The following is a 134,548-nucleotide window of genomic DNA, read 5'->3' on the forward strand; positions in this document are numbered from 1 at the left end:
TCCATAATAAATACAAATACCAAATACAAATATGGACAAGTTATGAAAGCAATCAATGCTTTGGTTTAGTTTCCCTGCTACTGTTTCCACATGCTAACGTTTTAGCATTTGTGGCACAAATCCCATTCAAGTCACGCAACTGTTAATATGTTTCACTCATAACGTTCAAATCATCTATAAGTGACTTTGTTGAGCTTCACAGTCAGTCAATTTTAGATACTTTCGGATGGTTTGGATATGACGTGCAAACAATTCCAATATTGATTCCATGACTTGAATGGGATATGTGCCAGGGAAGGAAACAGTGCCAGGGAAGGAAACAGTGCCAGGGAAGGAAACAGTGCCAGGGAAGGAAACAGTGCCAGGGAAGGAAACAGTGCCAGGGAAGGAAACAGTGCCAGGGAAGGAAACAGTGCCAGGGAAACTAAACCAAAGCATGGATCACTTTCATACCTGTTCAAGGTAAGGACACCAATGTGTCATTTTGTAATTTGGTTGAACTCTCTCTTTAAGTAGTGTTTTTGTGATATTTCATGTGCTCTATCTCTCACACACACACAGATCCTGCCACTGTATAACAAGCTGAACCCTGAGGCGTCGGCATCTCCGTGCTGCGTACCTCAGGACCTGGAGCCTCTGACCATCGTGTACTTCATGGGCCGAACGCCCAAGGTAGAGCAGCTCTCCAACATGGTGGTCAGGTCCTGCAAGTGCCGCTGACGCAGGGGCCCAGTGACGGGAGAGGGGGAAGGAGGAGGAAAAAAGCTGGACAAAACAACGACTACTTGTGCTCCTCAAGCAAAAAGGACAGACTGACCCTCTCTGTCTATATATTCAACCCTTCATTTCACTTACACAGTCGGAGTCTGGCACAGGCTGGTTTTTTTTTTCAAATCTCACAAGTATGAAACTGAGAAATTGTCTTCAACTGTGGGTCTTTTCCCCACTTTCATAAGGTCAAAAATACTGTAAATATCTTATTAATTGAAATAGCTTTATTAAACTTTATTTCACATTTTCAAAATCTGATATTAAAGTGTTTTGGTTGGAAATACAATGTGTGCTTGTTGCATAAGATTATGTGAACTCCACCAAGTAGCTTTAGGCAGAGATCTGTGTGCATTTCCTAAAGGGAGACGATTTTGATGTGAACTGTTGATGTGAGCTAGTTTTCCTTTGGGCTGAAAGAGGGAGAGAAGGAGATGGAGAGAGAAAGAGGCTGAGAGAGGATAGAAGAGAAAGAGGCTGAGAGAGAGAAGGGAAAATGACAGCGCGAGAGAGGGGAGTGAGGAGAGGACAGAGAAGGAGAAAGAGCGAGAAATATGAGACGGGAAGCAAAATAAAGGATAGAGTGAGGTTGTGTGTCCAGGCAGTAGAGGCCTCTAGCCAGCTCTCTGCGGTAAGGGCTGAAATCTGCTGGCGTAAACAGGATGTGAAAGATTTCCAGAGCGACCACTCACGGAATGCCAGATTTAAACCCGTTCAGGGTTTGTGGTGAGAGGAGAGGAGGAATGAAACAGAAAGGAGGTTTTCAAAGGAGAGACATGGGCTGATAGGCCCAATTTGGAACACATCCACATTGGACGGTGGTAGCCATTTTGTAGCCTTAGCAAATTTGTAACTATTAGGTCTGGCATGGTAGGGCTTTGCACAGCTGTAACCACACTGTTTATTTATTTGTCATTTACTTCTTACTTGATTGCTGTTTGTATAAAATGTTAAGGTCATATTGATAACATTGATCCAGTCACACAAATCAAAGTTTGTCCATGTTAACCACTTTTGATAAGATGCGTAAAAACTCAAAATACATCCACCCTGGAACTCCAATTATATTTAGGCCTTCTGGTATTTCAGTGGTTTGAGAGAGAGACTGCAGTGTTCTGTATGTTTATCTCTAGGCTCTGTGTACTGCTGTGGTTGACACTGAACCTAGAGAGAAACAGAGTGGGGTCTGTTCGGCTGCCAAGTCGGTCTGCTTTATGCGCCAAACACAGAAAGGTGATGAAAAATAGATAGTGCCTAGAGAGTCGGACATAGTAACCAGACTGTACCCCCATTAACCCTCTCCTCCTCCCCCAGTTCCTTGAGAGCCTTTCTGGGGCCCCGCCCGTCCCTGTCCAGCCTCTCTGGGAAAATGACGTGTGGCCTCTCTGTAAAGGGGAAGGAGGGGTGAGAGGACATGAGGGGGGTAGACCCCTGAGTGGCTGGCAGGCTGCAGGACGGAGGTGTGGTGAGGTCCCACCCCTCCGTCCCCGGCTGTAAACCAGCCCAGCATCTGTTAGTCCTTTCCACCTAACCACCCTTACTATATTCAACCTGCACTTATCCCAAAGTAACACTCCTCTGGGTGTCTGAGTGTGTGTGTCTGGGTGAGTGACTTTGAGACGGTGTATAGTGTGTGTGTGTGTGTGTGTGTGTGTGTGTGTGTGTGTGTGTGTGTGTGTGTGTGTGTGTGTGTGTGTGTGTGTGTGTGTGTGTGTGTGTGTTGTGTTTGTGTGTAGTATATGTGCACATACAATCTGACATCCCTTCCAGCCCCACCCACACCTCTCCCCAAGGCCTCTTGACACAGTATATAATGTTGTTATCTCATCAGTCTATCAAACATACAGTATTGTAGGTTTGTATAGGACTTTTCTTTATTTAGAAAAGCACAATTATATTTTAAATACCAGTTTGGCACATACACATTCAGGGCAACAGAACAGCGTCAAAACAAACAAGCTATACAAGCAGAGTACTGAATATCCCACATGCTGAAGGACATTGGATATACAGGGACATGGATCTCTGACACCAGATCTAAATGGTTAGTAAAAAAAGTCCATCCACTTTAGTGTCATTTAAAAACGGTGTCTGAGGTTTGGGCTGAGCTCCAGTAGCAGACAGGACAGCAGCCTCTACACCTATGCAGAGGAGCTGTTGTACTACCCTTGGAACGATTTCTCAACCAAGTGAGTCTGACTTCACTGAGCTGAGACAGTTTATATATTCTATACCTGTGCTGCTGAATACATTCATTGGTTTTCATACAAATATTTCTCAATGGTGACTGTGGTCCTCAGTCAGTGAGATCTAATAAATGGTTGGCCTGGTCCACATTGATCCCCAGTAGATAAGTCCATCTGAGCTTTAAGGTCTGCTTCTCCTTTGAACACTAGTAATAAAGACCAGCCTTAGTATCCTCCTTCAGGACCTGTGTCTGTCAGTTTGTTCAGTCTCTGAGATGGGGGAGGAGTCAGCGGGTTAGAGGGGGGCTGCATGTCACGGTGTCAGTCTCTGAGATGGGAAAGAGGGGGAGGAGTAGGCGAGTTAGAGGGGGGCTGCATGTCACGGTGTCAGTCTCTGAGATGGGAAAGAGGGGGAGGAGTCGGCGGGTTAGAGGGGGGCTGCATGTCGCTGTCCCTCCTCTCCTTCAGCTGCCTCCTCATGCGGTGTATCCGGGGACGAGGACTGACACCTCCCTCAACCGTCTGGTTCCGGTCACTTAGCGTGTCCGACGACTCGTCGATGTAGGCCAAGTTCTCCCCGAAGAAATCTAGCATCTTGCAGCCTGACGGGGTGGGCAAAGGGGGCATGGGGAGCGGCATGGGGAGCGGCATGGGGAGCGGCATGGTGGAGTTGGGTGACTTGGGGAGTTGCTGGAGAGGCACAGGGAACCGGACGTCCTCCCTGAAATATACCAGCCTGGATCCTCCATGGCGTCCCCTCTGTTCAGTACAGAGAGACCCACTGGGGTCAAAACTAGCAAAAGGCATCCTCCGCACTGGCATACACATGTCAGAGGTGTGAGAGTCAGAGGAGGAGACAACTGATCTGGAGTCAGACTCTGGAGACTCGGACACAGAGCCCGACTCCCATGGCATCATCATTATCGCAACAGGATCAGGGTCATAGTCTAACTCCATCACGGAGCGCGCCGAAGGCATCGACAGTGACCTCGCAACCGTCCGGCCCTCTGACCTCGCATTGACCCTGCAATCTGCCCTCAAACCTACCCCTAGCCCCATCCCTGGTCCTAACCTCACCCCTTCAGTCCTAACCTCACCCCCCCCTAACCTCACGACCTCCAGACGGGTCATGGAGCGTGTGACCCACCTATTAGGCAGATGTCCGTTCTCCCCTATGACGCCCTGCCTGCCGCGGTGCCCCAGCGCTCCCCTGCGGACCCGTTGCCGGGTGCTGCGTCTCCAGCGGCGCCGCTGCAGCAGGAAGGGGTCGTTGAGTTCCAGAGGGTTGGGGATCCGGAAGTCCATGGACATGTTCTGGATGTTCTGTGTCCAGTCTGTAGCATGGGCCCTCAACTCCTCCATCTGAGAGAGAGAAAGGGGAGGGAGAGGGAAAGGGGAGGGAGAGGGAAAGGGGAGGGAGAGGGAAAGGGGAGGGAGAGAGAAAGGGGAGGGAGAGAGAAAGGGGAGGGAGAGGGAAAGGGGAGGGAGAGAGAAAGGGGAGGGAGAGGGAAAGGGGAGGGAGAGAGAAAGGGGAGGGAGAGGGAAAGGGGAGGGAGAGGGAGAGGGAAAGGGAGAGGGAGAGGGAAAGGGGAGGGAGAGAGAAAGGGAGAGGGAGAGGGAAAGGGGAGGGAGAGAGAAAGGGGAGGGAGAGGGAAAGGGGAGGGAGAGGGAAAGGGGAGGGAGAGGGAAAGGAAAGGGGAGGGAGAGAGAAAGGGGAGGGAGAGAGAAAGGGGAGGGAGAGGGAAAGGGAGGGAGAGAGAAAGGGGAGGGAGAGGGAAAGGGGAGGGAGAGGGAAAGGGGAGGGAGAGGGAAAGGGGAGGGAGAGAGAAAGGGGAGGGAGAGAGAAAGGGGAGGGAGAGAGAAAGGGGAGGGAGAGAGAAAGGGGAGGGAGAGGGAAAGGGGAGGGATAGGGAAAGGGGAGGGAGAGGGAAAGGGGGAGGGAGAGGGAAAGGGGAGGGAGAGAGAAAGGGGAGGGAGAGAGAAAGGGGAGGGAGAGGGAAAGGGGGAGGGAGAGGGAAAGGGGGGGGAGAGGGAAAGGGGAGGGAGAGAGAAAGGGGAGGGAGAGAGAAAGGGAGGGGAGAGGGAAAGGGGAGGGAGAGAGAAAGGGGAGGGAGAGGGAAAGGGGAGGGAGAGGGAAAGGGGAGGGAGAGGGAAAGGGGAGGGAGAGGGAAAGGGGAGGGAGAGAGAAAGGGGAGGGAGAGAGAAAGGGGAGGGAGAGAGAAAGGGGAGGGAGAGGGAAAGGGGAGGGAGAGGGAAAGGGGGAGGGAGAGGGAAAGGGGAGGGAGAGGGAAGGGGGAGGGAGAGGGAAAGGGGAGGGAGAGAGAAAGGGGAGGGAGAGAGAAAGGGGAGGGAGAGGGAAAGGGGAGGGAGAGAGAAAGGGGAGGGAGAGGGAAAGGGGAGGGAGAGGGAAAGGGGAGGGAGAGGGAAAGGGGAGGGAGAGAGAAAGGGGAGGGAGAGAGAAAGGGGAGGGAGAGGGAAAGGGGAGGGAGAGGGAAAGGGGAGGGAGAGGGGAGGGAGAGAGAAAGGGGAGGGAGAGAGAAAGGGGAGGGAGAGGGAAAGGGGAGGGAGAGAGAAAGAAAGGGGAGGGAGAGAGAAAGGGGAGGGAGAGGGAAAGGGGAGGGAGAGGGAAAGGGGAGGGAGAGAGAAAGGGGAGGGAGAGAGAAAGGGGAGGGAGAGGGAAAGGGGAGGGAGAGGGAAAGGGGAGGGAGAGAGAAAGGGGAGGGAGAGGGAAAGGGGAGGGAGAGGGAAAGGGGAGGGAGAGAGAAAGGGGAGGGAGAGAGAAAGGGGAGGGAGAGGGAAAGGGGAGGGAGAGGGAAAGGGGAGGGAGAGGGAAAGGGGAGGGAGAGAGAAAGGGGAGGGAGAGGGAAAGAGTCAGAGAAAGAAAGAGAGCGGTGTCCCAGAGACCCAGAGAAAGACAGAGAGACAGAGGATAAGTAAATATTGACAGTACAAATCCAAATTGCCTTTCAGTAAAATCTTTGTCCAGATCTTGTCATATGTTTCCCTTTCACCAGCCCTTCCAATCACTTGGTTTGTGTCCCACTCACTACCACTCACCTCAGCACGTGTTTTCTTGGACAGCACCCGCAGCCAGTTCCCGATCATGGTGAGTATGGAAGCAAAGTAAGCCAGGCCAAACACTATCCAGAGCCACACCAGTGGCTTAAACAGATCTCCGTCCCGCCGGTTAGCACCTACGCACAAGGACAAATCAAATCCAACATTGACGCATTGGAATTGCATGGACTCGAAGGAGCACAAGCATGCACATACACACAAACAAAAGGGCTTAGACAGGTCCATATCCCTATGAAATATCAAGTGTATCTTTCACAGTGTGTATACTGATAGAAATGTGTAGTGTGTGTACTCTCCAGAGTCTGTACTGTCCAAAGTGTGTACAGTGTCTTTCATGTAACAAGTGTTCACTTCGTACCTGCTACATAGTCTCCGAAGCCGACCGTGGTCAGGGTGATGACCACAAAGTAGAGCGCCTCCAGAAAGGACCAGTCCTCCACTTCCTTAAACACCAGCGTTGGCACGGCGAGGAAGATCAGACAGCCAATCAGGATGGACAGAACAGCAGACATGACCCGCACATAAGTGGGACTGACCCGCCGCTTCTGAGGGGCAGAGAGAGAAGGGGACGGACACAAAATAAGAAGGGAAAGACTGAAGAATTAAAAGATGGAGAGATGAGGGAAAAGGATGGAGAGGGTAAGATCTTCATCAAGATGATCAAATAATGTGCCTTTTCTTTGATAAACAGAAACAATCTTTTTTTTTTTAGTACTGCAAAGTTACATTGGGAAGTATCTAATGACTGACTGAATGTTTAAGCCGGCTTCTGTTCTACTTGTGTGTAACATGTTTCAAGTGCTAGAGACTCCAAGACGGCCTCTTCTGTTTACAGCACAGTGACATCACTTAAGCAGCCCCTGAGACAGGCGAGAACAATGAGATGACATCCTGTAAATGAAGCAGCCACTGAGACAAGACAGTCTAACCAGGAAGAGTGTCTCCATCTTCCACACGGCCTTCCTCAGCCCCGTCCCCATGTGGTCCCCGACACCAGCCAGCAGGAAACCAAACATAGGGATCCCTACCAGGGCATAACACACACAGAACAGCTGGCCCCATTTGGTCCTGGGAGACAGGTTGCCAAACCCTGCGGACAGAGGGAGACCATATACATTCACCTATATGTTCATCTATATAATTAAAAAATTATTCAAATCAACAGCATGTCTATTGAGGTTCATTGTATTTTCTGAGATTGGATCATTCATTTTCTGTCAAATTCAAAATACACATCTGGCTGACTAAGTTATTACCAAATGGTTTGCAGGAGGGAAAAATGAACAAAGGCTCACCGATGGTGGTGATGATGGTACCACAGAAGAAGAAGGCGCTGGCCAGGTCCCACCTGCTAGTGAAGTTGGTGGAGTTGTGTTTGACATCCAGGCCTGCCTCCACCGCCTTCACCACACTCTGACAGTACAGAGACAGAACAGACAGACTAGGGCTACATCTGGGGTCTGTGTTCTTTTTAGGATTTTAGTTTTTAGTAAATAAATAAATATAAAATTACCAGGAATTCAGCTAAAAATGTGTTTAATTTAGGAAATCTGTTTCCAAGTATATATATTTAAAAAATTAAAGACGTGATCATGTCTCAATGTCATTTTCATTTCAAAGCCCTTTTGGTGCCTAGTTGTGATTCGTTTATAAATTATTCTAATTATGTTCCGGCCCCCCGACCGACCATCCACACTGACAAAAATCATCCCATGGCTGAATGTAGTTGCCTACCCCTGGGCTACACCTTCTCAGTGGGGGATCTACACGGGACTTTGTTTAGGTGAGGTTCTTCTCAGATGTGTTTTAACTCGTCTGTCTGTTCAAGTGTATGCTTTCACTCTATGAAGTTATTCCTGCCAAGGTGTATATTATGTGTGTTTATGTCTGCTTGCTCGGGTGTGAGCGTGTCTATCTCTCTGCTCAAATGTGTGTGCTCTATGGTGTGTGTATATCTCTCTGCTCAAATGTGTGTGCTCTTTGGTGTGTGTATATCTCTCTGCTCAAATGTGTGTGCTCTGGTGTGTGTGTCTATTTCTCTGCTCAAATGTGTGTGCTCTGGTGTGTGTGTCTATTTCTCTGCTCAAATGTGTGTGCTCTGGTGTGTGTGTCTATTTCTCTGCTCAAATGTGTGTGCTCTGGTGTGTGTCTATTTCTCTGCTCAAATGTGTGTGTCTATTTCTCTGCTCAAATGTGTGTGCTCTGGTGTGTGTGTATATTTCTCTGCTCAAATGTGTGTGCTCTGGTGTGTGTGTACCATGATGAGATCGCTGAGGTTCTGTGCGGTGACACAGGAGTGGTTTTGGAGGAAGTCACGTGTGGTACGGAGCAGCTTCTCGTGCTCCTTGCTCTCCTGGGGGCTTTCCAGGGTCCGGAACACCAGCGCCCCTATCACCAGGTATAGCATGACCCCTGCCAGCAGGGCCAGCAGGGTGGGGCACCGCATCGCCCCGAGCACACCCCCCCACCACAGGAGTCAGGTTTCGCCAGGGTCTGTTCTACGGCCTCTTCCACGATACACACGGTGGCACAGCTGCATGCATGCACGCACACAAACACACACACCATTTTTAGTTTGGTTTTACTATCCTTGTGGGAAACAGAAGTCCTCTGTTTTCCACAAGGATAGTAAAACAAGGGGAAAATAATTGTTGGCCCCCACAAGGGAAGAAAAAGGCCATTTTAGGTTTAGGGGTTAGGTTTACAACTGGGATTAGGATTAGGGTTACATTTATAGTTAGGGGTTTAGGTTAGGTTAAGGGTTAGGTTTACAACTGGGATTAGGATTAGGGTTACATTTATAGTTAGGGGTTTAGGTTAGGTTAAGGGTTAGGTTTACAACTGGGATTAGGATTAGGGTTACATTTATAGTTAGGGGTTTAGGTTAAGGGTTAGGTTTACAACTGGGATTAGGATTAGGGTTACATTTATAGTTAGGGGTTTAGGTTAGGTTAAGGGTTAGGTTTACAACTGGGATTAGGATTAGGGTTACATTTATAGTTAGGGGTTTAGGTTAGGTTAAGGGTTAGGTCTACAACTGGGATTAGGATTAGGGTTACATTTATAGTTAGGGGTTTAGGTTAGGTTAAGGGTTAGGTTTACAACTAGGATTAGGATTAGGGTTACATTTATAGTTAGGGGTTTAGGTTAGGTTAAGGGTTAGGGAAAATAGGATTTTAAGTGTGTGTGTTCAATGATGATGATGATGATCTCTTTCTGGAAATATAAAATGAGGAACACCTTGATAATGGGGATTATTTGAGGAGCTATATCAAGGAAAAAACAACACAGAGCAGGGTGGTTCTCTGGTCATTTCCAGAACATGAAAGTGTGAGACAAGATATGAAGTTTATCTCCTATAGGGCTAAATCCATTTGAATTCAATAACTTTTTGACATAATCCCTTCTGATTGAAACAACACTCTCCAGACATGTTTTCCCGTGGAAGAAGTGGTCAGAAAGTGACTTTTTGGACCTGAATGCCAGAACATTCAGGAGATAAATGGTGCTCAAAGTTAACCCGTTTTGCAGAACCCGGCACACCGTGAGACATACATATCTTCCTCACTGGAAAAAAATACATTTAAACGCTTACAAACAGGGTTGTCAAACTACTTGATAAACTTTTTTAAAGAAATTAAATAAAAATGTAATTTAACCTTCAACATCAATTACCTAAAAATGCCTAAACTATGAATTTTTTCATATTAGCATATGTTTTAACTTACTTTAACCTACTGTGCGCACCATTGGTTGAGACACAGCATGCTCCTGGATACAGGGTGGGTGTCATTTCTATCATAGAAATCTAATTAATAGAATGGACCTAACGATTCAGACCACTGTAAATTAACTGGAACACCATTGAAATGTTTACTTCTAATTAATACCACAAAGATGGCCGCCGGTCCACCTGTGTTGAATGTCAAATTAAATGGTCATGTCCATTCCATTGTCTAGATTTCTATAATTTCAATAAGTTTCCTATGGAGGATTGCCAGTATAATTTAAAACAAAAGATATTCCCATTCAAGTCAACATTCTCTACCATCTTTGTGGTAGCATTTGAACGTTGACATTTCAATTTAATTGCCATTTAAGTACAATTAACAGCCAAAACATGACAACGACCCTGTATTCAAGAGCATGTTTTGTCTCAACCGATGGCGGGCACAACACAAAAACGTCTGATGATGTAAAATAGGGTCTATGGGTGTTTTCACACATGGTACTTTTCAGACATTCTTCATGAATTCAGTGCGGTTCGCTTCATTTCTTTTTGCAGTGTGAACACTCCAAAGAAACTCAGACTTCTCAAAAGAGCCTCCGAAGCGAACCGAACTGAAACCATCTCCAGGGGTGATCGGAGTCCGGTTCCGGCAATGTGAACACACAGCTCCCCAGGTTCACTTGTCATTATTCCCGCACAGACTACTGCAACACCGTTTCCCCTGTCATAACCCCTCACACTAGACTATTGCAACGCCGTTTCCCCTGCTATAACCCCTCACACTAGACTACTGCAACCACCGTTTCCCCAGCCATAAACCCACACACTAGACTACTGCAACACCGTTTCCCCAGCCATAAACCCACACACTAGACTACTGCAACACCGTTTCCCCAGCCATAAACCCACACACTAGACTACTGCAACACCGTTTCCCCTGTCATAACCCCTCACACTAGACTATTGCAACGCCGTTTCCCCTGCTATAACCCCTCACACGAGACTACTGCAACACCGTTTCCCCAGCCATAAACCCACACACTAGACTACTGCTATAACCCCTCACACTAGACTACTGCAACACCGTTTCCCCTGTCATAACCCCTCACACTAGACTATTGCAACGCCGTTTCCCCTGCTATAACCCCTCACACTAGACTACTGCAACACCGTTTCCCCTGTCATAACCCCTCACACTAGACTATTGCAACGCCGTTTCCCCTGCTATAAACCCTCACACGAGACTACTGCAACACCGTTTCCCCAGCCATAAACCCACACACTAGACTACTGCAACACCGTTTCCCCAGCCATAACCCCTCACACTAGACTACTGCAACACCGTTTCCCCAGCCATAAACCCACACACTAGACTACTGCAACACCATTCCCCAGCCATAAACCCACACACTAGACTACTGCAACACCGTTTCCCCAGCCATAAACCCGCACACTAGACTACTGCAACACCGTTTCCCCAGCCATAAACCCACACACGAGACTACTGCAACACCGTTTCCCCAGCCATAACCCCTCACACTAGACTACTGCAACACCGTTTCCCCAGCCATAAACCCACACACTAGACTACTGCAACGCCGTTTCCCCAGTCATAACCCCTCACACTAGACTACTGCAACACCGTTTCCCCTGCTGTAACCCCTCACACTAGACTACTGCAATACCGTTTCCCCAGCCATAAACCCACACACTAGACTACTGCAACATCGTTTCCCCAGCCCTAAACCCACACACTAGACTACTGCAACACCGTTTCCCCAGCCATAAACCCACACACTAGACTACTGCAACACCGTTTCCCCAGCCATAAACCCACACACTAGACTACTGCAACACCGTTCCCCAGCCATAAACCCACACACTAGACTACTGCAACACCGTTTCCCCAGCCATAAACCCACACACTAGACTACTGCAACACCGTTTCCCCAGCCATAAACCCACACACTAGACTATTGCAACACCGTTTCCCCAGCCATAAACCCACACACTAGACTACTGCAACACCGTTTCCCCTGTCATAAACCCACACACTAGACTACTGCAACACCGTTTCCCCAGCCATAAACCCACACACTAGACTACTGCAACACCGTTTCCCCAGCCATAAACCCACACACTAGACTACTGCAACACCGTTTCCCCAGCCATAAACCCACACACTAGACTACTGCAACACCGTTTCCCCAGCCATAAACCCACACACTAGACTACTGCAACACCGTTTCCCCTGTCATAAACCCACACACTAGACTACTGCAACACCGTTTCCCCAGCCATAAACCCACACACTAGACTACTGCAACACCGTTTCCCCAGCCATAAACCCTCACACTAGACTACTGCAACACCGTTTCCCCAGCCATAAACCCACACACTAGACTACTGCAACACCGTTTCCCCAGCCATAAGCCCTCACACTAGACTACTGCAACACCGTTTCCCCAGCCATAAACCCACACACTAGACTACTGCAACACCGTTTCCCCAGCCATAAACCTACACACTAGACTACTGCAACACTGTTCCCCAGCCATAAACCCACACACTAGACTACTGCAACACCGTTTCCCCAGCCATAAACCCACACACGAGACTACTGCAACACCGTTTCCCCAGCCATAACCCCTCACACTAGACTACTGCAACACCGTTTCCCCAGCCATAAACCCACACACTAGACTACTGCAACGCCGTTTCCCCAGTCATAAACCCACACACTAGACTACTGAAACACCGTTTCCCCTGCCATAAACCTTCACATTGTTGCTACAAATGAGAGGAGATGATGATGTGCAGGTGTAACAGTTTTGCTTCCATCCCTCTCCTTGCCCCACCCTGGGCTCGAACCAGGGACCCTCGGCACACAACAACTGACACCCTCGAAGCATCGTTATAGCCCCACAAAAGTCGCGGCCTTTGCAGGGCAAGTTGAACATACTTCAAGGTCTCAGAGCGAGTGACGTCACCGACTAAAACGCTATTAGCGCGCACCCCCACTAACCATTTCACTCCGGTTACAAAGGTTCGCGGGAAAAAATATACATACTGTTTTTGGATATTGATTTGTGTTTGTCAAGGAGGCACAGAAATGCCCAAATATGTTTGTAGTTCAGTTCAGATGATTTGTTTTCAATATGTGATCTATTGGCTAAGAAAGCTTCAAAGGCTATTTATTCGATTGTGGAGTTTGAATAGTGTGAGAAGACAACATCGGGTGTACAGTTTTCAATGAGAGCATTATTCTTCTGCTATTAATTATGTGGCAAATAATATTTATGTGTTAATAGTATCTTCTGATGACGGTTATTATGCCTCATATTTTATCTAAATGGAATATATTAACTTCCAAAATATAAGTAGGTATCATCTAGCTGTCCGATAACACGTTCTGATGGAATAGCTTGTCCTGCACTTCGTAAAAACCCAGAACGCATTGAGTGAATGTTGGAAATTACTTTACATTTTTTTAATTATAAAATAGGTATGGTGGGGTATGCAAAAAGGTCAAATTTGAAATAAAATACAATTTTATGTCACATGCAACCGGTGTAGACATTACTGTGAAACACTTACTTACGAGACATTTCCCAACAACGAAGAGTTCAAAAGGAAAACGTTTAAAAGGAAATAGTAACAATAAAATAACAATAAGGACATATACACAAGGAGTACCAAAGAAGTGCCATCTCTTGAATGATTCGGCATTCATGTTCAAAAGTCACTTGAGGCAAATATGTATATATGATTTCATTCAAATCAAAAGCGGTGCTGTCAAAAAGTGATTGAATTCAACTGGATTTACCCAAAGAAAGTGTGACGTTACTACCGTTAAGACATCCCGCTCTAAATAACTCACTTGTCCACGTTTTATCCATCCTGAAGATCTGGTGATGAGAGTTCTCTCTCCTCCTCTCTACCAGGCCCAGGGCTGAAAGGGGGAATAGGAGGGTTCAGACCAGCGTCTACGTTAGTGCTCCTGTCATAACAACACACATTGACACTCACCAGACTGTCCCGGATATCAACTGGCCAACATTTTTAAACGATTAGCCTCTGCCAACCTGCTAAACATACATCTCGCTGTTAATCTAAGTATGTTCAGGATGCTTATCTTTATCTAGTTTAAACAGTTTGTTTTCTTTAAATGATATTCACCTCCAGAACCAGAAGATGGCCATGGTGTTTCAAAGAACTGCGTCAACTTTCTGATATTTCCCGGAGTTCTGTTAGCATTCTGATCTAATGGAACGCATTGGTTTGTATGGACGTCTATGCATTGGCTGAAAATGTATTATTTGTTATCGTTGTCTAAACCTATCCTGGCATATTTTTAGATATTTGTAAGATATGTGTGTTTGATGTGTTGTGAAATATCTCAGCTCAAACAGCGTGGCATAAATTGTGATAAATCATGACGTTTCCAATGTATTGCAGTTCAAAACAAAAAGGAGTGCAGAACTGCCAAGGAGGGAAGAGGCTTTGGCGCCAGTCTCCACCTCGCTCATGAGATGGATGTAAAACAGCAGGTTATTTGTCTAATGATTCATATTTTAGGGTACATTTGTCATACAATAAAATGTAATGCTATCAGTCATTTATATTGAGAGCTTAAAGATACATCATAAAGAATGTTTCCAACATTTCCCTCAGCATTTGATATGGCCAATGTTCTTTGGTAGGACAGTTTTGTTACCCAAATCACTGACTGAAAGCTATGAAACTGTTTTTGAGGAGAAAAACAATTGACAGTCATGCAAGTAAGTAAATAATTCAATGAAATGTCAAAAACAGCCTATTGGTTAGAGCTTTAGGCCAGTAACCGAAAGGTTGCTAGATGAAATCCCTGAGCTGATAAGATAAATATCTGTCGTTCTGCCCCTGAACAAGGCAGTTAACTCACTGTTCCTAGGCCGTCATTGTAAATAATAATTTGTTCTTAACTGACTTGCCTAGTTAAATAAAGGTTAAATAAAATAATTTATAAAATGATGTGCTAAAATATTGTCTATAAAAAAAACTGATGACCCCACCAGAACCAAAGCCTACACTTGAACACAGAAACACGTTATACATACGATGATGCCGGTTAGTTCGCCCTTGCAATCCACACACCACAAACAAGTACATAAATGTCTTCTCAGACAACAAATACTGTATATTACTAATAGGTGAGCAAATAAAACAAATCTGAACAAAGCAACTGACTTGAAATCCTACCTGAGTTGAGGAGAAACAATGAAGTCTGAAGAACCAGTATGGTATGTGCTTCTTGGTGTCCAGGCTCTTCTCACCATCAAACGCTCTGTGAGTAGAAGTGTGTATGTCCAAAAGCTCACAGAGGAGAAGTGTGTGTCCACTAAGTAAGTGTGTGTGTGTTCCTGGCAGTGGGAAAGGTGTTTCCCCATGCTCAGGACTCTACATCACTGTGATGGAGGAGAAGAGGGATTCTAGGAAGTGTGTGTGTGTGTGTGTTTGTCTCTCATAGGGCCAGGAGTTTTGAGGCACTGCTTTTTTCCAGTAATTCCAGCACTGTCCACTGGTGTTGCTGCAGGTAGGAAACTCTATGAAATGTTCTGTAATTGACTCATGCTTTCTCCAATCAATCAATCAATGTCTGCTTGTGCATATGTGCTTGGCAGAGGGATTGCCAAAACCAGTGGAGGTGAAGTGCAGCAAATCTTAAATTGCACAAAACCTATTATTTAGCAGGGAATACAATTTGTAGATCAGTAATTCTACACCTCAATTTGCTCAGCTTGAGCTGATATTGAGCAAATAATATTCCCTGCTAAATACAGGGTTTGTGGGATTAAGATATGCAGAATTACACCACCCCTGGTTTAGGAACAGGCGGGTTTTCGTCACCCAAAATATGTCCATGTTATGAAGTTTATCATTATTTATACTGAACAAAAATATAAACGCAACAATTTCTATTTTTTTTTTTTTTTTTTTATTATTATAATTTATTTTGCCCATTTTCGTGGTATCCAATTGGTAGTCCCAGTCTTGTCTCATCGCTCTAACTCCCGTACGGACTCGGGGGAGACGAAGGTCGAGAGCAGTGTGTCCTCCGAAACACAACCCAACCAAGCCGCACTGCTTCTTGACACAATGCCCACTTAACCCTGAAGCCAGCCGAATCAATGTGTCGGAGGAAACACCATGCACCCGGCGACAATGTCAGCGTGCACTGCACCCGGCTCGCCACAAGAGTCGCTTGTGCGCGATGGGACAAGGACATCCCGGCCGGCCAAACCCTCTCTTAACCGGCACGACGCTGGGCCAATTGTGCGCCATGGGTCTCCCGGTGCGGCTGGCTGCGACAGAGCCTGGACTCGAACCCAGAATCTCTCGTGGCACAGCTAGCATTCGAGAGGCCCACAAACGCAACAATTTCAAGGATTTTACCGAGTTACAGTTCATATGAGGAAATCAGTCAATTGAAATAAATTCATTCGGCCCTAATCTATAGATTTCACGACTGAGGAAACAGATATGCATGTTACATTTTAAAAAATGGGCCTCGATCTTGTTGCATTATTTCTGTGCATTCAAATTGCCATCGATAAAATGCAATTGTGTTTGTTGTGCGTAGCTTATGCCTGCCCAAACCCTAACCCCACCATGAGGTACTCTGTTCACAACGTTGACATCAGCAAACCGCTCGCCCACACAAAGCCATATGCGTGGTCTGCGGTTGAGGCCCAGTTGAACGTACTGCCAAATTCTCTAAAATGACGATGGAAGCGGCTTATGGCAGAGAAATTAACATCCAATTATCTGGCAACTGCTCTGGTGGACATTCCTGAGACATTTGTCGCATTGTATTGTGTGACAATTCTGCACATGTTAGAGAGGCCTTTTATTGTCCGAAGCATAAGGTGCACCTGTGTAATGATCATGCTGTTTAATCAGCTTCTTGATATGCCATCCCTGACTGGGGGATGAATTATCTTAGAAAGGAGAATGCTCACTAACAGAGATGTAAACAAATTTGTTCACAAAAGCTGAGATTAATACGTTTTTTGTGTGAGTATGGAACATTTCTGGGATCTTTTATTTCAGCCGATGAAACATGGGACCAACACTTTAGATGTTGTGTTTATATTTTTGTTCAGTGTATTAAGCAGGTGAGGAGTTTTTGTATGGGGGGCAATGAGTGTCGAATTTAGTAAAGATAAAAAAGTATTGCTATTGATACATGCGGCTTATTTGATCTAATAGAAGTTTCGTAATGCTTATATCGGCTATGTGTGTACCGATATAAGTGTGATGCTGACTTCCTGAAAAAAAGAAAAAAAAAACACTAAATCGGAGTTGTCCCTGTTGATATTTGAGCCGGTCTATGCATATTCATGAGCCAGCATAGCATCTCACTCTCCATTGAATACAGGTGGTTGACATCAACACCCCTCATCGAATATTGAAATGTGTTCAGATAACAAGATGTATCCACCAATCGAAAGAGATGCATAGGTGGGAGGTTGACAGCCCGCCGTTCCACTCTGTGGACAACGAAATGCATTGTTAGGGTGGAGACAAGCATCTCATCATTATATCCAGTATCTTGGAAGACAATATTTCCGATGTGCTGATCCTCAACACAAATCAAATTGTATTAGTCACATGCACCGAATACAACAGGTGTAGGTAGACCTTACAGTGAAATGCTTACTTACAAGCCCCTAACCAACAATGCAGTTTAAAAAATACAAATAAGAAATAAAAGGAACAAGTAATTAAAGAGCAGCAGTAAAATAACAGTAGCGAGACTATATAGTGTACTGGTACAAAGTCAATGTGCGGGGTCACCGGTTAGTCAAGGTAATAGAGGTAATATGTACATGTAGGTAGAGTTAAAGTGATAATGCATAGATAACAGAGTAGCAGTGATAAAATAGGGGGGCAATGCAAATAGTCTGGGTAGCCATTTGATTAGATGTTCAGGAGTCTTAAGGCTTGGAGGTAGAACTGTTTAGAAACCTCTTGGACCGAGACTTGGCACTCCGGTACCTCTTGCCGTGCGGTAGCAGAGAGAACAGTCTATGACTTGGGTGGCTCGAGTCTTTAACAATTTTTAGGGCCTTCCTCTGACACCGCCTGGTACAGAGGTCCTGGATGGCAGAAAGCTTGGCCCCAGTAATGTACTCGGCCGTACACACTACCCTCTGTAGTGCCTTGCGGTCAGAGGCTGAGCATTTGCCATACCAGGCAGTGATGCAACCAGTAGAACCTTTTGAGGATCTGAGGACCCATGCCAAATCTTTTTAGTCTCCTGAGGGGGAATAGGTTTTGTCGTGCCCTCTTCACGACTGTCTTGGTGTGCTTGGACCATGTTAGTTTGTTGATGTGGACACCAAGGAACTTGAAGCTCTCAACCTGCTCCACTACAGCCCCGTCGATGAGAATGCGGGCATGCTCGGCCCGAGTCAATGTGCAGGGGTACAGGTTAGTTAAGGTAATTGAGGTAATAAGTAGATAGGGGTAAAGTGACTATGCATAGATAATAAACAGTGAGTAGCAGCAGCATAAAAAGGAGAGGGGTCAATGCAAATAGTTTGGAGGCCGAACAGTTGCCATACCAGGCGGTGATGCAACCAGTGATGCTCTCAATGGTGCAGCTGTAGAACGTTTTGAGGACCCATGCCAAATCCTTTCAGTCTCCTGAGGAGGAATAGGCGTTGTCGTGCCATCTTCACAACTTTCTTGGTGTGTTTGGACCATGATAGTTTGTTGGTGATGTGGACACCAAGGAGCTTGAAGCTCTCAACCTGTCCATTACAGCCCTGTCGATGAGAATGGGGCCCTCCTTTTCCTGTAGTCCACAATCCTCTCCTTTGTCTTGATCACGTTGAGGGAGAGGTTGTTGTCCTGGCACCACACGGCCAGGTCTTTGACCTCCTCCCTATGGGCTCTCTCGTCGTTGATCAGGCCTACACCACTGTTGTGTCATCGACAAACTTAATGGTGTTGGAGTCCTGTCTGGGCGTGCAGTCATGAGGGAACAGGGGGTACAGGAGGGGACTGAGCACGCATCCCTGAGGGGACCCAGTATTGAGAATAAGCGTGGCAGATGCGTTGTTCCCTATCCTTACCACCTGGGGGCGGCCCGTCAGGAAGTCCAAGATCCAGTTGCAGAGGGAGGTGTTTAGTCCCAGGGTCCTTAGCTTAGTGATGAGCTTTGAGGGCACTATGATGCTGAACTCTGAACTGCAGTCAATGAATAGCATTCTCACATAGGTGTTCCTTTTGTCCAGGTGGGAAGGGCAGTGTGGAGTGTAATAGAGATTGCATCATCTGTGGATCTGTTGGGGCGGTATGCAAATTGGAGTGGGTCTAGGGTTTCTGGGATAATGGTGTTGATGTGAGCCATGACCAGTCTTTCAAAGCATTTCATGGCTACTGATGTGAGTGTTACATGTCGGTAGTCATTTAGGCAGGTTACCTTGGTGTGCTTGGGCACAGACTAGGACAGGGAGAGGTTGAAAATGTCAGTGAAGACACTTGCACGGGGGAACAGGTGTGCGTGCTCAGCGCCCTCCTGTACTCCCTGTTCACCCATAACTGCATGGCTACACACGTCTCCAACTCAATCAACATTGGTAGGCCTGATTACCAACAGCGATGACAGCCTACAGGGAGGTGGTGACGGGGCCGTAGTGGAGAGGGTCAAACTCTTCAAGTTCCTCAGTGTGTAACATCACGGGACCTGAACAGGTCCCTTCACACTGACAGCACCTCTTCAACATCAGGAAGCTGAAGAAATTTGGCTTGACCCCTAAGACCCTCCCGTACTTCTACAGATACATTCTGTCGGGCTGTATCACCGCATGGTTACCGCATGGTACGGCAACCGCAGGGCTCTCCAGAGGGTGGTGCGGTCAGCCCAACGCATCACCGGGGGCACACTGCCTGCCCTTCAGAACATCTAAAGTACCCGGTGTCACAGGAAGGCCAAAAATATCAAAGACCTTAGCCACCCAAGCCACAGCCTTTTCACCCCGCTAGAAGGTGGAGACAGTACAGGTGCATCAAAGCTGGGACCGAGACTGATAAACAGCTTTGAGTTGATCATTTGAATCAGCTGTGTAGTGCTATGGCAAAAAACCACAAAGTGCACCCAGTGGGATCCCGAGGACCGAGTTAGGGAAATCCTAGTCATTACTGTAAGCATGACAAAGCTATGGGGTAAGAGCAGAACCCCTGTCTGTTTCCTGATGTCAATTTAGAGGGGTTTAGCTTTTTAAACCCATACATTCCTAACTACAGTGAGTTAGGATGAGAACACAGACAGAGGTGTCTTGAGCAACGTTAAGTTATCACAGTGTAATCCACTCATATTTATCCAGTCATCAAACTCAAGTCTCTCGAGGTGACTGGAAGGTAGACTGTGGTGTAGCAGAAACAGGATATCCTTAAGATGGGTATCCATCTGGGTACCAGTCTGTATGTGCCATCATGCCACTCATTGTCAAGCCAAACATGTCTTGCTTGACAATGAGCAAGAGTTGGCAAGAGCACAAACAGATCTGACAGCAGGCTACTTTCAAGTCAACCGTGAATGGAAAAAATGATTTCAGTTGTACACCGGACTGATGTCTTGCCAGTTGCCTTACTGGGTACCTCATTAGTGACCTCTAAACTAGAGGGCGTTATTTGGAATGTGACTCTAACCTAGAGAGAATAAAGAGAGATGGAAAGAAATACAGCTATCAAATAGAGCTAGCATAGACAAGACAGAAACAAACAACTGACACACAGACCTTCGGAGGTGGAAAGAGAAATTGACAAGATAAATTTAGATCAACCTTTTTAATCTATCTTCTTCAACAGCAACACAAAGCATCAACAGCGATACATTCACATAAAAGTGTCACATACAGGGGAAAGAATCCAGTGTGTTCTGCTGGACTCCTTGGACTAGTCCCACCACCCAGAGATCCCACAGATAACTCAGCTAGGGGTGTGTTCAGAAGGCTAGTGAATGGTACTGTAACAGCCCATACGTGTTCTAGAACACACGCCAGGCTTCTAGAATCTAGAGAAGACATGGTTGTTGCTAGTGGCTACATACATCATGTCGGTAGTGAAAGAAAGCAAGTGTAGCTAACTATGTGTATCAAGTTAAAATCACTCCACAATGTATTAATCCTGTCATTTCTATCAGACCCAATGGCTGTTAACTTATTTAGATGTGTGTTAAAAACAAATAGGTGTTTTGAGAGATTTTTTAGACCACAAAAAAAACCAATAACAACTCACATTCATCTTAGTACCATGCAGTAACGCTGTAATGAACCTCCGCTCTGAAAGAAGGTCGGAGCGGATTTGGAATGGAGGAAGGTTTCGTTAACAAAACACAGTGTACAAAACATTAAGAACCCTTCCTAATATTGAGTTGCACTCCCCTTTGACCTCAGAACAGCCTCACTTCATTGGGGCAGTTGCTTTCCACAGTTGTGTCAAGTTGTCTGGATGTCCTTTGGGTGGTGGACCATTCTTGATACACACGGAAAAACTGTTGAGTGTGAAAAACCCAGCAGTGTCGCAGTTCTTGACACAAACCGGTCAGTCTGGCACCTATTACCATACCCTGTTCAAAGGCACTGCACAATATGTTATCTTGCCCATTCACCCTCTGAATGGCACACACACACACACGTTTACATTTGAGTCATTTAGCAGATGCTTTTATCCAGAGCGACATGTAGTGGTGAGTGCATACATTTTTATATTTTGTTTGTACTGGTCCCACGTGGGAATCGAACCCACAAACCTGGCGTTGCAAGTGCCATGCTCTACCAGAAATCCTTCTTCAACCTGTCTCCTCCCCTTCATCTACGCTGATTGAAGTGGATATAACAAGAGACATCAATAATGGATCATAGCTTTCACCTGTAGTCACCTGGTCAGTCTGTCATGGAAAGAGGTCTTAATGTTTTGTATACAAGCACACACACTTCCTCAAAGCACACCAATGAGGGTGGCAGTACCAAGATTACATTTAAGATGCTCTAAATTAATTTGATATACAATCTCTTAAGTGAATATTGTTTCAAACCATGGCAGTTTATTGATGCAACTGAAAATCTAGAAAACTAAGGCACAATCACTAACGTGCACGAAAAATCTATCCCCCCAAAAATGTAATATATTAAATCTAGGAAAAACTAAAAAAGTCCAAAAAAGCAGACTAAAACCTGCACAATTTAAATAGTGTATCTAAAAAAATTAAAATAAACTACCTCACTCACGTGTTTAGCACTTGTGTAAATTCAAGAGCACACAGGGTGCCATTTTTAAAAAGGTTTGAGTGTAAAGAAAGAGAGAAATGAATAGGGAAAGAACAGAAAGAGAGGACGAGGGAGGGGAAGAGAAGGAGCGCTCCCAGTGGATCACCATACAAGGAGAGGAAACACGCTCAGGTTAGGTTGAGTCATACACAGGCACAGGCTAATATTGAGAAAACATAACGACCAGACATCATCCTACACATGCAGTACGTACTCATCCGTGTACAGTTTTGTACAAACCGACACACGCTCCCTCAAATGTACACCCACTGCTTATACAAACCAAAATGAACACACACACTAAAACATTCAACAGTCTATAAATAAGACTATTCAAATGAAAATTCAAGTTTTCACAACAGGCAATGGACCATGGCCTAAAGTAGCTTATAAAAATTAAATAAAAACAAGGCACCATTTCTCATTTGAACCACAACAAGGAAATCTGAAGCAGTAGATTTGTAAAGAACAGTACTGTAGTAGGTGCATAGAAACCAATGAGCCTCTGTATAACTCGAAGAAATGTCTTGTCTTAAACGTCAGCAAGGGACAGTTGTCCCTCTTCAGGTGTTTCAGTACACAAGAGATGAAACAGGTTTTATTCGGGTCAGTACATCAGGGCAGGAGGTGGGGGTCAGTACACAGCAGGTCCAGTGAAATGAACTCCTCCTCCGACGGTCTTCCAGTGGATCTGTACAAACACTGACACACGGCATAAACAAATACACTCAACCATATGTGGAACTTGTGAACCCACACAGGAGAGAGAGAGGTGGATTGCCATGGGGGACGCCCTACTCTCCCAAGGAGGACCAGACGATTAAGTCAGTCATATGTGGAACTAGTGAACCCACAAAGGAGAGAGAGAGGTGGATTGCCATGGGGGACGCCCTACTCTCCCAAGGAGGACCAGACGATTAAGTCAGTCATATGTGGAACTAGTGAACCCACAAAGGAGAGAGAGAGGTGGATTGCCATGGGGGACGCCCTACTCTCCCAAGGAGGACCAGACGATTAAGTCAGTCATATGTGGAACTTGTGAACCCACAAAGGAGAGAGAGAGGTGGATTGCCATGGGGGACGCCCTACTCTCCCAAGGAGGACCAGACGATTAAGTCAGTCATATGTGGAACTAGTTAATGTCATCTCCACATGAAACGTCCTTTCTAAAGACAACATTATGCAACTACAGACTTTGTATAATCTATCACAATCACATAGTGGTTTACATTACGACTACACAAACCGTGTGATAATTGTGAAATACGTGCTGAACGTAAACTGTGTGATGATGCAGCTGTTATTTGTGTGACCGGTGCAGATATTAGTTTCTAAGGGGCTAAACGCTTCACCTGTTTGGGGTTAATCAGGGTCCTCCTGCCCCCCCTCCCTCTGGCCGGGATCTCTCTGGGGGCGGGGCATAGCAGCAGTACCCAGGAGCCCCCTCCTCACAATGTACGGACAGCCTAGACCACTGGGAATGTCAGCAAAACCTGGAGAATATGGGAGAAGGAGCCATGTGAACATTTAGTACTGTTTATATAATGCTAGTGGGAGGTGGTATGTTTACTAGGGGTGCTAGGAGGAAGACATACAGAACCAGTCAAAAGTTTTAACACCTACTCAATCAAAGGTTTTTCTTTATTTGGACTATTTTCTACATTGTAGAATAATAGTGAAGACATCTAAACAATTAAATAACACAAATGTAATCATGTAGTAACAAAAATTGGAGATTTGAGATTCTTCAAACTAGCCATCCTTTGCCTTGATGACAGCTTTGCACACAGGTAGTCACCTGGAATGCATTTCAATTAGACACAGTTTGATACCATCCCACAGGTTAAGCTCATATCTGTTGTCTGTTTCGGTGTCTGTAAGGTCTGATGGAGAGTTGGTTTGATTAGAGTGGTTGATGATTTGACAGGCTGAAAATATAAACACAGATCTTTTGATAACCCACAGTGGTAAAGAATGGTGAGCTGATTTTAATAGTATATAGGCTTCACCTCTGGCCAATAATAACAACCCCCCTTCGCTGTGATATTAAAATACACAGCATTAACAAAACAGCACCCGTGTCCCCTCTCCTCACCTTTCATGACCACCTCAGGCAGGCCGTAGGGTTCGTATTCCGTATCATCGTACGCTGCAGACATCTGAGTCCGGTTACGACGGATCCGCTCCGCAAGACGGGCTGGGTCAGCAGGGATCGGGAAGGACCCAGAAAACAACATCCTGTCCCCCTCGGCCTCAGACATCTGGACTGGTGACACAGGGGGTGATTCTGTGGGTTCTTCATCATTCTCCTCCTCCTCCGTCTGTGTGTATACGTGGTGTGTTTCTGGTAGGGCGCCTGTTTCTCTCCCCTCCTCTGTCTGAGAGCTGGTACTACTCACATCTACAGAGCTCAATCTCTCTTGACCTGTCCATCCTGCTGGTATGACCTTTGAACTCAGAACCTTGGTCTCCACCATCGTTCTCTCAGTTCGCCACTCTGATGTAGTGGTGACAGTTCTACGGACCGAGGAGTGACTTTTATTCTCAACACCAGTGGAGATTGGTACCTCTTGATGGTGACTGGAATGGTTGATTTCAGAGGACTGTGCTTCAGTGGATTGAGCCTCAGCGAGAGATAGAGTGGGGAACTCTTTGTTATCTAGTTCTATGACGTCTAGATTGTGCCTTGAGACTATTTCTTTGGCCTGGGTCTCATCTGTTGCTCTGGAAGTATTTGGATTGGTCTTGTTTTCTGAATCATCTTGGTTAGTGTGCTCTGTTGCCTTGGTCTGGAGCTCTGAGATTTGGTAAACATCTTTGGTGATGTCTGCTTCTTCACCATCTTCCCCATGTTCATTGGTCTGTTTTTCCGTCTCTTGGGGATGTGTAGATTTGTTCTTTCTGGATGGGTTTTGGAGACTCTTTGCTTCAGGAGAATTGCAGTGATGCAGTCTAGACCAATAAAAACAGATCAATCATATTTAAATTCAAACTTTGAAATCGCCATAGACAGAACATGAAAACTGCTCATCACAGAAACTGTTACAACCAATTCATAATAACAAAAACCGGTCATTGCAATTGTCAATCAATAATTTGTGCGTAGCCCCTGTGTGTTACCTTGAGGCCAGGGTCCTCCCATACAGTCTACTGGAGGTACAGGAGAGAAGCAGCTCATCCTCTCTGATCACCATCACACTGCTGTGTTGGCCAGGGCTGAGGGTAGTAGTGTTGTGTCCAGGGCTGGGGGTAGCAGTGTTGTGTCCAGGGCTGAGGGTAGCAGTGTTGTGTCCAGGGCTGAGGGTAGCAGTGTTGTGTCCAGGGCTGAGGGTAGCAGTGTTGTGTCCAGGGCTGAGGGTAGCAGTGTTGTGTCCAGGGCTGAGGGTAGCAGTGTTGTGTCCAGGGCTGAGGGTAGCAGTGTTGTGTCCAGGGCTGAGGGTAGCAGTGTTGTGGCCAGGGCTGAGAGTAGCAGTGTTGTGTCCAGGGCTGAGGGTAGTAGTGTTGTGTCCAGGGCTGAGGGTAGCAGTGTTGTGTCCAGGGCTGAGGGTAGCAGTGTTGTGCCCAGGGCTGAGGGTAGCAGTGTTGTGTCCAGGACTGAGGGTAGCAGTGTTGTGTCCAGGGCTGAGGGTAGCAGTGTTGTGGCCAGGGCTGAGGGTAGCAGTGTTGTGGCCAGGGCTGAGGGTAGCAGTGTTGTGGCCAGGGCTGAGGGTAGCAGTGTTGTGGCCAGGGCTGAGGGTAGCAGTGTTGTGGCCAGGGCTGAGGGTAACAGAGGTGAGGTCCTCTGGGTCTAGACAGAGGGGCTGGGCCATTAGCCTCCACACTGTCAGCTCCTCAGCCTGCCTCTGGTTCTCCTCAGAGAGAGACTGCAGTTCAGCCTGCAGCATCACCACCTGGACAGGAGAGAGAGAATAACATTAATAAAACTAATAAAATACAGATTTATTTAAAATAGCTGGTTTGTATATAGCATTCTGTAGTAGTAGCATTCTGTTGTGGATGTTTACAACCACATGCTTAAGCTATGGGGGGAAATTATTCAAGTATTTACGGTAACTTACATTGATAACTATGTTCACAGTAAGAGTTAGAGTACAGAAACCTACCTGCTTCTCTAGGCAGGTGATCTGGAGTGGAGCCAGTGGAGTAGTGTCTAGTAGAGTCTCATCCCCTGCCTCCATCTCCTTCACTCCTTCAGGCTCTACTGCCCCTCTCCCCTCATCCCCTGCCTCCATCTCCTTCACTCCTTCAGACTCTACTGCCCCTCTCCCCTCATCCCCTGCCTCCATCTCCTTCACTCCTTCAGACTCTACAGCCCCTCTCCCCTCATCCCCTGCCTCCATCTCCTTCACTCCTTCAGACTCTACTGCCCCTCTCCCCTCATCCCCTGCCTCCATCTCCTTCACTCCTTCAGACTCAACTGCCCCTCTCCCCTCATCCCCTGCCTCCATCTCCTTCACTCCTTCAGACTCTACTGCCCCTCTCCCCTCATCCCCTGCCTCCATCTCCTTCACTCCTTCAGACTCTACTGCCCCTCTCCCCTCATCCCCTGCCTCCATCTCCTTCACTCCTTCAGACTCTACTGCCCCTCTCCCCTCATCCCCTGCCTCCATCTCCTTCACTCCTTCTCCCTCTCTCCCCTCATCCCCAGCTCCCGTCTCCCTCCCTCCGTCCAACTCTACTCCCCCTCTCCCCATCTCCTTCACTCCTTCAGACTCTACTCCCCCTCTCTCCTCATCTACAGGCTTCCCTCCATCATGCAGTGTGGCCTCACGTCCCGAGGTGATAATGTCACTGATTTGCTTTAGCTCTCCAGAGGTGGAATTAACTTCCTGTCCTCCTCTCTGCTTTTTTCTATTCCTTCTCTTTGCTTTTCTTTCAGCCGGTTCTTCACAAGTCGCTGGTAGTGTTGTGTTACTGACAGAACTAGTTTCTTGGTCTGTGTTTGCCACATCTGGAAGTGTCAGTTTCAGCAGTTCGTTCTTCTGTTTTAGAGACTGCAGCTCTACAGCTAAACTCTCTCCGCTATCTTGTCTGTCCTGTCCACTGGTGTCTTCTGGTCTGTTGATAGGACCAGAAGCTTTCTCCAGCTCTGCAGTAAAACATGTGTTCTCAGTCCTGGTTAGACTCGGGTCTCTCTGAGATAGCTGTAACTCCTTCGTTGAATGTTGTTCTTCACTACGGATGCGTTTCATCTCAGAACTCTCAGACGGTTCCATCTGCCCTTTGGAACATGCTACAGTTAATCTGTCAGATTTGAATTTCTCTTTGTTTCTCGTCTCTTCACTCCTGCCTGGCTGGGCAGAAGCCTTAGAATCCACCATCTTCTCTGTATTATGTTCAGCAGGATGGCCGCCCAGAGTGGTACTGCTATCTGTTACATCATGCCATTCAGTGACACAGTTTTTCTGTGGAGTGGTCAGCTGACCTCCCTCATCACAAAGTGTAGAGGAAGCCTGGGTAGTGTTCAGTGGGTTGATTGTTATGTCTGTAGTGTCTTCTATCCCGGAGGCAGACTCATTCTGAGTGCTATGTGTCATCTGATGTATATCTGTGTAATGGTCAGCCTGCTGAGGGGTTATAGTTACCCTAGTGCTCTTTATCTCCTCCTCCTGTCTCTCTTCCTCTCGTCTCTCTCTCTCTTTCTCCATCCCCTGTCTGAGCGTGGCCAATTCATCTCTGCAGCGCTGCAGTTCCTTTCCCTGCCTGAGAAGGCCGCCCTCCTTCTCCTGCAGCTCTGCCAGCAGGTCCTGGATGTGTCTGCTCTGGTGGTCGAAGGCCAGGGTCAGCTGCTGGGTCTGCCTGGTCACCTGGCTCTGTAAAGCCTCCAGCTTTGCCTGGGAGTGTATAGCTCGTCCAGCCTCCCTGGCACTCTCCCCCCGCAGACGCTCCACCTCTTGGGCTAGATCTGAGGCAGAGAAGCCTGCACTCTGGAGTGCCAGTGGGGTTTTCTCCATGTCCGAGGGAGATACACCTCTCAGAGTGTCTTTATTGGTCTCTCCCTGGTCTGAGGAAGATATCCCTTTCTCAGCTTCCACAGTGGTTTCACCCAGCTCAGAGGCAGACATACCCCTCTGAGCCTCCACAATGGCCTCTCCCTCACCAATAGGTCTGGAGAGTTCTGGTGCTTTGTTCAGAGTTCCTTCTTCCCGGATCAGATCAGCTGTTGTTGCCTGCGGGACAACAGTGGTGGACTCACACAGGAGATGGTGCTGGTCTGGAGATGGTAGTAGCTTGTTGGAGTTAGAGGGGATGTCATGGTGCATGGTGAGATATGTCAGAGGGGTGTTTTTATCTACCATGTTCTTCCTTTCAAGACCTCCACGGTTCTTCAGCTCCTCCAACTCTGCCTGGAGCTCTTCCAGCTTCACAGTAAGTTCAATCGTTCCTTCGATCCCTTTGTTTTTCAATCTCTTCCTCTCCTCCTCCTTTTCCATTTCTCTCTCCTCCTGTTCTATCAAGAGCTCAGTCTTCAACTCAGCCAGCTGCTTCTTTAGCTGGAGATTCAGCAGCATGCTTTCAGACTCCCGGTCGTCTCTCTCCCTCCCTTTCCTTTCCTCCACTCTCTCCCTGTCCTCTGCATCTGTCCTGACCTGTATCTCAAGTTCAGCCAGTGCCTCCTTCAACCTCCCCATCTCGGCCCTCTCCTCCTCCTCATCCGTCTCTCTGGAGGTCTTGGTTTGGGAGGCGTGTTTGCGGCTGAGCTGCTTGAGCCTGGTCCTGGCCTCGGCCTCCGCTCTGCGCTGGGTCTCCAGATCCTCCAGTCTCCTTTGTAACTCATCCTTAACGTCCTGCAGCTCTGAACGCAGCTCTCTGTTCTCCCTCTGTAGGTCTCCCTCAGCCCCGGTGGTCTGGGCTCGGGCTTTGGAGTGGCTGGACAGGGTCTCGCTCTCGTAGTCTGTGTCGGAGCCAGCGGAGCTGGTGAGGTGGGGACTTTGGTCTGTTGGAGAAAGAGAGCTCGGTGTGTCGAGTGTGTTTTTGTCCTTGGTAGATGCTCCCTTTCCAGGGATGCAGCCATCTACTACGGACTCTGCCTCATCTTTTCTCTCATTCTCTCGTTTCCTCTCCTCCCCCCTCCCTCCTGCCCTCTGTCGTTTTTCAGAGTCTGTGGATCCAAACTCAGTAATGTGTTCTGAGTCAATGCCCTCTCCAGGTTCTCTCTCTGTGGGGTACTTTGCTCTCCGTTCCTCATTCCCTCTCTCCTCTGACTCCCTCGCTCGCTCCTCTCTGGCAGGTCTGTTGGTCTGAGCCGAGGGTGTGTGTGGGGCGTGGCGGCCATGTCGTGGTGGTGAGACTGGGGAAAAGCTCTGTCCTGCAGGGCTAAACGGAACTGGAGTCATTGGAGCAACAGAGGGCTGGACTGTCTTCTGGTCTGGAAATGGGAATAGGGAAAGAAACAAGGGAGAAAAAAATTAACTAAATGACTTATTATCATTCAAACTGGCATGTTAATTCAGCAAAATGTTACCAGAGAGACAAACATTTGGATAATCAACCAAATCGGGGTGTAATACCGCTGAAGGTCAGCAGGAGGCAGCAGTAACAAACGGCTAGCTTGTACAGCTCAAAGGAAGTTAGTGAGGGGGGAAAAGTATTTTGAAAGTCATGAACAGTCTGGTGTAGGATTTCACTATTTTGTTAACTCAAACACGTCCAGTTCAAATTTCTTAACCTTAAGACAACAGCATTGTCTAAGCGTCTCTTTTCATAAAGGGTAAATACCCCATTATCAACAACAGCCCTCTCTCCTCCTCATCACCTTCTAGTTCTTTGACACGTCGGCGGGCCTCAGCCAGATCCTCAGTCAGATTCTTCACCTCCTCCTCCAGTCCCCTCTCTCTCCTCCTGTTCTGCTCCAGAGTAACATTCAACCCCTCCCTCTCAAGCACTGTCTCCTATCGGAGAGCAACACATTCACATGCATACAGTCAATAACTATGTAATAACTATGCAATATCAACTATATAAACAACTTTTAATAACCAACATATTATTTCTGTAACATAACCCAATTCTATAGCAATAACATATAGACTTAAACAAGATAGTGCTAAATTATTCAGTTACTTCATAACGCGGCCACTGCTTAGTTCATGCATAATAGATTGACATATCTAGACAAAGGACACAAGAGTCTGTTCATAATTTTATGTGTGTATACCGTTAGTCTGGTTTGTGTTTGGGCCTCTTTCTTCTGGCTCTCCTTCAGTTCCCCCTCAGTCCATTTGACTTTCTCTTTCAGAATGTCTACATCCCTCTCCAACGCCTGCTTCTGAAGGGTCACCTGGGAGAGACATGAGGGACAGGAATATTACTCCATCATGGAGGAAGGAAGTACTAAGGAAAAGGTGGGGACTGGGGAGGGCTATGAGAAGGTCACATATAAAAAGGTAGTAGAAATAGGAACTCTTGAGGAAAGGGCAGGAGGCCAACGGAGAGGAAACAATGGAAGGACGGGTTGGAGAGGATCTGGGAAAAGAGAGGGTCGCGTGGTGTGTCCGCCTAAACGACGGGTCGCGTGGTGTGTCCGCCTAAACGACGGGTCGCGTGGTGTGTCCGCCTAAACGACGGGTCGCGTGGTGTGTCCGCCTAAACGACGGGTCGCGTGGTGTGTCCGCCTAAACGACGGGTCGCGTGGTGTGTCCGCCTAAACGACGGGTCGCGTGGTGTGTCCGCCTAAACGACGGGTCGCGTGGTGTGTCCGCCTAAACGACGGGTCGCGTGGTGTGTCCGCCTAAACGACGGGTCGCGTGGTGTGTCCGCCTAAACGACGGGTCGCGTGGTGTGTCCGCCTAAACGACGGGTCGCGTGGTGTGTCCGCCTAAACGACGGGTCGCGTGGTGTGTCCGCCTAAACGACGGGTCGCGTGGTGTGTCCGCCTAAACGACGGGTCGCGTGGTGTGTCCGCCTAAACGACGGGTCGCGTGGTGTGTCCGCCTAAACGACGGGTCGCGTGGTGTGTCCGCCTAAACGACGGGTCGCGTGGTGTGTCCGCCTAAACGACGGGTCGCGTGGTGTGTCCGCCTAAACGACGGGTCGCGTGGTGTGTCCGCCTAAACGACGGGTCGCGTGTTGTGTCCGCCTAAACGACGGGTCGCGTGTTGTGTCCGCCTAAACGACGGGTCGCGTGTTGTGTCCGCCTAAACGACGGGTCGCGTGTTGTGTCCGCCTAAACGACGGGTCGCGTGTTGTGTCCGCCTAAACGATGGGTCGCGTTGTATTGGTCTAAAGGACGGGTCGCGTGGTGTCCGCCTAAAGAACGGGTCGTGTTGTATCGGTCTAAAGGACAGCCGCACAAAGTGCAGTAAGCTACACACCAGGCAGAGAGATGGGGAAACGATCAAATCCATCAGATACATAGCAAACTACATGTAAACATGATCACATGTTTCTTGCTTACATGATGTAACACTCAAAACATTGGATACACTTCCATGCCATGGATAAAAACAACTAATGAATACCTCTACAAATTGATCAACCAATTTGAGGTTTATCAATTTGTGCAATGTCATTGTTGTGGAATTCACTGGTCTGGAATACACATGCTTATATTCCCCATGCTCAGACAAAGCCCTACAACCATTGGGCCGTTTAACTCGCATAATCACTTGAAAAGCAACACGTGAGCAGATTAAAAAGCTTATCAGTAATTCAAGATTATGTCAATCTGATTTGAGGCAGCTAGCTAAACCATATGAACTGTAGCTCTATTGTGTTCAGTGTGGGTTGGAGAGTGAGGAAGAGAATGGTTGTGTCCCCAAATGGCAGCCTATTCCCCATCTATGTGCCCTGGTTAAAAGAAGTGCACTATTAAGGGGAATAGGGTGCCATTTGGGACGTAACCAATGAATGCCGTATCAGATTGAACTAGATTAGATATATTACTGCGGTCAGGCCTGCCTTTACTAGACTGTGGTGACCGACAGAAGGAACTGAAAGTGATTTATTATTCATCATTCATGAACTAGAGCTTGAAAAGCTAAACATGTGTAGAGGTGGGGATGGGAAATATTAAGTAGCACCTGTGAGCCTGAAATAACCAGCATCTCTTTTACTGTAAAGTGCAACCATTTTGAAATGCACACCAATAACATCACACCATTCATGCACCTCCACATGCTCTTCCAGCCTCTGGTGGAAGTATCCTTCATGCCTCCACCCACTCCCACCAACCCTCCTTGGATGAGAATGATGACTACGTCAAGGCGAGTTATGTTTCCCAGAAGACAACAGCACATCAAGTCAAAGGTTCTGAACAGTCAGTCAGTCACACCAGTATTACCTTCCCCGCTCAACACTCCACTGGGACAAACCAAGAGGGGAGGAAAATACACAGAGAGAGAGAGACAGAGAGAAGAGAGGAAGCAAAAAAGAAAACAAGCAAGGTCAAGAAAGAAAAGAGAAACATTAGTTCATTGACCTTGAGAGCAGCACATAGCTGAACTCCATTGTGAGAGAGAGAAAGAGAGAGAGAGAGCGAGAACAAGAGGCAAGAAAGTAGACATTTTGAAACCCAGAGATATGAAAACAGTGAAGTAAAGAAAGTGTGTCTCTACCTTCTCAGACTGGGCCTGTAGTGTGTTGTGTAGTGTTCTGGCCTGCTGGACCTCCTGGTTCAGTTTGTTAACATCCAGCTGGTGCTGTTTCTCCACAGACTGACACTCTTTCTGCAGCTCCAACAAGTCCTGCAATACACCCAACATCATGGGCATCATAGATGTAGAGTAGACAGGATACCGAACTCTGTCCCAATGGCACACTATTTTCTACTATGTAGTGCACTACCCTATGGGCTCGGGTCAAAAGTAGTGCACTACATAGGGAATAGGGAGCCATTTGGGACACATGCCTGGATACTATTTTAATAACCGGATGCTTTGACAATTTGAACTCACAATACACGCACGAAACAGACACTAGACTTTTTTCCACATCACCTTCCACACCGTCACACCTGCGTGTGTAGTGCAGGGGCGTATGAGACCCTCAGACGCACACACAGCCTCTCTCCCCTCTCCTCACCCTCTGGTGTTGCTTGTCCAGGTCTCTGGTGCGTTGCTGGTGCTGCAGGCGGCTGCTCTCAGTGTTCTGTCTCTGACACTTCAGTTCCTCCTGCAGCTGCTTCCCACGCTGCTCCAACGACTGGGCCTGGAAAGGAGACACAGTATAACAATGTGACAGGTATGACTGTGTCCCTCTGCCTTGCCTGTCACACTCTTAAGTGCAGTCTGTGTTTGGCAGTCACTCACGTCTTTGTGTTTCATACAGTGTTAGTGTGTTGCATCCGTACCCGATCGCTCTCCTGTGAGATGCGCGTGTGAGCGAGGCTCAGTTCATCCTTGGCCCTCTGTAGACTTTGTTCTCTGGTGGTCAGGTCTTTCCTGGCGTTGGCTAGAGCATCCTGGGTTTGTCTGAACCGCTCACACTCAGCCTTCAGCTCCTCTTGTAGGCCACGCATACGCCCCTGCAGCTCTGCTACACACCCCGACACTGGGAGAGGTGGAGTGAGAGAGTGTTCCCCGTTTGCTTTGGCATTTAGGCAATGTGACTGTGCCTTTCTTACACATTTCATGTCAACAAAGGGTTGTGAATTAATATAAGTTGAGAGGGTGTTCGGGATTCAGTCAATACGTAGTGTTTTGCTGTAACATGTTTAGAATGTAAACAGGGAAGTGACTGATTTATCAGATAGCTGTCAGATTGATTGTCAGAACGATTAACACACGGATTAACACTGTAGCTGTGGTGACTATTGATTATTGTGAAAGTAGGACAATCCATCCAGAATGACTCATGGGAGTCAGTCAACTGTCAAGGCACTATCAGCTCTGTTTCCCCAATGCCCTTTACTCTAGTTTTGAGTTCCACAATTTCAACAGATTCTAAGTCACGTGAAATCCATTTTGAGCTCATTTCAAAGTACATTTGAGCAGTCTTGTCTCCTCTGTTGAGGAACGCAGTGTCTGTACTGAAAGGCCAGTAATTCAATGTGTCTGGAGCCATACAGGATGACACAAAGCCCATTACTGCAGCCAGCATCTACCGACCAGCAGGGAAGACAATGGGGGAGGGGAGGGGGGGTATTCAGGCTGAACGCACTCCCTGATGTCTCTGATTACACACTGTCTGACTCACACCTAAATTAAACATTGCCTCTCTCTCTGCCCCTCCTGCTGTCAAAGGAAGCTAGCAGTTTTTACTGATTTAATTTTAACGGCATCCTTCCTGCTCCAACCAGCACTCGAAAAACAAATCCACAATCCATATATTGTTGGCCGACTAATGGAAAACAAAAACAGCCCATATATTATTGGCCAACTAATGGAAACAAATACAACCCATATATTATTGGCCGTCTAATGGAAACAAATACAACCTATATATTATTGGACAACTAATGGAAACAAATACAACCTATATATTATTGGACAACTAATGGAAAACAAATTCAACCCATGTACAGTTGAAGTCGGAAGTTTACATACACATAGGTTCGAGTCATTAAAACTCGTTTTTCAACCATACCACAAATTTCTTCTTAACAAACTAGTATTGACAAGTCGGTTAGGACATCTACTTTGTGCATGACACAAGTCATTTTTCTAACAATTGTTTACAGACAGATTTCACTTATAATTCAATGCATCACAATTCCAGTGGGTCAAAAGTTTACATACACTAAGTTGACTGTGCCTTTAAACAGCTTGGAGAATTCCAGAAAATGATGTCATGGCTTTAGAAGCTTCTGATAGGCTAATTGACATCATTTGAGTCAATTGGAGGTATATCTGTGGATGTATTTCAAGGCGTACCTTCAAACCCGGTGCCTCTTTGCTTGACATCTTGGGAAAATCAAAAGAAATCAGCCAAGACCTCAAAAAAATTGGAGACCTCCACAAGCCTGAAGATACTACAATCAACAGTACAAACAATAGAATGCAAGTATAAACACCATGGGACCACGCAGACGTCATACCGCTCAGGAAGGAGACGAGTTCCGTCTCCTAGAGATTAACGTACTTTGGTGCGAAAAGTGCAACAGCAAAGGACCTTGTGAAGATGCTGGAGGAAACAGGTATCTATATCCACAGTAAAACAAGTCCTATATCGACATAACCTGAAAGGTCACTCAGCAAGGATGAAGCCACTGCTCCAAAACCGCCATAAAAAAGCCAGACTACGGTTTGCAACTGCAAGATCGTACTTTTTGGAGAAATGTCCTCGGGTCTGATGAAACAAAAATAGAACTGTTTGGCCATAATGAACATTGTTATGTTATGTTTGGAGGAAAAAGGGGGACGCTTGCAGGCCTAAGAACACCATCCCAACCCGAGAAGCACAGGGGTGGCAGCATCATGTTGTGAGGGTGCTTTGCTGCAGGAGGGACTGGTGCACTTCACAAAATAGATGGCATCATGAGGATGCAAAAGTATGTGGATTGATTGAAGCAACATCGCAAGAAATCAGTCAGGAAGTTAAAGCTTGGTCGCAAATGGGTCTTCCAAATAGACAATGACCCCAAGCATACTTCCAAAGTTGTGGCAAGATGGCTTAAGGACAACAAAGTCAAGGTATTGGAGTGGCCATCACAAAGCCCTGACCTCAATCCTATAGAAAATTTGTGAGCAGAACTGAAAAAGCGTGTGCGAGCAAGGAGGCCTACAAACCTGACTCAGTTACACCAGCTTTGTGAGGAGGAATGGGCCAAAATTCACCCAACTTATTGTGGGAAGCTTGTGGAAGGCTACCCGAAACGTTTGACCCAAGTTAAACAATTTAAAGGCAATGCTACCAAATACTAATTGAGTGTATGTAAACTTCTGACCCACTGGGAATGTGATGAAAGTAATAAAATCTGAAATAAATCATTCTCCCTACTATTATTCTGACATTTCACATTCTTAAAATCAAGTGGGGATCCTAACTGACCTAAGACAGGGAATTTTTACTATGATTAAATGTCAGGAATTGTGAAAAACTGAGTTTAAATGTATTTGGTGTATGTAAACTTCTGACTTCAACTGTATTATTGGTCTACTACTGGAAAACAAATCCTCTGATTTTTGGAAATACTAGAGATGAGACCAGACACATCAGAATTGATCAAATATGGTCTCTAGTACTGAGCAATAAGTCCTTTTCGAATTCGGTACCGTTTCGGTTGAGTTTTGTATATATACACTACCGTTCAAAAGTTTGGGGTCACTTAGAAATGCGCTTGTTGTAAATTACTATTGTATCTGGAAACGTTAGATTTTTTTATGGAATATCTACATAGGTGTACAGAGGCCCATTATCAGCAACCATCACTCCTGTGTTCCAATGGCACGTTACGTTAGCTAATCCAAGTTTATCATAGTTAAATAGTACCCGCAAAACACCAGTCTCAACGTATGCTGGCCTTCTCGGCAGAGTGCCTCTGTCCAATGTCTGTTCTTTTTCCCATCTTAATCTTTTATTGGCCAGTCAGAGATATGCCTAGAAGGCCAGTATCCCGGAGTCGCCTCTTCACTGTTGACGTTGAGATGTGTTTTGCGGGTACTATTTAATGAAGCTGCCAGTTGAGGACTTGTGAGGCGTCTGTCTAGTTTGAGAAACAATCTAATGTACTTGTCCTCTTGCTCAGTTGTGCACTGGGGCCTCCCTCTCCTCTTTCTATACTGATAAGAGACAGTCTGTGCTGTTCTGTGAAGGGAATAGTACACAGCGTTGTATGAGATCTTCAGTTTCTTGGCAATTTCTCACATGGAATTGCCTTCATTTGGTCAGAACAAGAATAGACTGACAAGTTTCAGAAGACAATTCTTTGTTTCTGGCAATTTTGAGCCAGTAATCGAACCCACAAATGCTGATAATCAACTTGTCTAAAGACCAGTTTTATTGATTCTTTAATAAGAACAACAGTTTTCAGCTGTGCTAACATAATTGCAAAAGGGTTTTCGATGATCAATTAGCCTTTTAAAATGATAAACTTGGATTAGCTAGCACAACGTGCCATTGGAACACAGGAGTGATGGTTGCTGATAATGGGCCTCTGTACGCCTATGTCGTTTCCAGCTACAATAGTCATTTACAACATTAACCATGTCGACACTGATGTTATTTTAAATGGACAATTTGTTTTATTTTCTTTGAAAAACAAGGGCATTTCTAAGTGACCCCAAACTTTTGAACGGTTATGCATATATATTTCTTTATCACCATTTCAGAAGTTCTTCAAGGTAAACAAGGCATACTTTTATGACTGCTGAATAACAACTAGCAATCACTTAGATCATGTATTTTCAGCTAGATACCTCAAAGAAACTGCTATACCTGTCGATCACACATTTTTCCATCTCTTCTCGCAGCAGCTGTAAACGAAATACAGACCGGACAATTTGGCGCGACATGGATTATGGTCATTGTAGTTAATTACCACGTTTCCTGCACTAAACTATGTAAAACAGTGGTATTTCTACTTTTTCAGCAGGGACACCATTTTTTCCCAAGAATTTCTTCTGACCCCACCACACCCTAAATCTAACGGCAACAGTAAAATCTGAATTTCGATTTTTACAACAAATAAACCTAAATCTATTGCATTTTTATCTCATCAAAATGAAGAGAAACCAATAAATACATTTGCACAATAAAACTGCATCTTTAGCCTTCTCAAAAACATGTGTATATTGTCCCATAAAATAATCTGTACTCTTACATTTTCTTCCCCCATTATTATTGTAGAGTTTGACGACTCCACTGATGTAGAATAATGGCCTCGCTACTACAGTGCACTCGGAAAGTACTCAGACCCCTAGACCTTTTCCACATTTCGTTACGTTACAGCCTTACTCTAAAATGGATTAAATAAAACATTTCCTCAATCGACAAACAGGTTTTTAGATTTTTTTTTTCAAATTAAAAAACAGAAATACCTTATTTACATAAGTACTCAAACCATTTGCTATAATACTAGATATTGAGCTCTGGTGCATCCTGTTTCCATTGATCATCCTTGAGATGTTTCTACAACTTGATTGGAGTCCACCTGTTGTAAATTCAAATGATTTGACATGATTTGGAAAAGAACACACCTGTCTATATAAGGCCCCACTGACACACAGCCAGGGCAATGCAGGAGTGGCTTTGGGACAAGTCTCTGAATGTCCTTGAGTGGCTCAGCCAGAGCCCGGACTTGAACCAGATCAAACATCTCTGGAGAAACCTGAAAATAGCTGTGCAGCGACACTCCCCATCCAACCTGAGAGCTTGAGAGGATCTGCAGAGAAGAATGTGAGTAATTCCCCAAATACCCTAGAAGTCTCAAGGCTTTAATTGCTACCAAAGTTGCTTCAACAAAGTACTGAGTAAAGGGTCTGAATACTGGCTTTGTCATTATGGGGTATTGTGTGTAGATTGAGGAAAAAATACAATTAAATACATTTTAGAATAAGGCTGTAATGTAACAAAACGTCAAGTGGTTTGAATACTTTCCGAATGTACTTTACGTCGTAGTTTGGACTTGATCTTATTTATTTCTAGAGAAACTGCACATTGAGCTAACAGAAAAAGACACATGAAATGGAATTCAAATAATTGAACCCACATTGGTCATTTAGTTACATTAAAAAAACAAAGTTATCAAAATGTTAGTGAATCGCTCAGCACTACTGGCCTATGATCAGCCTGTACTGCTGTGACACTATGATAAACCAAGGTGTTTGGAGTGGAGTTCGACATCAGAGCACATCAATTATCTGTCAACAAGTGATAACACAGAGTGGTGTGGTGACAAAGTGACACATACTGTCTGTCTCTCTCCTGAATTCCTCCACCATCCCACAATCCCCAGCTTCCTGGCCTCGTCTGACATCGCTGGAGGAGGGGAGAGGAGGAGCGGGTCGTCCCCTGGTGGAAGGCTTTGGGTCTTCTCGTTCCCATGGAAACACAGCTGAGGGAGTGGAGGAGTCTGATTGGTGTGACAGGCGCCGGTGGGGCGTGCCCTTGGCTTGTTGTTGTGGGAACATGGGCGTGGGTGAGAATCCAGGTTCAGAGAATTTGAGCTGTTGCTGAAAGTGGGAGGGAAAAAATAGGGAGGGATGAAAACAAGTGCAACTAGAGCACTGGGTTATTGCACATATGACAGAATACAGGGTGTACATATGTGGCTGAGAAGGCCTCAGTTTTAGGTATTGAACTCACACTGACGTGTGGTGCTTTATTGTCCCCCTCGCCTCTGTGTCCCTGTCTTTCCTCCTGTCTCCCACCTACAGGGATACAACACCCATAGTTCAGTTACTCAGCCACACTCAAGACTCAGCTAAGAAAGAGCTCTCCTGTCTTCCACAGCCTGAGACCAGGACCAAAGGGAGAGAAGACTAGGAGTGCCATGGGAGAAAATAGAAGGAAGATACCAAAAGAGAGCGGGAGGACATCAAGGGAGTGAGTAGAGTGCTGTACCATTGTGGTCCCATGGTGATGTCATACTCCAGCATGGGGTGGAAAACAACATGGAGTCTCCAGAGCTGTTAGTGTTCTGTAACTTCTCTAGCTCTGCCTCCAACCTGTGAGAGAGAACATGGGAAACAAAGGACAGAAATGTTTTAAAGACAACCTTTGAACTGCACACACACACCCTCCTTCTGTGCATAAAAATAATAAACATGTATGCCACTCAGCAGTTCTTAATCTCAAACATTCCAAGACATGTTCCACTTTCCTACACACATTAACTCAATACACACACACACGTAGCTGCTGCTACTAACCTTTTGACCTCCTTTTCGAGGGTGTGTGTGAGGGTTCGTGCTGAGCCCAGCTGTCCCTCCAGTGAACACACCTGGGCCTGTTTCACTTGGAGATCCTGAGAGAGACGCTCCCGCGCACACGCACCTGCCTGCACCTCCTCACGAGCCCCCTGTAACTCCCTCTGTACACACTGCAGCTCCCCGCGCACCTCCTCATACTGGAGGAGAGAGCAGGGCAGACAGAGGATAGATAACTCAATAATACCAGGAAATAACCATTTAAAGAATACCAGGAAAAACTATTTACTTCCTGACATACAAGTAGTACACAGACACTAGTCTGGGAGCCAGTCTGTTTCTACTTTCACCATCTTGGCATGACAACAACATAGCAATTGGATAAAAGCAACAACAGACTGGTGTTTAGGCTACTAACGACAAACATGACTAAAGCAGAAGGGTTTTCACAGCATAAGGAAAGAATGAGAGGAGAAGCATTAGTATTAAAGCAGCAGAGCAAAGTGCTGCATTGCTATAGTTCTTACAGCTCAATCTCTTTATCTATCTCTACTGTAATCATAACCTAACTCAGGTGACAACTTTCTCTGCCTAACTTTGACTTGTTCGTACAGTACCTTGACAGTCTGTTTGTTGAGGGAGGTCTGTGTGCTGTCCAGCTGCAGCTGTTTCTGCTGTCTCTCTCTGTTCAGCCTCTCTTGCTGGACCTGCAGCTCCTTGACCTTCTGCAGGGCCCGGCCAGACAGGCCCACTGTCCAGTCCTCCTCTGCCCAGCTCATCTCCTCCCGATCAGGGTAGATGTGTCAGACACCAGAGTTAGTACACTGGAGAACCAGTCTGGTAAGACCAATACGCCCCAGGAAGTTAAGGCTGGAATAGAAACAGTGACTTCAATAAAGTAGAACAATAAGACGTAGATAGAGATGAAGAAACAAATAAGAATAAAAAGAAAGTGTGTGTACGTGTGTCTGTCTGAACATGCTTCAGTCTATCATGGAGCTTGCCTTAGTTTGAACCGTGTAACCAAGGCTAGATCTCCTTTTTACAGTAGAGCTGTGGGGACTGTGACTCAGTGTTTTCCTAGGAGACAGAACTTGCCAGTTTCCACCAGTGCAGACCGCCTCCTTCAGGGATTGGCCACTTTTCATGAAGGATGATTCAAAAACATCTTATTTGAATGTTTAGTCTTATATTTGTTTGTCTAAACAACACATTTCCTGTAACACTGTGCGCATGTTTTCACTTTTGCAATAGCCTACGGGTTTGCCAGCTCCTCTGGTTTATAGCCATGACAATAACACAAACACAGAGGCAATGAGATACACAGAGACGGTTTGAGCCGAGGAATGAAGAAAATCCTGATTGAAGATCATGATCTAACCAAACCCATCATGGCTCAATCAAGTGCCTCCATGCAAAGGTGTGTAGCTATGCACCCTGTGACTCAGGCTACAAACAGATTCTGCGTCCCAATGCATCCTATTCCCCATGTAGTGCAATACTTCTGACCAGGGTGCCCAAAACTACTAGACTATATAGAGAATAGGATGCCATTTTGGACACAGGGAAAGCGAGAGAAGGAGGCAGGTCCTTGAAGAGAGAAAAAAATGTCCTGGTTGTCATTGCTCAATGTTATGTCATTGTTTACGTACAGTTTCTGTCTGTAAAGAACGAGTCAATGAAACGCCAAATAAATAAAAGGACGCTGGTTTGAACTGAACTGACAGCAGGTCAGACATTATGTTTATTTAACTAGGCAAGTCAGTTAAGAACAAATTCTTATTTAAAATAACGGTAGAATCCTACACAATGACGACATGAGTCACCTGCACTGACAGTGATAGCGTTGAGAATGGCAATGTATGGCTGGCACTGCAATACTATTGTTTCAGTCTCTATCTAGTGTGACAACAATCACATTGTGGTTAGAACGTAAAGTTGGCCTGGTCGCATGCTGCTTTTAAACCGTACCACATGCTAGGTAGAGGCCATAGTGCAATTCACAGCTCAACGTTCTGAAAATCTTAATAGTATTTAGCTACAGCTAATCATAGCAGCAGAGTTACTGAAACTAAAAGAACCATGATGTGGCCATTCCTAGGAAGTACTGTTTGACAATAAATAATGTGATTAGGAGACAGCTGTGGCAACGTTGTTCAAACCAGCAAGATCAAAATCATTTAGAATCGGTCTCTTGCCAGGATTGTCACTCGTCTTCAACAACTTGGATGAAATCATGAAAGTGGAGAAGACAATATTGTTGTCTGTTTGATTCACTGAAAGAACACACCATGCAACACACAATGACATTGTTTTGAATATTCAAATAAGCTAGCTAGTAGTGAATCAACTTGTCTTTACTGTAGCTAGAAATATAATCACAGCAGAGTGGAGTAAAGACGGCTAGCCACCTAGCCAGTATTGACAATTCTACACATGCATTATTATGCAAGCAATGTAACTAACTAGTTGAATTAGCCAAACCAGACTAGCCGTTAGCCAGCTAGCTCGCTATGATGACTTACCATTTATGTCGCAATCCTGTTTATATTGATGTGAAATCCAAATGCTCCAACGCGACAACTTCAGATACACTTCGATTTGTCCCTTCACATGTGGTGGATTACAAGTTTAATGTAAATATTTCAGCAGCCGCGTGTCTTATGATGGTTTCAAAATGTGTTAGCATTTCAGTTCAACAACTGCATGCTAAAACCCGCGAGTCTCGTGCCGCCTGACGAGCCAACAATAAAACGATTTGTCGTGAGAGGGAGGGGTTCGGTGAGGTATGGCCAGAAGAGAGGGGTTCGGTGAGGTATGGCCTGAAGAGAAGGGTTCGGTGAGGTATGGCCTGAAGAGAAGGGTTCGGTGAGGTATGGCCAGAAGAGAGGGTTTGGTGAGGTATGGCCAGAAGAGAGGGTTCGGTGAGGTATGGTCAGAAAAGAGGGTTCGGTGAGGTATGGCCAGAAGAGAGGGTTCGGTGAGGTATGGTCAGAAGAGAGGGTTCGGTGAGGTATGGCCAGAAGAGAGGGGTCGGTGAGGTATGGTCAGAAGAGAGGGTTCGGTGAGGTATGGCCAGAAGAGAGGGGTCGGTGAGGTATGGTCAGAAGAGAGGGTTCGGTGAGGTATGGCCAGAAGAGAGGGGTCGGTGAGGTATGGTCAGAAGAGAGGGGGTCGGTGAGGTATGGTCAGAAGAGAGGGGGTCGGTGAGGTATGGTCAGAAGAGAGGGTTCGGTGAGGTATGGCCAGAAGAGAGGGTTCGGTGAGGTATGGCCAGAAGAGAGGGGTTCGGTGAGGTATGGCCAGAAGAGAGGGGTCGGTGAGGTATGGCCAGAAGAGAGGGGTCGGTGAGGTATGGCCAGAAGAGAGGGGTCGGTGAGGTATGGCCAGAAGAGAGGGGTTCGGTGAGGTATGGCCAGAAGAGAGGGGGTCGGTGAGGTATGGCCAGAAGAGAGGCGGTCGGTGAGGTATGGCCAGAAGAGAGGGGGGACATAGGAAGACCTCTGATGACACCTAGCGATGAAAGACGATTCTCTATGATTAAACTATTTTTTAAATGTATTTATTTAACCTTTACTTAACTAGGCTAGTCAGTTAAGAACAAATTCTTATTTACAATGACGGCCTACCAAAAGGCAAAAGGCCTCCTGCGGGGACGGGGTTTAAAAATTAAAAATATAGGACAAAACATGCATCAGGACAAGAGAGACACCACAACACTACATAAAGTGAGACCTAAGACAACATAGCATGGCAACAACACAGCATGGTACAAACATTATTGGGCACAGACAACAGCACAAAGACAAGGTAGAGACAACAATTCAATTCAAAGGGCTTTATTGGCATGGGAAACACATGTTTACATTGCCAAAGCAAGCGAAATAGATAATAAACAAAGGTGAAATAATCAGAAATGAACATTACACTCACAAAACTTTAAAAGAAATAGAAACAGTTCAAATGTCAAATTACGGCTATGTACAGTGTTGTAATGATATGCAAAGAGTTAAGTACAAAACTGAAAATAAGTTAACATAAATATGGGTTGTATTTACAATGGTGTTTATTCTTCACGGGTTGCCCTTTGCAACAGGTCACAAATCTTGCTGCTGTGATGGCACACTGTGGTATTTCACAGACTAGAAATTTGATTTGTTTTCAAATTCTTTGTGGGTCTGTGTAATCTGAGGGAATTAAAGTGTCTCTAATATGGTATTACATTTGTCTTCTTTTGAGAGCCAGTTCTGCCTACGGCGGCCTCTCTCAATAGCAAGGCTATGCTCACTGAGTCTGTACATTTTTATTTTTTTATTTTACCTTTATTTAGCTAGGCAAGTCAGTTAAGAACAAATTCTTATTTTCAATGACGGCCTAGGAACAGTTAGTCAGAGCTTTCCTTAATTTTGGGTCAGTCACAGTGGTCAGGTATTCTGCCACTGTGTATTCTTTGTTTTTGGCCAAATAGCATTCCAGTTTGCTCTGTTGGTTAATTTTTTCCAATGTGTCAAGTAATTATATTTTTGTTTTCTCATGATTTGTTTGGGTCTTTTTGTGTTGCTGTCCTGGAGCTCTATGGGGCCTTGTGTTTGTGAACAGAGCCCCAGGACCAGCTGGTTTAGGGGACTCTTCTGTAGGTTAATCTCTCTGTAGGTGATGGCTTTGTTGTTGAAGGTTTGGGAATCGCTTCCTTTTAGGTGGTTGTAGAATTTAATGCCTCTTTTCTGGAAGCTTCGCACAAAGTAGCCATAACTGTCAGTAAGAGTGTCCATGATTGAGTCTTTGAACGAAGAGATGGAGATAAAGTTATTCCATTATCAATCATTGCAGAAATTACAATCATTTAAAAAAATAGGAAGATCATTTTTTCTCTGGATACAAACTTTGTCCATGTTATGTCCATATTATCACATTAGGCCAACTGACTAGTTTGTGAAACAGATACAAATTGATAAATTGCCGACATTGCCAACTTCAAGGACAACCCATTGTTTTTTACATTGTATATGAAAACACAAGCATCTGAAAGATGATTATAATGCCCCGGAGTATTATGTTATAACGCTTATGTTCAGATTACACAACATGAGTGTGTCATCCATTATAAGCCATCTGAGTGACTACTCCCATCCACCCACCCATCCAACTGTCTCTCTCATTAGTAGGCTACAGCAATCTCACCCACCAGCTGTCTCTTTCTCTCTCCCTCTTTTTCTCTCCTCTCTACAAATTTCTCTCGCTCTCTTTTTCACTCTTTTTTTCTCTTTCTCTCTCTTGCTCTCTTTCTGTCTATATGGGGTAGCCTGAAGACGTGGTTACTCCTCTAACCCCGCTGGGTTTCCACTTCACTCAGCATTGAGGCGGCTTTACCTCATGTATAGACCTAATCTCAGATTACGCTCAAATCCAGACGACGATACCTGGAACAGCGTCGGCGTTATTAGTATGAGTTATTAGGACGATGATTATGATCTAAATATAGTTGTTGATGTTACTATTTATGTCACTAATGAGACAGTTGTCTTATACAGTGCATTCTGGAAGTGTTCAGATCCCTTCCCTTTTTCAACATTTTGTTAAGATACAGCTTTATTCTAAATATTTTACATTTTTTCTCCCTCAACAATCTACACATAAATACTCCATAATGAGACAGGATGGTGTCGAGGCACAGATCTAAACATTTATGTGGCAGTGAAGGTCCCCAAGAACACAGTGGCCTCCCATCATTGATAAATGGAAGAAGTTTGGAACCACCAAGACTCTTCCTAGAGCTAGCCAACCTGCCAACCTGAGCAGTCTGGGGAGAAGGACCTTGGTCAGGGAGGTGACCAAGAACCCGATAGTCACTGACAGAGTTCTAGAGTTCCTCTGTGGAGATGGGAGAAACTTCAAGAAGGACAATCATCTCTGTAGCACTCTACCAATCAGGCCTTTATGGTAGAGTGGCCAGACAGAAGCCACTCCTCAGTAAAAGGCACATGACAGCTCTCTTAGAGTTTGCCAAAAGGCCCCTACAGGACTCTCAGACCATGAGGAACAAGATTATCTGGTCTGATGAAAACAAGATTGAACTCTTTGGTCTGAATGCCAAGCATCACATCTGAAGGAAACCTTGCACCATCCCTACTGTGAAACATGGTGGTGGCAGCATCATGCTGTAGGAAGTTTTTCAGCAGCAGGGACTGGGAGACTAGTCAGGATCGCGGGAAAGATGAACGGAACAAAGTACAGAGAGATCCCTGATGAAAACCTGCTCCAGAGTGCTCAGGACCTCAGACTGGGGCAAAGGGTCACCTTCCAAAAGGACAATGACCATAAGCACACAGCCAAGACAATGCAGGAGTGGCTTCGGGACAAGTCTCTGAATGTCCTTGAGTGGCCCAGCCAGAGACCAGACTTGAACCTGATTGAACATCTCTGGAGAGACCTGAAAATAGCTGTGCAGCAATGCTCCCCATCCAACCTGACAGAGCTTAAGAGGATATGCAGAGGAGAATGGGAGAATCTCCTCAAATACAGGTGCCAAGCTTGTAGCATCATACCCAAGAAGACTTGAGGCTGTAATAACCAAAGGTACTTCAAAAAAGCATTGTGTTTCATCACATTGGCAGAGGGTGCACCCCCCTATCTACATCGACGGGACCGCAGTGAAGAAAGTGGAAAGCTTCAAGTTCCTTGACGTACACATCACTGACAAACTGAATTGGACCACCCACACAGACCGTGTGGTGAAAAGGTGCAACAGAACCTCAGGAGGCTAAAGAAATTTGGCCTGTCACCTAAAACCCTCACAAATGTTTACAGAAGCACAATTTAAGCATTCTGTCGGGCTGTATCACTGCCTGGTATGGCAACTGCACCACCCGCAACCGCAAGGTTCTCCAGAGGATGGTGCGGTCTGCTCAACGCATTACCTGGGGCAAACTATGCGTCCTCCAGGACACCTACAGCACCCGATGTCACAGGGAGGCCAAAAAGATAATCAAGGACATCAACCACCCGAGCCACTGTCTGTACACCCCGCTATCATCCAGAAGGCGAGGTCAGTACAGGTGCATCAAAGCTGGGAACAAGAGACTGAAAAACAGCTTCTATCTCAAAGCCATCAGACTGCTACACAGCCATCACTAGCACATTAGAGGCTGTATATGTATATACTGTTTTCTATACTATTCTACAGTATCTCATTCACTTAATGTTTACATATCTTGCATTACTCATCTCATATGTATATACTGTATTCTACACTATTCTACTGTATCTTAGTCCGTTCCACTCTGACCTCGCTCGTCCATATGTATATAGTCTTAATTCATTCCAACCTAGATTTCTGTGTATTGGGTATATGTTGTGTAATTTGTTAGATATAAATTGTAAGATATTACTGAACTGTCGGAGCAAAAACACAAGCATTTCGCTACACCCGCAATAACATCTGCTAAGCATGTGTATGTGACCAATAAAATTTGATTTGGATTTGTCTGAATACTGTCCGAATGCACTGTATGTGCCTTGGTCTTCCAGGAAGAGCAGAAATGCCTTGCCAATGTCACACTCAGCCTAATATAAGTCTAGGGGTTCTATACAAATCGATATGAAGTTTACAATTTCAACTTCATCAAATGCAAGTATCATTGACAAAGCCAACACCATTCCTTTACCAACCAGCATCCAAGCAGAGCCATTATTCTAGCCCATTATCTGAGCAAAAACATTCTGGAGTACTGTCTAAATGCCACAGATCAGTGATGAAACGGTAGGCCTATGTCCTCCTTCCATGAAAATGCTCATTGTCATCACTGAGGATATTGTTCATATTTTACTGTATATTTTAGGTCCAGTGTCTCTGTTTTGATTCACAGATGACAGATGCTTACTGAACAAAACTGCTGGTAACCCCTGCTGCTACGCTGCTCTAGTTGGCTGACTGGATACGTACAGGCTGACACATCTAGCAACACCTCCAGGTGTGCTTATGAGGTTAGTCCGGTAAAAGACCTGTCAATCACTGTATATTAATACAGGATTACATTCATTGTCAATCACGAAGGAACACATACCTATCTGCCACGGACCTTCGAGGTAGCAAGGTGGTCAGTTAGTGGTGTGTAGGAGTGAAAGTCGACATTTTCTTTTTAACAGTTTATATTTTGCAGCTGCAAACCAAAGACAACAGAAACAACAAAAAAAGGAACTGTGAAATGAAGGCATTGTCTGCATCTTGATAAGAGGATTTCTAACCAACAAGGAGACTACTCAATAATTGACTTTGTAAAAGGTAAGCTATCAAGCTTTTGTTTGACTACAGGTAAATTAACTTTTACATTGTGTCGTGAAAAAGGCAGGTCACCGAAAGCAGAAAGCGATTCAGTGAATCTAATTACCTGTATTTACAGTTCTATCAATCAAGTAACATCCTCAGGCGTGTTTATCTACCTAATGAAGAAATTATTTGATTAAGATTTTAAAACAAAGTTAAACAAAGTTGAACAATTAAGATACATTACACAACATTTACTTTAAGTGTGTTTAAATTAATAGCATGAGTTTGCAGCATGAAAACAGTTTCAATAACTTGTATTGGTCCCATGGCTGATTCCTCTCTCCTCTCACAATAATTGCCCATCTGGAATAAATCAAGTTGATTAAATTCTGTCCCTCCCTAGATGTTCCCCTGGTCAGCAGTGTTTTCTCTGGAGCCGAAAGTGCCTGGACAGCGTACGGCAGAAGAACTAGTCACCAACACCCTGATGCTGGAGCTGGGTGCCATGGTGAAGCGCACCGAACGTATCCGCCTGGAAAGGGTGACAAAAGAGGGCCGGCGCCGGCGCAGCTCTTCCTCCGCTGACTACAGCTGGCTGGCCACTGCCCCCACCCACCAACCCTATGAGCTGACCCCCCGAGACCTGATAGAACTGCAGGACCTGTGTGCCAGGGTGCCACCGTCTCAGTGTGGCCCTGTCATTGTTAGGTGGGATTTAGTACCTTATCCGTGTAAGAGGTGTATGTACACAACACATATCCTGAATGTCTCAGGTAGATCATGGAAATGGATTCATGATCATTCTCAACAGGTTCTGATGTCTCCAAAGTGAACTTGGTGCCACCTTTTATCCCTTTGTCAGTATCACGCAAACTCATTTTGACCTTTGCCCTCTACCCCAGGTTCAGGAATCTGGTGACGGAGATTGAGCCGGAGGTTCATGAGGTGGCTCGTCTGTTCCGCACGGTTCTACGTGACTGTGTTGAGGGAGAAGAGGAGAACGAGGAGATGAGGATGAGGTCAGCCGGCTGGGACAAACAACGCAGCAAGAGCCTCTCCTTTGTAACCTTCCGCTCCAAGTTCCGCCCCGCTCCCTTCAGGGGTGGGGGCCTGGGCGGGTCACGAGGCAACCTGCAGGAGGAGTCGAGCTGGTACGAGGAAGACGAGGTGGAGCAGCAGGAGGGAGCAGCAAACGTGGCGAGAGCGGCCAGGAAGGGGAGGAGCATGAGCATGCCTGATATCACCCCCATCGAACAGAGTGCACTTGGCTGAGGGAGGGATGGAGAAAGAGAATAGGAGATGAGAGATTGATAGGGGAGAAGGTCAAGATGAGATGCAACATGAGGACAGCTCACACCTCAGCAGATTTCCACTGACTGTTTAGACATAATGCAGTTACATATGCAAGAGTAGAATTGCAAGCTTAGCCAGCAGTTTTTTTTTATTGCGAATTACATTTTCCGAATGCGTTAACACTTGAAATGCATGTAAAATGAACTAGAAAATACAGGTCTTATTTTCCAACAGATCCTTGATAATAAATTAGTTTGTGTGGATTATTGTGGGGCCATTACTACTGCATAGCTTAGTTCCAGTCCTTTGGTTGGCATGGTTACTCTATAACAATTAATTATATCAAAATTCTACAACCCTCTTACTCAGTAAAGAATTACAGTCCTTTGCACAACTTCCCCATTGTTCTTTTTTAATATGCACTTCTATCCAATACATTAGCACTATTTTCACTTTACACACTGTAGAAGTCAAGGCATTTGGCAAAAAAAAAGAGGGAAGAAATAGGAGTGTTTTCTTATTAAAAAAGTTCTGGTCGGTCATTAAATAATAGCCTGTACATAAACATCTGTCCTCAGTGAGAATGAGAGGAGATGAAGAGAAGAGGACAGTCCCCAATAAAGCAGTGAGGTCCAAACAGACAAGTTGCAGGGAAGTTTGGTTGAGAAAGACTTCACTAGGGTACTTTCAGCTCTACATAACAGGTGACATGTCATTGGTTATGACAGGGTTAATAACAACCTGTTAATTAGGGTCCCAAAAAGCAACCCATTTCTTATTTAGTGTACTACTTTTGTCCAGGACCCTTGGGCTCTGTTTCAAGTAGTGCACTATATAGGAAATAGAGTGCCATTTGGGATGCAAACCATTGGCAACAGTATTCAGACTGACCCCAGCTGACTTGCTGGCAGGTAAATCAGGCAATCTAAACTGTTAGATCTGCAATAACAGTGTTAAGTAACTTGTTACAAACTGTTCGGGTCTGAGTCGTCACATTGTGTTTATGACTGGGGCTATGAAGGGAATGTCCTCTTCAGTTTAAACCACCTTTAATCCTGTACTGTCATAAAACAGTTTAGACCACAGGTTTCTTGTCACATTTCTTTGAAACTGAAAGTACCCTTTTGGCAAATAAGAAACATTGAAAGAAAAAGAGAAAGTAAACCAACAATAGTTTCCAATCATGCGTGGCGTGAATAATAGTGAGGGAGAATTGTTCAAGTCTCTCTTTAATAAAACTGGAATAATGAGGAATAAAAATCGAAAGAAATTATTACAATTCAAGAACTCCAGTCTGTTGTGTTGGCCCTCATGTCGGAGAGAAAGTTGATGACACCCCGTCTTACAACCAATCAACAATAAGCAACATGAGGGGTAAAAGAAAATCTACCAAGAAACAAAACCAGGTTTGCAGAATCAAACCATTAAATAAGTCATTTTTGATTAAATGTGTAAGATGAATTATTCTCTAAAGTAACAAAGAACAGAATGACAAGTATTCTGTTTATACTATACAAAGCGTGTTCCGATAGCATATCCTTTTCATTAGGGGTATTTCATCAATGTCTGTAGGAACAGAAGAGATCTGCTAGGGTCACTCCAGAAACTCTCTCCAAGGCTTTAGGCAGCAGACTATCATTTCTTGTGCTGCTGGACCTCAAGTCCCAGACCGTTCAATAACACTCCACCTGTCCCATTGTCCTGTTGCTGTGGCAACCCCTCATCTCAGCCCAACCTTTCCCATTGTCCTGTTGCTGTGGCAACCCCTCGTCTCAGCCCAACCTTTCCCATTGTCTTATGTCAGATAGCATGACTCCGTCTGAACTATTGGTCAAGCGACTAGCGTTTCATAGGAGTGACGCAATCTGTCAAAAGACAATTAACTTTTCCATCTCCCTCTTCTTCAACCTCTACTTCTTTATCTATCATTTCTCCCTGCTCAGGCGAGGAAGACCACAAAGACGATGAAGAACACGATGAGGACGAGGAAGATCTTGACCATGAGCCAGCGGTTGGAGGACACAGACTGGAAGTACTTGAGGATCTCCGTGTGAGCCATGTCCACGTTGAGCTGAGTGTCCTCCACGTTAGCATCAATCCTACATGGGAGAGGAAACACACATAGGGCTTGTGACACACACCGGGCAGTGCTCGAGCATCTCAATTTCTCCCCAGTACACCGCATCTCTTTCTCCCTCAACTCCTCTTTCCCTCATCCACCTTGTTTCCCTGCTTCCCCATCATATTGCTCTCCTCCCCCTCCCTCACCTCTGTACTGTCTCCTCCTGCTCCTTCAGCATGTGAGCCAGCTGCTGAAAGATAGAGCCCAGCTCTACGATGGTGCTCTCAATGTTCTGCATGGTGTCTGCACGGCTCTGGATGTATGAGTCCTGCACCACAGAGGAACAGCATTATAGTAACACTGACAGACACAATACAGGTGATAATAAAGTGTTTGTACCTGCTCATCAATGAGCTGGAGCTGTAGAGGGTTAGACTGGTTGTCCATGTTGATGGCCACCTCAGCCCCCATACTCCTGGACTCATCCTGCATCAACACTGAACTCTCTGGCAGAGGAGAGAGAAACGATAGCCAGTTAGAAGGAAGAGAAAATAAAGTTCTGTGATTGGAATTCACAGAGACATTTGTGAAGTGATCTGGTGTAGGAATTAGAGGCTGAAGGTGAAGTAAACGTGGTGTGTTTTCTTACTGAAGTTGTTGGCGTGGAGAGGAGAAGAGACGTGACGCTGAGAGAACTGTTCTCTCCTGTTCTTCTGCTGCTTCAGGTTCTAGAGAAAGAGAAAATGAGAACGATATAGGCAACCTACAATTATGAGGATTTTATGAGGTTTAATGACAGAAAGTTTCAGAGTGACAGAACGTTCCAGTGAATCTTACCTCCGTTCTTACTTCTAGAACTGACTTGAAGTCATTGGACATAGAGGCCAGTTTGGACTGCAACAAAACAAGGAGTTGTTGATTTTATAAAGCCTCAGGTTTCATATGGCTACATCATTTTACTCATCCACATCAGTTACATAATGCAGTAGAGGCACTGGCAGTCAGACCTGCAGGGAGATGACAATGGTGTTGGAATGGGTCTGGATGTGTCTTCCGCTGGGAGCTCCGCGTGAACGAATCAGATCCTGCAGCTGGGCAATCTGCTTGTTCAGGCTGTTAATGTCCTGCGAGGGGAATAGTGGGAGACAGGCGGAGGGAGTCAAACAGGACACAGCAGTGTAACACAGACTGCGTCCACTAAAACAGCTAGGTCTGTCACTTGCATAGAGATTCCACCTGACTGACTGGTCATCGTGTTTGCGATTTATAGTTCATAACGAGAAACAGCCGACTGCTTTTCCTGTATCGGTGTCAATTCAAAATAAGAAGAAATAAATCTCACCTGCTTGATGATGTAGGTTAACTCTTCAATCTCCACTGCCTTGTCATCAAATAGAGATCTTCTTTTAGCCACTGAAAAGGTCAAAACAGACATATCCAGAACTATAGAAAAAAAGCAGAGTTTTTCCAAATAGCTATTTGACTCATAAATATTGACATATACTTACATATAGTGAGTTTCTCTAGTTTAGCAAATGTATTACTCAAGTCCTTTCCTATTCTCCTGGAGAGGTTCAAAACAACACAAGATTGGTATCACAGTGATAGGCCTAAACATGAACACGGTGAAAAGAAACTGCTAGTGCATGTACATACGTGGAATGTAAAGTATGTCCTTCGGTAAAATGATAAGAGAAAAGAACAGCCTACATTCCAAAGAGATCATGCAGAGCTACAATTTGATTAAAACACCATGGAGAAACTAACAGCAACAACTGGCTATTTACTAAACTTCAAATCAGACACAGGTGCCAACTATACCCCTGAGTGGTTTAACTGTGTAATGTGAGCAAGTTGGCTGGCAGTGGGACTCACTTGGCCATGAGGGTGAAGTCACTGCGTTGCTTGAGAGCACTGAGGGCTGGCTTGGTGTGCTGAACACCATTCTGTAGAGAGAGAGAGAATGAGAAAGAGTGATTAAAAGAGACATCATCTGTGACAGATTACAAGAGGGGGAATGAATAGGTTCCTCTATCTCCCATAGGTTATGTTTAGTATCCCCCAGCCTTGATCAGATGGCTATTTCAACATCACTGCCCTTGCCTCTCCCCAGTGGCGACCCGTCATTTAGTGCAGAGCCCCACCTGTTTTCAGCCCCGCATTTTTAGGTTAAAAAAAAAGTGTCACTCATGGAACAGTACGTCATCGCCAATTCTAAGATTAGAGTTATATTAGAAGTGCCCATCCGGCCTCCCCAGTGGCGCAGTGGTCTAAGGCTGTGCCACTAGAAATCCTGGTTCGAGTCCAGTCTCTGTCTCAGCCAGCCATGACCGGGAGACCCATGGGGGGCGCACAATTGTCCCAGCATCGTCCGGGTTATTGGAAGTGTTTCTTGTCCCATCACGCTCTAGCAACTCGTGGAGGGCCGGGCGCAGTGCATGCTGACATGGTCGCCAGGAATACTGTGTTTCCTCCAACACATTGGTGTGGCTGGCTTCCGGGCTAAGCAGGCATTGTGTCAAGAAGCAGTGCGGCTTGACTGGGTTTAGAGGATGTATGGCTCTCGACCTTCGCCTGTCTCAAGTCCGTACGGGAGTTGCAGCGATGAGACCAGACTAACTACCAATTGGATACCATGAAATTGGTGAGAAAAAGGGGTAAAAGTAACAAATAGAAAAAAGAAGTGCCCATCCATGAAGGCTCAAGGTAATTTGCCACAGATAGAATGACATTGTTAAATCTACAGTAGCTTTGCTTGGACTGTCAACATCATACTCTCAAAATCTTAGCTAGCAGTCATCACCATGAATCAAGTCGACAATCAAATCCTTTTCCATCCTTGTCATATGAAAAGAAATTACAAATAAAACGTCTCGGTGCTCATCGGCCATTGAACATAAACATTACACAAACATTTGGAAGTGGCTAATTCAACAATGAGTGGTTTGGGAAGGAATCAGTGGCTAACTGAATTCAAGACAACTGGGAACTCTGGAAAAACACGTTTTGAACGGTGATTCAACTTGGAATTGTAAATCCAGCATTTTTCTCTTTGATGAAAAAATTTGCCCATGAAGGACCACCGCGCCACTTTCCTGTTCAAGCACATCACAACAACGTGAGTCCAAAAATGTCTTATACTGCTTCATAAATTATATAGGATACCAGAGAGATATGTATTCTGTAGCTAATAAAGTAATACTAAGTGTATTTTTTATTTAACCTTTATTTAACCAGGTAAGCTAGTTGAGAACAAGTTCTCATTTGCAACTGCGACCTGGCCAAGATAAAGCAGAGCAGTTCGACACATACAACAACAGAGTTACACATGGAATTAACAAAACATACAGTCAATAATACAGTAGAAAAAAAACTAAACAAAGTCTATATACAGTGAGTGCAAATAAGGTAAAATAAGGGAGTTAAGGCAATAAATAGGCCAAGGTGGCAAAGTAATTACAATATGGCAATTAAACACTGGAATGGTAGATGTGCAAAAGATGGATGTGCAAGTAGAGATACTGTGGTGCAACAGGAGCAAAATAAATAAACAGTATGGGGATGAGGTAGATAGATGGGCTGTATAGAGATGGGCTATGAACAGGTGCAGTGATCTGTGAGCTGCTTTGACAGCTGGTTCTTAAAGCTAGTGAGGGAGATGGGAATCTCCAGCTTCAGTGATTTTTGCAGTTTGTTCCAGTCAGTGGCAGCAGAGAACTGGAAGGAAAGACAACCAAATGAGGAATTGGCTTTGGGGGGTGACCAGTGAGATATACCTGCTGGAGTGTGTGCTACGAGTGGGTGCTGCTATGGTGACCAGCGAGCTGAGATAAGGCGGGGCTTTACCTAGCAGAGACTTGTAGATAACCTGTAGCCAGTGGGTTTGGCGACGAGTATGAAGTGAGGGCCAGCCAACGAGAGCGTACAGGTCGCAGTGGTGGTAGACAACATCCAGTTTGCTGAGCAGAGTGTTGGAGGCTATTTTATAGATGACATCGCCTAAGTCAAGGATCGGTAGGATGGTCAGTTTTACGAGGGTATGTTTGGCAGCATGAGTGAAGGAAGCTTGGTTGCGAAATAGGAAGCCGATTCTAGATTTAAATTTTGATTGGAGATGCTTAATGTGAGTCTGGAAGGAGAGTTTACAGTCTAGCCAGACACCTAGGTATTTGTAGTTATCCACGTATTCTAAGTCAGAGCCGTCCAGAGTAGTGATGCTGGATGGACGGGCAGGTGCGGGCAATGATCGGTTGAATAGCATACGTTTATTTGCGTTTAAGAGCAGTTGGAGGCCACGGAAGGAGAGTTGTATGGTATGTTGTGTAGTAAGCTGTTATTACCCCATGTGCCTCACCCTATTAATTTGGTCTATTTTCACCAACGCGGTATTGTAAACACATTGTTCGCAGCCGGTGTGTGCCTGTTTGCTAAAAACCTATTTAAGAGAAATGTAATCATTGAATATTGTAAGAACCTTCATTGTCTGTTTATATTCCACGTTCTGAATTCTGTCGCTGTACATTTCAAAAGTGCTGAACAAAGAGTTATACTGACTACGTCTGTCGTCTCTCGCTCATTAATGTCTTAATCGAAATTACGGATAGCCTCTTATCCGCTTGTCGTCCCCTTGTGCCATAGTTTGCACATCTCAATTGTCATTAGAAACCACATTTGTTTAAGCAAGTCAGCATTATCAGCTGTTTTTTTTAAAGGCAGTAAATGAGGCTGAATGAACTGTAGCAGTGGTAAGGTGTTGGGACTGCTGTTGGGGCAGCTTTATGTCCCAATATTAGAACAAGGAACAGATATAGCCCTTGGTTCTCTTCAGACCTGACTGGCCTTGACCAGCACAAAAACATCTTGTGGCGTACTGCATTAGCATCGAATATCCCCCGCAATATGCAACTTTTCAGGGAAGTTAGGAACCAACATACACAGGCAGTTAGGAAAGCAAAGGCTAGATTTTTAAAACAGAAATGTGCATACTGTAGCACAAACTCCATGGAGAATAAGAGCACCTCCTCCCAGCTGCCCACTGCACTGAAGCTAGGAAACACTGTCACCACTGATAAATCCAAAATAAATTTCAATAAGCATTTTTCTACAGCTGGCCATGCTTTCCACCTGGATACCCCTACCCCAGTCAACAGCCCTGCACTCCCCACAGCAACTTGCCCAAGCCTCCCCATTTCTCCCTCACCCAAATCCAGATAGCTGATGTTCTGAAAGAGCTGCAAAATCTGAACCAGTACAATCATCTGGGGAAGACAATCTGGACCCTCTCGTTTTAAAATTACCTGCCGCAATTGTTGCAACCCCTATTACTAGTCTGTTCAACCTCTCTTTCATATCATCTGAGATCCCCAAAGATTGGAAAGCTGCTGCGGTCATCCCCCACTTCAAAGGGGGAGACACTCTAGACCCAAAATGTTACAGACCTATATCTATCCTACCCTGCCTTTCTAAGGTCTTCGAAAGCCAAGTTAACAAACAGATCACCGACCATTTCGAATCCCACCGTACCTTCTCCGCTATGCAATCTGGTTTCCGAGCTGGTCATGGGTGCACCTCAGCCACGCTCAAGGTCCTAAATTATATCCTAACCACCATCAATAAAAGACAATACTGTGCAGCCATATTCATTGACCTGGCCAAGGATTTCGAATCTGTCAATCACCACATTCTTATCGGCAGACTCAGCAGCCTTGGTTTCTCAAATGACTGCCTCACATGGTTCACCAACTACTTCTCATACAGAGTTCAATGTGTCAAACCTGTTGTCCAGATCTTTGGTAGTCTATGGGGGTGCCACAGGGTGCAATTCTCGGGCCAACTCTTTTCTCTGAATACATCAATGATGTCGCTCTTGCTGCTGGTGATTCTCTGATCCACTTCTACACAGACGACACCATTCTGTATACTTCTGGCCCTTCTTTGGACACCATGTTAACTAATCTCCAGACGAGCTTCAATGCCATACAACACTCCTTCCGTGGCCTCCAACTGCTCTTAAATGCAAGTAAAACTAAATGCATGCTCTTCAAACGATCACTGCCCGAACCTGCATGCCCATCCAGCATCACTACTCTGGACGGTTCTGACTACTAGAATATGTAGACAACTACAAATACCTCGGTGTCTGGTTAGACTAAACTCTCCTTCCAGACTCACTTTAAGCATCTCCAATCCAAAATTAAATCTAGAATTGGCTTCCTATTTCGCAATAAAGCCTCCTTCCCTCATGCTGCCTAACATACCCTCGTAAAACTGACTATTCTATCGATCCTTGACTTCGGCGATGTCATTTACAAAATAGCCTCCAACACTCCACTCAGCAAATTGGATGCAGTCTATCACAGTGCCATCTGTTTTGTCACCAAAGCCCCATATACTGCCCACCACTGTGACCTGTATTCTCTCGTTTCCTGGCCCTCGCTTCATATTCATCGCCAAACCCACTGGCTCCGGGTTATCTATAAGTCTTTGCTAGGTAAAGCCCTGCCTTAGCTCACTGGTCACCATAGCAGCACCCACCTGGAGTACGCGCTCCAGCAGGTATATTTCACTGGCCACCCCCAAAGCCAATTCCTCTTTGGCTGCCTTTCCTTCCAGTTCTCTGCTGCCAATGACCGGAACGAATTGTAACAACAACAAAAAAAATCACTGAAGCTGGAGACTCATATCTCCCTCAGTAACTTTAAGCATCAGCTGTTAGAGCAGCTTACAGATCATTGCACCTGTACATAGCCCATCTGTAAATAGCCCATCCAACTACCTCATATTGTGTTTTTCTTTTTTTCTTTGCACCCCAGTATCTCTACTTGCACATTCATCTTCTGCACATCTATCACTCCAGTGTTTAATTGTAATTACTTCGCCACTATGGCCTATTTATTCCCTTACCTCCCTAATCTTACCTCATTTGCGCACACTGTATATAGACTTTTCTATTGTGTTATCGACTGTACGTTTGTTTATTCCATGTGTAACTCTGTGTTGTTGTTTGTGTCACACTGCTTTGTTTTTTCTTGGCCAGGTCGCAGTTGTAAATGAGAACTTGTCTCAACTGGTCTACATGGATAAATAAAGGTGAAGAAAAAAAATGTAAAAAATGATGATGTAGGCCCTAACAGTTTGTGGGCACCGTTTGTCACCGTTATAGTGCAGTTAATGTATTGTTTAGTGTTGTGGCTTTGCTGGCATGCACCCCCCCCCAAAAAAATGCCCCACCAAGATTTACATGCTAAAATCGCCACCAACTCTCCCATACCTACATACCTGTCGGCTCTGTAGGGATTTGCAGGCGGACTGGAACTCGTTGGTTCGATCCCTGCACGTCATCCTGCCGCCTGTATATCACCAGCCTGCACTGGGCACGCCAAGGAGGAAGGGTCTGACGTCTGAAAGATATCGGTAGTGTACTATAGACCGGTCCGTGCTCCGTGGAAACAGTCACTACACCTCCTGATGTCAACTCCTAACTGCGAGGCGTCAATCCGTGTCCAATGATGCACACGGGCATTCTCAATGTATCTGTAATATGATAGGAGTAACATAACCAAATCATTTCAAGTGACCGTTTGCTAGGTTATCGGGCCCCGGGCTACCCATCTAATTACCAATACGTTGTCTCAGTTTCCCCCAACAAATCGGAGCTTGGCCAATTTGTTTAGCAATCAAGCCTCCCCACCGCCATTTATGTGCCTAGCTAGTAATAAGTAAGCTAATGTTAGCAAATCCATCATTACCACGGCAACACAAACGAAATGCTACCATACAGCTTATCTGACAGTGATGAAATATAAAACTATAGCTAGCTAGATATGTTGTCATTTAAATGTTCTTAGGTACTGAACTATTTAGTTATGCCAAGCAACCGTTGACTAACTAACCTTAGCTAGTTTTAAAGAGCCGACTCCATCACAGCTGCTTTTTAGTTTACCCTAGAGATGTGGCTTGAATGTTTTGTTTGAATAAAGAAAACTCTCTCATCACAACATCAATCAATTGTGTGTGTATATATATAGGTTCCCTCGATAAACGTGATCAGTTTCAACTTACTATTAGCAAAATTCCACAAGAATTCACAGATCGTTCTATGTTTTTACCAAGCCGGGAAAGAAAGTTTGAATCCGGGTCATTTCCGGATACTGACGTCATCGCCACGTCCACCACTGCTTAAATTGGATATATTCGGAAAATGAGTCATCACATACCACCAGATGTCGCCATATCTTATGTTTTCTAACATATATGTCAACTTGTGCAGCATTCAAATCAAGTGGACTCTATTCAATTATGCGTGGATAGTGAAGCGCATACAGAGTAGAAGGTTGATGTTTATTGTCACGAGTCGTGTCCTGGAGGCAGAAAGAAGCGATTTCCCATTACATAGGTCAGCTGCAAAGTCAAAATTGGTTACATTGTAAAAATTCCTGAAAACAAAAATGTTGTTTAGGCATTAGGATTAGCAGCGTGGTTAGATTTTGTGGCTTTGCAAGCAACTTACAACTCTGCAGAGCTGCCTCCAGAACAAGATTCATAACCAAAAACGCTAACCTGCTTTAGAGTATAGTGGAGATAACCGTGATTACCAAACTCCAGACTGTGAGAGAGAAAGGGAGGTAGAGAGACAGAGCGAAGGTAAGCTACACAAATGAATACAGGTAGAGAGATAACATCCAGGACTTGCTCAGATCTCATTCTATACCTACTGGCTCCCACATCCTTACCCCAACAAGAGCTGGCATGTTCAGACCACAACTATGCCCTCACCTATCTTCAATTCTCACCTTTCTATTCCCACTCAATCTGTCTTCCTATAGCCTATTCTCTTTCCACCTGAACACCACTTCTGTGAAAAAACAACATATGGTCTCTGATAATGCATAAATTAACAATATCTGTGCATTTGAGGGCATTCGCATTTTACAATGTCTCAAATTGATGCCATTGCCATAAATCTTTTAATGGCTTCTATGTTGTCTGACATGATAGAGAATTATCAAAGCACCACAGAGATGCATGTTTCCGTAACTGATAACAGCTGGTTTTTTCATGCGTCACAGGGGACTTTAAACAACATTAATTTTCCTGTCAGAGAGAGACATGGCTGGCCATAGTCAACACACACACATTTCTCTCTCTCTCTCTCTCTCTCTCTCTCTCTCTCTCTCTCTCTCTCTCTCTCTCTCTCTCTCTCTCTCTCTCTCTCTCTCTCTCTCTCTCTCTCTCTCTCTCTCTCTCTCTCTCTCTCTCTCTCTCTCTCTCTCTCTCTCTCTCTCTCTCTCTCTCTCTCTCTCTCTCTCAATTCAATTCAATTCAAGGGCTTTATTGGCATGGGAAACATGTGTTAACATTGCCAAAGCAAGTGAGGTAGACAACATACAAAGTGAATTATATAAGGTGAAAAACAACAAAAATGAACAGTAAACATTACACATACAGAAGTTTCAAAACAGTAAAGACATTACACATGTCATATTATATATATATATATATATATATATATATATATATATATATATGTACAAATAGTTAAAGGACACAAGATAAAATAAATAAGCATAAATATGGGTTGTATTTACAATGGTGTTTGTTCTTCACTGGTTGCCCTTTTCTCGTGGCAACAGGTCACAAATCTTGCTGCTGTGATGGCACACTGTGGAATTTCACCAAGTAGATATGGGAGTTTTTCAAAATTGGATTTGTTTTTGAATTCTTTGTGGATCTCTCTCTCTCTCTCTCTCTCTCTCTCTCAATTCAATTGTTCAATTCAAGGGCTTTATTGGCATGGGAAACATATGTTAACATTGCCAAAGCAAGTGAAGTAGGTAATAAACAAAAGTGAAGAACCCAAAAAATGAGCAGTAAACATTCCACCCACAGAAGTTCCAAAAGTACAAAAGTGATGCTGTGATGGCACACTGTGGTATTTCACCCAGTAGATATGGGAGTTCATCAAAAATGCGGGGGGGTTTTCAAATTATTTTGTGGATCTGTGTAATCTGAGGGAAATGTGTGTCTTTAATATGGTCATACATTTGGCAGGAGGTTTGGAAGTGCATCTTAAGTCAAACCTTTCCTTAAGTTTGGGTCAGTCACAGTGGTCAGGTATTCTGCCACTGTGTATTCTCTGTTTAGGGCCAAAAAGCATTCTAGTTTGCTCTATTTTTTTGTTAATTATTTCCGATGTGTCAAGTAAATATCTTTTTGTTTTCTCATGATTTGATTGGGTCTAATTGTGTTGCTGTCCTGGGTCTCTGTGGGGTCTGTTTGTGTTTGTGAACAGAGCCCCAGGACCAGCTTGCTTAGGGGACTCTTCTCCAGGTTCATCTCTCTGTAGGTGATGGCTTTGTTATGAAAGGGTTGAGAATCGCTTCCTTTTAGGTTGTTGTAGAATTTAACATTTATTTTATGGACTTTGATAATTAGCGGGTATCGGCCTAATTCTGCTCTGCGCACATGATTTGGTGTTTTACGTTGTACACAGAGGATATTTTTGGGGAATTCTGTATGCAGAGTCTCAATTTGGTGTTTGTCCCATTTAGTTAATTCTTGGTTGGTGAGCGGACCCTGACCTCACAACCATAAAGGACAATGGGTTCTATAACTGATTCAAGTAGTTTTTCCAGATCCTAATTGGTATGTTGAATTTTATGTTCCTTTTAATGGCATAGAAGGCCCTTCTTGCCTAGTCTCTCAGCTCGTTCACAGCTTTGTTGAAGTTACCTGTGGCTCTGATGTATAGGCTGAAGTATGTATAGTTTTTTTGTTTGCTCTAGGGCAACAGTTTCTAGATGGAATTTGTATTTGTGGTCCTGGCGACTGGACCTTTTTTGGAACACCATTATTTTTGTCTTATTGAGATTTACTGTCAGAACCCAGGTCTGGCTGAATCTGTGCAGAATATCTAGATGCTACTGTAGGCCCTCCTTGGTTGATGACAGACGCACCAGATCATCAGCAAACAGTAGACATTTGACTTCAGAATCTAGTCGGGTGCTGCGGACAGTTCTAGTGCCCTCACCAATTTGTTTATATATATATATTGAAGAGGTTGTGGCTTAAGCTGCATCCCTGTCTCACCCCACGGCCCTGTGGAAAGAAATGTGTGTTTTTGGCTATTTTAACCGCACACTTGTTTTTGTACATGGATTTTATAATGTTGTATGTTTTTCCCCAAACACCACTTTCCATCAATTTGTACAGCATACCCTCATGCCAAATTGAGTCAAAGGATTGTTTTTAAATCAACAAAGCATGAGAAGACTTTGCCTTTGTTTTGGTTTATTTGTCAATTAGGGTGTGCAGGTTGAATATGTGGTCTGTGGTATGGTAATTTGGTAAAAAGCCAATTTTACATTTGCTCAGAACATTGTTTTCACTGAGGAAATGTACGAGTCTGCAGTTTGTTTCTCTCTCTCTCTCAATTCAATTCAATTCAAGGGCTTTATTGGCATGGGAAACATGTGTTAACATTGCCAAAGCTCTCTCTCTCTCTCTCTCTCTCTCTCTCTCTCTCTCTCTCTCTCTCTCTCTCTCTCTCTCTCTCTCTCTCTCTCTCTCTCTCTCTCTCTCTCTCACACACACACAAACAGCTGCTGCTACAAAAGCAGAGGAAAACACGTCTCTAGGGTTATAGCACTAATACATACAGAGAACGGTGGAAAAATACAGGAAATCATTTCCACAGATAGGGAGTGAAGGATAAAGAGAGAGGGTGAGAGATGAGGAGTTTCAGAGACACACAACGAGTCACTGGTTCTCAGGGGCACCACCATCGAATCAGAGACAGTTAGACAGTTCCAATATTATTCTGCACTAACATGACAAGGTTCTGGGACTTTTTCAGGGAGTAGAAAACCTTTTTACAAAAAGGGGAATAGGATTAAAGGTTGAAAATACATCCATGTCTTCTGATGGATGAGTCACTGTCTCTCCCTCCCTCCCTCTGTCTCCCTAATCTTGTGCAGGCTTCTATATTTAGTCACTGGCAGGATGCCCTCCATGACAGGTAGGCCAGGCAGCATCAGCCTTGAGCTCACTCTCACTGGAGCTGACTGGCTCTCTCTCAGGGTGGGGAGGAAGACAAACTGCATCACTGAAAGAGCTAGAAGGGGGGAGAGAGAGAGAGAGAGAGAGAGAGATGTCTATCTCAGGGTGGGGAGGGCCCCAAAAGATGAACTGCATCACTGAGAGAGATGTAGAGACTGGGTGAGAAAGAATTACTCCTCTCAGAAGCCAGTTTCAATAATCTGCTATCGGAAATTGCACTGTCACTGCCTCTCACAGCCTCTGACATGTGAAGTCAATATGAGGACGATTGAGTATATTCCCATAAAATCATACTATCATCACTAGTTTGAAGATGAAAAGAATTGTCACTCAGCAACACACACACACACACACACACACACACACACACACACACACACACACACACACACACACACACACACACACACACACACACACACACACACACACACACACACACACACACACACGGCTGACTCAGCACAGTTCAGGAGGAGAGTCAATATTATTTCTCATATCATCACGTCACTCACACGCTCTCTATCCCTCCATCCCTCACTCCCAGGGTGTCACTATCCCTCCATCCCTCACTCCCAGGGTGTCACTTCAATCATCAGTCTGTTTATCTTTCATTACTGCTGAGAGGGATGAAAAAGAAGAGAGGGAGGAGGGATGGTGGTAAAAGAGGGATGACATCAAAGAGATTTACAGGAAGGGCAGTGGAAGCATTGGAGAGACTACCAATAACAAAACATTTTACGAAAAATAAGACATTTCCTTTAATAATATCTGGAACATTGTATCATGGTTGTTTTGTTTTGAACATTTCCTAGTAGTACTAACATCCTCAGCAGTACAGTATGCTTCTTTGTTTACATAGACATTGAACTGATTAATCGCCATAATATACTGTGACACAAAACGGCATGGTACAGCGACACACACACATCAAATAGGGCATAAATGGTGTAGCAGCAATATCAGTGTTATACACATTACAACGCATTTGTAATTGTAGATTCTGTAACATGGGAGTATAGCTGGAATGAATTACAAGACATTCTAAAGTATGGTCTAGGTCATACACATGATGGTGGCTGGATATAAGACATTATATAGTATTATTATTATGATCTACATTTAGTCAGGGTCTGCCTGCTATAGCGGAGTATAAGACAGTTGGGGCTTGAATAGGTCTACCTAGACAGTAGATAGGGTATGTTCTAGACTCGCTTTGCCAAACTCATGGGTCTACAACACAGTGGCTGAGGGAAGACTAAGTGCGTGCAGAAAAGAGGAGCAACCAGCACATTCATGTCGGATATTTAATGAATATTTGTAGTATATTACTGTATGAATGGAGAATATAGTCCCTTCTCCAAGTCTTTCTGTAACTGGCAAGTTTCATAATGATAATGTGGGGTCGTTATATCTGTCCTGTTTCACACATACACAAGTGTGTATTATATGCATGTGTAAATTGTAAATGTGTTTTTTGCATATCCCAACTCTCCCTGAGACACCCTCAGAGAGTGGGCTCACAGACAGTTTCCTGTGGACCCTCACAATGTTTGACAATGACGCTTTGCAAACTACACAGCAGGGGGGTTGTTTTGGCATTCACAGGTCACCATTAAGAGGAGAGGAGCTCACAGATGCTTCAATGTATAGAGAGGGGAGGGGAGACATACTCAGTAGAGCTGCATAGTGTCTGGTCTGACTGCCATCACAGGACCAATCTCAGAGCCTGAATTCAAACACACTTTTCACATACAGCTCACAAATCCCTCAGCTATATCTGTTAACAGGCAGACTTCAGGAGAATCATTGATATGTTGTCAGAGTTTTATCTCATTATTTTTGGAGAGGAATCTGCTACTTCAGCTAAAATACTTGTATGCTCATCCCAGTCTCTGAATCAGAGGCCATACTTATTGCTTAGTGAAAATAAACATTTCAGACCGAGTTCAAAATAAAAGGACAATATAAAAAGGAATGTCAGTGGAATAACACTTGGAATGTGACACTCAGGTTCTGGAATTGCAATATGTTTTACATTAGGAGGGTTCTAGAACTGCTAACAGGTATGGAAACTTGATGTGAAAGAAGAGAGATCATTTGTTTTGTTTGTTGAATGAGATTCTTGCTAACCAATATTATATTGTAGCTGTATCCTTACCCACACAGCTCTAAGCATCCCTCACAGACAGAAAGCCTGCCACCCTGATTCAGATTGATGTCTACCCAAAGTAAACAGACCCGTAACTGTATCTGTAGATTGCTTATCATGCTAATGGCCAAGTTGTTCAAACACTGATCAATTCTGACACGGCCATAGACCATAGTTATGGACCAAATCCTGTTTCACCAGTGACATGCTATATGGGGGTAGGAGAAACTCTATCAGTAAATACATCTGTTATGTTCCAGACACCCATCCCATCTCAGTTCCACAAAACAATACAAACACCAGATAATGATGTATAATACCACATGTTTTCTTTTTACGTGACAACATTTCCCTGGTGAATATTTTTGTTGCACATTATAATGTATATTGTGTCCGATTTTTTGACCATTGAGAACTCTCTCCCTGTTTAAATGCTACACAGTTGTCCATATGTTTAGACGCCTCATGTCTAAATAGTGGTATTAGTCGGCCAGCCAGAGGAACTCTTTATGTACACGGATTAAGAACAAACAAAAACAAAGAAATATTTCACAATATAGATCATCTTTTAAGTCAATAGGACAAAATTATGCCAAAATATAACAACTTATACAAATACAATAAAATGAAGTATAAAAACATTTAGATTTAAAAATGTTATACTTAATTCCACTCTTTATATTGCATGTAAAACAAAAGCTTATAAGATACCTGCATTCATTTCTATTTAGAAGTGTGTGTGTGTGTGTGTGTGTGTGTGTGTGTGTGTGTGTGTGTGTGTGTGTGTGTGTGTGTGTGTGTGTGTGTGTGTGTGTGTGTGTGTGTGTGTGTGTGTGAACCCCTGGACCATAGCCAGGCTTCATCATTGTCATTCCCCTCACTGCCCTGTCGGCGTGAACAGCCCTTTCACTCTGGAGCAGAAAGATGGAGACAAAAACCAAATCAAACAAATGACAGAAAACCCTCTAGTGATTCAGCCTGTGACCATACACTGTGAATGAGAGACAGCAGGGTAACCCATCTGTGCCAATCAATGTGTAGACCACACAAATACAGTCTATGCAGCTATTCAACTCACTTCGCTATTGGTCTATGGGGGTGCAGCCTGACGGCTTTATACACATAGCTGGTGTGTGTGTGCATGTGTTTGTCCATGTGTGTGTGTGTCCATTCACTATTCTATATCTTTACTGCACTTTAATGACTTGACCCTGGAATCATTCTCCTATCGGAGTCTCCCTGTAGAAAATATAACACGTGTTTCAAGACCAGGATCATCATCACTGTTGCCATTGTCTTTCTGCAAAAAAAGTCCAACTGCAGTTCATGGGCAACACTGACCCACCGTGTCTATGAAGACAACAACAAAACTCAACATGAACATGTCTGTTATATCTAATCTGTGATCAATCTCTAAATCCTCTTCATGTCCCAATGTCTCATACAGAAGCGGAGGTGTGAGTGTTGAATTGTGTCCGGTCCACAACTGACGTCCTGGCCACCCACTGCCTCACATTGCCATCATGATACCGGACATCAATACTGTGCTTTACATTTGGTCCCATCATTGTCCCTTGTGCAGGAGACGGCGTTTCTAAACATGTTGACTAAGTGCCTGAAGAAGCTGTGTGATGATGAGACTGACTGACTGCACATATACAGATCTAGACACAGTTGGTGCACATGTGTATATACAGTGGTTTCGGAAAGTATTCAGACCCTTTGACTTTTTCCACATTTTGTTAAGTTACAGCCTTATTCTAGAATCGATTCAAAAACAAATATCCTCAGCAATGTACACACAATACCCCATGATGACAAAGAAATAACAGGTTTTTAGAATGTATTAAAAATACAAAAATAGAAATACCTTGTTTACATAAGAATTCAGACCCTTTGCTATGGGACTCAAAATGCAGCTCAAGTGCATCTTGTTTCCATTGATCATCCTTGAGATGTTTCTACAACTTGATTGAGTCCACCTGTGGGAAATTAAATTGATTGGACAGCTGTCTGTATGAGGTCCCACAGTTGACAATGCATGTCAGAGCAAAAACAAAGCTATGAGGTCAACGGAATTGTCAGTAGAGCTACAAGACAGGATTGTGTCGAGGCACAGATCTGGGGAAGGGTACCAAAAACATTTCTGAGGCATTAAAGGTCTCCAAGAACACAGTGGCCTGCATCATTCTTACATGGAAGAAGTTTGGAACCACCAAGACTCTTCCTAGAGGTGGCAGCCTGGCCAAACTGAGCAGTCGGGGGGGGAGAAGGGCCTTTGTCAGGGAGGTGACCAAGAACCCGATGGTCACTCTGACAGAGCTCCAGAGTTCCTCTGTGGAGATGGGAGAACCTTCCAGAAGGACAACCATCTCTGCAGCACCACCAATCAGGCCTTTATGGTAGAGTGGCCAGACGGAAGCCACTCCTCAGTAAAAGGCACATGACATTCCCCTTGGAGTTTGCCAAAAGGCACCTAAAGACTCTCAGACCTTGAGAAACAAGATTCTCTGGTCTGATGAAACCGAGATTGAACTCTTTGGCATGAATGCCAAGCGTCACGTCTGGAGGAAACCTGGCACCATCCCTACAGTGAAGCATGGTGGTGGCAGCATCATGCTTTGGGGATGTTTTTCAGCAGCAGGGACTGGGAGACGAGTCAGGATCAAGGCAAAGATGAACGGAACAAAGTACAGAACGATCCATGATGAAAACCTGCTCCAGAGTGCTCAGGACCTCAGACTGGGGCAAAAGTTTACCTTCCAACAGGACAACAACCCTAAGCACACAGCCAAGACAACATAGGAATAGCTTGAACCCGACCGAACATCTCTGAAGATAACTTAAAACAGCTGTGCAGCAATGCTCCTCATCCAACCTGACAGAGCTTGAGAGAATCTTCAAAGAAGAATGGGAGAAATTCCCCAAATACAGGTGTGCCAAGCTTGTAGCGTCATACCCAAGAAGACTCGAGGCTGTAATCGCTGCCAAAGGTGCTTCAACAAAATACTGAGTAAAAGGTCTGAATACTTATATAAATGTGATATTTCAGTTTTACATTTTTAATAAATTAGCTAAATATTCTACAAACCTGTTTTTGCTTTGGGGTACTGTGTATAGATTGATGATAAAGAAAAAAAAAAACAATTTTATCAATTTTAGAGTAACCTAACAAAATGTGGAAAAAGTCAAGGGGTCTGAAAACTTCCCAAAGGTGTTTCTGGAGGACAAGGAGGGACACAGAAGGGAGTACTTAGGAATATGCTTCCCCACCCCACCCCTGACAGAGAGGTACTCAGGATTGCGCTAAGCATGGCTGAGAGTGACATTGGAACCAGTGGAGAGACAGAGAGAGGGGAGAGAGAGAGGGGGGAGAGAGATCATCACCGCCTCATGGCCTCACATCTAAAACAAAAAGAAATAAGAGAAAGTTCAGATCAGATTAATCAAATGCCTAATGTTTGGTTGTGGTTCAGCCATGTTGAATGTGGTTGTGATGCATGGTCACGGTTGGTACTGGGAATGTGGTAGTGGTCAGACTACTTCTATGGCTCTGGTTCTGATGGCGGTTTGCTGCCACTGGACACTGACCTGCAGAGGTGCTGGTTGAGTCTCCTCCCTTTCTGACTGCAGCTCTCTGTGGTCACGTTGCAGCGACACAGACAAGACTGTAAATCCATCGTCCACTTCCTCCCAGGACAGGGGGTACATCGGGAGCCTGGCAAGGAAGACAGGGTGGTAGGGAGAGGAAATGGGGTAGTGGGGGGATTGGAGGGTCTGGGGTGGTAAAGAGAATAGTCTATTTATGACTAGAATAAATACAGAACCTTTAAACAGACACCGTTGGCTTTCTGATCTGAGTGATGGATGAGTCTGAGAGACACTGAGTGAACTCTGACTCCTATAACAGCAAATAACTGACAACAGCATGATGAGTGGAGAATTGATGAAAAGGGATGAAAAATGAGAAGGACTAAATTCTCTCTTTCTGCTCTCTGGGTAGAGCGATTTTCTAGGAATTATGTTTGTGGGCAGAAACACACATACCCGCAGAGAAACAGACACTTGCTTAGACTTGTGATAAAGCTTTTAAATGATAGTGTTATAAATGGAAAAAGAAGCTACAACTTAGCAGTTATTATTTTGAGGCACCTCTATGAGTTGCATGTTTAGTTGAACTTACGTGGTTTTGATAGTTCCAATTTTCTTTCTTTTGGATTTTCCTCTGTCCCTTTCCCTGCCTTTCCTCAGAGGCTTTGCAGGTCTGTTACTCAAAGACATAAATCAGTGTCAAACAACAATTTATCACCATAGCAGATCAAAATCCAAATAGATATGTTATAGATTGTTTTGAGTTATTGCCTTAAATTACATTTTTGGGGGATTCCCTTAGAGTCCAACAGCCTTATTAGAAAAGAAAATGTCTGCCTCCGTCTCTGTTTCTAGCTTTCACTCTTTCCCTCTGTCCCCCTGTTCCCACCATTTCCCTAACTTTTCTCTCTGTGGATGTTGACCTCTGTCCCCACCATTTCCCTAACTTTTCTCTCTGTGGATGTTGACCTCTGTTCCCACCATTTCCCTAACTTTCCTCTCTGTGGGCGTTGACCTCTGTCCCCCTGTTCCCACCATTTCCCTAACTTTCCTCTCTGTGGGCGTTGACCTCTGTCCCCCTGTTCTCACCCTTTCCCTAACTTTCCTCTCTGTGAGCGTTGACCTCTGTCCCCCTGTTCTCACCCTTTCCCTAACTTTCCTCTCTGTGGGCGTTGACCTCTGTCCCCCTGTTCTCACCCTTTCCCTAACTTTCCTCTCTGTGGGCGTTGACCAGCTCTGTTGGTCTAAGGCCAGCTAGTCAGTCTGCCACTGGGTCAGGGGTGGGCTGTGACAGAGCAAAAGTAGCTCCCCCTCTGTATGGTCAAAAGCCTTGCCTTAGATTCACTTTAGTTTTGTACAAATCATAACTTTCTACAGCTCAGCACCCTTCAAAAACTGTATTTTGTATTTTTTACTTTAGTTAATTTAGTAAATATTTTCTTCACTCTATTTTCTTAAAACTGCATTGTTGGTTAAGGACTTGTAAGTAAGCATTTCACAGTAAGGTGAAATACCTGTTGTATTCGGTGCATACAATTTGATGTGATAAACAGTTTAGGACACATAAATTAACATTTACACGAGTATCTATAAATGTACACTGCCGTTCAAAAGTTTGGGGTCACCTAGAAATGTCCTTGTTTTTGAAAGAAAATGACATTTTTTGTCCATTAAAATAACATCAAATTGATCAGAAATACTGTGTAGACATTGTTAATGTTGTAAATGACTACTGTAGCTGGAAACTGCAGATTTTTTTATGGGAATATCTATATAGGCATACAGAGAACCAATATCAGCAACCATCACTCCTGTGTTCCAATGGCGCGTTGTGTTAGTTAATCCAAGTTTATCATTTTAAAAGACTAATTGATCATTAGAAAACCGTTTCGCAAAAGAAGCAATTCAACTCTCTGTCGCAGCCGGCCGCGACCGGGGGGTCCATGGGGCGACGCACAATTGGCCTAGCATCGTCCGGGTTAGGTAGGGTTTGGCCGGTAGAGATATCTTTGTCTCATCGCGCACTAGCGACTCCTGTGGCGGGACATGCGCAGTGCACGCTAACCAGGTCGCTGGGTGCACGGTGGTTCTTCCAACACATTAGTGTGGCTGGCTTCAGTGGTGGATGCACGCTGTGTTAAGAAGCACTGCGGCTTGGTTGGGTTGTGTTTCGGAGGACGCATGTCTTTCGACCTTCGTCTCTCCCGAGCTCGTACGGGAGTTGTAGCGATGAGACAAGATAGTAACTACTAACAATTGGATAACACGAAATTGGGGAGACAAAGGGGGTAAAATCAAATATAAAAGAAGCAATAAAACTGGCAGCTTCATTAAATAGTACCAGCAAAACACCCGTCCCAATGTCAACAGTGAAGAGGCGACTCTGGGATGCTGGCCTTATAGACAGAGTTGCAAAGATAAAGCCATATCTCAGACTGGCCAGTAAAAATAAAAGATTTAGATGGGCAAAAGAACACAAACACTGGACAGAGGAACTCTGCCTTGAAGGCCACCATCCCGGAGACGCCTCTTCACTGTTGATGTTGGGACTGGTGTTTTGCTGGTACTATTTAATGAAGCTGCCAGTTGAGGACTTGTGAGATGTCTGTTTCTCAAACTAGACACTCTAATGTATTTGTCCTCTTGCTCAGTTGTGCACCGGGGCCTCTCACTCCTCTTTCTATTCTGGTTAGAGACAGTTTGCGCTGTTCTGTGAAGGGAATAGTATACAGCGTTGCACGAGATCTTCAGTTTATTGGCAATTTCTCACAATGAATAGCCTTCATCTCTCAGAACAAGAATAGACTGATGAGTTTCAGAAGAAGGTTCTTTATTTCTGGCCATTTTGAGCCTGTAATCGAACCCACAAACGCTGATGCTCCAGATACTCAACTAGCCTAAAGAAGGCCAGTTGTATTGCTTCTTTAAAATCAGCACAACAGTTTTCAGCTGTGCTAACATAATTGCAAAAGGGTTTTCTAATGATCAATTGGCCTTTTAAAATTATATGGATTAGCTAACACAACGTGCCATTGGAATACAGGAGTGATGGTTGCTGATAATGGGCCTCTCTATGCCTATGTAGATATTCCATTAAAAAATCTGCAGTTTCCAGATACAATAGTAATTTACAACATTAACAATGTCTACACTGTATTTCTGATCAATTTGATGTTCTTTTAATGGACAAAAAATGTGCTTTTATTTTAAAAAACAAGGACATTTCGAGGTGACCCCAAACTTTTGAATGGTTGTGTATACAGATAGCCACATACATACAGTACTGTACCTGGTTGGGGCTGACTGAAGATCCTGTTTTAGTCTAAAGGGAGAGAGGTTATGTGAGGACACACTGAGAATACATTTATGCATATGCCATGTGTGTGGTTTGTGTGTGTGTGTGGTGTGTGTGTGTGCTCACCTGCACTCACACTGGCTGTGCTCAAGGAAGTCCAGCTCGATGAGCTCATGCTTCATAAAGGAGGTCTTCATTAGCTGCAGAGTACAAAGACACAAACTATAGTTACAAATAATTCTGTGTGTGTGTGCGTGTGCGTGTGCGTGTGCGTGTGTGTGTGTGTGTGTGTGTGTACCTCCATGGTGATAGTTTGTGTGAGTGAGGGCACACACTCCAGTGCCTCGTCAGAGCAGCACCCGCCACAGCGGCGGACAGACACACAGGAGGGCACGAAGAGGTGATGCGTCTCCCCTGGCAACTCCTGCCACACCTCCACCAGGGTATCCCTGGGCTCACAAACACTACGAGAGTACACCTCCAACCACCGACGCACTGGATGGATGGATGGATGGATGGAGGGAGGGAGATTTACATTTCAGATGCATAAGTTTTACAAGGTCACTACACATCACAAATATAGTATTAATTCTCACATCTGTTATTTATACACACATAGTTACTCATCATCAGACTGTTCACATATGCTGGTATTATCACATTGGGGAAGAGGATGTACCTTCTCTGGATTTGGGGGTGGTGTCTGCAGGTCTCCAGTGGGCTAGCTGGAAGAGGAGAGTGGCAGAAGAAGAGGCGTGTCAGGCAGTGGTGTTGTGCAACTTTTTTAGGTGAGGGAGCGCACATCTTTTTTTAAATGACGTTATAATTTCTCAATCAAAGTTTGCACTGACGGAGGCAGCCTATTGAATATCATTATATAATTATATACATAAAATGCATCCTCCAATTGCTACGTCTGCCTAGGTCCACACATATCGTCTCAATAAACTTCAGATTTCGAATACCCTCAAACACCAAGTTAGGCATACTTAGTTTCAAAATAGGCCATCATCACTGTTAATAGTAAATGATAACTCTTGACGTTTTACCGGTGAAATGTCCAAACTGCATCTCCATGCCAATCATTTGATCTCAATCAGTTTCATGGGAATATGCATTTAGGTCTTCTTTAATTCCTGTCTCGTGACAGAACTTGAGCAGATGGTGTGAACAAACAATTTGCCTTGTATTTTGTTTCAATCAAAGCATACAGTTGAAGTCGGAAGTTTACATACAATTAGGTTGGAGTCATTAAAACTAGTTTTTCAACCACTCACAAATTTCTTGTTAACAAACTATACTTTTGGCAAGTCAGTTAGGACATCTACTTCGTGCATGACACAAGTCATTTTTCCAACAATTGTTTACAGACAGATTATTTCACTTATAATTCACTGTATCACAATTCCAGTAGGTCAGAAGTTTACATACACTAAATTGACTGTGCCTTCAAACAGCTTGATAAAATACAGAAAATTATGTCATGGCTTTAGAAGCTTCTGATAGGTTGATTGACATCTTTTGAGTCAATTGGAGGTGTATCTGTGGATGTATTTCAGGGCCTACCTTCAAACTCAGTGCCTCTTTGCTTGACATCATGGGAGAATCAAAAGAAATCAGCCAAGACCTCAGAAAAAAAAATGTAGACCTCCACAAGTCTGGTTCATCCTTGGGAGCAATTTCCAAACGCCTGAAGGTACCATGTTCATCTGTACAAACAATAGTACGCAAGTATAAACACCATGGGACCATGCAGCTGTCATACCGCTCAGGAAGGAGACTCGTTCTGTCTCCTAGAAATGAATGTACCTTGATAGGAAAAGTGCAAATCAATCCCAGAACAACAGCAAAGGAACTTGTGAAGATGCTGGAGGAAACCGGTACAAAAGTATCTATATCCACAGTAAACAAGTCACATACCAACATAACCTGAAAGGCTGCTCAGCAAGGAAGAAGCCACTGCTCCAAAACCGCCATAAAAAAGCCAGACTACGGTTTGCAACTGCACATGGGTGACAAAGATCGTACTTTTAGGAAAATGTCCTCTGGTCTGATGAAACAAAAATAGAACTGTTTGGCCATAATGACCATTGTTATGTTTGGAGGAAAAAGGGGACGCTTGCAAGCCGAAGAACACCATCCCAACCGTGAAGCACGGGGGTGGCAGCATCATGTTGTGGGGGTGCTTTGCTGCAGGAGGGACTGGTGCACTTCACAAAATAGATGGCATCATGAGGATGGAAACTATGTGGATATATTGAAGCAACATCTCAAGACATCAGTCAGGAAGTTAAAGCTTGGTCGCAAATGGGTCTTCCAAATGGACAATGACCGCAAGCATACTTCCAAAGTTGTGGCAAAATGGCTTAAGGACAACAAAGTCAAGGTATTGGAGTGGCCATCACAAAGCCCTGACCTCAATCCTATAGAACATTTGGGGGCAGAACTGAAAAAGTGTGTGTGAGCAGGGTGGCCTACAAACCTGACTCAGTTACACCAGCTCTGTCAGGAGGAATGGGCCAAAATTCACCCAACTTACTGTGGGAAGCTTGTGGGAGGCTACCTGAAAAGTTTGACCCAAGTTAAACATTTTAAAGGCAATGCTACCAAATACTAATTGAGTGTATGTAAAATTCTGACCCACTGGGAATGTGATGAAAGAAATAAAAGCTGAAATAAATAATTCTCTCAACTATTAGTCTGACATTTCACATTCTTAAAATTAAAGTGGTGATCCTAACTGACCTAAAAGAGGACATTTTAACTAGGATTAAATGTCAGGAATTGAATTGAAATGTATTTGGCTAAGGTGTATGTAAACTTCCGACTTCAACTGTATATCCTGCCTAATGGTGCTCTGTTGATTTTGAACGCCTTCGGATAAGAAATGACTGAAGAGGTGTTTTTGGTGTAACTGGGATACAGTATATGCGATGATATTTGGTTCTGTTATGTAAAATACTACAGAATCATTGTGATCTTGCGAGACATTGATTTAGCTTTGATCTAGCTTTACTAAACAAGCACCATTGTGAGAAGTGATCATCTAATAGTAAGTGATGAGTTGGACTATTAGGTGTCGGCAACAGCTCTTGGTTATGAGGGTTATTTTAAGTGGTTCAAGCACCCTTCGAATAGTAGTTCTGAAAGGACAGCATCCTAAACAAGTGGTCACATGTCGTTCTGGGTTCCACTGCACAAGATGGGCTCTGTGGAGTTTTATGAACATCAAGGCAGACACACAGTGAATTTGGATCCTAGATCTCATTGGTGTGATGATAAGGTTCATGTGGGGATTCAGTTTGTCTGCATACGCAATAGAGGTGGTAGGTTTCTGTAAGCTAGGCATCTGGACAGTAAGGCGAGGTGAAGTGCGTCGTACATGAGCCCAAATGCATAACAAACTGTTTTGACGACAGTCGTTTCAGCAATCCCTGGAGTTTTCTGTCTGTGGCAGTTCTTGTTACATCGGATTTGGCTTTATTCCACTCAAAGTGGTCCAGCTTCCAACCAAAGGCCCGCCACCCTCTGCACATGCTACCGTTATTCATCATTTGCACCACAGCTAAGACTGGGAAGAACATTTTCCTACCTATAGGCTGCTATAGCCTGTATACAGTATTTATATAGTTTGTCTTTCTATTGTTTTCATGGAATTTCAGTGGTAATTTAATATAATTTATCCAAATTAATTTTCCAGAAATATTTCTACCAGCTCTGTGTATTTTCAAATGGAAAAACATGAGGGAACACCACTGAACCACTCTACGACAGCACTACATCCCTGGTGTCAATGTGTTCATAACCCTATATAGAGTGAGGACCCCTAGTACCTCACAGCCCCTACTACACTGTCACGCTCTACACTGACATCAAATACCTTAGCCAGGTGAATAACATACAAAATACATACTATGTAGTTTACACACACACTCTCACAAGCATGGAAGAACGCACACACACACACACAATGTCGTTATTAGGTCTGAGTAGACCAAGGCCACTGCTGAGGGAATGTAGACTTTGCCCAATTGCCCCCATTTCAATCGCCACACCCCCATACCCCACCACCCACGTGCTTTCTCCACAGTTTGTGGTTTGGCACAGTTTGATTCTGAGTTTACCAAAGTGTGTGTGGCCATTTTACTGTCGTAAGTGTCTGAGCAACAAGAAACATGTCAGATCACACTGGTGTTTCATTCATATCACAAATCAATCAGTACAAAACATCTCCAGGAGTAGGGCAGGCTATAGCTCCACAGACTGGCCCCTAAAATGAGTAGAATGGGCTAACACTTCACAGACTGACCCCTAGAATGAGTAGGGTGGTCTATAGCTCCACAGACTAGCCCCTAGAATTAGTAGAATGGGCTAAAACTTCACAGACTGACCCCTAGAATGAGTAGGGTGGTCTATAGCTCCACAGACTAACCCCTAGAATGAGTAGAATGGGCTAAAACTTCACAGACTGACCCCTAGAATGAGTAGGGTGGTCTATAGCTCCACAGACTAACCCCTAGAATGAGTAGAATGGGCTAAAATTTCACAGACTGACCGCTAGAATGAGTAGGGTGGTCTATAGCTCCACAGACTAACCCCTAGAATGAGTAGAATGGGCTAAAACTTCACAGACTGACCCCTAGAATGAGTAGGGTGGGCTATAACTCCACAGACTAGCCCCTAGAATTAGTAGAATGGGCTAAAACTTCACAGACTGACCCCTAGAATGAGTAGGGTGGTCTATAGCTCCACAGACTAACCCCTAGAATGAGTAGGGTGGGCTATAACTCCACAGACTGGCCCCTAGAAGGAGTAGAATGGGCTAAAACTTCAGACTGACCCCTAGAATGAGTAGGGTGGGCTATAGCTCCACAGACTGGCCCCTGGAAGGAGTAGGGTGGGCTATAGCTCCACAGACTAACCCCTAGAATGAGTAGGGTGGGTTATAGCTCCACAGACTGGCCCCTAGAATGAGTAGGGTGGGCTATAGCTCCACAGACTAGCCCCTAGAAGGGGTAGGGTGGGCTATAGCTCCACAGACTGGCCCCTAGAAGGAGTAGGGTGGGCTATAGCTCCACAGACTGGCCCCTAGAAGGAGTAGGGTGGGCTATAACTCCACAGACTGGCCCCTAGAAGGAGTAGGGTGGGCTATAACTCCACAGACTGGCCCCTAGAAGGAGTAGGGTGGGCTATAGCTCCACAGACTAGCCCCTTGAAGGAGTAGAACGAGCTATAACTCCACAGACTAGCCCCTAGAAGGAGAAGAACGGGCTATAACTCCACAGACTGGCCCCTAGAAGGAGTAGAACGGGCTACAACTCCACAGACTGGCCCCTAGAAGGAGTAGAATGGGCTATAACTCCACAGACTGGCCCCTAGAAGGAGTAGAATGGGCTATAACTCCACAGACTGGCCCCTAGAAGGAGTAGAATGGGCTATAACTCCACAGACTGGCCCCTAGAAGAATTTGATACTGTCACCCCAAGTGTGTGTTCCTTGTAATTGTTCCTTGTAATTCCCCTCCCAGTCTGGTTATATCTGATCCTGTCCGACACAGGCATTGGCACACTCTCACTCTGTCTCCCTCTCTGACACACACACTTGCGCTTTCTCAAAACACACACAAGTAATCTAAACAGTGCCAGCCAAGCTCTTGCAACAGACCACACAATGCTAGCTGCAGCATCAGAGGCTTCTACCCTCTAACTGCCACCATTAACCCAGCCTTTCCCAGGGGGACGACGAGTAGAAAAAGCCATTGTGACCACTAACACTGTGTGTGTGTGTGTGTGTGTGTGTGTGTGTGTGTGTGTGTGTGTGTGTGTGTGTGTGTGTGTGTGTGTGTGTGTGTGTGTGTGTGTGTGTGTGTGTGTGTGTGTGTGTGTGTGTGTGTGTGTGTGTGTGTGTGTGTGTGTGTGTGTGTGTGTGATATGGGGGCCCCAGTGCAACATGATTTCCAGGATGATTCCCAGGACCTCCAACCTGATATATCCCACGTCCACACAGCACAATCAGTGCGGGCAGCTTCAGGGCACTACATGTTCTTGATATGAAGACTCCAGACATAAATAAAAACAATCTGCCATGTGAAGAATTGTGTGTCTGAAAGTTTATGGAGACTATTGTGTTGGCAAATTATTATCTGTCCCCATATGTAACTCATGTACAGTAGCCTACATCTGCCTTGTGTTACAAAGTACAGCCCGTCAGTATGGCAGAGTTGAGTGAGTGGTGCCACACACAATTCTATCAACCTTTGTAAACTCAGACAGTCAATGACCATGGGGGTCATCTCCATACAAGACCGTCAATGACCATGGGGGTAATCTCCATACAAGACCATCAGTGACCATGGGGGTAATCTCCATACAAGACCGTCAATGACCATGGGGGTAATCTCCATACAAGACCATCAGTGACCATGGGGGTAATCTCCATACAAGACCGTCAATGACCATGGGGGTAATCTCCATACAAGACCATCAGTGACCATGGGGGTAATCTCCATACAAGACCATCAGTGACCATGGGGGTAATCTCCATACAAGACCATCAGTGACCATGGGGGTAATCTCCATACAAGACCATCAATGACCATGGGGGTAATCTCCATACAAGACCATCAATGACCATGGGGCTAATCTCCATACAAGACCATCAATGACCATGGGGCTAATCTCCATACAAGACCGTCAATGACCATGGGGGTATGCTCCATACAAGACCATCAGTGACCATGGGGGTAATCTCCATACAAGACCATCAATGACCATGGGGGTAATCTCCATACAAGACCATCAGTGACCATGGGGGTAATCTCCATACAAGACCATCAATGACCATGGTGGTAATCTCCAAAAGTGGGAAATGTATACACAAGAATCAGTTCAAAATAGACTTTTATTAGATATTTTATATTTTTTTTACTGCTACTAAATTCATTGTATTCCTATCTCTACTTTCCCTTCAACTAAACCAAATGCTTTGTAGCATAACAGTGCAGAGGGTTAGAGCGTTGGACTAGTAACCGGAAGGTTGCGAGTTCAAACGCCTGAGCTGACAAGGTACAAATCTGTCATTCTGCCCCTGAACAGGCAGTTAACCCACTGTTCCCAGGCCGTCATTGAAAATAAGAATATGTTCTTAACTGACTTGCCTGGTTAAATAAAGGAAAAATTAAATAAAAAATTAAATACAACAATCTAAATTCTGTAGATTCCCATGCAGACAATAGTCTACCAGCGTGTAGTTAGTTATTTGACATACCTTGGCATGGGACGTGCGTATTCTTGAGAGCAAGAGGAACATTCCTAGAATAACTTGAAGCAAAACCCCCATTGTGCAGTACACCAAAAGTCACGCCAAATGTTGGTCAATTAATTGGTGTTTTGCTTTTCTCTCCACTCAATCAATATTCCATCTGTTGTCCTTAGGTTCCATCCTATGAAATGACAGCGCTGGTGGCATTCCCATACCGTTACGCATGAACGTGAAAAATCATGAGCAAATGAGTAGGCAAACACTCCAATGATTGACTGTAACTTGATTAATTAATGAACAATTACACAATGTAATTAGCTACAATGTAACAACGTATAATCTATCGTCATCGATAATCATTCTTGGCAATCAAGCGCACAGAAATGATGCCTCTTACAAATAGCCTAATTTGATAAATCTCAGTCGATCACTTTCAATGCAATACAATTTGGTTGCCTCTATTTTACTAAGAGTTGTGTGAACTTTGAATGATGTCCCCCAATATTCTAAAGCCGGAGGTCTGGGCATGTAAGCCGGTTAGGTTCGCCCATTGTTGGTCGGGAACCCATGAAACGGTCTGTGGGTGAGCGTCAGGGGTGGCGTGACTGCAGGTCCATTTATAGTCTTGAGTAGAAAATGTTCAATATTGCATCCTTGTCTTAAGGAACGTTAAAATAGGACAAATATCCCTTATTTAAGTTCCAACACGACTGTCTTGAATCACATAAGGTACGGTGCCACACGCACATTTCATGACACTGCGTAGCCTATACAGAGCGGTGTCTCTGAGAAAGAGCCTATAGATGACGTTTCGCTTAAGCAATATGTCCTCTTTTGAGAATAAGATATTGAAGTTCGTCGTGCCAAAGCAGTCCATAAAGAGAAAATGTCCTTGACAGCGTTTCTTGGTTTGTCATGATCGGTTCCTCATATCCTTTGCCCTTCAGATCACAATTAGAAGGCGCACTCCACTCGACGCACTCCGAATTCCGCGTAACCGTTGCACTGCCAACTTTTTCAAAATGACACTGACGCACCCGCGCAATGGATACAGATGAACGTCGCCCTTCAATTAATCATTCAGCCGGTCAATCATTTACCACTTCACTTTCTCAGCCACACCATACATTTTTTTCTAAGAACACAATTAAAGGGGTATTGTATTGCATTAAAATCCCTTTATCATTCATTCAAATCCTCCTCCAAGATCTCTCTGACTGACAGGACACAAAATACCCCAAGCAGTAACTGATCTCCCCCAGTGAATTTATTTGAAAAGAACAACACATTTGCCCCAACTACTTTAAGTCACAGTTACAAAACCTGTCAGCAGCAGACTACAGTGAACCCTGTCTTCCATCGGTTTGTCTTTACATTGAAAGAAGAGTCTGTCAGTGTGGTGTGTTTGGGTTATGAGGGGGCACTCATACACCAGATGGGGGATGTGGGTATGCCAGGACCTGTTATCTTCCCTGTGGTTTCAGCTCAGGGCTTGCGAAACAACATGAGGCCAGAGAGTCATTAACACACTCTGCACCCCATGTTTTTCAGCACCCCTCACTCACTCTCAAACATGACACGACAGGCAATAGTGGAATCAGTGAAAAACAAACTCAAAAATAAACATTGGATGATTTGGGTTGAGACCAGAGGAACAGTGTTTATTTATCATTGAATAAATCTATAATGACACTGGGAAGAGTTAAATGCGGTCATAAAAAAAATCACTCAAACACAATCTGTGACTAATAAGACACTGAAACAAGGCATTATGGTAAGTGTCAGTTGGCAGTCAACATAACAATAAATTAAATACAATATCCTCATCTCAGAGGTTGAGGTTGAGGTTGCCCACACGGCAATAAATCAAATATTTCCCTTCTATAATTAACATTCCTAAAATTAATTTGTCAACATCAGACAAGGGTACAATTAAATACATTTTTAGAAAGTCATAATATGACTTCATTTTCACGTTATGTTACAGCCTAGTGGTTAGGGTAGCCTAGTGGTTAGAGCTTTGGACTAGTAACCGGAAGGTTGCGAGTTCAAACCCCCCGAGCTGACAAGGTACAAATCTGTCATTCTGCCCCTGAAAAGGCAGTTAACCCACAGGCTGTCATTGAAAATAAGAATCTGTTCTTAACTGACTTGCCTGGTTAAATAAAGGTTAAAAAAAATCTAAAATGTATTAAATACAATTTTTTTCAATCTACAAATAACATGCCATAATGACAAAGTGAAAACAGGTGTTTAGAAATGTTTGCAAATGTATACATTTAAAAAATACCTTATTTACACAAGTATTCAGACCCTTTGCTATGAGACTCGAAATTGAACTCAGATGCATCCTGTTTCCATTGATCATCCTTGAGATGTTTTGACATGGATTCCACCTGTGGTAAATTCAACTGATTAGATATGATTTGGAAAGGCACACACACCTGCCTATATAAGGTCCCACAGTTAAGGTCCCACAGTTGACAGTGCATGTCAGACAAAAACAAAGCCATGAGATCGAAGGAATAGTCCGTAGAGCTCAGAGACGGAATTATGTCGAGGCACAGATCACGTTGAAGGGTACCAAAACATTTCTGCAGCATTGAAGGTCCCGGAGAAGACAGTGGCCTGCATCATTCTAAATTGGAAGAAGTTTGGGACCACCAAGACGGTTCCTAGACCTGGCCACCCGGCCAAACCAAGCAATCAGGGGAGAAGACACTTGGTCAGGGAGGTGACCAACAACACAATGGTCAATCTGACAGAGCTCCAGAGTTCCTCTGTAGAGATGGGAGAAACTTCCAGAAGGACAACTATCTCTGCAGCACTCCACCATTCAGGCCTTTATGGTAGAGTGACCAAAAGGTACTTAAAGGACTCTCAGACCAGGAGAAACAAGATTCTCTGGTCTGATGAAACCAAGACTGGACTCTTTGGCCTGAATGCTAAGTGTCACGTCTGGAGAAATGCTGGCACCATCCCTACGGTGAAGCATGGTGGTGGCAGTATCATGCTGCGGGATGTTTTAAAGCGGCAGAGACTGGGAGACTGGTCGGGATTGAGGGAAAGATGAACAGAGCAAAGTACAGAGAGATCCTTGATGAAAACCTGCTCCAGAGCACTCAGGACCTCAGACTGGGGTGAAGGTTCACCTTCCAACAGGACAACGACCCTAAGCACACAGCCAAAACAACACAGGAGTGGCTTCGGGACAAGTCTCTGAATGTCCTAGTGTGGCCCAGCCAGAGCCCGGACATGAACTCGATCAAACATCTCTGGAGAGACCTGAAAATAGCTGTGCAGCAACACTCCCCATCCAACCTGACAGAGCTTGAGAATAACTGCAGAGAAAAATGCCAAAGGTACTTTAACAAAGTACTGGGTAAAGGGTCTGAATACTTATGTAAATGTGAGATTTCAGTTTTTTGTTTTTTATAAATTTGCAATCATTTCTAAAAACCTGTTTATACTTTGTCATTATGGGGTATTGTGTGTAGATTGATGAGGGGGGAAAAAATATTTAATCAATTTTAGAATAAGGCTGTAATGTAACAAAATGTGGAAAAAGTCAAGGGGTCTGAATACTTTCCGAATGCACTGTATCTGGGAACAGTTTTTCCTCATCATATGACCAGGAAATGCTCTAGGCCCGAAATATTGCCTATAGGTATCATTGTCAGGAAAAACTCTTTATGACTGTATTTGGGTCCACCATGGGCCCAGTAGCGATGTCAAGAGTTCCATGATATCATTGACTCACAGAGAGGCACAATGACTGAATCCCATTGGTTCAAGGGAAGCTGTACACAGCACCCCCTCTCCGTCATGAAGGGATTTTTACCTTTGATTTGTCTTCAGTACGCAACACTGTACTGGATCTGCAGTGTGCAAATTCACACTGTCATATGAACCCCAATCAGACTTCCTCTGAACGGGCATGGGGGAAAACGGCATGTCACTGTGAACCAATTAGCAACTGGCTAACAGGAGTCTTGGTTCCATCCAACAGAGGAAGAGATGTATTGCTAACGACCAGGTCCTACTGCTGTTAATCTTCTGATACCGGACCAAACCTCCACAAACATTCTCCTTCTGAAGAAACCTAGAACGTGACACTGTGACAAAGACATGTACCCCATATGCCGTTCCAGTTTCAACCAGGCATTACATACGGTTGTTAATACACATCTTTAGTATCCGAGGTCCAAGCAAACATCAGCTGTGCACATCATCAACGTTTTCCCCAATATTATTTTCTTTGAAAGCTAACTACTCCTAACACACTCAACCGTTCACTCCCCTTCCTGACTGACTCCATTCCTCTTCATTGGCCTTCCGCCAACTCAATCCACCTTGTTTTAAGGTGTACTCTTATTCTACGAAACTCCTACTTGTCCTCTCCACTGTTGCGAGTGATTTTGTATTTCTCCAGGAAGTCTGCATGTTTCTGTCTGAGAATCTCTGTCTGCTTCTTAAACCCGTTCACTCTGCAAATCAAAATGAAGAAATCAGGTCCAGTCTCAGGTATATCCTACATATTAATACATACTCGATTCAAGGTTGATAATTACCACTACCGTAACTAGAACAGTGTAGTAACACATGTAATAAAGACTTATAACACGTTTGAATTCTCACACACCTTGCCCTTTTTTTGGACTCGTTGTAGATCTGTGTGATGACCCTGTCCTTTTCGTCCATGAAGTTGTTATGGACTGACTCCAACTTTCTGTGTGACCGGAAGACAGAGAGACCTGTCAAACAACAGACTTGCACACAGTGGAATATCGTTGCCAGTTCAATTGGTATTTGGATTATTATTCATGTTTTATTATTCCGTACTAGTACAAATAGTCATACCAGGAAAAGTTGAATCTCTACAAACAATAAAAGTGCTTTCAAGTCATCGTGCCAAAACACAGATTACTAGATATATGACAGCACAACCTGGGTCTGAGCCAGGGGCACCTGTGCCTACAAAACAGACAGTTATCAGAGTCTACAGACCATTTAGTCTAGACTATGAATGAGTAAAAACATAATAATAGCAGTAATAGTCTAATGTCACATTTTGGCACATTACTCAGAAATGCATTTGAGTGACAGAAGTGTGATTCCTTTCCTTGAACGTGACAGAAGTCCTGCATTTCGTATTTAATTATGTGCTGAGTGTACATACATACATACAGTTTTAATGTCCAAGTATCAGTTTCACTCTGGTCTTTTCCCATATTACCTGAAGAGAAAGTGAGCGCTGATGCCCAGTCCCATGATGTTACCTAAAGTAGAGAACGTGAGCGCTGATGCTCAGGCCCATGATGTTACCTAAAGTAGAGAACGTGAGCGCTGATGCTCAGGCCCATGATGTTACCTAAAGAAGAGAACATGAGCGCTGATGCTCAGGCCCATGATGTTACCTAAAGAAGAGAACATGAGCGCTGATGCTCAGGCCCATGATGTTACCTAAAGTAGAGAACGTGAGCGCTGATGCTCAGGCCCATGATGTTACCTAAAGTAGAGAACGTGAGCGCTGATGCTCAGGCCCATGATGTTACCTAAAGTAGAGAACGTGAGCGCTGATGCCCAGGCCCATGATGTTACCTAAAGAAGAGAACGTGAGCGCTGATGCTCAGGCCCATGATGTTACCTAAAGTAGAGAACGTGAGCGCTGATGCCCAGGCCCATGATGTTACCTAAAGTAGAGAACGTGAGCGCTGATGCTCAGGCCCATGATGTTACCTAAAGAGAATGTGAGCGCTGATGCTCAGGCCCATGATGTTACCTAAAGAAGAGAATGTGAGCGCTGATGCTCAGGCCCATGATGTTACCTAAAGTAGAGAACGTGAGCGCTGATGCCCAGGCCCATGATGTTACCTAAAGTAGAGAACGTGAGCGCTGATGCTCAGGCCCATGATGTTACCTAAAGTAGAGAACGTGAGCGCTGATGCTCAGTCCCATGATGTTACCTAAAGAAGAGAATGTGAGCGCTGATGCTCAGTCCCATGATGTTACCTAAAGAGAATGTGAGCGCTGATGCTCAGTCCCATGATGTTACCTAAAGAAGAGAACGTGAGCGCTGATGCTCAGGCCCATGTTACCTAAAGAAGAGAACGTGAGCGCTGATGCCCAGGCCCATGATGTTACCTAAAGTAGAGAACGTGAGCGCTGATGCTCAGTCCTATGATGTTACCTAAAGAAGAGAACGTGAGCGCTGATGCTCAGGCCCATGATGTTACCTAAAGTAGAGAATGTGAGCGCTGATGCTCAGGCCCATGATGTTACCTAAAGTAGAGAATGTGAGCGCTGATGCTCAGTCCCATGATGTTACCTAAAGAGAACGTGAGCGCTGATGCTCAGTCCTATGATGTTACCTAAAGAGAACGTGAGCGCTGATGCTCAGTCCCATGATGTTACCTAAAGAAGAGAACGTGAGCGCTGATGCTCAGGCCCATGATGTTACCTAAAGTAGAGAATGTGAGCGCTGATGCTCAGGCCCATGATGTTACCTAAAGAAGAGAATGTGAGAGCTGATGCTCAGTCCCATGATGAGCATACAGTAGCTAACTATTCTAAAGTTCCTCTTCCTCTTCCTCTCCCACTCCTCAGCTGTGGTCTCCTGAGGCCGAGAGTGTTTGAACTGATCCCAGTAGCGCATACTCTCCTGAGCTTCCGCCCTGAGAGAGGTAGACAGAGAGAGAGAAAAGGGGAAAAACTCTTGAGATTTGTGTATGAACTCACACAGGGCTGTTTGTGCGTGTGTCAAATCAAATATAATTCTATTGGTCACATACATATATTTAGCAGATGTTATTGTGGGTGTAGCGAAATGCATGTGTTCCTAGCTCCAACACTGCAGTAATATCTAATAATACACACAAATCTAAAACGTAAAAGAATGGAACTAATAAATATTAGGTCGAGCAATTTCACAGTCCAGATTATATATACAGTAAATCAAATCAAGTCAAAAGTTTGGACACACAATCTCATTCAACGTTTTTTCATTGTTTGTACTATTTTCTACATTGTAGAATAATAGTGAAGACGTAAAAACTATGAAATAACACATATGGAATCCTGTAGTAACCAGAAAAGTGTTAAACAAATCAAAATATATTTTATATTTGAAATTCTTCAAAGTAGCCACCCTTTGCCTTGATGACAGCTTTGCACACGCTTGGCATTCTCTCAACCAGCTTCATGAGGTAGTCATCTGAATTGCATTTCAATTAATAGGTGTGCCTTGTTAAAAGTTAATTTCTGGAATTTCTTTCCTTCTTAATGCATTTGAGCCAATCAGTTGTGCTGTGACAAGGTAGGGGTGGTATACAGAAGATAGCATCTGTGAATGTATTGTAATGTTTTTTAAATGGTATAAACTGCCTTAATTTTGCTGGACCTCAGGAAGAGCAGCTGCTGCCTTGGCAGGACCTAATGGGGATCCATAATAAATACAAATACAGTATATACAGCGCCGTGAAAAGGTATTTGCACACTTTCTAATTTTCTCTACTTTAGCATATTTTTTATACTGACTGTTATCAGATTTTCAACCAAAACCTAATTTAGATAAAGGGGACCTGAGTTTACAAATAAACAAAAGTGATACTTGTTTTATTTATTTACTTAACAAAGTTGTGCAACACCTGATTCCCCTGTGTGAAAAAGTAATTTTCCCCCACCTTCAGCTGCAATGACTCCAACCAAATACTTCCCATAGTTGTTTATCAGTCTCTAACATCGCTGTGGAGGAATATTAGTCCACTTTTGCATGCAGAACTGCTTTAACTCAATGACATATGTGGGTTTTCAAGCATGAACTGCTCGTTTCAAGTCCTGCCACAAATTCTCAATTGGGATTAGGTCTGGACTTTGAATAGGCAATTCCAAAACTTCAAATGTGTTTATTTTTAGCCATTTTTATGTAGAACCATTGTCTTGCTGCATGACCCAGCTGTCCTTCAGCTTCAGCTCACAGACAGATGGCCTGACATTCTGGCCTGACATTCTCCTGTAGAATTCTCTGATACAGAGCAGAATGTATGGTTCCTTCTATTAAGGCAAGTCGTCCAGGTCCTGAGGCAGGAAAGCATCAAACCATCACACTTCCACCAACACCATGCTCGACCATTTGTATGAGCTTCTTACTGTGGAATGCAGTGTTTGGTTTTCACCAGCCATAATGGGACGTGTGTGTGTGTGTGTGTGTGTGTGTGTGTGTGTGTGTGTGTGTGTGTGTGTGTGTGTGTGTGTGTGTGTGTGTGTTAGTTCCTGCTTGCTTGAGTGTGTGCACATTTGTTTATGTACCTGGGGTTGTATGTGGAGGTGGGTCTGAAGGCCTGTCCCCCGGTGTAAGGGTGCCGTTGCCGCAGGTCGTACTCTCTCCTGGACACCTCCTTACTCAGCACCCTGTAGGCCTCGTTCAGCTCCACAAACTGGCCATGCAGCCCCGGGTTAGACGGGTCACTGTCTGGGTGCATCTGGTAGAGAGACAGGGTGCAGTGAGGATTAGTGATGAAAAAGCAGTAGATACCATCACACTGTTGAATGGTCCCGCTGTTTCAGTCGGTGCTAAATGGATTTGTGTACACTACATTTGAGCAGTCAGGATGAGGATTTGGACAAACCAGGGTTACTACTGTACATGCATACATACAGATAGATATAAACTTACTGTGTAGCTACAAACTGCAGAAAACTCATGTACTGACATAATACAACACACACACACAATACAAATATGTACTGCACTTTTTATACATAGTCCCCCCCATCTTAGGGGACCAAAATTATTGGGACAAATTCACTTATATGTTTATTAAAGTAATCAAAAGTTTAGTATTTGGTCCCATATTCCTAGCGCGCAATGATAACATTGTGGACTTCAGGAAACAGCAGAGGGAACACCCCCCTATCCACATCGATGGAACAGTAGTGGAGAGGGTAGCAAGTTTTAAGTTCCTCGGCATACACATCACAGACAAACTGAATTGGTCCACTCATACTGACAGCGTCGTGAAGAAGGCGCAGCAGCGCCTCTTCAACCTCAGGAGGCTGAAGAAATTTGGCTTGTCACCAAAAGCACTCACAAACTTCTACAGATGCACAATCGAGAGCATCCTGGCGGGCTGTATCACCGCCTGGTACGGCAACTGCTCCGGCCTCAACCGTAAGGCTCTCCAGAGGGTAGTGAGGTCTGCACAACGCATCACCGGGGGCAAACTACCTGCCCTCCAGGACACCTACACCACCCGATGTTACAGGAAGGCCATAAAGATCATCAAGGACATCAACCACCCGAACCACAGCCTGTTCACCCCGCTATCATCCAGAAGGCGAGGTCAGTACAGGTGCATCAAAGCTGGGACCGAGAGACTGAAAAACAGCTTCTATCTCAAGGCCATCAGACTGTTAAACAGCCACCACTAACATTGAGTGGCTGCTGCCAACACACTGTCATTGACACTGACCCAACTCCAGCCACTTTAATAATGGGAAATGATGTAAATATATCACTAGCCACTTTAAACAATGCTACCTTATATAATGTTACTTACCCTACATTATTCATCTCATATGCATACGTATATACTGTACTCTACATCATCGACTGCATCCTTATGTAATACATGTATCACTAGCCACTTTAACTATGCCACTTTGTTTACTTTGTCTACATACTCATCTCATATGTATATACTGTACTCGATACCATCTACTGTATGCTGCTCTGTACCATCACTCATTCATATATCCTTATGTACATATTCTTTATCCCCTTACACTGTGTATAAGACAGTAGTTTTGGAATTGTTAGTTAGATTACTTGTTGGTTATCACTGCATTGTCGGAACTAGAAGCACAAGCATTTCGCTACACTCGCATTAACATCTGCTAACCATGTGTATGTGACAAATAAAATTTGATTTGATTTGATTTAACATCTCACTTGTGACTATCATTTTGTAAGAACAGAATGTCTCTTCTACATTAATGTGGATGTTACCATGATTACAGGCGGTCCTGAATGAATCGTGAATAATGATTAGTGAGAAAGTTAGACGCACAAATATCATAACACACCCCAAAAATGCTAACATCCCCTGTTATTGTAATGGTGAGAGGTTAGCATGTCTTGGAAGTATGATATGTGTGTCTAACTTTCTCACTCATCATTATTCATGATTCATTCAGGATAATCCATAATCATGGTAGCAGCCACATTAATATAGTGTTTAGAAACATATTCTATTCCTATTTACAATAAAAGTGACTCCAAAATGACAATACATTATTTACCATTAATTTCGATTGGGCACAAAATGATCTGAAACACAACCAAAACAAACAGCAATAGCATCCAACAAGTTTGTAGAGTCACAAACTTGATGTAATCATGTGCTAGGAATATGGGACCAAATACTAAATTTGACAACTTTAAAAGACATAAGTGAATTTGTCCCAATATTTTTGGGCCCCTAAAATGGTGTTACTATGTACAATACATGCTGTAATTTCTAAAAGGTTCAGCCAATATGGATGAAAATGCACATTAATCTCATTTTAAATGCAAAGTGTTGGAGTACAGTGCCAAAACAAAACATTTCACTGTCCCAATACTTTTGGAGCTCACTGTATATTTAATCATGAACACAGTGGGAATGTGATGTTGGAAGATAGAAAAATACTGTGGAAGAGTGCACTCGTGTGGTCGTTGAGAGAAGCTGCAATTCCTTATAAACCATAATTGCATGCAACAATAAACCCTAAATATGTTCTGGTTAAACCATGTGCCTTTTATGAATTTACTAAGTATTTAAAGATTTTAGTTGATAGGTTAGGAGATTGTCGTACCTTTTTTGATTTATCGAAAAATGCATTCTTGATTTGCTCCAGTGTGGCATCAGGTTTTACACCAAGAAGGTCGTAGTGGTTAAATGCCGCTCTGCAATGAGACACAATGAATGCTAATTATACAGGATAACAACACACAGTACTGGGACCACATACAGTACAGTATTGGGACCTTGGACTCAACAATGCCTAACAGACCACAATCATCAGCATACTAGTGTACAGTGTAACTAGACAAGTATCAAATGCACGCAAACACACTACCATGCACATTGTATAGCTGTGCACAAAGGTAAATACTGTAGAGGGAGAGAGCATACCTGTGCATAGAGCTCTGAAAGAGCAGGCGCAGTCCGCTCTTGCAGCACCATAGACAGCTCTGACAAAGACGCAACTGGGCCTCCAACTGCATGGTGGGAAGTATTGTTGCCTATAGAGTTTACAAAACAAATTACCTACGGAGGAGAAAAGACATAGGACAATATCAGTAGTGGCAAGTATAAAAACTATATCTAGGGATGAGTTATCAATCACATGCCTATTACATCAAAGACAGTTACAAATGCTTTCCCCATATAATGTGATAATGGGGTGCCGTTGTCACATATACCGTTCAGTCAGTAGGATGTCATTGAAAAGATAGTGGTCAGCAACAGGACAAAGAGGAGAGTCCACTCAGTCACTGCAACACAACAAGAGCAAAGAGGGCGTCATATATTTTGCAGGCTTTGAGCATAGTCAACAGAGCTAGTCTTTTTTCAACTTGATAAATATAGTCAACACAGCTAGTCTTTTTTTAACTTGATAAATATAGTCAACAGAGCTAGTCTTTTTTTAACTTGATAAATATAGTCAACAGAGCTAGTCTTTTTTTTACTTGATAAATATAGTCAACAGAGCTAGTCTTTTTTTTACTTGATAAATATAGTCAACAGAGCTAGTCTTTTTTTAACTTGATAAATATAGTCAACAGAGCTCGTCTTTTTTTAACTTGATAAATATAGTTAACAGAGCTAGTCTTTTTTTTACTTGATAAATATAGTCAACAGAGCGAGTCTTTTTTTTACTTGATAAATATAGTCAACAGAGCTAATATTTTAATATCTTGAATTCTAATATCTTCTATAATCTTTCCACTGAGATTGACGCTGACCAATTTAAAATGAGAAGAGTTTGAAGACACTGTAGTCACAGCATGAATACAACAACAGTTCAGTCATTATCTACAGTAATTCACAGCAAGTTACACGTTGTCCTATCCTTTGCAAATCAACTAACTAGTTACTCAATTGATTATGTTTTGAACATTTGTTAGCTGTCCTGGCTAGTTAACGTTAGCTAGTGTGGAGAAGCATTAAACAAACTTGATAGTATATGTAGCTATACACTTGTGGACGTAACTGGCTACCCAGTTAACTTACTTTATGCATATATATTTAGTTATTATCGGTCGAAATTGTACAGTCAACACAGTGTACTCTAGTTAGCATGGCTAGCTAGCTAACTAGGTAGAATTCAGCCAGTAGTAGCTAACGTTAGCTAGCTAAATCAACTAAAGAGACTGTTGACCTATGATTTCATGTGGCAAAAATACACTAGTATTTTAACAAAAGACAGAATTAAGGGTAAAGAAGCACAGACGTACCAAAAAACGGCATTTTCTTCGTTTCATAACAAAAAAAATAATGGGAACGGGTTGTTACATAAGTGTCTTTTACATAGTGCAGTGCTGCTGTCTGCAACATTGTTGTCTGGGTAGGGTAGTTTTCAGTAAGGGACGCTGTGGCAAAAATGTTTTACAACGGAAAACACATGTGTTCCTATTTGACAAATTCAGGACGATAGTACCCAGTTTCATTCCCTTTCTAAACGTTTTTTCCATACTGAGCACGACCATACGCTACCAAACGTTTTTTATTTTGAAGGTTAACCCTTTCATGCCTTTCCATTCTCTGCAAGAGATGCATCAAGTGGATTGCTTTTTCTTGCTAACAGCAAATTTCTACATTAAATCAAAAGTCTTTTCAATGACGTATTTGGGGAAAAGTGTTGTTCAGTACAAACTGTTCCGCAACGTAGTAAATGTTCAAGCGAACTGAACACAACTCTGCTGTGAGAGTGGGCGAGGCTGACCTGATTGTTTTGACCCTCTATCCCCAAACCCACTTCCTGGACTTACTTTTGTTTAAACCTGAGACCACACACACTTGTGTCTCTCACCGAGTGTTTTTGAACATGTTTATGACTTTACCAAACGCTCAAGGCTTTAGTTCAGTCAGCGCCGACTCCAGAAATTGTAACGAAACATGTTCGTTATTCAGGCTTGACTTTACCTGTTTATGCTAGAGCGGTGGAGGGAACCGTATGTGGTAAGCATCTTTATAACTAGATCTAATTGTGTACGTTACCTTGTCAGGACAAGGTGTTGTTTATTTCAAACAGTTACACGAATATTGGCGAGAAACTGATTTAACATCTCCATAGAGGAACTCTGGAGCTCTGTCAGAGTGACCATTGGGTTCTTGGTCACTTCCCTGAACAAGACCCTTCTCCCCCGATCGATCAGTTTGGCTGGGAGGCCAGCTCTAGGAAGAGTCTTGGTGTTTCCAAAATTCTTACATTTAAGAATGATCGAGGCCACTTTGCTCTTCGGGACCTTCAAAGCTGCAGTTGTTTTTTTGGTACCCTTCCCCAGATCTTTGCCTCACTCAATCCTGTCCCAGAGCTCCACGGACAATTCCTTCGACCTCATGACTTGGTTTTTGATCTGACATGCACTGTCAACTGTGGGACCTTATATAGACAGGTGTGTGCCTTTCCAAATCATGTCCAAGCAATTTAATTTACCACAGGTGGACTCCAATCAAGTTGTAGAAACATCTCAAGGATGATCAATGGAAACAGGATGTACCTGAGCTCAATTTCAAGTCTCATAGCAAAGGATCTGAATACTCACATTGTAGTTTGATGAAGAACATTTTTAATGTAATCCATTTTAGAATGAGCCTGTAACTTATCAACATGTGGAAAAAGTCAAGGGGTCTGAATACTTTCTGAATGCACTGTATGTGAAATCTAATGAAACTGAGAGTCATGATGAAGGGCTACTACCAAGCCAGTTCACTAGCTATTCAGTTTAAAGAAGCTCCTTAGCTACAGTTTTATCCCAATATTGGACTCTTGTAATTTCGGGAACATTTTATAAAACGATTCAGCCCGAAAATTAATTCAAATACTTTTCCTGCATGGGACACACTGTTTCCACAACACTTTGACAAGTGATTTTTGTAGCAGGTTGGGAGAGCATTTTCGCTAACCATTTTCCTAACATTAGTCTCCTAACCTGCTATGAAAAAGTCACTTCGGAATCGGTGCCATGAAAAGCATTACATTTCAGTCAGTCAACTTCGGTACTCCCGCGACTTTGGTTGAAGGATCTACAATCACGCCTGACGAGCCCGATGAAATCAGTGCCTCGCTGGAAGCCCCACCTTCCACAAGTGAAAAATGTGAGGCTGGGATTTATTCCTTAAATTATTCCGCTCTTCACCTCGGTGTGAACAGGAATGATTCACACTACTAAACAAACAATTGCAAAACAAGACCGTGTTACGTTGCGCCAACAAAACTTTCCCCTAGTGCTCACCCCCTGGACGTTGTGTGCTGATGGTTGTACTTGTTCTCCTAATTTTCTAACCTCAAACCATTTGTTATTCTTCAATTTACTGTTGTAATTAGTAAAAGGACTAAGAAAACAAGCGAGACGACGATGGCTAAGCCGGGTTTGGGGACGAGATCATGCCTCCAGTCATGTGGTTATAGCATTTCTCTGAAAGATACTCACGATCTATATGGTTGGATCCTGTGTTTTACATTATAGCCATGACCATATATATGATTGAATATTATCTGCTGTTGGCTTGTGTGGATGTATGTATGTGTTATGCAACATAGCTGACTTGAAACATTGTTAAAAGCTTCAGGGCCATGGGCCTTTCTCATGATGGAAAAATACAGAAGACAGGAACTGTCCAATGAGTTGGGGGGGCACATTCAGAGCATGGGGTTGCAGAACAAGCAGTCTTTTGTTAGATAACAGGAACCAACCAGGTGAGAGATAACGGTATGGAGCATGAGCGCATGGATGTTCTTCACAGCAACAGTTACATCTATCAACAGAAGCGCCAAGAGGCGGGGACCCGCCTGAGCGCCTGCAATAGGCTGAGCAAGTTTAAACCACGCCCAGTCTCTACTGTGATAGGCCAACAGACGGGTTGGAATTGTCTATCACAGTATAAAGAATACTGTTTACATACATCTTGTCAATTCTCTGTTCTGCCCTGCGTGGCATTACAGTGAGCCCGTATATACGAAAGTTGCATTTGCCATTTATTACTTAGCTAATAAAAATACGTAGTATAAAATCGGTGACTCATTGTTATATTTATTCTGATACCAGATTCGAATTTACGCAACTCTAACAATATGTAGTTTCTCTTAGTTTGGAGTACGTTGAAACTGCCCTCCCTTGAACCAGTCCGTGTGCATATTGCCACGTACTACATACACACTCCCTGGAAAGACATGTAGCAATCTTGGGGAAGCTAGGAATTACAGATGGCAACTTTCCAGTACCTCGGTTGGGACCATGGTCAGAGCAAATGTCTTGTCTGCCTGGCTATGGGGTATGCGGTGACTGCTCACGGTTGCCAGTTACGGGAGGCTACTAGAAGAGAGAGGGCGGTCAGATTCGGTGGGTACCCTCCCACCGCCTTTGTCTGCCTGGGTCAAGCACCACTTGCCTCTCTTCCTAGACTTTTTGATGAAGGGTCCGGTCCCAACTTGGTGATTCGGTTTTACGTGGACTTTTACGACGGGGTTAGATAAACAAGTTTTTTTAAACATGTTTTTATTTTTTATTTCACCTCTATTTAACCAGGTAGGCCAGTTGAGAACAAGTTCTAATTTACAACTGCGACCTGGCCAAGATAAAGCAAAGCAGTGTGACACAAACAACAACACAGAGTTATTTGGACTATTTACAGATGGGCTATGTACAGGTGCAATGATCTGTGAGCTGCTCTGACAGCTGGTGCTTAAAGTTAGTGAGGGAGATATGAGTCTCCAGCTTCAGTGTTTTTTACAATTCGCTCCAGTCATTGGCAGCAGAGAACTGGAAGGAAAGGCGGCCAAAGGAGGAATTGGGGGTGACCAGTGAAATATACCTGCTGGTGCGCATGCTACAGGTGGGTGCTGCTATGGTGACCAGTGAGCTGAGATAAGGCGGGGCTTTACCTAGCCTAGACTTACAGATGGCCTGGAGCCAGTGAGTTTGGCGACGAATATGAAGCGAGGGCCAGCCAACAAGAGCATAAAGGTCGCAGTGTTGGGCTTTGGTGACAAAATGGATGGCACTGTGATAGACTGCATCCAATTTGCTGAGTAGGGTATTGGAGGCTATTTTGTAAATGACATCGCCAAAGTCAAGGATCGGTAGGATAGTCAGTTTTACGAGGGTATGTTTTGCAGCATGAGTAAAGGATGCTTTGTTCCAAAATAGGAAGCCAATTCTATATTTAATTTTGGATTAGAGATGCTTAAAGTGAGTCTGGAAGGAGAGTTTACAGTCTATCCAGACACCTAGGTATTTGTAGAAGTCCACATATTCTAAGTCAGAACCGTCCAGAGTAGTGATGCGTGGACAGATGAGTGGACAGGTGCGGGCAATGATCGGTTGAAGAGCATGCATTTAGTTTGACTTGCATTTATGAGCAATTGGAGGCCACGGAAGAAGTGTTGTATGGTATTGAAGCTCGTCTGGATGTTAGATAACACAGGGCCAGAAGTATGCAGAATGGTGTCGTCTGAATCAGAGAATCACCAGCAGCAAGAGCGACATCATTGATGTATACAGAGAAAAGAATCAGCCCGAGAATTGAACCCTGTGGCACCCCCATAGAGACTGCCAGAAGTCTGGACAACAGGCCCTCCAATTTGACACACTGAACTCTGTCTGAGAAGTAGGAGAAGCAGTCATTTGAGAAACCAAGGCTGTCTGCCGATAAGAATGTGGTGATTGACAGAGTCGAAAGCCTTGGCCAGGTCAATGAATATGGCTGCACGGTATTGTCTTTTATCGATGGCGCTTATGAAATCGTTTAGGACCTTGAGCGTGGCTGAGGTGCACCCATGACCAGCTCGGAAACCAGATTGCATAGCGGAGAAGGTACGGTGGGATTCGAAATGGTCTGTTTGTTAACTTGGCTTTCGACGACCTTAGAAAGGCAGGGTAGGATAGATACAGGTCTGTAGCAGTTTGGGTCAAGAGTGTGCCCCCCTTTGAAGAGGGGGATCACTGCGGCAGCTTTCCAATCTTTGGGGATCTCAGACGATACGAAAGAGAGGTTGAACAGGTTAATAATAGGGTTTGCAACAATTGCAGTGGATAATTTTAGAAAGAGAGGGTCCAGATTGTCTTGCCCAGCTGATTTGTAGGGGTCCCGATTTTGCAGCTCTTTCAGAACATCAGCTCTCTGGATTTGGGTGAAGGAGAAATGGGGAGGCTTGGGCAAGTTGCTGTGGGGGGTGCAGGGCAGTTGACCGGGGTAGGGGTAGCCAGGTGGAAAGCATGGCCAGCCGTAGAAAAATGCTTATTGAAATTCTCAATTATCGTGGATGTATTGGTGATGACAGTGTTTCCTAGCCTCAGTGCATTGGGCAGCTGGGAGGAGGTGCTCTAATTCTCCATGGACTTTAGTGTCCCAGAAGTTTTTGGAGTTTGTGCTACAGGATGCAAATTTCTGTTTGAAAAAGCTAACCTTTGCTTTCCTAACTGCCTGTGTATATTGGTTCCTAACTTCCCTGAAAAGTTGCATATCACGGGGGCTATTCGATGCTAATGCAGTACGCTGGTCAAGGGCAGTCAAGTCTGGAGTGAACCAAGGGCTATATCTGTTCCTGGTTATACATTTTTTGAACGGGGCATGCTTATTTAAGATGGTGAGGAAAGCACTTTTAAAGAATAACCAGGCATTCTCTACTGACGGAATGAGGTCAATAACCTTCCAGGATACCCGGGACAGGTCGATCAGAAAGGCCTGCTCGCTGAAGTGTTTTAGGGAGCGTTTGACAGTGATGAGGGGTGGTCGTTTTACCGCAGACCCATTACGGACGCAGGCAATGAGGCATTGATCACTGAGATCGTTGAGTACTGCATAGGGTGCTAACCAGGCTGGATAACTCACATAGGCAGCAAGCTAGCTATTGCTAGTTATTTCTGCCTCCCCATGGTGGAGTTGCTTGGGTAGCTGTCTTGTCGAGTATACGTTGTGTTAAGTCGCTTGGTTATTCTAAACGGAACATGCTGTGGCCAAAGAGGCTAGCTAGCATGCTTAACTTCCGGGAGTGAAACCTGCTAGCTTTCACCTGGCTTTATGGCAACCCCATTCTTATTTTCAGTTCCTGGAGTTGGGGGCAGTGAAGGAAACAGGGTTTGCGTGCACCTCTGATGAAGAAGCAGCCACCCGAGTACTTGGCTGTGGTGACTCCCGGAGCGAGGGTCCTTGACACGGGTCTGAATGACCAGTGCGCCCAACATCAAAAACTCTTCTCACATAAATGGCTTATTACTGGAATTCATTGCTAATTCCTGCCTGTAGCTCACTAGTCCCTATGAAGTGTCTAGTGATACAGGTTATGGGCTCCATAGGCGATTAGTTGTTGGTAGTGGACTTGAGGGAACGAGCAGGGTTGGACATGACCTCGCTATTATCCCACACGCAGTCTCTATGGTTCATATTAACCTCCGAATGAGCCGTCTGTCTCCAGTTTAAAACTTTTCGTCCCTGGGAATTAGATTAATTTACACATCGGCCCTTTCTGTTACAACCGAAATTGTCAGTTTTTCAGAGCTGTCTGTCCCATTCCCAGCTATTTTACAAAGTGCTTTGTCGCCAGTACCTATGACTGATCGGTAGGTTAACCTCCAAGATAAGTTTCCTGCGTCTATTTTTAATGTGTGCTATTTTTAATGTGTGCGGTCCAGCACTGGGTGACAGCTGGTTACCGGAACCCATTTTACCACCTAAACCGAGTGAGGCTACTTGTGACAATAGTACCCCCAAGTGGCATGGCCAATCAGGATACATCACTGATCTCCGAAGCACGTGTGCCCAGAGTGGACCGGGCTGTATAAGCAAACCTTGGCACATTAAACACATTTCAACTGAGTTCCAGAGTGTTCACGGGTGTTAAGTGTTGTCTCTCGTATGTGAGTTCGATGAAACATGCTCAGGCACACGGTTGTCAAGAGTGGTGGAAATGGAAGAAGAACCAAACTCTCCCAGTCCACAAGATGGCGTCCCACCCCTTCAGATGGTACTTCACCGGAGTCCCGCTGTTTGCTACAACCAATAGTGCGCATGCGCAGTATCACCCTGGATCATGCAAACAGTAATGTCAGGGTACAGGCTACAATTTGTTGTGAGTCCCCCACACTTTTGCGGCTTCATCACATCTACAGTTCCCGAGGCCTCAGTGCTCGTTTTGAGGGAGGAAATATCCTCCTGTTTCCAGAAGCAAGCAGTCCGAGTGGTTGCTATGTCAAAGATCCGGGACTGCTGGTACAGCTGATATTCCTGGTTACGAAAAGGGACGGGACTTTGCGTCCCATTCTAGGCCTACAAGCACCTCGGAGTCTACAAATTCAGAATGCTATTACAGCGATTGGCTGGTGGCGGGGGAGTCAAGGGGAAAACAGTGTTGCACACAACCATGCTACTGTCCCGTATTTAGTCTCTAGGCTTCATAAGAAACCAGAAAAAAAGCTGTCTGACTCCATCTCAGCGCATTCCGTTTCTGGGTCTTAAGCTAGACTCACTCGCTTATCACACTTTTCGATCCCCGCAGAGTGTGGGGTTTGCTGTAACTCGATTCAGGGGGTAGGGACACTGATGTCAATTACCCCGAGTATCTGGCACTCAGGCACTTTCCCCTGTTTTTGTCAGGCTGGCTTGTGCTGGTCAGAACCGAAAATATGTCAGTGGTGGTTTGCATCAACCTCATTTTTTTGTACAATTTTATTTGAGTTTTCTTAAAAAACATACTTAAACAAAGACAATGGACAACTTAACATTTACGTAAATTAATTTCTACAAACATTGATGACATCACACTTGCTCAGATCAAATCAAATGTTGTGCTGAATACAACAGGTGTAGTAGACCTTACAGTGAAATGCTTACTTATGAGCCCCTAACCAAATGTGCAGTTTATTTAAAAAAAATATGGATAAGAATAAGAGATAAAAGTAATAAGTAATCAAAGAGCAGCAGTAAAAAATAACAATATATACAGGGGGTTGCCGGGACAGAGTCAAGGGCTTGGGGATACAAGTTGTTTATCTTATATGCATAGTCACTTTAACTATACATTCATGTACACACTTCCTAAATTGGCCCGACCAACCAGTGCGGGCTATCTGCATTGTGTCCCACCACCCGCCAACCCCACTTTTTACGCTTCTGATACTCTCTGTTCATCATATATGCATAGTCGATACCTACATGTACATACTACCTCAATAAGCCTGACTAACAGGTGTCTGTATATAGCCTTGCTACTCTTTTTTCAAATGTCTTTATACTGTTGTTTTTATTTCTTTACTTACCTACACACACACACCTTTTTTTCCACACCATTGGTTAGAGCCTGTAAGTAAGCATTTCACTGTAAGGTCTACACACCCGTTGTATTCGGCGCACGTGACAAATTAACTTTGATTTGATTTGTTTAGAAGCCTCTTGGACCTAGACTTGGCGCTCCGGTACCGCTTGCCGGGCGGTAGCAGAGAGAACAGTCTATGACTTGGGTGGCTGGAGTCTTTGACAATTTTTAGGGCCTTCCTCTGACACAGCCTGGTATAGGCTCTATAGGTCCTGGATGGCAGGAAGCTTGGCCCCAGTCATGTACTGGACCGTTCGCACTGCCCTCTGTAGTGCCTTGCCGTCGGAGGCCAAGCAGTTGCCATAACAGGCAGTGATGCAACCAGTCAGGATGCTCTCCATGGTGCAGCTGTAGAACCTTTTGAGGATCTGAGGACCCAAATATTTTCAATCTCCTGAGGGAGAATAGGTTTTGTCATGCCCGCTTCACGACTGTCTTGGTGTGCTTGAACCATGTTAGTTTGTTGGTGATGTGGACACCAAGGAACTTGAAGCTGTCAACCTGCTCCACTGCAGATCTGTCGATGAGAATGGGGACGCACTCGGTCCTCTTTTTCCTGTAGTTCACAATCATCTCCTTTGTCTTGATCACGTTGAGGGAGAGATTGTTGTCTTGGCACCACACGGCCAGGTCTCTGACCTCCTCCCTATAGGCCGTCTCGTTGTTGTCGGTGATCAGGCTTACTGCTGTTGTATCATCGGCAAACTTAATGATGGTGTTGGAGTCGTGCCTGGCCGTGCAGTCATGAGTGAACAGGGAGTACAGGAGAGGGCTGAGCACGCACCACTGAAGGGCTCCTGTGTTGAGGATCAGTGTGGCGGATGTGTTGTTACCTACCCTCACCACCTGGGGGTGACCCATCAGGAAGTCCAGGATCCAGTTGTAGATGGAGGTGTTTAGTCCCAGGGTCCTTAGCTTACTGATGAGCTTTGAGGGCACTATGGTGTTGAACGCTGAGCTGTAGTCAACGAATAGCATTCTCACGTAGGTGTTCCTTTTCTCCAGGTGGGAAACGGCAGTGTGGAGTGCAATAGAGATTGCACCATCTGTGGATCTGTTGGGTGGTATGCGAATTGGAGTGGGTCTAGGGTTTCTGAGATGATGGTGTTGATGTGAAAGCACTTCATGGCTACAGTCATGAGTGCTACGGGTCGGTTGTCATTTAGGAAGGTTACCTTAGGGTTCTTGGGCACAGGTACTATGGTGGTCTGCTTAAAACATGTTGGTAGTACAGACTCGGACAGGAAGATGTTGAAAATGTCAGTGAAGACACTTGCTAGTTGGTCAGCGCATGCTCGCAGGACACGTCCCGGTAATCCGTCTTGCCCTGCAGCCTTGTGAATGTTGACCTGTCTAAAGGTCTTACTCATATCGGCTGTGGAGAGCATGATCACACAGTCTTCCGTTACAGCTGGTGCTCTCATGCATGTGTCAGTGTTATTTGCCTCGAAGCGAGCATAGAAGTAGTTTAGCTCGTCTGGTAGGCTCGGGTTACTGGGCAGCTCTCGGCTGTGCTTCCATTTGTAGTCTGTAATGGTTTGCAAACCATGCAACATCCGATCGTCCGGTGTAGTACGACTCGATCTTAGTCCTGTATTGACGCTTTGCCTGTTTGATGGTTTGTCGGAGGGCATAGCGGGATTTCTTATAAGCTTCCTTGAAAGCAGCAGCTCTAACCTTTAGCTCAGTGCGGATTCTGCCTGTAATCCATGGCTTCTGGTTGGGGTATGTATGCACAGTTACTGTGAGGACGACGTCATCGATTAACTTATTGATGAAGCCAATGATAGATGTGGTGTATTCCTCAATGCCATTGGAGGAATCCCGGAACATATTCCAGGCTGTGCTAGCAAAACAATCCTGTAGCTTAGCATCTGCTTTATCTGACCATTTTTCTATTGATCTAGTCACTGGTGCTTCCTGCCTTAATTTTTGCTTGTAAGCAGGAATGGTCAGATTTGCCAAATGGAGTGCGAGGGAGAGCTTTGTATGCGTCTCTGTGTGTGGAGTTCTTTTCCCTCTGGTTGCACATTTAACATGCTGATAGAAATTTGGTAAAACTGATTTAAGTTTCCCTGCATTAAAGTCTAAGGCTACTAAGAGTGCCGCCTCTGGGTGAGCATTTTCTTGTTTACTTATGGCGGAATACAGCTCTTTCAGTGCTATCTTAGTGCCAACCTCTGACTGAGGTGGTATGTAAAGAGATACGAAGAATACAGATGAGAACTCTATCGGTAGGTAGTGTGGTCTACAGCTTATCATGATATACTCAACCTCAGGCGAGCAATAGCTCGAGACTTCCTTAGATATAGTGCACCTGCTGTTATTTACAAAAATACATAGTCCGCCATCCCTTGTCTTACCAGACGCCACTGTTCTGTCCTGCCGGTACATCGTATAACCAGCCACCTCTATGTTGATATTGTCGTCGGTCAGCCACGACTCTGTGAAGCATAAGATGTTACAGTTTTTAATGTCCCGTTGGTAGATTAATCTTCCCCGTAACTCGTCGATTTTATTGTCCAAAGATTGCATGTTTGCAAGCAGAATTGAGTGTAGTGGGGGTTTATTTGATCGCCTCCGACTTCTCAGAAGGCATCTCTTTCTCCGCCTCCTCTTCACGCAGATCACGGGGGTCGGGGGCCTGTACCCGAGGGAGCCATATATCCTCCGCCTTGGGCTCGTTAGAGTCGTAAAAAAAAATGATTCTGCTAGTCTGTGGTGAGTAACCGCAGTCCTGATGTCTAGAAGTTATTTTCGGTAATAAGAGACGGTAGCAGCAACATTATGTACAAAATTTGTAAAACATTTGTTACAAACAGCGCAGACAACCAAACAAAAAAACACAATCGGTTGGGGGCACGTAAAAGTACATTAAAGTGTCTAATTTGAAAAACAGACACCTCCCAAGTCCTCAACTGGCAGCTTCATTAAATAGTACACGCAAAACAACGTCAACAGTGAGGAGGATGCTGTCCTTCTAGGCAGAGTTCCTCTGTCCAGTCTCAACGTCAACAGTGAGGAGGCGACTCCAGGATGCTGTCCTTCTAGGCAGAGTTCCTCTGTCCAGTCTCAACGTCAACAGTGAGGAGGCGACTCCAGGATGCTGTCCTTCTAGGCAGAGTTCCTCTGTCCAGTCTCAACGTCAACAGTGAGGAGGCGACTCCAGGATGCTGTCCTTCTAGGCAGAGTTCCTCTGTCCAGTCTCAACGTCAACAGTGAGGAGGCGACTCCAGGATGCTGTCCTTCTAGGCAGAGTTTCTCTGTGTTCTTTTGCCCATCTTAATCTTTTCTTTTTATTTGCCAGTCTGAGATATGGCTTTTTCTTTGCAACTGCCAAGAAGGCCAGCATCCCGATGTCGCGCCTCTTCACTGTTGACGTTGAGACTGGTGTTTTGCGGGTATTATTTAATGAAGCTGCCAGTTGAGGACTTGTGAGGCGTCTGTTTCTCAAATATCTGAAATCAGCACCGCAGAGAAAACCGTAGTTCCATGCCCAGAGAGATGTCAACTACTTATAAACATTCAAAAACTACTCGATACCCAAAATGATAAGCTATTTTTCCACCAAAAAAATGACAAAGAATCATTTTTATAGGAAGATGTTTATTAATTTGCACAATGAGGATGATAAATAAAAATATGAATATAAAGAACCAGTATAAAACAAAAACAAATCAATATTGACAGTAATACTACAAAATGCCATAGATATAGACATCCTCTCTCTCTTCCATTTTTTTGCATTCTTTGCGTCACCACAACTACTAAGGCCAGGGTACAGAGTTTGAAGGTCAAGACTTGTTTTTCCAACAAGTATTGGGCATTCCTTTATTCTCTTTATTTCTGTAAACCTTCTTGGCTCAGCCCAATTCACACTAAAGACTACACTTGATGACACTATCATCAAAATTCTATATTTCTGAGAAATCTGGATGCTTCAAATGCCTTGAAAGGAGCTGCATCTACACATATAGCATCATACAACAACCTTCACTTGAGGAAGAGAGTGATTCTGTGACACAATAGAACATTCATGTGTCTTGCTCACATAGTGAGCCTGTCTGAATATAGTGGCTCTCTTTCACAAATACCACATGCTTCTTGCTTCTCATTGAAAGCGGCTCAGTACAAATGTGCATTAACACACTCAAAACAATTAATTACTTTTTCCTTGAGCGCTAACATACAAATGGTACATTTGCCAATTTTGGAACTGTTGGATATAACACACATACAGTACCAGTTTGGGCCCACCTACTCATTCAAGGGTTTTCTTTATTTTAAATGTTTTCTACATTGTCAAATAATAGTGAAGACATCAAAACTATGAAATAACACTCATGTATTAACCAAAAAAGTGTTAAACAAATAAAACAGCTCAAAGAGAAACGACAGTCCATCATTACTTTAAGACATGAAAGTCAGTCAATCTGGAAAATTGCAGCCCAAATAAATGCTTCACAGAGTTCAAGTAACAGACACATCTCAACATCAACTGGTGAGAGGAGACTGCGTGAATCAGGCCTTCGTGGTCGAATTGCTGCAAAGAAACCACGAATAAAAGGACACCAATAAGAACATGAGATGCCAAGACTGTGCAAAGCTGCCATGAAGGCTAAGGGTGGCTACTTTGAAGAATCTCAAATATAAAATATATTTGTTTACATTTTTTTGGGTTGCTACATGATTCATTATGTGTTACTTCATAGTTTTGATGTATTCACTATTATTCTATAATGTAGAAAATAGTAAAAATAAAGAAAAATCCTGGAATGAGTAGCTGTGTCCAAGCTTTTGACTGGTACTGTACATATTGAACAAACACTTTTAGGTCATGTTCAGTAAGCTACCTTGTTATGAAGTTAGCGAGCTATGCACTGATGAATTTAGCTGATATAAAAATGATTGATCACATGAAACCATATATATAACTCTAGGATGAGATGGTAGGTGGTACTAGTTAAACATTTGATTTAAAAAATGCCATAACACTGCTTAATTTATTCTTCCTTTTTTGGTTATACTCAGGTAATCCCTTTTGATTGAAAAAAACATTTACCAAGTGGCATAATGTGAGGTTGGAGGTTGAACCTTGTTACATAAGAGACAAATGTGTTACATATGTGGTGAATGGTGGTGGTGATCAAATCAAATTTATTTATATAGCCCTTCGTACATCAGCTGATATCTCAAAGTGCTGTACAGAAACCCAGCCTAAAACCCCAAACAGAAAGCAATGCGGGTGTTGAAGCACGTTGGCTAGGAAAAACTCCCAAGAAAGGCCAAAACCTAGGAAGAAACCTAGAGAGGAACCAGGCTATGAGGGGTGGCCAGTCCTCTTCTGGCTGTGCTGGATGGAGATTATAACAGAACATGGCCAAGATGTTCAAATGTTCAGAAATGACCAGCATAGTCAAATAACAGGTCTGGGACAGGTAGCACGTCCGGTGAACAGGTCAGGATTCCATAGCCGCAGGCAGAACAGTTGAAACTGGAGCAGCAGCAAGGCCAGGTGGACTGGGGACAGCAAGGAGTCATCATGCCAGGTAGTCCTGAGGCATGGTCCTAGGACTCAGGTCCTCCGAGAGAGAGAAAGAAAGAGAGAAAGAGAGAATTAGAGAGAGCATACTTAAATTCACACAGGACACTGGATAAGACAGGAGAAGTACTCCAGATATAACACTCCTGGGCCAGACTACACTCAATCATATGACCCACTGAAGAGATGAGTCTTCATTAAAGACTTAAAGGTTGAGACCGAGTTTGCGTCTCTCACATGGGTAGGCAGACCATTATTATTCCATAAAAATTTAGCTCTATAGGAGAAAGCCCTGCCTCCAGCTGTTTGCTTAGAAATTCTAGGGACAATTAGGAAGCCTGTGTCTTGTGACCGTAGCGTACGTGTAGGTAGGCAGGACCAAATCAGAGAGATAGGTAGGAGCAAGCCCATGTAATGCTTTGTAGGTTAGCAGTAAAACCTTGAAATCAGCCCTTGCCTTGACAGGAAGCCAGTGCAGGGAGGCTAGCACTGGAATAATATGATAAATTGTTTTGGTTCTAGTCAGGATTCTAGCAGCCGTATTTAACACTAACTGAAGTGTATTTAGTCCTTATCCGGGTAGCCGGAAAGTAGAGCATTGCAGTAGTCTAACCTAGAAGTAACAAAAGCATGGATGAATTTTTCTTTTTTTTTTTTTTTTTTGGACAGAAAGTTTCTGATTTTTGCAATGGTACGTAGATGGAAAAAAGCTGTCCTTGAAACAGTCTTGATATGTTTGTCAAAGGAGAGATCAGGGTCCAGAGTAACGCCGAGGTCCTTCACAGTTTTCTTTGAGACGACTATACAACCATTAAGATTAATTGTCAGATTCAACAGAATATCTCTTTGTTTCTTGGGACGTAGAACAAGCATCTCTGTTTTGTCCGGGTTTAAAAGTAGAACGTTTGCAGCCATCCACTTCCTTATGTCTGAAACACAGGTTTCTAGCGAAGGCAATTTTGGAGCTTCACCATGTTTCATTGAAATGTACAGTTGTGTGTCATCCGCATAGCAGGGAAAGTTAACATTATGTTTACGAATGACATCCCCAAGAGGTAAAATATAAAGTGAAAACAATAGTGGTCCTAAAACGGCACCTTGAGGAACACCAAAATTTACAGTTGATTTGTCAGAGGACAAACCATTCACAGAGACAAACTGATATCTTTCCGACAGATAAGATCTAAACCAGGCCAGAACTTGTCCGTGTAGACCAATTTGGGTTTCCAATCTCTCCAAAGGAATGTGGTGATCGATGGTATCAAAAGCAGCACTAAACCTGATGAGGTTTAGCAGAAGAAAGGTGATTAGGGTTAGGGTAAAATAAAACCACTGGGTGTTGGTGGGATAGCTGCATGGGGTTTCATTGGGGTTAAGGCCAGCGTTAGATAAAGATGCTAATAGCTCTGGTTGATGGTGGGTGTGGGGGTTAGGGGCTCCTTCTCCCTGGGCAGGCAGGGCCCATTGATGTGGTGTCTGTGGGAGTGGTAGAGACGTATGAAGGACAGGATGGAGTGAGTCAACCACAGTGCTGTCACATTCCACAGAGCGACCTGGAGAGAAAGATAAACATTATTATAACTATATATGATTAGTATGATTAGAGAGAGAGAGAGAGAGAGAGCACGAGGAAGGGGGAAATAGAGAGAGGAGAGAGAGTACAAAGGGAGAGAGAATGCTTGACATTGAGGAAATTGAAACAACCTCTGTCAACGTGTACAGGTCTGGGACAGTAATGGTGCAGGGCATCCTCATGCAGTTCCAGTTTTATGGGATCAAAGAGAGAGCAGATTAGGAAAATCTGTCTCTCTATGTGACGACTCCCCCATTCTGAGTGACTCTGATCACACATCTTCAAATTGTCCTGCAGACGAGGATAGTCCCCATCCCCCCCAGCAATGAACAGGTCCCACAACTGCACTGCTCCTCCATCATTGAGAGGGATAAATTCACAGAGCTGGAGAGAGACATGGTGGAGCTCAGAGAGCTAGTCCACACAGTCCAGACAGAACAGACCCACAAAACAGACCAGCACAACAACACCCCCCCAATGACAAGACCAGGAGGGCAGAAGGTGGAGACATGGCACAGCTAACAGCACTGAAAGAGGAGGTGAGAAAGCTGAAGTGTGACCGAGAGCAGGACACTCCCCCAGAGAAGCCAGCAGAACAGCCCACCTCAGACCCGGACCACAACCTCAACACTAAACAGGGACAGACAACACAGGACGCACCAACCCAACAGACCCCACCCCCTCCTAACAGTCCCCCTGTCAGCTCCCCTGATAGCTCTCCTGACAACCCCCACACATCCACTGAGGACAAACAAAAGCCAGAAATTGTTCTCCTCATTGACTCAAACGGCAAATATATTCAAGAGAATAAACTTTTTCCCAAACTCAAAGTGGCTAAACTCCTGTGCGCAAACTAGGCACGCCCTGGAGCTGTTGTCAGAGGACAGACTAGAGTCCCCCAGCCACATTATAATTCACACGGGCACAAACGACCTGAGGGCCCAGCAGGAAAGGGTGAAAAAAAAAGTATTCTACATTCTCCAACACACAAGTGATTTTCTCCACCCTGCTATCACCCCCAGGTGGTAAGGGTAGGCAACAAATCGTCTGTCACACCTGATCCTCAACACTGGGGCCCCTCAGGGGTGTGTACATAGTTCCCTCCTGTACTCCCTGTTCATCCACGACTGCGTAGTCAAACGTCACTCCAACACCATCACTAAGTTTGCTGACAACACAACAGTGGTAGGCCTGATCACCGACAACGATGAGACAGCCTATAGGGAGGAGGTCAGAGAACTGGCAGTGTGGTGCCAGGACAACAACCTCTCCCTCTATGTGAGCAAGACAAAGGAGCTGATCGTGGACTATAGGAAAAGGCGGGCCGAACATTAAGGCCCCCATTAACATCAACGGGGCTGTAGTGGAGCGGGTCGAGAGTTTCAAGTTCCTTGGTGTCCAAATCACCAACGATCTATTTTATTTCATCTTTATTTAACCAGGTAGGCAAGTTGAGAACAAGTTCTCATTTACAATTGCGACCTGGCTATCATGGTCCAAACACAACAAACAGTCGTGAAGAGGGCACTACAAATCATTTTCCCCCTCAGAAGACTGAACAGATTTGGCATGGGTCCCCAGATCCTCAAAAGGTTATACAGATACTGCAGCGCCAGCTGTGCCATCAGAGTCCCTGGGTTCGCGCCCAGGCTCTGTCGTAACCGGCCGCGACCGGGAGGTCCGTAGGGTGACGCACAATTGGCCTAGCGTCACCCGGGTTAGGGAGGGCTTGGTCGGTAGGGGTGTCCCTGTCTCATCGCGCACCAGCGACTCCTGTGGCGGGCTGGGCACAGTGTGCGCTAACCAAGGTGGCCGGGTGCACGGTGTTTCCTCCGGCGCATTGGTGCGGCTGGCTTCCGGGTTGGATGCACGCTGTGTTAAGAAGCAGTGCGGCTTGGTTGGGTTGTGTATCGGAGGACGCGTGACTTTCAACCTTCGTCTCATCCGAGCCCGTACGGGAGTTGTAGCGATGAGACAAGATAGTAGCTACTACAACAATTGGATAGCATGAAATTGGGGAGAAAAAGGGGTAAAATAAAAAAAATAATTTAAAAATAAATTTAAAAAAAATTTATACAGATGCACCATCGGAAGCATCCTGACCGGTTGCATCACCGCCTGGTATGACAACTGCTCGGCATCTGACGTAAGGCGCTACAGAGGGTAGTGCGTACGGCCCAGTACATCACTGGGGCCAAGCTTCCTGCCATCCAGGACCTATATAATAGGCGTGTCAGAGGAAAGCCCATAAAATTGTCAGAGACTCCAGTCCCCCAAGTCATTGACTGTTTTCTCTGCTACCGCAGCGCCAGGTCTATAACCAAAAGGCTCCTTAACAGCTTCTACCGCCAAGCCATAAGACTGCTGAACAATTAATAAAATGGCCACCGCACTATTACATTGACCCTGCATCCATTTGTTTTGTACACTGCTGCTACTCGCTGTTTATTATCTATGCATGGTCACTTCACCTACATGTACTAATTACCTCTAATCTGTACCCCCACACACTGACTGGGTATTGGTACCCCCTGTATATAGCCTCGTTATTGTCATGTTATTAGGTTACTTTTTATTATTTTTTACTTTAGTTTATTTGGCAAATATTTTCTTAACTCTTCTTGAACTGCACTGTTGGTTAAGGGCTTGTAAGTAAGCATTTCACGGTAAGGTCTACACTTGTTGCGCAGGTGACAAATAAAGTTTGATTTGATTTGAAAATACATTCACCTTGCCACTATACAGCGGGTGAGTGCAAGCATTTCCTGGGACTGTGCCTCAAAACCTAATGTCTACCTGGCCCACCACTCCACCCTGGACTTGAACAGCCTCCCAACTTTTGTCAGGACCCTAAAGGACGTCACCCTCAACCACAGGCCCAGCACCTCACACAGGAGCAACAGACACCCCACCCAGACCAGCGAGACACCCTCCCAGACCTGCAAGACCCCCTCCCGAAGGACCTGCACCGAGAGACCCCTCGCCAAGAGGACCTGCACCCAGACCACAGCTTCACCAACCACACCCCGAACAGCTGAGACCAACCCAAACAAACCCTGGCCACACCCTATATAGGCCCTCCCATATCAGACCTATGCCACTTCTGCCCCCTATGCCCCCCGCCCCTAAGGCAAGGACCTCAACATGACAGCAGGACATATGCCCAGGCCATGAGTAGAGCAACAGGCCCAATCACACAAAAAAACACTAGACACTATGGAACACAAAGCTCTCACTATCGCAACCTGGAATATACAAGGTCTTAGGTCATCTGCCTTTGGCCTAAAGAGCAGGAACGCAGACTTCATCAAAGAAATTGGAAATACAGACATTGTCATCCTACAAAAAACATGGTGTAAAGGAGACGGACCCACTGGTTGCCCTCTAGATTACAGAGAGCTGGTAGTCCCATCCACCAAACTACCAGGTGTGAAACAGGGAAGAGACTCAGGGGGTATGCTAATTTGGTATAGAGCAGACCTAGCCCACTCTATTAAATTTGTCAAAACAGAAACATTTTACATCTGGCTAGAAATTAATAAGGAAATGATCTTAACAGAGAAAAATGTCCTCATGTGTGCTACCTACAGTATATCCCCTCAATAGAATCCCCATACTTTAATAATGACAGCTTCTCCATCCTAGAGGGGGAGATCAACAATTTCCAGGCCCAGGGACATGTATTAGTCTGTGGCGATCTAAATGTCAGAACTGGACAAGAACCTGACACCCTCAGCACACAGGGGAACAAACACCTACCTGGAGGTGACAACATTCCCTCCCCCATAAGCCCCCTAGACACAACTATGACAAAACAACCAACAAAAATGGGTTACAACTCCTGCTGCTCTGTCTGTACATAGTCAATGGCTTCAAGTTGACTCCTATGTTAGGTACACCTATAGTTCATCCATTGACAGTAGTACTGTAGATTACATTATCACCTTAACCCAGAGTCTCTCAGAGCGTTCACAGTCAGCCCACTAACACCCCTGTCAGATCACAGCAAAATCACAGTCTTCCTGAACAGAGCAATACTCAATCATGAGACATCAATGCTAAAGGAACTACATGATATTAAGAAATGCTATAGATGCAAGGAAAGTAGTGTAGAAATCACCTGAAAAAGAATTAGGCAACAACAAATTCATCCTTTTTAGACAACTTTTTTAAATGTATTTTATTTTTAAGGCCTGAGGCCTTTTGCCTTTTGGTAGGCCGTCATTGTAAATAAGAAACCCATACCTCTGCCAGGGTGAGCTCAGTGTAAAAGGACGACGTCTCTACATCCAGGTACATGGGGACGGACTGGGATTCTGCACAGCTGCACAAAGACAGAGAGACAGGAAACTGTCAACACTAAACAACGCTACAGCCACACCCCTGCAGCTTGACCCTCACACTCACTACAATGTATGCAACACACCGGTCAATACACAGTACTAGGGCCTAGAGTTTTCCCTGATGGTCCATGCATGCTACTAGGGCCCAGAGTTTTCCCTTGATGGTCCATGCACAGTAGTAGGGCCAGAGTTTTTACTGATGACCGATGCACAGTACTAGGGACCAGAGTTTTTCCTGATGGTCCATGCACAGTACTAGGGCCCAGAGTTTTTCTTGATGGTCGATGCACAGTACTAGGGACCAGAGTTTTTCCTGACCAAATACCCTAAAGTATTTCCTGTTGATATGTAGGCCTCAGTGTATAAACATGACCTGTAGGTTCTAGTGTTGTCATCAGTGACAGTGTTGCACCAGGAGGCCAGCCTAAGGGAGAGGGTGACAATGACCCCTCCAGACACAGGCTCAGGGTCAGGAAGGCAGAGAACAAGGTGCTGGAAAAGGAATACAATAATAGCATAGGTGACCGTGAACAAGTGGAAACATTGTCATTTGACAAACTGTTATAACTATGTAATAGTAGTTAGCCCATAACACATAGAATGCATTGCACCATTTTATATTTCATAATGGTCATGATTATTATTATCAGGTTGTTTATGTAATTTGTGTTTCATTTGTATAATTGTTTTTTGAAATAATAATAAATATAATACGCCTACTTTATGTGCTATTGATGAACTATTTCAAAGCCCATGTAAAGTGCATTCACTTGTCATGCCGTCCCTGGAGATAGATGATGCTTCGCCAGCCCTGAAATGCGCCGTACATCACCGTGAAAACCCGACAAAAGTAGCGAACTGGCTAGCAGCCGGTGGGCCCCACTGTTGTACCACCAAGTGTGAAATCTCACCCGGTTCCCAAGTAACTTCGGTTCAATTCTCCGTCCTCCATGAACCCGTGGTGAAATGCGCACAAACTGAGCCGTTGAGCGCAAGCGGGACAACCACCATCAGCCCGAACAGGACTGACAGGGTGTGTGGGTTGCGCAGTGAGCCACCAACAGTCGCCGATCAAGTTCCATAGTCCAAAAGATCGATCAGAACTAACTAAATACAGGATATCTTCAGGCAGTGCCTACCCGTTTATTCGGTGTTATCTGGAATTATTAAACCACCAGCTGTCAAACATCCAAAAGAAATCAGCGGATATTTAAAGCACAGCCTGCATGATGGCTGGCAATCCGTTATACAATTCTCCCCTAACAAATGTGCCAGTGATGCACTAGCAATCAACACATACCGGAGCACTGACCAACTGGCCTAGATATTGGTGCTTTCGTGACAACTGGGAACTTGAAGAAAATGAGGTCAAATCATCTTCAGGTCGGAAAGTCGGAGCTCTAGAAAGATGCCCGAGTTTCTAACTTGGTATTCCGAGTTGGATGATCCGGCCAAACTATTTTTTTTGGGGGGGGGCAGGTACCCTAGCCAGTCACTTGCTCCATGCATTGACCTTTTGAGAAATATGTTTTTTTGTTTATTATGCAGTACATGATGCATGGGATAGAATGTAGGGCGGGGTCGACTCCCCTAACAATGGAAAAGGCATTGCAAATTGCAAAAGGCTCATTTGCACTTTTTCCTTGGAACTATTGAAGGCTGTCCTATAAATAACAAATACTGCAGCCTAGGATATCCACAATGTATGAACTGTTGCATTTGTTCCAATCAAACCTCTACAACCTTCGAACGCTCTTCATCAATTCACCAAAGTGATAAACATAGACAACACTATTTTATTTTTTAGTATTGATTAATTTTGTTTCATTGATGAATGCGTCAGAGTTATGTCCATGTTGCTAAGGCATGTAGCGCTAAACTAAAAGTTCCGTTGCAGTGAAATGGGTTGGGTTCCTCTCACCACAGAAGAAGAAAAAGCAGGAAGTGCCTGCCTCTACCAATGCTGTGGTCGTTTGCATGTTCATTATTTACTAGCTACAGTAAGTAGGTGGGCAAGTTCAAGTATTTGTATTTTGTGTAAAGATCAATAGACTGTAAGGTAAGCCGCCATTACACTTTTATTTATAGCGGTTAACATATGGCCATGTCAATTGCAGTTACTTTGCATTTTGTTCACGCAAGAGCTTGCACCAGTAAAACCCGTTTTCTTGCTTGCTTATACATGACTTAGTAGGACACCCAGGTAACAGTTAGTGAATGAGTTGAAATGACTAGCTAGTTCTTCTTTTAAAAGCAATCGTGATGGGGGGTCTCAGATTTCGGGTTTAGAGCATCTTCATGTCTTTAATCATATCTAGTTTTGTCTTAACATTTAGTGTTGGTGTGGACCACCCATGTAATATAATGTGTTCAGTCATCTAAAATCATGTCTTCTCATGTACTTATTATCCCATCACTACCGGCCATCAAGTTCCATGGCAAGTCCAGAGACACCAGGAGATGAGAGTATGGAGCGGAGGTCCGGGGCTGCAGGGGTAAGCTGTTCAGGAACGCCTACCAAACTTGGCCCCTCAGGTGCCAACGTAGACTCCCAGCTACAAGATGCCGTCCACTTAAAAACGGAGGGGAACAAATTCTACAAAGAGAAAAAGCTTCGGTCTGCAATTGGACGTTACCACCGTTCGTTGCTCATTCTGCGTAGTTTAGACTCTGATGTCACTGCGGCAGTGAAGGGGTTTGGTCCTGAGGCTCCTGTACTCACCCCAGGACAGGAAGAACTACTTAGGAACACACAGGTCGACTGCTACAACAATTTAGCAGGTATTACAGGCCTTGACATGTTTCATGCAGTAGATGAGTTGTTTCAAATTATCCACTTAAAGGAGGATAATACGAAGCATAATGCACAATCCGCCTCTTTCTGGACTTACCTTTATCTTCTCTTTTCTGTCACTTGGTCTCCCCCTCTCTCAGCCTGTCTGCTGCAGAGGGAGTGTGTCGACTACACGCGTGTCCAGGAGTACAGCTTGCGGGTGTTGCAGTTGCGGCCAGATGACATCAAGGCCCTGTACAGAGCAGGAGTGGCCACTCTGGAGCTGGGAGACGCACAGAGCGCCAAGCAATACCTCACTCAGGCCAGCAAGGGACAACCCAATGGTAGCTCAGCTTTTTGGTTACTGTCTTCCTGTTTAGGGGCTGCTGTCCCTACCACAGCCTTTCAGTAAAACAAAACAGATTATTGATGATTTGTGAGGGTGTGTTATAAGCCTAGGCATACGGTACAATTCCCCAACAGAATGAAGTAGAACACAATATATTGTATTATTGTCTCTATGCTATTCCCATTCCCCTAATGTTGATTGAAATTGAAATCACTGTATTTGTGACTGTCTCTCTTTGACAGACACTAATGTGAGGAGGCACCTGCAGCGAGCAGAGGAGAGGCTGACCACGGAGTACCAGAAGGAGAAGGCTCTGTACCGGGGCATGTTCTCCAGTTAGAGAGCCAGGGAGGGGGCCAGCGGAGGAGTCACCCAGAATTAAGTTCCCATCAGGAGGGATGTTCTGTTGTTCTGACCCTGAGGATTGAGAAGAGAAGAAAAGAGGAACCAAGCCTGGACTGGACACATAGATCATTGATTCTGTGCAGAGCCTTGATCAGGCTGATCCTATTGAAGATCATGTTATGCTATAGAGAGTATTTGTGCCTGATGACCAACAAGGAGATGGAGCTAAATTGTTGGAGGTTCAGCATAAGGGTTGAAGGTCAAAGCGAGGGTGCTAAAGAGAGACTATTTGTGCACTGTTCAAACTCAGTCCTGTAATGCCTTCTGAAAGTGGTTGTTTATGGTCACATAATCAGTCATGTTCCTTTTTGTGTACAAAATGTTTTGATTAAAGTTAATAAAAAAAAATTTACTTTTTTTTTTTTTTTTTACTTTTTACTTATTTACTACAGCAATATACCAAACGTTAGGAACACCTTCCTAATGTTGAGTTTTGCCCTCAGAACAGCCTCAATTCATTGCGGCATGGACTCTACAAGGTGTCAAGCATTCCACGGGTGCTGGCCCATGTTGACTCCAATGCTTCCCACAGTTGTTAAGTTGGCTGGATGTCCTTTGCGTGGTGGACCATTCTTGATACACACGGGAAACTTGAGCGTGAAAAACCCAGCAGCATTACAGTTCTTGACACAAACCGGTGCGCCTGGCACTTACAACCATACCCTGTTCATAGGCACTTGTCTTGCCCACTTACCTTCTGAATGGAACTCATAAACAATCCATGTCTCAAGGCTTAAAAATCCTTCTTTAACATGTCTCCTCCCCTTCATCTATACTGATTGAAGTGGATTTAACAAGTGACATCAATAAGGGATCATAGCTTTCACCTGGTCAGTCTATGTCATGGAAATAGCAGCTGTTCATAATGTTTTATACCTCAGTGTAGAAGTGTTGGAGATGGATGTATTCACAGAGTCAAAAGTTTAATTAGAAGTTTCCTTTATTAATAATAATCCAAGATACACACATTTGTTTCAAATAACATTTTATTCTTAGTATTACTTTATTGAGATCCATTTCAAAATCCTGAGCACAATATCAATTTATAGCACAATTTGTTTGTTGATTTTGGTCTTTATGGCCAATATGATTGTACTTCAAAGGCAACATACAGTATATAAGGTTTGATTTGATATACACTCAGAGAGGAGAACAAGCTTACGATAGCCATGATAGCGCACAGAGATAAGTCACAGAGTTGCATGCAGAGGGGACCACTCACAGTCACACACTACTGAGAGTCAAGTTCAACAGATTCATAACATTGGCACCGCCTTATCAACCAAAATACAACCGACTGTAATATTGACAGTAACTTAGTGGTTTGGGGTTTTAGGCTGGGATTCTGTACAGCACTTTGAGATATCAGCTGATGTAAGAAGGGCTATATAAATACATTTGATTTAGTGGCAAAAACACTATTTCATTTATTGTGATCATCTCACTTTCTAGACGTCTTGTGTTTCAAACTCAGAGACCTCACTGAGCTAAACACCCTTCTACTCAGGTCCCTCAGTGAGCGTGAGCGTGTGAGGGTTGCCCGAGAAGGAGGTGGGGATGGCGAGAATGATGGGGAGGAGAGAGGAGGAGAGAGGGAGGGACAGCTTCCCTCCAGACTCTGAGAGCGAGAGAGGTGGAAGAGGCTGGCAGTAGAGGACAGGCGCTTGTCTTCTTCCCCTCTTCTTCCCAACGCCAACGGACGAACCCGCTCCATGCTGAGCTCCAGGGAGGAGGTCCACTGTGCCCCCCTCAGACGCTCCTCTTTCTGGGCTCGAGGCTCCAGCACGTCCCCCTGGGACTCACTGCGGAACAGAGCTCGTCTGGACAGCCTCAGGCTGGAGCTACGCTTGTCCCAGCCACCACCACCACCCTTCCCTTTGCGTTTTGAGGCACTGCTCTCTTTCTCTCGCCTCTCTGCCTTGGCATGCTTCTCCTTTTGGTCATCTTTCTCCTTTCTCCTGATCCCCTCTCTCTTCCACCTCTCCTTGTTCTCCTCTTCTTCAGCCTCTTTCCCCCATGAACGTCCTTCGAAGCCCCTCCAGAGTTTGGCTGCCCCCTTCTTTGGCATCTGGGCCGTGTCGTGACTGCGTTCCTCTCCCCAGTTGCTGCTGTAACACCTCTGTTTCCTGTGGAAGCTGCTCACTGTCGATGCCCTCACCAACTCCTTGGATGCATGCTTCCCCTGGTAGAGCCCCTCCCCATCCACCCTCTTCCATCCTTCTCCCTCCCCATCTACCCTCCATCTACCCCCTCCACCCCCTGCACCCTGCCGTAGTGACCCCCCTCTGGGCTGGATGCTGCCCCTTTGTGGTGAGCTGCTGTCCCTGACGCGAGGCAGGGAGCACTGGAATGGGTCATCCCGCCGGAACACAGAGAATGGAGTATTGGCAAGGGGGGAGGGCTGGAGAGGGCGGGGTGGGGAGCGTACCCTGGGGCGGTCACGGGACGAGGGGGAAGAGGCGGTGTCAGATGTGGAAGGGGTTTGTTGGCAGTGGAAGGTGTGTGTGTGGTGGTGGGTGACATGATGATGGGTAGGTGGGTGAGTTGAGGTGGACTGGTAAGGGTGATTGGGGCTACTGGAATGTGGACTGGAGGAGTTGGGAGGTGTGAGGCCGGAGTGGGACTGTGGGGAGTGGGTGACACTGAGGGACAGCTGGATCGGCCTCTGGGGGTCAAGGTCAGTCTTGTTACTGGCGTGGAGGTGATGGACGCTGGAATAATCATGATGATGAGACTGGTGGTCATTCTGGGCTATCTGGTGGGAGGAAGGGGAGGAGCTTTGGGCTTTAAACTCTGACCCCTGACCTCTTCTCTCGGCGTCGCTCTGGAAGCAGTCAACATCCAGCTCTACGCCCTGCTCCATCAGGCCCACCACCACAGCCCGGGGCAGGCCAGAGAGACGGGAGATCTCCCCCACCATCGCAGAGTCCTCGCTGAGCTTACTAGGGCTGGCATCCGGGGCATTGACGCTGGGTTGGCTCCTTGTCACTTTCCCTGGTGAAGAATCCAGTCCACTCCAGTCCAGCGAGCGGGAGAACCCTAGCCCTGACCCAGCCCCTGACCCGGTGACCTCCAGAGAGCTCCGGTGATTGAGGTTGGAGGGACATGTTGAGATGCGTGGCCGAGACCTCAGGGCAGGGGTGGGAGTGGCGGCGGTGGAGAGGGAGGTGGAAGGAGAGGGGGAGGCAGTGGGGATAGCATGGTCACTCCTTAATACACCACTAGTGCTAATACCTTCCTTGGAGTTTGTGTCTAAACCCAGGTTTTTGTTCAGATTGGGGCTGAGGTTGAGACTGAGGTTGAGGTGGAGGTTGATTTTGAGGTCCTCTCCTGTCACAGAGGGCAGGTGGCCCAGGTTGATGGAGTTCCTACTGGCCTTCTTACCGATATTGCTGAGGCTGATCCGCGCAGAGTTACCCAGAAAAGACTTGCAGGGCGTCACACTGCCCCCTGTCAGGTTGGAGGGGGTACTGCGACTCTCGAAGGCCAACAGCGACTGAGTGGAGCCGTGGCCAGGGGTTCTGGGCCCCCTGTGGCAACCTGGCCCAGGGGTGGCAGTAGGGGTGGTGTCAGAGGGGGAAACCCGGCTGCGGTACTGACGAGCCAGCCTGGTGATGTACTGCTCCAGCTGGGTGAAGGTGGAGGGGTGAGGAGGCTGGGGGGGCCGGAAGAGGGGGGTGGACTGAGATTCCTCAGCCTGGGCAGAGGAGTCCGGACTCGGGGAGAGGCGAGAGGAGGGTGAGGGGTCCTGACTGGAGGTGAAGAGGGGGCTCTGGAGGGCCACGGCATGGAGGGGGCTGGGGTAATGGTACACCTCCTTGGTCCTCCGGGACACCAGATCAGAACAGAACCTGGGGTCGAGTTGGGGTCGGGGGTCAGCGAGTGGGAGGAGGGAGCCGGGATGGGGGTCACCCAGGCTGGAGCACAGGTCAGACAGGAAGAAGAGACTGTTCATTTCCAGGTCACCTGGGTTCAAAGGACGAGAGTGAAAGTTTATGAATGTCAGTCAGCTTATAAAGAAGCAAAAGCAATTATCTAGGACTATGGTCCCAGGAAGGACTCTCTGGAAAACAGTGACATTTATCTAGGACTATGGTCCCAGGATTCTCTGGAAAACAGTGACATTTATCTAGGACTATGGTCCCAGGACTCTCTGGAAAACAGTGACATTTATCTAGGACTATGGTCCCAGGACTCTCTGGAAAACAGTGACATTTATCTAGGACTATGGTCCCAGGACTCTCTGGAAAACTACTGGTTAAATACAGATGAACTGTACTGAAGTGTAAGTGTGTTTATGTGAGTGCATTTGAATGTCCATATGCATGTTATATCTGACCCGTAGATACTGGTCTCCTATCACTGATCTCTGTGGTCTCCTCAATGCGCTGAGTTCTTGGCTGCTGCGTGGCCTCCGGCCACTGGATGTCACTGTGGTCTGCAGAGAGGGGCCGTTGTTCCCACAGCCTGAAGGCTCCCCCTGAGGGTGCTCCTGGTCCAGCCCGGACTTGCCCACCTGGTACTGGACCCCCCTGGGCCAGGACTGCCTCACTGGACACAGAGTAGCAGGAGTCTGATAGGGAGCTGCCACTGACCGAATAAAAGCCTACGAGGGTGGGAGAAATAAAGTGAGGGGAAGAGAGATGGGAGAGAGAAAGATAAATAGAAAGAAAGAAAGAAAGAAAGAAAGAAAGAAAGAAAGAAAGAAAAGAAGGGAGTGTAGGTCCAGAGAAAGAGTGATTTGCAAGAAAGGAGTGAGTAAGTGGTGTTGAAAAGATAACATGAGAGGGTAAATAAAGGAACAGGGACAGAAAAGTTGAAGGTTAATGTTTAATACGGCTTTGCAACACGGTATCTCACAAAGTAAACAAAACTTGAGGTGAGAAGTGTTGTTGGGCAAAGCCAGGGCCAGATTACCGAACGAGCATGCAGGGGCCCCCCAGATAGCCTATTACGAACATGGCGGTCGGGGCCCCCCCAGATAGCATATGAACACGTCACAAGCCATTGTTTATTCGGGTGGGGGGAGGGGGCCTGGAGGTAGGTATCCCAGGGCTCCAGATGTGATAGTCCAGCCCTGGCCAAAGCCGTATGAGTGTCACAGACCACCCCCAAAAGACCCCCATGGTAGGATCACACAGTCCAGTACCTGAGCTGGGCCTGGAATCATAGTCCACCTGGACTGCACCATCAAGGTCCGGGGGAGAGCAGGTCAGACGGGGCATCCCAAGAGAGGGTGGACCAGCGTGAGTCATCCCCACCAACCCCATCACCTCTGGAATGAACCAGCCCATCTCCACCAGAGTTCCCCACACGGTCCTTGTCCAATGTGCTGGTGTGGCATGGCAACACTGTTTCTGAAGGGGGAGAGGGAACCTGAAAAACAGAAAAACGGGTGTTCGAGTCACAGCATGTCTTTAAAGAGATGATAATTAGAGAGTGGTGTAGAATGGATCTCTAATGTTCTTATTTACCAAACACTGATGTCATCAGCCTTACTGGAAGTTCTGGAACACTCGTGTTTCAAGACTCAGACACAAAAACAGAATATGACGTATTCTTTCTCCTCAATAGCCAATTCATTACTTTCTTCTTACTTAGATGAACGTGATTACTCATGACCTCTGCGGTGATGCCCTAATATTAGCCTGATTGGGTGATAGGGGTGGGGGGACAACAGGGGGCTTTGTTCACTGCCAGGCCTGATCAATCCTCCGTTACTACGGAGATAAACAGGAGACAATACAGGTGACTCATACTGCCTAACTGAGAAGGGAAGGTGTCCCAAATGGCACCCTATTCACTATGTAGTGCACTATTTTTGACCAGGACCCACAGGGCGATGGTCAAAAGTAGTGCACTACATAGGGAATAGGGTGCCATTTAGGATGTATTCTAACTCAGAGGGGGACTTAAAGGAAGAATAGGGGAAGACAGATGATGTAACAAAGAGCAGAAGGAGAGAGGGATAAGGGGGGGATGACAGGGGGGGTGGGTGCAGGGAAAAAAGTTAGACCTTGATCCTGCTTACCAGCCATGTTTGGTTTTCTCTGTCTCTCGCTACTTTTTCCACATTTGATGAAGTTAGAAAATGTATTTTATAAGGGGAAGTGAGTGGGTGCTTGAGAGTGGGAGAGCTAATGGTGAGTGAAAAGTGGAGTGAAAGAGCAAGTATATGAAAGAGGTAGTGGGGGAGGGGGTTGCCTGTGAGAGGCAGAGAGTGGCATCTTAACCCCCCCAACCCCCAACCCCACTCCATAATAAGTTAAAGCCACCCCCTCCTCACCATAGCTACAGCTGCTCTCTGGTTCCTGCTCTCTGGTTCCTGCTCACTCCACCCACACAACAGACGTAGCAGAAGTATATCTAACTCACCCAGAGCCTGCCTGCCACACACTAAAACACAAATAGCAAATAATACTAAGACTAACACTAGCTTGCGCAAGCACACAAACACACTGATAACCGTCAGGGCCATGTTCACCCCCCACACTCTTCCATGGACATAATGTGAACCATGTTACCCCAGTGTAATGTTACAGTGAGATGGTTGTGATCAAATCAGGAGGAGAGAGAGAGAGGTGGAGGCCCTCAGCGCTAAGAGCTCTGTAATATGATATCCCTCTATGTGAGACAGAGAGACACAGACATTTACCCGAAAGAAACAATATATCTACACAATGCACAGACAAATCACAGCAAATACTCCAATTAGAATGAAGGACTACATAATATGAATGTACATAACATACTTTTGTGACGTACTTTCATTAGGTATCTACAGTATGTAGGGCTTACGAACACTTTACGAATGCTCTATAAAGCCTTTAATTTGTTATTTTCAGAATGGGGCGCATCATTGTGATAACGCTAAATACTTTGAGATGTCATGTTGGGAAAGGTAAGCTACATTATCAACAGCACCAGCAGGCAAACATTGGTTATTGATAAACATATGCTTATGCATTGCACACTATGCATTATTGATTAATTCTGTTTAATTTAACTGAAGAAGCAGAGGAGACTGACGTTTCAATCCAAGATAATGCCCTCTGACGTCATGTTTCTCTGCGTGGGCTGGAGGTTGATATAGGGCCAGCAATACATGTCATGGTCCAAATGTACATAGAAGAATGCTGGTGAGGGTGATCACAGTGTAGGCTTTGGCAGCAAATCAAGTGTTGATGGGGTGCAACAGTACTGTACTACTGTTACCCCACTGTGATAGTTAAAATAGCCAGAGAGAGAGAGAGACTCACTGCAGTCTTATCTCCAGTCATCTTTCCCCTCTTCCCTCTCTACCATCTTACATTTTCCCTCTTCCCTCTCTACCATCTTCCATCTCACCTTTTCCCTCTTCCCTCTCTACCATCTTCCATCTCACCTTTCCCTCTTCCCTCTCTACCACCTTCCATATCACTTTTTCCCTCTCCCCTCTCTCCTCTTCCCTCTCCCCTCTCTCCTCTTCCCTCTCCCCTCTCTACCACCTTCCATATCACTTTTTCCCTCTCCCCTCTCTCCTCTTCCCTCTCCCCTCTTCCCATCTCTCCTCTTCCCTCTCTCCTCTTCCCTCTCCCCTCTCTACCACCTTCCATATCACTTTTTCCCTCTCCCCCCTCTCCTCTTCCCTCTCTCCTCTTCCCTCTCCCCTCTCTACCACCTTCCATATCACTTTTTCCCTCTCCCCTCTCTCCTCTTCCCTCTCTCCTCTTCCCTCTCCCCTCTCTACCACCTTCCATATCACTTTTTCCCTCTCCCCTCTTCCCTCTCTCCTCTTCCCTCTCCCCTCTCTCCTCTCCCCTCTCTACCACCTTCCATATCACTTTTTCCCTCTCCCCTCTCTCCTCTTCCCTCTCCCCTCTCTCCTCTTCCCTCTCTCCTCTTCCCTCTCCCCTCTCTCCTCTCCCCTCTCTCCTCTTCCCTCTCTCCTCTTCCCTCCCCCCTCTCTCCTCTTCCCTCTCTACCACCTTCCATATCACTTTTTCCCTCTCCCCTCTCTCCTCTTCCCTCTCTCCTCTCCCCTCTCTACCACCTTCCATATCACTTTTTCCCTCTCCCCTCTCTCCTCTTCCCTCTCCCCTCTCTCCTCTTCCCTCTCCCCTCTCTCCTCTTCCCTCTCTCCTCTCTACCACCTTCCATATCACTTTTTCCCTCTTCCCTCTCTCCTCTCTCCTCTTCCCTCTCCCCTCTCTACCACCTTCCATATAACTTTTTCCCTCTCCCCTCTCTCCTCTTCCCTCTCCCCTCTCTCATCTTCCCTCTCTCCTCTTCCCTCTCTCCTCTCTCCTCTTCCCTCTCCCCTCTCTCCTCTCCCCTCTCTACCACCTTCCATATCACTTTTTCCCTCTCCCCTCTCTCCTCTTCCCTCTCCCCTCTCTCCTCTCCCCTCTCTACCACCTTCCATATCACTTTTTCCCTCTCCCCTCTTCCCTCTCCCCTCTCTCCTCTTCCCTCTCCCCTCTCTACCACCTTCCATATCACTTTTTCCCTCTCCCCTCTTCCCTCTCCCCTCTCTCCTCTTCCCTCTCCCCTCTCTCCTCTTCCCTCTCTCCTCTTCCCTCTCCCCTCTCTCCTCTCCCCTCTCTACCACCTTCCATATCACTTTTTCCCTCTCCCCTCTCTCCTCTTCCCTCTCCCCTCTCTCCTCTCCCCTCTCTACCACCTTCCATATCACTTTTTCCCTCTCCCCTCTTCCCTCTCCCCTCTCTCCTCTTCCCTCTCCCCTCTCTACCACCTTCCATATCACTTTTTCCCTCTCCCCTCTCTCCTCTTCCCTCTCCCCTCTCTCCTCTTCCCTCTCCCCTCTCTACCACCTTCCATATCACTTTTTCCATCTCCCCTCTCTCCTCTTCCCTCTCCCCTCTTCCCTCTCTCCTCTTCCCTCTCCCCTCTCTCCTCTTCCCTCTCCCCTCTCTCCTCTTCCCTCTCCCCTCTCTACCACCTTCCATATCACTTTTTCCCTCTCCCCTCTCTCCTCTTCCCTCTCCCCTCTCTCCTCTTCCCTCTCCCCTCTCTACCACCTTCCATATCACTTTTTCCCTCTCCCCTCTCTCCTCTTCCCTCTCCCCTCTCTCCTCTTCCCTCTCTCCTCTTCCCTCTCTCCTCTCCCCTCTTCCCTCTCCCCTCTCTCCTCTTCCCTCTCCCCTCTCTCCTCTTCCCTCTCTCCTCTTCCCTCTCTCCTCTCCCCTCTTCCCTCTCCCCTCTCTCCTCTTCCCTCTCCCCTCTCTCCTCTTCCCTCTCTCCTCTTCCCTCTCCCCTCTCTCCTCTTCCCTCTCCCCTCTCTCCTCTTCCCTCTCCCCTCTCTACCACCTTCCATATCACTTTTTCCCTCTCCCCTCTCTCCTCTTCCCTCTCCCCTCTCTACCACCTTCCATATCACTTTTTCCCTCTCCCCTCTCTCCTCTTCCCTCTCCCCTCTCTCCTCTCCCCTCTTCCCTCTCTCCTCTCCCCTCTCCCCTCTTCCCAGTGGGCAGAATTGGGTCGGTGATAACATTGGTCACGTTGGAAACAACAACAGCAGAAGCAACTTGTCTCTCAATCTGTTGTTTAATATGCTAATAGGGTCTGCGTTGGCGGATGGAAGGGCAAGTAGAGCTACTCTCTATGGTGTTTGTGATGACTAATACCATTTAACATAGCATAGCTGCTGAACGTCACAGGGAATCTAAAGAGAATAAATTGGTGCAGTGTTTCTGAGAAGGAAAAAGCAGTAAGTAGAATGTTGTGCTGGTTCCTTACCTCGGGATCATTTGACCATTCTCTAATTGATTAATAAAAAGGGAATGACTTGAGTTGTCCCTATTACTGGAGCTAAGTGACTGTTCACCAAACACTATAACAACAAACCAGTATGGTAACCTACCCTACATGAGGACAGTGTTCACACTCAGGTTAAGCTTCAGACTTCCAAATCCATTATGAGGCAATGTAGAGCTCTGTGGCCTTCTGTATTCTATTCTTAGTATTGTACCAACTAGGCCTAACAGTTGTCCAAATGGTAACAATGAAAGCTGAAGGCCGCATCCATGGTGAGAGTTCAAATGAATAGGGTCTTTATTCAATAGGTCTACTTCAATGTGTGTACCAAATTGTCTTACTATGGGACTTTCCCAATCAAATGATCTTATCTCACACAAAAAGATCAATGTATTCACATACTACAGTAGCCTATTTACACAGAAGATTTTTGGCCAATACAGAATATAGAACTCTGTAGGCATCTGTCATCTACAGTATGACCTGACCTCGGTGTATGCTTGTATCTACAGGATGTGTACCAAGTGTACATTCTTTACACAGATACATTCTATGTCACCTCCTTGGGGAAAACTGGACTGTGAAAAGATGTGGATGTTGACAATCTCATCATATGAGATCCATAAAGGGGACAGAACCATAACACCCTTTGTATTCTACATAACCTTGACTGATACAAAACGGAATTAGAAGCAGTGGAGGCGGATGGATTACTGTCAATTCTATTAGACAGGTCAAACACCATTGTGTAATCAATAGCTATAGCTCCGTGCTTATGACTCCATCGATCAATCAAGGCTATTGAAGCGCAGCAGTCTGTTTGATGTAACGGGATAAAAATGCCCTACTGGCAGATCTGAATGCATTCATATTTAATAGCAACCAATCTTGTCAAGAGATCTGGGGCTACGCACTGACCTGTTGCCTGCGGGATGTCGCAGAGCCATCCGAGACTGCGCTCTCTAGGTTTTCCTCCTGTTGATCGGTGATGACAGTCACCGTGGTACCGGTGCTACTGGTGTCTTTGAGGTCCAGCGCCGCATCGATCATGTCCAGATGTTGGCCCCGGAGCAAATCCAGCTCAAGGATTCCAGCCAGGGTCGCTTTCAGCCGCTCGCCAATCCGAACCCGCTCCGTGCCAGACCAGAGCGAATTCACACAACTGCGGCGGCCAGGCATTGTAGAGGCTGAATCCGGGGCGCTTTAGACTAGGAGCTCAGTCTCAATGACAATGGGCTACGGTCCAGCTAAAGTCAGTGCAACATATGTTCTCACGATCGACAATATCGCAACATTGTATCCTCCCGCTCAGTTAAACCAATGATTCGTTGTCAAAATAGCCTAGCCTACTTAATTAAATCTAAGCCATATTACATTGAAGCACGTTGACTAAAAGAGTCAAATGTATGACACTAAAGAGATGATCAAACCATATTCCATCTTAATCCTCAATTTTGGTTTCGTATTATGATCACCCAATTGTGTCCGACCATTCAGTACTTCATGCAAATGATGTTCACGATAGACCCGACGTAACAATGCTGTAAATAACGTTACATTGGATCGAGAAAAATGTGTCCAGGGGGAGGAGCCGAGGAGATAACGTACCAAAGCTTGAACGGGATTGGCCAGGGAAGTTTTCGAATAAACGCCTTGAAAAGCCCTTGGCCGCCAAACTATTCCAGAACACACAGGAAAATGTTCAAATACACGATGAATGATGGGCTATAATAAAGGTTATAACGTCCACCACGTGCATACCTTAGTCTATAAAAGCATAATAACACAAAGACGCAAAGACTTGTGTTAAAAAGTGTTACAAAGACTCCTCGAATGAAGTATGTAGATTGACAAGTTTACTATTATTGTGAGTCTGAAAACGAAATGTTCAAGTTACAGTTGCCACAATCACCTATTTGGGTTGTATGGGACAAGTTATGCCCCTTTGGATTCGGACAGGTGCACCTCCCCCATCTCCACCCCCTGCTCTGTTATGTCAACCTTCAACCAGCAGAGAGCAGCCTTGTGACAACACCAGGTTCATTCCAAGAACAGTTTTGGTTTTGGCCTAGAGTAGTTTATTTGATCTCTAGATCTATTCTATAATTCATGTTTTCTCACTGTAAAACAAACCTGTATTTCAAAGGGGTATTGAGTATTTGAGTATTTCAAAGGGGATTGTTCAAACTCTAATTATGTAAGTGGGGCAACATTCTCCCACCTAGAGCGCAAGATACACAAATCCATAAAGCCCCGTTTTTCAAAGTGCATATAATGCAAAAGGAGAGGGATAAAGCATAACATAAAGATAACTAGAGCCCGCCCGATGCATCGATTGACTGATACTAGCCTTTCACATACATATTTGTATCGGTCTTTAAATATTTGTATCGGTCTACATAAAGCGCCGATATTATATACATATAATAAACAAATACCTCTGCTATTTTGCGATTTTTTTTTGACATTTTCAATGGTTGCCTGAAGAACTTTGAACATCATCCAGCCCTAGGTCACAACATGATTGGTTTGACAGGTGAGTAACTTGCCGTAGCGAGCGTATTTGAATAAGTAAATAATCAAAAGTCATCTTAACCAAGCAAGCAGCCCAGTCCTCATCACATTCTCAGTTAGTTAACGTTAGCTGGCCAGCAAGATATTTAGTTTAGCTATCTAGCCAGGAAGATAGTTGTTAATTTAGCTCGCTAGCTAGCAGTCTGCGATACTTATGTGTTAACACTGCCAAAGTGAACGCTCCTCGATACAAAAATAACGCTGTTATTGTCTCGGCCTATTATGTTTGCTAGTGGGCTTATTTGTTTAGTTTTCCGAAATATGCAATCGGCAAAAAGCAAGACATTTGGCGCAGATCTATCATTTCAGGCCATGTGCTTGCATTCATGATGTGAGATAAGTAACGTTAGCAAGCTAAATTAGGTGTGCCTAAAACCAGTGCCAAGCATTTCCCTGCATAGTTTTCAGCCATCAGCACATGCCATTTGGAGTTAGTGTATAGCCAATACATTTAGTATTGATGGTTACTGTCAGAAAACATTGTTGTAATGAACAGCTGTAATGGCATTAAGTGTTTATTTACATGACCTTTTGTAAACACTAGTAAATCTACTCAAGACAAGTGCTGATGATGGCACCTAGTGGTGACATTACGAACGGCATTTGTGAACTTGTCAACGCTTATTTGTGAACAGTGCAGTTTCAGATTGACTGAGACTCATTTTATTTAATCCAACCAGCCACCCCTTGTGGTGGTTTAGCACAAAAACCTTCCTTTGCATACTTCTTCTCCACTGCCATAGATAGGTACAATTTAAAGACGTGTCTAAGTATGGCGGCCCAGCGGGGTAAGAATTTGTTCTTAACTGACTTGCCTAGTTAAAGGTAAAATAATGGTCAACTAAACAAGTTTTGTATTTACTGTCGTATTTATAGAGGATATATAGTTGCTTTTCTGTGAAAATCCTGTAAACAACAAATAAAATGTTTTTAAATAATGTTCAGTTTAATATTTCGATAAGAAATCATCATTAAGAATATTTGTTCATTCTTGTGTAAAAAAAAAAAAAGTATGATTTTCATTCAACCTTTATAAAAACAACATATTGGCAGATATATCGCTAAACGGTGACTTTTGCCTCCCTAAAATCAGCATCGGACCCATCGGGCTCTAATGATAATACACAAGATACTGCCCAGACAATGCATGCCGGAATGAAGCATGCAACCTGACAACCAGCATTATGGGAATATTCTATTCAGGCCTTTGTGCCCTAATGATCACGTGTGTGGTCACCTGGAGCTGGCTATCAGTCCAGCCAAGGGTCAAAGAAGTCTGTGTGTATGTGTGAGAGAGAGAGAGAGATAAGGTGAAAGAGTGAGATCTAGAAGTTTTCACCACAACCCTTTGTAACAGAACTCTTGCAGACAACCCCTGGGGATTTGACAATATGGTGTCGGTATCCCAATCTCTAACTCTAAAATGATTCACACACAGACATCCATCATTCCAGATTGAGGTCCCCATGTATCTTAGTTTTCAAATGTACAGTGATTAATACAAACATGAATATATCACATATTGATTGTTTATGAGTAAGTAGATAGTATAACAGTAGATAGTATAACATTTAATTATTCCTTTCAAAACCACAAAATAATCCAATATCAAAACTATTAGCTACAGTTTGAGGTTTACATCCTCTGGAGTTGTTTGTTATTGTTCAACAGTGAGTGTGTGAGCCCTCGTGACACCAACGTCTGAGATATGCTGTAAGTGGTCTGAGATAACCAGTCTGTGTGAAGTGGATCTGAACCAATCATGAGGCCAGGACAAATACACAACATATCATTAGTACGAGGAGTGGGTCCAAGCTTTGTTCATGTAAGCATTCCCATAGCTTAGCCACGTATCGACCCCTCCCAGGGCAGCTCGCCTACCTATAAAAGCCAGCGGTGAACAGTGAAGTGTTGGGGTTTGTGCAAACTTCCACCTGAGGGGACTATTACCGTCAGCCTGGGTCAAGGACCACCGCCGGCACAAGCAGCCAGCAGCCACAGCAAGAAGCAACACCACCCCAAGAAGAAAAATGCCTCCCTTCGAGAAATCTATGGAGCTGATGTCTTTCAAGCAAAGAAAATGCCTTGGTTGGTGCTTCTATTCTAGTCGATTGTTTTATTCTGTAGTCATTCTTTATGATAGCTCTAGTCTTCTTGATCAATTATAATTATGGTGATTAAGATGATCATAGCCTATCATTGAAGAGTGCATGATACATTTTGGTCGATTCACCTGGTGTTTTAGTTCATTCAACACCCTATATTATAACTTCTGGTGGTCTATAATGAAGTGGTAATGTTCTTCTGTTATGCTTTTTCTAGCAACAAGACAACATGAAGTGTGCAGTATTCGTACCAAATTCCCAAACAAGTTACCCGTGAGTAATTTTGCATTTTGGTAAATGATTGCCTCCAATCAAATGCAAGGAATGCTAACAGTTGTCTATCTGTGTTCTCTAACTGTGAAGGTGATCGTAGAGCGTTACCTCCGTGAGAAAACCCTTCCCCTATTGGACAAGACCAAATTCCTGGTTCCATTCGAGCTGACCTTGGGTCAGTTCCTCTGTCTACTCAGGTGAGCACTGGTTGAGGGTGTGTGAAAAAGGATTTGTATTATGATAAAATCTATGTAGATTTGCTGACAGTCTGTGTGTTTAGTGTGCGTGTGTTTGCATATGGTATTGACCATGTCTTCACGGGACCCATGTGATAACCCCTCTTCCTATCCTCTACCTCTCCTCAGGAGTAAGATTGACTTGGAGTCCACCCAGGCTCTGTACCTGTTGGTGTCAGAGAGGAGCATGTCCTGCATGTCGTCCAGTATGGGAGACGTCTACTCCCAGTACAGCGACCCGGATGGCTTTCTTTACATCACCTATGCCTCACAGGACATGTTCGGAGGGGACGTGGACGCGACCCCTCCCTGCTGAGCCCAAACAATGGGCTCCTACTCAATTTTCTGAAAGATCTGTCTTCTCCTCACTTCCTCTCTTTCACTGCACTGATCTGGCAGAACTGGCCAGGTGAAAGCCAGTCCAAGTAATGATGAGCTTCCACCATATTGTTTTCTCCTGTCAAGTCTTTGACGATGAAGTGACAGTGAACGGGAGGAAACGGGGATTTTCAAGCACTTGAGATTGAGCTATTCTCCCGCCCTTCTACCTCACAAATGGACTGCGAATCACAGTACTGCACCTTCGTCCTTCTCTTGGTTCGTTTCTGACCCCTTCCAGCTCTACCAGAGCTGGACTGAGATGATTGAATACATCGATTAATGAAAGAGTCCAATGAGATTTAAGAGATAGAAAGAAACCTCTAATAACTCTTTAATAATTTTGTAAAATATCTGTCGAGATCATTGTCGTAACACCAGAGAGAAATAGGTTGGCGAAGGAAGCCCTACATTGTGGGTACTCACCCTGACAAGTGAAATTCCCTCCTGTTGGGATATTGTATAACTTCCAGGAACCACGAGGTCTGTTGGGTGCTCTGGGGTCTCCCCCAAGGGCCTATATCTCCTGTTACCTCCTCCACCCCTCAAAATAAATATGTTGAAATGGAGGAAAAGAAGATCAATGGGAAGATCTCAATTGTATCTCGTCTCCTTCTCAATACCCATTGGAGGAGAAGGCCGGAGGGGAGGGACCTCGAGCTTTCAAATCTAATGGGTTTTTAGATGGAGATGAGGAGAGAGGACGCGAGGAGTCTGCTGGTCTTACCTTTTAGCACTTTAAGCTCTCCTTTCGGTCTTCCGCATGAAACATAATTTCCACAAAATGTGAATTTGTGACTTTCAGGCACAGTGTTATTAAACTCAATGTTACAAGTCAGACTAAGTGTTATGCGTGTTATTTGGACTGTTTACACTCAATGAAGACTTAGATATGTTCATGTTGTATGTCTAACAACGCCGTGCTCTGTAAAATCAAATGTAATCGAAATTCCCAAATAAACTCCCTGTCCTTTTAATGTATAATATGGTTTGATTTTTGGCTAGTCAAACATCCTTGTAATTTACTATTCCCCATAGCATCATATAATCATCATAACAGCATGTATTTTCTGTTCAAGGACAAAGTCATGAATGCATGACTTCCCATGCATCACCTAAGTTCCAGTAACTTCAGAGAGTCATGAGTTATACTAGTCATGTATGATTATTGGAGCCAGACCTGTGCCCCATACAGACATACAGGAATGCCATGACACACACACACACACACACACACACACACACACACACACACACACACACACACACACACACACACACACACAGTACTTTCACACAAAGCTGCCATGCTACTTCCCACCTCGGTCTTAGATGTGACACCCTTCTACACATAGTTGTGTTACATGACCTCCTGGCTGTATTTCACAGTAAGGGTCAGTGTGTCACAGGGCCATCGGGGGGGGGGTGAGGTCCGAGCGTAGCGATAGAGGACTCTAGTGCCCCAAACAAATGGATTTAACATAAAGGTCCTGTAACTTTGACATGGAAGACCATATTTATGTGATCTATACCTTGGCTTTTTACCTGTTCAAACTAAAACACACTAGGTGGCAGTGTGTACCCCTTCAGTTTGTTTTCCAACTCATGGAAGTAGTAGAAGAAAACTGACTACTTCAAAATGGAGATGGCCTCAATGGCACTGCCCATGCTCTCACTAACACCATAATGGGACAGATACAATGATGTGATGTCTTAGTCTATGGGGCCAATGTATTTTCAGAGAAGGACAAAATGACAGTGACCCAGAAATGGACTGATGGAGGTAGAAAGAAAGAGATGGAGACAGCTTCTCAACAGGTTTAGAGACATGGAAACAAACAGACAAGGGGAGAGAGACAGTGAGAGTATAAGGGTTGAGTCAAGAGGATACGCATACCCACTCACTTCACACCATCGTGGCCATTCTAGCACCCTTTGCACATGTTCTAGAACTGGTACTGCTGTTGAAGAGGGGTTTAAACCGGACAACTGGGTGGGTCTCTCTCGGTGGAGTCTGTTACGAGTGGCAAGGTGCTCTATTTAATCACGTGTGAAGAACACAGAGATGCTAAGGAAGACTTGTGAAATGGCTCATTAGTTTTGTGTCACGGGGCTTACATAATGTGTTGTTGGGTTACCTTAGGGTACTGATAGCTTGATGTTTTCCCATCTGCCTTATACTACTACTGATATTATGAAGACGTTGAAGCATGTAAGCAAGAACATTTGAGCTGTAAACAGATTGTACAGTACACCAGAACATACACTTTCAACACAGACATGGTCGTGGCCAAAAGTTGAGAATGACACAAATATTAATTTCCACAAAGTTTGCTGCTTCATTGTCTTTAGATATTTTTGTCAGATGTTACTATGGAATACTGAAGTATAATTACAAGCATTTCATAAGTGTTAAAAGGCTTTTATTGACAATTACATGAAGTTGATGCAAAGAGTCAATATTTGCAGTGTTGACCCTTCTTTTTCAAGACCTCTGCAATCCGCCCTGGCATGCTGTCAATTAACTTCTGGGCCACATCCTGACTGATGGCAGCCCATTCTTGCATAATCAATGCTTGGAGTTTGTCAGAATTTGTGGGTTTTTGTTTGTCCTCTTGAGGATTGACCACACGTTCTCAATGGGATTAAGGTCTGGGGAGTTTCCTGGCCATGAACCCAAAATATTGTTGTTTTGTTCCCCAAGCCCCTTAGTTATCACTTTTGCCTTATGGCAAGGTGCTCCATCATGCTGGAAAAGGCATTGTTCGTCACCAAACTGTGTTGCTCTCGGAGGATGTGTTGGTACCATTCTTTATTCATGGCTGTGTTCTTAAGCAAAATTGAGAGTGAGCCCACTCCCTTGGCTGAGAAGCAACCCCACACATGAATGGTCTCAGGATGCTTTACTGTTGGCATGACACAGGACTGATGGTAGCGCTCACCTTGTCTTCTCCAGACACAATTTTTTCCGGATGCCCCAAACAATCAGAAAGGGGATTCATCAGAGAAAATGACTTTACACCAGTCCTCAGCAGTCCAATCCCTGTACCTTTTGTAGAATATCAGTCTGTTCCTGATGTTTTTCCTGGAGATAAGTGGTTTCTTTGCTGCCCTTCTTGACACCAGGCCATCCTCCAAAAGTCTTCGCCTCACTGTGCGTGCAGATGCACTCACATCTGCCTGCTGCCATTCCTGAGCAAGCTCTGTACTGGTGGTGCCCCAATCCCGCAGCTGAATCAACTTAGAACGGTCCTGGTGTTTGCTGGACTTTCTTCGGTGCCCTGAAGCCTTCTTCACAACAATTTAACTGTTCTCCTTGAAGTTCTTGATGATCCGATAAATGGTTGTTTTAGGTGCAATTGAACTGGCAGCAATATCCTTGCATGTGAAGCCCTTTTTGTGCAAAGCAATGACGGCACATGTTTCCTTGCAGGTAACCATGGTTTACAGAGGAAGAACAATGATTCCAAGCACCACCCTCCTTTTGAAGCTTCTAGTCTGTCATTCAAACTCAATCAGCATGACAGAGTGATCCTCCAGCCTTGTCCTCGTCAACACTCACACCTGTGTTAACGAGAGAATCACTGACATGATGTCAACTGGTCCTTTTGTGGCAGGGCTGAAATGTAGTGGAAATGTTTTTGGGGGACTCAGTTCATTTGCATGGCAAATAGGGACTTTGCAATTAATTGCAATTCAGCTGATCACTCTTCAAAACATTCTGGAGTATATGCAAATTGCCATCATACAAACTGAGGCAGCAGACTTTGTGAAAATGTATATTTGTGTCATTCTCAAAACTTTTGGACACGACTGTACAGTACCCTAGCACAAAGATGCCAAACAAGCACTGTATTGA

At 44.8% G+C, this 134,548-nt stretch overlaps 10 protein-coding genes and 1 long non-coding RNA gene across 21 annotated transcripts in view; 4 read left to right on the forward strand and 7 right to left on the reverse strand.

The window, feature by feature from the left end:
• Positions 1–1,057, forward strand: part of tgfb5 (transforming growth factor, beta 5) — a 7,076-nt gene extending 6,019 nt beyond the window's left edge. Inside the window, exon 7 of one of the 2 annotated variants that reach the window (XM_052513861.1) lies at positions 562–697. Coding sequence is in view for 1 of the 2 variants with exons in the window: in XM_035768079.2 (XP_035623972.1) it covers positions 562–720 (159 nt within the window). In the remaining variant the exon portion in view is untranslated. Of the gene's footprint in view, positions 1–561 lie in introns of both variants that reach the window. The other variant, XM_035768079.2, reaches the window with a different exon arrangement.
• Positions 1,058–2,568: 1,511 nt separating this feature from the next.
• On the reverse strand, positions 2,569–20,454 carry kcnk4a (potassium channel, subfamily K, member 4a). Of its 3 annotated transcripts, none has more exons than XM_052513907.1 (8): positions 15,004–20,454; positions 13,643–13,714; positions 8,290–8,565; positions 7,328–7,445; positions 6,962–7,122; positions 6,391–6,577; positions 6,012–6,148; positions 2,569–4,316 (listed from the first exon to the last, which is right to left on the reverse strand). In XM_052513907.1, exons 3-8 carry the CDS (start codon positions 8,476–8,478, stop codon positions 3,342–3,344), a joined length of 1,767 nt encoding a protein of 588 aa, XP_052369867.1. In that variant the 5' UTR covers positions 8,479–8,565; positions 13,643–13,714; positions 15,004–20,454; the 3' UTR covers positions 2,569–3,341. The 3 variants fall into 3 exon arrangements, with proteins under 3 accessions (XP_052369867.1, XP_052369871.1, XP_052369869.1); XM_052513911.1 differs by lacking the exon at positions 15,004–20,454 and adding an exon at positions 13,942–14,974; XM_052513909.1 differs by lacking the exon at positions 15,004–20,454 and having other exon boundaries at positions 13,643–13,921.
• A 132-nt stretch (positions 20,455–20,586) lies between these two features.
• si:dkeyp-115e12.6 (centromere protein F) lies at positions 20,587–42,773 on the reverse strand. 3 transcript variants are annotated; one of them, XM_052513905.1, is made up of 16 exons: positions 42,355–42,773; positions 40,447–40,699; positions 39,833–40,029; positions 39,525–39,628; positions 39,273–39,331; positions 38,872–39,133; positions 33,373–33,572; positions 33,105–33,230; positions 32,639–32,767; positions 30,241–30,363; positions 29,839–29,974; positions 26,186–29,451; positions 25,203–25,972; positions 24,178–25,034; positions 23,435–23,575; positions 20,587–22,784 (listed from the first exon to the last, which is right to left on the reverse strand). In XM_052513905.1, exons 2-15 carry the CDS (start codon positions 40,606–40,608, stop codon positions 23,445–23,447), a joined length of 6,522 nt encoding a protein of 2,173 aa, XP_052369865.1. In that variant the 5' UTR covers positions 40,609–40,699; positions 42,355–42,773; the 3' UTR covers positions 20,587–22,784; positions 23,435–23,444. The 3 variants fall into 3 exon arrangements, with proteins under 3 accessions (XP_052369865.1, XP_052369846.1, XP_052369857.1); XM_052513886.1 differs by having other exon boundaries at positions 39,267–39,331; XM_052513897.1 differs by lacking the exon at positions 42,355–42,773 and adding an exon at positions 40,834–40,942 and having other exon boundaries at positions 39,267–39,331.
• On the forward strand, positions 39,263–49,651 carry zgc:162144 (RD3 domain-containing protein). Of its 2 annotated transcripts, none has more exons than XM_035768108.2 (5): positions 39,263–39,506; positions 47,695–47,812; positions 47,989–48,110; positions 48,499–48,803; positions 48,998–49,651. In XM_035768108.2, exons 4-5 carry the CDS (start codon positions 48,499–48,501, stop codon positions 49,365–49,367), a joined length of 675 nt encoding a protein of 224 aa, XP_035624001.1. In that variant the 5' UTR covers positions 39,263–39,506; positions 47,695–47,812; positions 47,989–48,110; the 3' UTR covers positions 49,368–49,651. The 2 variants fall into 2 exon arrangements, with proteins under 2 accessions (XP_035624001.1, XP_035624007.1); XM_035768114.2 differs by lacking the exon at positions 39,263–39,506 and adding an exon at positions 41,462–41,559.
• Positions 49,652–50,599: 948 nt separating this feature from the next.
• Positions 50,600–59,643, reverse strand: stx5a (syntaxin 5A). Of its 2 annotated transcripts, none has more exons than XM_035768096.1 (11): positions 59,512–59,643; positions 58,729–58,983; positions 53,326–53,396; positions 52,959–53,014; positions 52,793–52,863; positions 52,458–52,574; positions 52,288–52,344; positions 52,100–52,178; positions 51,850–51,956; positions 51,657–51,778; positions 50,600–51,487 (listed from the first exon to the last, which is right to left on the reverse strand). In XM_035768096.1, exons 2-11 carry the CDS (start codon positions 58,789–58,791, stop codon positions 51,328–51,330), a joined length of 903 nt encoding a protein of 300 aa, XP_035623989.1. In that variant the 5' UTR covers positions 58,792–58,983; positions 59,512–59,643; the 3' UTR covers positions 50,600–51,327. The 2 variants fall into 2 exon arrangements, with proteins under 2 accessions (XP_035623989.1, XP_035623993.1); XM_035768100.2 differs by lacking the exon at positions 59,512–59,643 and adding an exon at positions 59,343–59,495.
• A 4,612-nt stretch (positions 59,644–64,255) lies between these two features.
• On the reverse strand, positions 64,256–81,324 carry LOC118381165 (vascular endothelial growth factor A). The gene is made up of 8 exons (XM_035768131.2): positions 79,812–81,324; positions 73,225–73,270; positions 72,844–73,040; positions 72,672–72,745; positions 72,540–72,572; positions 69,843–69,923; positions 69,251–69,436; positions 64,256–69,064 (listed from the first exon to the last, which is right to left on the reverse strand). The coding sequence occupies exons 1-8, from the start codon at positions 79,881–79,883 to the stop codon at positions 69,043–69,045; spliced, it is 711 nt and encodes a 236-aa protein (XP_035624024.1). The 5' UTR covers positions 79,884–81,324; the 3' UTR covers positions 64,256–69,042.
• A 121-nt stretch (positions 81,325–81,445) lies between these two features.
• dnajc4 (DnaJ (Hsp40) homolog, subfamily C, member 4) lies at positions 81,446–92,426 on the reverse strand. The gene is made up of 8 exons (XM_035768138.2): positions 92,305–92,426; positions 91,270–91,341; positions 90,980–91,114; positions 90,660–90,750; positions 88,113–88,285; positions 86,312–86,479; positions 84,448–84,534; positions 81,446–84,292 (listed from the first exon to the last, which is right to left on the reverse strand). Exons 3-8 carry the CDS (start codon positions 91,069–91,071, stop codon positions 84,193–84,195), a joined length of 711 nt encoding a protein of 236 aa, XP_035624031.2. The 5' UTR covers positions 91,072–91,114; positions 91,270–91,341; positions 92,305–92,426; the 3' UTR covers positions 81,446–84,192.
• Positions 84,549–86,305, reverse strand: LOC127927462 (uncharacterized). 3 transcript variants are annotated; one of them, XR_008127594.1, is made up of 3 exons: positions 85,861–86,305; positions 85,634–85,679; positions 84,549–85,544 (listed from the first exon to the last, which is right to left on the reverse strand). It is a non-coding gene; the product is annotated as an uncharacterized LOC127927462 (long non-coding RNA). The 3 variants fall into 3 exon arrangements; XR_008127616.1 differs by having other exon boundaries at positions 86,220–86,299; XR_008127605.1 differs by having other exon boundaries at positions 85,996–86,299.
• A 21,290-nt stretch (positions 92,427–113,716) lies between the features above and the next one.
• Positions 113,717–115,724, forward strand: ttc9c (tetratricopeptide repeat domain 9C). 2 transcript variants are annotated; one of them, XM_035768152.1, is made up of 4 exons: positions 113,717–113,840; positions 114,272–114,621; positions 114,775–114,957; positions 115,205–115,724. In XM_035768152.1, exons 2-4 carry the CDS (start codon positions 114,276–114,278, stop codon positions 115,300–115,302), a joined length of 627 nt encoding a protein of 208 aa, XP_035624045.1. In that variant the 5' UTR covers positions 113,717–113,840; positions 114,272–114,275; the 3' UTR covers positions 115,303–115,724. The 2 variants fall into 2 exon arrangements, with proteins under 2 accessions (XP_035624045.1, XP_035624039.1); XM_035768146.2 differs by having other exon boundaries at positions 113,748–113,899.
• A 547-nt stretch (positions 115,725–116,271) lies between these two features.
• Positions 116,272–126,713, reverse strand: LOC118381212 (uncharacterized). Its single transcript, XM_035768173.2, has 4 exons — positions 126,042–126,713; positions 120,517–120,743; positions 119,707–119,973; positions 116,272–119,333 (listed from the first exon to the last, which is right to left on the reverse strand). The coding sequence occupies exons 1-4, from the start codon at positions 126,068–126,070 to the stop codon at positions 116,809–116,811; spliced, it is 3,048 nt and encodes a 1,015-aa protein (XP_035624066.2). The 5' UTR covers positions 126,071–126,713; the 3' UTR covers positions 116,272–116,808.
• A 1,950-nt stretch (positions 126,714–128,663) lies between these two features.
• On the forward strand, positions 128,664–131,659 carry map1lc3cl (microtubule-associated protein 1 light chain 3 gamma, like). The gene is made up of 4 exons (XM_035770364.2): positions 128,664–129,785; positions 130,020–130,075; positions 130,166–130,272; positions 130,441–131,659. Exons 1-4 carry the CDS (start codon positions 129,728–129,730, stop codon positions 130,625–130,627), a joined length of 408 nt encoding a protein of 135 aa, XP_035626257.1. The 5' UTR covers positions 128,664–129,727; the 3' UTR covers positions 130,628–131,659.
• Positions 131,660–134,548: the final 2,889 nt, after the last annotated feature.

Source organism: Oncorhynchus keta, chromosome 4 (genome assembly GCF_023373465.1).
Source record: "Oncorhynchus keta strain PuntledgeMale-10-30-2019 chromosome 4, Oket_V2, whole genome shotgun sequence".
NCBI classification, from domain to species: Eukaryota; Metazoa; Chordata; class Actinopteri; order Salmoniformes; family Salmonidae; genus Oncorhynchus; species Oncorhynchus keta.

Bases quoted from the DNA above. Each gene is read 5' to 3' on its own strand.
- dnajc4 (XM_035768138.2), bottom strand. From the start codon at position 91,071: ATGCAGTTGGAGGCCCAGTTGCGTCTTTGTCAGAGCTGTCTATGGTGC. The intron at 86,480-88,112 runs GTACATAAACAA...TACCTCTCTCAG, and splicing joins ACCTCCACATACAACCCCAG to GGCGGAAGCTCAGGAGAGTA. The intron at 84,293-84,447 runs GTGTGTGAGAAT...TTTGATTTGCAG, and splicing joins GAGTCCAAAAAAAGGGCAAG to AGTGAACGGGTTTAAGAAGC.
- LOC118381212 (XM_035768173.2), bottom strand. From the start codon at position 126,070: ATGGCTCTGCGACATCCCGCAGGCAACAG. The intron at 120,744-126,041 runs GTCAGTGCGTAG...TCTGTTTTTCAG, and splicing joins CGACATCCCGCAGGCAACAG to GTTCCCTCTCCCCCTTCAGA. The intron at 119,334-119,706 runs GTCAGATATAAC...CTTTGAACCCAG, and splicing joins TAGGAGACCAGTATCTACGG to GTGACCTGGAAATGAACAGT.
- kcnk4a (XM_052513907.1), bottom strand. From the start codon at position 8,478: ATGCGGTGCCCCACCCTGCTGGCCCTGCTGGCAGGGGTCATGCTATAC. The intron at 7,446-8,289 runs GTACACACACAC...CTGTACTGTCAG, and splicing joins ACCTCAGCGATCTCATCATG to AGTGTGGTGAAGGCGGTGGA. The intron at 4,317-6,011 runs GTGAGTGGTAGT...TCTCTCTCTCAG, and splicing joins CCAAGAAAACACGTGCTGAG to ATGGAGGAGTTGAGGGCCCA.
- si:dkeyp-115e12.6 (XM_052513886.1), bottom strand. From the start codon at position 40,608: ATGAGCTGGGCAGAGGAGGACTGGACAGTGGGCCTGTCTGGCCGGGCC. The intron at 40,030-40,446 runs GTACTGTACGAA...TCTCTCCTCCAG, and splicing joins TCAACAAACAGACTGTCAAG to TATGAGGAGGTGCGCGGGGA. The intron at 39,629-39,832 runs GTTAGTAGCAGC...TCTCTCTCACAG, and splicing joins CTCGAAAAGGAGGTCAAAAG to GTTGGAGGCAGAGCTAGAGA.
- map1lc3cl (XM_035770364.2), top strand. From the start codon at position 129,728: ATGCCTCCCTTCGAGAAATCTATGGAGCTGATGTCTTTCAAGCAAAGA. The intron at 129,786-130,019 runs GTTGGTGCTTCT...TGCTTTTTCTAG, and splicing joins CAAGCAAAGAAAATGCCTTG to CAACAAGACAACATGAAGTG. The intron at 130,076-130,165 runs GTGAGTAATTTT...CTAACTGTGAAG, and splicing joins AATTCCCAAACAAGTTACCC to GTGATCGTAGAGCGTTACCT.
- ttc9c (XM_035768152.1), top strand. From the start codon at position 114,276: ATGGCAAGTCCAGAGACACCAGGAGATGAGAGTATGGAGCGGAGGTCC. The intron at 114,622-114,774 runs GTATTACAGGCC...CCCCTCTCTCAG, and splicing joins CTGCTACAACAATTTAGCAG to CCTGTCTGCTGCAGAGGGAG. The intron at 114,958-115,204 runs GTAGCTCAGCTT...TCTCTTTGACAG, and splicing joins CAGCAAGGGACAACCCAATG to ACACTAATGTGAGGAGGCAC.
- stx5a (XM_035768096.1), bottom strand. From the start codon at position 58,791: ATGACGTGCAGGGATCGAACCAACGAGTTCCAGTCCGCCTGCAAATCC. The intron at 53,015-53,325 runs GTGAGTCCCACT...GAACCTCTCCAG, and splicing joins GACTTCACCCTCATGGCCAA to GAGAATAGGAAAGGACTTGA. The intron at 51,779-51,849 runs GTACAAACACTT...TCTGTGGTGCAG, and splicing joins TCCAGCTCATTGATGAGCAG to GACTCATACATCCAGAGCCG.
- LOC118381165 (XM_035768131.2), bottom strand. From the start codon at position 79,883: ATGGGGGTTTTGCTTCAAGTTATTCTAGGAATGTTCCTCTTGCTCTCA. The intron at 73,041-73,224 runs GTACATCCTCTT...CCATCCATCCAG, and splicing joins CACCCCCAAATCCAGAGAAG to TGCGTCGGTGGTTGGAGGTG. The intron at 69,437-69,842 runs GTAAGTTCAACT...TTACCACCCCAG, and splicing joins ATTGGAACTATCAAAACCAC to ACCCTCCAATCCCCCCACTA.
- zgc:162144 (XM_035768108.2), top strand. From the start codon at position 48,499: ATGTTCCCCTGGTCAGCAGTGTTTTCTCTGGAGCCGAAAGTGCCTGGA. The intron at 48,804-48,997 runs GTGGGATTTAGT...CCTCTACCCCAG, and splicing joins TGTGGCCCTGTCATTGTTAG to GTTCAGGAATCTGGTGACGG.